General features: G+C 39.1%; 1 protein-coding gene across 1 annotated transcript in view; it reads right to left on the reverse strand.

The window, feature by feature from the left end:
- Positions 1-141,164: 141,164 nt before the first annotated feature.
- Positions 141,165-144,179, reverse strand: part of TSHZ1 (teashirt zinc finger homeobox 1) — a 77,225-nt gene continuing 74,210 nt past the window's right edge. The window contains exon 3 of the mRNA XM_075213218.1: positions 141,165-144,179. This exon is cut by the window's right edge and continues 1,585 nt beyond it. Within this exon, the coding sequence (XP_075069319.1) occupies positions 142,583-144,179 (1,597 nt within the window). The 3' untranslated portion in view covers positions 141,165-142,582.

Below are 144,179 nucleotides of genomic sequence, written 5' to 3' on the forward strand. Positions count from 1 at the left end.
GGCTTTTCAAAAACAGTACCATCAATGTTGCAGTCCCATTACTCTCCTCAAGGGGACTGGGGGTATGTTAAGTAATGTGAGCTCTACTCCATGATTTCATGTGTTAGCTGGTTACTAAGCAGCAGCAGCTTGTTGGATAATGGGAGATTTGCTCAATGAATTTCTTGTATCTAGTTAGTGGCTAAGCAGCAGTTGCTTAGCCTTGATATTCTGCAAGGTACATGTTAATTAAATCAATAAGAGTGCCTGATCCAAATTGATTATTAAACTTTTAAAAACCTCTCTCTCCCTACCCCCTGTGCTGATTATAGCTCTGTCTGAACCAGTGTGTGTTTATTCCTTCAAATCCTGTTGTGAAGTTTACTAACTGCTTGTGTTTCACTCAGACATTTTACTAACCCTGCTTTTGACTGCAACCTTAGCCTGTTTTCTGGATATTCCTTAGTCTACTGCCAGCCCTGACCTCTATCTGGTAACTTAATTTTGGATCTCTGCCAGCCCAGACCCTAGACTGTTTTATGACTCTGTCTCAGATTACTGCCAGCCCCTGTTCTCAGCCTATTATCCTTTGGACCTTGACTCTGTACTCTGCACCAGGATCTCTAGTGTCCCTCTCTTTATTCTGCTCCCTAATGGTCTCCTGCTTTGCTCCATCACAACCTACAAATACCCGAATACTACCCAAATACTACTACGGGTGAAGTCCAGGTCGGCAACGGAGTATTGATTAATAATTTACATATTTATTGCTTATTTGGAGGTTGACTCTCCCTAAGCTGATTATTTAAGATAAGGTGTTCTATTATTACATATAAGTAAGGAATAAGAGTCATAAACGGCAGGTTTTAAAACACTTTATTTTCACTTTTTTACATTTATATATTTAGCTGCTTTTTAGAATTAAACTTTTTTATCTTTTACTAATAAAAGTTATGTTTTATTCCAATTACTTGGTACATGTGTATTTAAAATAAGAGACCCAATACTACACAGCAGAGCCGTAACTTAGAATTCTAGCGCCTGGGGCGAGAAAGACAAATGCTGCCCCCCTAGCCCTCAATTTTAACCAAATTAACCTAAAATATTCCTAAATTGCGCCCCCCTTCAGCGTTGCGCCCTGGGCGGTCGCCCCTATCGCACAGCCCTAGTTACGGCCCTGCTACACAGTGCACCTTTAAGATCCAGTTCTTTTTTTCTCTTTTGCTTATTTCTAAAAATCATGCTAACAAGAAGAGGCTCTTTGAAGAACATGATGAATGTTACATATAGTTTGTATAGTGCTAGACACTGTGGTATATGGGAATCCCTGCATTCCTCCAACATCTTGAGAGGGAAGGGCAGTTTAATATATATATTTTAATATATATATATATATATATATATATATATATATATATAAATATATATATATATATATATATATATATATATATGCATTCTGTTGGGGAAGAGGATGAAGGGGTCCTCTTCTTGCACAGATTATCTGAGGTTTCTTTCTCACCATCAGTAACTGACTGTTACTGACGACACCTACTTGTGTCACCTTGCCATCAGGCACTCACATACTGCGAATGCCAACTGCGTGATATTTGTAGGAGAACATCGCTGTCACCAATAGGCTCCTTCGCAGCACCTAGAACCACTTATTTCTGGGTAGCTGGTAAAACTGCTTCAGCACCTCTTTGCTGTGGGCTGGATTGTACATCTTGACCACATACTATAGCTCAGGACTGCTCGGTAACGGGCAGAGCATTGACACAGGGACACTGGGATCAACACAGGATAGCCAGGGAATGGATTACAGTGTAAGTTCTTATCTTTTGGTCACAGGATACAGCAGGCAATAGGCATCAGGCAGCATCTTCAAGCAGTAAAATTGTATTGCTCAAGGGCCCTGACAAGGACCTTTACACACTATTTAGAGGTTCTAGTGATCATATAGAAGTACAGATGGTATACTACATTTGAAATACAAAATACAGCTCTTAATTACTGTTCCTGACACACATGTTGGCAGGGGGCAACCCAGCTCCCTGATCCTAGCTGCCACCACAAAGTCTTAAATATTACATCCAATGCTCATCAGGATGTAATATATTCTCTGAACTTGAATTTAACATAATTTAAACTTAGCAACCTTCACATCAATTTTCTAAATCACTTGCTATTTCATTATTCAAATAGATTTCCTATCACAGGAGACAAATGACCCCCTCCTGTGCATTCAAGCCAAACAGATGTATTAGTCACTTACATGAAAAAAACAAAAACAAAAAGAGACTAAGCTAATGCCCAAAGGAATCTTTAATTTCTCATCAAGGGTTTTAAGTTCAGAACAATTATCCATTTTGGAAAGGGGTTTAAACCTAGTGCATAACCTAATATGTTTTATTTGTTTATCTAATATTATATCAGAAATCTATGTTGACAAAGATATTTTGCAGTTAAAAATGTTAAATCCAACAAGAGGGAGGTGTGTTCACTCATACTGTTGGATGAGACTGATGCGCAATGTTTGATCACCCTAAACGAATTATGGGAAAGTAACAATACTCTTGATGATAAAGAGGCAATTCCTCTTCTTATTTTTGAATTAAGTAGATCATAGGTTTGTAAAACTAGGAAAAATACGTTAGAGAATAAGAAAATTAATAAATTTAAATTAAAATCTAATTTTTATCCCACCCACTAGAAATGCTCTGCAAATCAATGTATAAAGCCACCTTGACAGATTTTAACAATTTCTGCCATGGCAAATACAAAAAGAAAAATAGTAAACATAAAAAAGGGAATCTCACAAAAGAGGAAGGGATAACTTTAAAAGCTCTGAAAGATGTTTTAACCGTTATAAAAATGGCTGATGTAGGAGTGGAGGTTTAAGTTCTAGATAAAACTGACTATATTTCTATATTAAAGAAGCACTTAGACAGGGGGAAGATACTACTACTCTCTATAGATCCTTAGATCAAGATCCGACAGCTCTATTTTTATGGGAGACTTACTTGAAGGAACTTTGGCTGAGGAGGTCATCGCCAAGGGTTCCTGGCATTTTCTATTTGTACCACATCCAGTCACTGTGACCTTCTAGAACTTATCGATAATTCATAAATTCCTCACCTCACCTCCAGGTCATCCTATTGTCTCAGGCATTGGGTTCCTCACTACTAATTTGTCACAATATGTTGATTATTATTTACAGTATGTCATTGTCTCACTCAGATCCCATATCAAGGACACAACACATATCCTGAGATCTCTCACGCACATAATATTAAAATCCACCTATTATTTTCTAACCATAGTTATGGCAGCTTTATATACTATTATTGGAGTGGAGACTATCAAAGAGATTTTGTTTTTAGATCTGGGTTTCTCAGTGAAACAGCAAGATTTTATCATTAGCTCTATTACTTATATACTCACAAATAATTATTGTTTGTTCAAGTCACGGTTTTATTTACAGGTTATCGGGATGGCCATGGAGACCAAGTTTGCCCCAAGTTATGCTAACTTCTATATGGGTCACTTCAAACAGAGATACATTTGGGATGGTCATTTTGGAGAGAACTTGGTGTTTTATGGCCACTACATAGACAATCTGTTTTTTTTGGGGGAAGAAGGATTAGATTCCATTCACTGCTTTGTCACAAATCTTAATCACAATTCTTATCATTTCAATTTTTACGCACACTTTTAGTATGCAAACAGCGATTTTTTTTAATTTGACCCTCTTGACCAAAGACTCACGTATTATTGCTTCTACCTATCAAAACCAGTAGATTCCAACAACTATTTATGTTATGACAGTGGTCACTATGACCCTTGTTAAGAAATATACCAAAAAATCAATTTATTCATTTAAAAATAAACTGCTCTCTGGACACTACCTTTCAAAAACAAGGTTTTTGTCATGGCAATAGGGTTTCTGGGATCCAATGGGACTTCTGGGACTATCTGTGGCAGGGGTGAAGCTGAATTCACATGAAGGGCTAATGGCTGAAATCTGTACAGCAGCAGGCAGATTGAAGCAGCAAGCAAACAGCAACAGTGATAAGCTGGAACCAGGAACTAGGAAAGTATTGCACTGGCAATTAGCTGAGTGTAGGAGGTGACTTTTATAGTCTGCAGAAGGAGTTAATTAGTGGATGAAGTTAGGTGCTCAGAATAAGCAGGATGTAGCAAAATGCCTCACCCAAAATGGCAGCATCCAGTACAGCAGACAGAAGTCACGCTTTTCCCCAGTACTTAGAATGCCGCATTCTGAAAGGAGGGAGATGCACGGTGATATGATACCGCCGAGTGGCGTAAAACAGGGCTAATACCCCGATTCATGACAGTTTTAAAATGATGGCTATTGAACATATAGGGGCGTATTCAATTGTTCCTCCGGCCGCCGGAAAAACGAGCGCTCTAAAACTATTACCGTAAATGCGGTAATTACTCGCTGAATTTCAGCTCGCATCTCCCAGAGCTGCGAGATGAAATTCAGCGGGTAAACTACCGTATTAACGGTTTTTACGCGCAATATTACCATATAAATGGTGATAGTTTTAACTCGCTCGTTTTTCCGGCGGCTGGAGGAACAATTGAATACGCCCTATAAAGCCAACAAGAAGAGGTGGGGACAGGTTTAGACTTCTGTGTGAAAGGGGGAGTTTTTAGATAAATTGCAGACATTGCACCCAGAGGGGCTAAATGAAGTTCTTGAATTTATTAGATAAGTATTAATAATTATTATTTTACTTTATAATGTTATTTATTTATATATTTTATATAATATTTTAATATTTTTTAAATTCAATGTAATAATTTTTTTTAAACTTTTTTTTTACTTATTGTTTTCATTGTATAAAGGGAATTATACCACTCAGCTTTTTTCAATAACATCCGGAATATTGATTGGTATCTTTATATTAGTTATTATATGAGTTTTGGGTCTATAATGTCCCTTATTTATAACAGAATACTTCAGATTTAAAGCGACATCTGTGACTCGTGAAGTTAAGTGAGGAAAATTCACTGGGAGATTGTTGTAGTTCGTATTTTAACCCCTTCTTTGATTGGGAAATATATATGTTAAATGTTAAAGCTTAAAGATTAAAGCTTTGAATTTGATTTTTAGCTTATTTTTTCCCTTATAGAGGTTTGTTAAATTAAAATTTAAGTATTGGTTGTTAGACTATACTAATAGTCTAGGGTTGATTTAGGAATGTAATTTTGATTTTATTACTGATTTCGGATTATTAGGCTCCTGGTTGTTTGGATATTTAATTGTGTAAGTAATGTATATTGTGTATATATACTTTTCTATGTTTACTATGACATTGATTGCTATGATGTATATAGGAGTCCTCTGGTCCTTGAGCTAATTAGATAGCCAGCTGCCTCCTCCGTTAGTGAAAACTACAATATGGTCTCTGAGAAAGTCATGGCTACTGACGAAACACGTCAGACCTTGTTCCGGTACATTGCTAAGGGAATATATTATACCACATTATTTGCATTGTCAGAATAGTATCAATATCGACTGGAAGGTAGTTCTGTGGTCTAGCTGCGGCTTAGCAAAATTTCCTCCAACATATGCCTACTGCATCAGAAATGCTATACATCAGCTCACTGCTCCACTAATTGAAATAAATTTATATAATAAGTTATTTATAAGTGAAACAGCCATAGTCGGCCTGTTTTTTTATGAAATGAAGCCTCTAAAATTTGGAAAAGCCCTGTGAGTGCCATCTAATTATATTATTTTATAAATCCATGGTTTTGGAGTATTTGCAACCACACTCGAGAGATATCAAATGTGAGTGATGATCAGTTCATTTGTGTGGTATTATTTATTGGTTTACATATTTATCCAAAATAACACAATGATTGTATCTTGAAAAAATAGTATTGGGGCAATACTTGTCTATTCAGTTGGCACAGTTCTACCATTGTCAATGTGAGGAAGAGTACTGTAAAAATAATTGCTGAAAGTGCTAGTGTAATCAATGAGGATAGCACTGGTATAGTCAAAGGTGTAGTTGTGCTGTAATCAATGGTATCAGTGCTTGTAAAAACAGCTAGGTTATTACTGAAATATATATATATATATATATATATATATATATATATATATATATGTATATGAGAACAGAAGTAATGACATAGGCATTAAATAATCTTTAAGCTGTCATATCAGACAGCCAAATTAATTTCTTATTTTCGTGTGTGATTATTTCAACAGCTTGGAGAATTTTCCCATGCTATAGTCTCAGGATATATGTTAGACTCTAGTGATAAAGGATTATCTAGAAGTTACCTTCAGCTGAAAGTCTCCTTAATTTTCTCTTAGACATATATACTAGTCTTTTTTTTCTCACTTTTTCCTCTGCTGGTTGGCAGACTTTCCGTTATTCACGCAACCATGCTAATAGGTGCAGTTATATTTATATTATACGAATTATAATATTTGAAATTCATGTAAAAGTACATTCTTAAAGAGGGAGAAGAGAAGATCCTGGTGACATTATGTTGCAAAATACATTGCAGTCATGATTAATATTATTATTATTATTATTATTATTATTATTATTATTACTAGTGGTGATAACAGTATTATTATTAATTATAAAGCACCAACATACAGCACAGCACATTACAGTTGGGAACAACCACAGTTAAAACAAGACTGGATAGATAAAGAAGTGATGAAGTGAAGCCCTTTTCATGAGCAAAGAATTTATGGAAGCCGTGAAGTGGTAGTAGCAGCAACGATTATAGTAGCAGTTGCACTAATGCTGGTAGTAGTAGCAGTAGACGTGATAGATTTATTATTATTCTCTTCAAATGTAATACAGTGATACCTGGCAAATTAGGCAGAGTAGTTTTCAACATTTCAAAACAATGATACTATACTGTATGTGACTGTCTCTTCATATAAGAGTGAACAGAGGCTTCATTACATGCTGTGTCATGTAATCTTATAAAGTTCTTAATGTACAGTAAGCTATATAAAATAAAGTGCAGGCATGCTCAGATCAATTATAGCACTTATGCTTTAAGGTATTACCATAATATGTCATTGTAGCAAAATTTTGAATTTTATTTTAGGTCACCTAACATCACCCAAAACTAAACTTTTATTAAACAATGTTGATGTCTAGCAAATCCTTTCCTTTTTCCTCCTGTAAATTCCTTTGCTGCAGGATGGTATTTTGGCTAATAAGACATATGAGCTATTGCAGGTGTTGAAGTGGAAAAGCATTCATGTGCATGTATCTATCCACAATTTCTTGGTGCAAGGTCTCAATCATGTCTCACATGCTATATGGAAGATATTTCTGTGTCCTGGTTGGCAGAGTACGAAATATATGATTTTGTACCTAAAATGTTCTTCTTACTCTAGAGTAGTTTTAGCAACTGTTTATTAACACTGATTCCCTTTTATTAGTGACAATATGCAGCCATATTACTAGGAAACATTACATATCAATAATCATGTCAAATCAACAGGTATACTTAAGTCATTCTTTATTGCATTGTAGAACTTGGTATCTATGTACACCTATGTCATGTTTAAAAAACATACTTTGTATTAGCAAACAGTCGCCTGCAAAGTCAACTCCTTCCCTGAAAGTCATAGCTATTTTATAATCTCTGAGTCATTAGATAACAGATAGAACTCCACACTTAGTGGTTTCAAATGTTTATGGTCTGCAATTCATTCTTAATGAGCTCTCTCCATGTCTTTATTCTTCTTCACACCCTCCTGCTGGGAAATGTCTTACTCTGCCTTGGCTTTTGTTAATGATTCCACAATCATTTCAGAGTCATTTCTTCTGCCTCATGTGATTCTGACACCGCATAAGAGCCGGGCTCTGCAGCCTCACAGTTGGAAATATAACCTTTAATGTATTAATTTCTCTTGCTCAAAACAATTTAACCTCTGTCTTGGTTTTGTGATTGCTAAGTGTTCCAATTAAATGCCTCTTTCATTTTTTGTCCTGGAGGGCCTGATCTTACCACTATTATGTTTAACATATCCTACCTAGTAAATGATGAGCACTCCAGGGCCCCTCAAGTATTTTTCTACCATATCAATCTATTATCTATCTCAGGAGTGTCTGTCATGCTTCTGAAACAAAAAGAGGCTTAATTAAAGCATTCTAAACACCAAGTAGTAAGTGAGGAAGTATACAATTATGAACACGGAGACGTGGCCTGCCAGAGATATGATTGCTTTTCATATTCAATGGCAGTAAGCAGTTTCCTGTTTGAAATGTTAAAGCTTTCACATCAGAATGAAAACGATGTCAAGAGTGTGAAAATTCATCACATACACCTAATATTATGCCGCTGTCATACATGACAGCTCATGCCTCATTCTTTAAACTTTTCTAATAAGCCCTTAAATATTTTGAAAAATTGGCTATGATTATGAACATACTTGTTAATCCTCTGTCACTAGGGTATGATGAGGGGAAGCATATTCTGTTTATTTTTAGCAGTAAAATGAAGTAATTCTGTGTTCTCTTGCTGCATACCATAAACAAGCGCTAATCACCTTTTTCACTTGATGGTGCTCCATATTTAGATGTACTGTATACCCTGTATTACATTTTTTATACTAGCAATTACAATACAATAGAACAGGGACATTTTAAGAAATTAGTCCTTCCATCCCCCAGTAAACGAAACCTCCAACACACACACACATACACACACACACCTGCACAAATTTTGACTGAAGAATTTAGAGAGACAGTTGAGAACACCATCATGAAGTCACAACATGTAAATGAGGAAGGGGCGTGGTCACATTACACAGGGCATGGCCACATCACATAGGAGGTGTGACATGTTCCCCAGCGGTTCGGAAGCAGTACCCTTCCCCTAACAAAAAAACACTTCTTTGAATGCTACACAGACCCACCATTGGTACATGCAGCACTGAAGGGTCATTACCTAGTTGGGACATGATCGACAATAAGAATGTGGTTCTGGAGATAGGCAGGATAGATAGGAGGAGGTAAGCATAAAATTGAATAAAAGATGGGAAATGGTAAATGTGATTTTTTGTTAAAGCCTTTGTTCAGCCATTTTAACTTGCATAGATATATTATTTGCTAAAAGAGGTTATTCATTTTTCTGCTGAAATGCATTTTTGCAAGATGTAAGCCCACGGCCTTGAGGTTAAGCTGACAAAGAGAACTCCTGTAAGAATGTAGCAAGATTTGTGAACAATAGGTGATTTCATTTTCAGCTTGTAGTGTGGGAGCTGTGCCCATGACTTTGGATATGGCAGACAGGAGATACACCTCCAGCCCCCCTTGGGATAAGAATAATTGGCACATCTGTAATGAGAAGGGGGAGAAAGTTAACCACCTCAAGAATACGTGAGATAGTTAACAGCGCATCCCATAGACTATTGTATGCTTATGACGTAGGCTTCATATATTCAGAAGGCTATAAGGACTTGTATCTTGATATCAATAAACAGAGAATATTCCTGGTATACAGAACTTGGTCTGTGTCTATTCTCTCCAGCTGATTGAAGCGCTTCCAGATATACTTGACACCACAAGGCAAACTCAGATCCAACACAATGCAAGGGGTGCAAATGAGAGCTATGAAAAAGTCCTCACATAGGGGACGAAACGGGTCTCTATCTGAACAGCTACTTGAACACTGGACCATAAAGATACAATTGTTTCTATACTGATGACTCAGACCGTTTACCAACACCACTAAACTATAGTGAAAAGATTTCACAATGCCAAAGCGGAACTTATCTGTGTTATCAACAGTACAACACGGACAGCTAAGAGGTGCGCACCTCACTCAGATCGGGACTTCTGACTGCAGAGACGCCAAAATTGAGGGAGATCTCTCCTCTACATGTGGACACTTCAAAACAGCAAGTAATTTGCTTAATATCCACAGTTTGGCGAAAGTATCATTGAATTGCAGTAATATATTATCGGAGGAAAAGTTTGGATTATTCATTTCACTTGACAGACTTAAGTGGCAAAAGTACTGGAGTACTACGGGACATTTTATCATTTGATAGCTATATGTGGTCATTATTGGACACTTTGATTTTAAAAAGTCTGAGTGATTTATGGAATCATCATCTGAATAAGAATTATTATTTGTATGGTCCTTGAGTTTTATATCCCATTGATATAATTGGGAAACATAAAAGATTGCTATATGAATAGGGATTTTATGGTATATTTTGATATTTTATATTTGATACAATAAAACATAAATTGTTTTGCAATCGTTGTGGAGTGCACTATATCCTAATATATATTTGAATATTCCTTTTGATATCTTCACCCCATGGAGGTCTTTTCTTCGTGCTGTCATGTATGTTTTGTATAATTAGGCAATTTTAGGGAGGTGACACTACCCCTGGACTAGCGGCATTTTAGAGACCCCCTAATTAAGGGTTGTTACCATTACTATTAGCGCCAGGTAACTCCTTTGTCAAGGGGTGCAAATGAGTTTATTATTTTCAAATAAAGAAAATACTGGCTGTTTTTTCATGTAGCACACAAATTGATAGCTTATTTGTGCACTGAAATTTAAAGTTAATCTAGGACATGCTCTACCCCAACTATAAATCTACCATCACATTTTAAATTTACCTTCCTTCCAATGCAACATGGTTTTGCCTTACTTGCTTACTTTGGCTTAACTTTCCTTAATGAATCAGGCCCATTATGTATTAAAGCATTATTTTGTTTAAAAGTGTGTCCAAAAGTGTTAGCAGACACTAAAGTATCATTTTTAGTTTTGCCAGCATGCTCATTCCAATTTTACCCAACAACTTCACTTAAGGTCATTCAGGGATTTGCATGAGGGTATTTCCCAAAACTGAAAATGGGTGTGTTGCTTGCAATGTGCTTGGCAGCCAGATAGTTGCATTTGTCATGGGCATATTACTTGCCAGGTAATCTGTTCACAAGTAGTTGCATTTGCATAATAGGTTAATGAATTTTAACACATTATCTCTAGATAGGAGATGGAGGGAGAGAGTAGATGTATAAAAAATTGTTAAACTAATAAATGTTATATCTATAAGATGATATATCGATTGCTCTGTTTGCCATTTCCAACATGGTATTACATGTGCTTTTTTTTTAGAAGTTAATGTGGAAAGCTTTTTATGACTAACTTTTCTATAAAAATTATTTGACTTTTAGGGGGTTATTCAATAAATCGCAAAGTGCTGCAGGAGCCTTGCACAATGCACTTCTACATGCAATTGGTACCGAAATTTTTGCAACAATGATCAAAGGTTTTAGTACTGTCAAGAGTTAACAATAATAGGACAGCGCTGGAGAAGTGATATGACGATTAGTTATTATGCGCTCACAAATAAACAGGACTCACTGACTGAACCACCCTCCTCCGAACCCGGGATGAGTAATATCTGAGGGATCAGTGAGTTTATTTGGGCTAAGAGCCCTGTTCCTAATTTACTTCTTTCTCAACTCCGATGACTTTTTTCGCTCATTTTGAACTGGCATACTGTTGAATTATCCATAACCTCCATAGGTTGGACTAGTATTAGCTTGGCATCACATGATGATCGTCATCGAACAATTATTTTAATTTAATTTTAATTTTAATTTTATTTTTATTCTTATTTTTATTGCATTATTGCATTATGATCATTATGTAATAATGGGACTATATTCCAATTTATGGCATGTTTAATCATTTTAATCAATTAAAAAGTTATGATTCACATTGATATCTTGATAATCAACCTGTGTGCATTTTTAAGCTAATATATAGCATAATAAACACCTTTAATCAATTACTCACTATCAGCACTATTGTCTATAAGAAGATACATAAAGTGCATATAAGTACTTATTCCCATCAATATTCATTCAAGTGTACTATACTCACCATCCTCTCTATTATTAATTTCTACTAAGTGAGACCATCCAATATCTCCATCCTGGAACTAGTATTACACTAGTTTGATCCACTAAAGTCAATGGAGCGCATAATAACTAATGGTCATAGTACCGTCAAGAGTAAATTATTTTTTTTATAGAAAAGTTAGTCTTGAAGTGCTGATCAAACAAAGAACGAAGATTTCAGGATGGACATAGAGTCACATCTTGCGAGGCTCCAGCGACATATTGCTTTTAATTCAATCCCCACCAAAAAATGCAATACATGATTTCTGTAAATATTACAATTTATATATTTAAAAGTTAAAGTACTTATGAAAGTAAAATGTAATTTAATGTACCATAAAGACATGGGGGTAAATGTATCAAAGTGCGAAGACACGAAGATATTCTTCAACCCGTTCCCATTTGGAAGTACAAAATGGCTGGGACTGGGGCAAGCCTGGACTATTGGAGGTATAAATATTAAGGGACTGGGGCAAGCCTGGACGTTTGGAAGAAGAAAGAAGACATCTTTGGTGAGTATTTGTTTTTTTTTTTATTTTAATAAATATATGTGGTTTTAATGAGGGTGGTTAGTGTATTTATTGTGGGGTTTTTATTTTTAATAAATATGTGTGGTATTTACAAGGGTGTTGTTATTTATTTACCTTTTTTTTGTGGTACTACAGGTCCCAGCAAGCCAGGGATGTCAGGGAATGTTGGCACTTGTGGTTCTCCAAGTGCCAACATGCCCTGGCTGCCGTGGGTATGCATGGCCACACTGTTTTGGACAACCTGGCTGGCTGGGACTTGTAGTTCCACAAAAAATGGCGTCCGTTTTTTTTTTATATACTTTAGCGCCGTATTACCCTACTGACCACAGTCCAGGGGTAGTAGGAAGAGCCCTAGTGCTATCAGCACTGGGCTGGTTCTTTCTAGGGGGGGGGCCGCTCCTTTTTTTCAGCGGACCCCACTCCCTAGGGAATCCAGCCCAGTGCTGAACAGTCTAGGGTTGGTTAGTCATTATGGCAGGGGGACCCCTTCCGCGCTTCCCCCTGCTATAGTGCCGCCATCCCTGGCTGGTTTGCCTAGTGCTGGTAAAGTGAAAATCGGGGGGACCCCACGCAAAAATTTTCCCCGATTTTCACGGGACCAGCACTAGGGTTAAGCATGAATAGTGGGGGGACCTCATGCTTTTTTTTTTTTCAACTTTTATCTGTTCTTTAACATTTTAACACTGCCGGAGCTTCGGCAGCTGTATGACAGGGCCAGTGTAACAGTGATGTGTTGACAACTCACTGTTACAACACAGGAGAGTTTGCCAAATACAGGAGAGTTAGCTAAACTCGGGAGTGTTTACATCGCTCAAAATCGCCAGAGATGACCAGCGATTTTGAACATGAGTGTCAAAATCGCAGCTTGATACATTTCCAGTTTGTTTTTTTTAAACTCAGCGATTTGCCGCGATTTAAACACGCTGGCAAACTCGCACTTTGATACATTTACCCCATAATGTTATTAACCTGTCTGTGACCCCCCCACCCCCCCAATATCAGAAGTGACTGGTAGGTCACCATATTTCCAGCCCTAATATATTCAGTGTAAAATTACTCTAATGGCTGTCAGTTATTATAGCCACATTGTCTGCCAACATTCCTAATTGGAATCTCCACATATTACGCCATGCCCACCAATTCGCCTAATCCAATTTTGATCCTCTCTTAACAAACTTATTTATTGCAGAAGAAAAAAGAAGGAAGTATGAATATAGGTTTTGAAAAAAATTAGTTTTGTGGCCAAACAATTATTACAATATGTGGAACTAACATTCCCTAATTTTAGCGCAGATTGAAATAGCCATTTTGATGAGTGCTTTTGTTTACACAATATGCCTCTTGCAGCCAAGTTTTTATTTAATTTCTTTACCTTAAATTAGTGTGTTAGAGCACAATACTTTCTAACCTTTTTTTATTTTTTTTGCTAAAAATGGGGTTTGCGATCAAACCCTTATTGTAGCTCTCCACCATATCCAACTAGTGTCAGGTGATTTCCTAGGTGTCTAATAGCTTTTATTACTTGGGCCGTGTGCAGGTAAGACTCAATCCAGTTAAAAAGCATAACAATCATTTATTGCAAATCTTTGTTTTTTTCAGATAGGACACACACATTTAGGATGTTGAAAATTGTGACTGTTGGCAGATCCATGATCAAGGGCCATTACAAATATTCTGTTTGGCTAGCACATACATTCTTACATACATAAAATTGCTAATATATTAACTATTTGTCAAATCTAAAATTGACTTGTCCATGCTGTGACTTATTCAGTATACACAGTTTGTTGTTTTTAGAAAGGTATCAAGAGTCACTTGTGTGTCTCAGCACTAAAAACACTTACCACATGCCCTAAATATCTGTATGTGATTTTCTTCTGCTTGCTAAACAAAACTGGAATTGAGGTTGTCTTTGCATCATTAATCTTTTGCAAAAAAAAAGAATGAAATAAAGTTTTCCAAGATCATCTCATCCTTCACAATTGTAATGATGTCTTGTCCTATCCCTTCATCAATCTAACAGTATGACAGGAGGTCGTATAGTCACATCTAAGATACAGTAGGAAACACATTTATCTGCTTGAGAAAAACATTGTAATTACCTTATAGCACACTAATGCTAAACAAGGCTCAGAACAAAACTGAAGTTGAAATAATTACATGTGATAAGTAACTACTTCGTGAAAAACAACACAATGAGTGCTGAGGTTTACATCCTAAAACATGCTAGATTCCATAAAAATAAAACATTGTAGACTTTAGAAAAATATAAATACAAATAAAAAATAAATGTATTAATCAGTTTGTGTGGAACCTCCCTTGGAATTCCACCAAGATTGTTGATATGATCTCAAGAAAAGAACTTCAGAACAAGCAGTGGCTTTTCAAATTAGCAAAGTAGCTATAATACTCTAGTTTTACCGCTGTCACATTTTCTCCATTCCCATTAGAATATGATGTGTTTCATGATATCATGAAAACCTTCAAATATAATGGGATACAGGTAAGTGCAATCATGCAAAACATTGCAAAAATCAGCAAACACCAATTTTTGAAAAATGTTTAGCAGCAGTCTTAGCTATCTCTGTGTTAGGCTTACCTGCTGCTCCGGCGCGCCACACTTCTGGGTTGTCCCGGCATCGATCACATGACCTAAGGGCAGGGAATTCAAATTCTTATTTCAGTCTGCTCTGACACGCTATCTGTGTCAGAGCAATGTGTTTTCAGCATCTGGCTTCCCTTCCTGGTTTGTTCTTCCCCTGTGTGCTCCTTGTGCTTTTCCTGGATTGATTTACTGTGTACCGACCTGGCTTGCTTCCTGGCTTCTCTCAAGTCTCTCCCCTGGCACTGCTGACTGGATTGATTACTGTGTACCGATCCGGCTTGTCTCCTGGCTATTCTCAAGTATCATCCCTGCAACTGCTGACCGGAGTGATTCCTGCATACCTACCCAGCTGTATTCCCCAGGATATCACGGTTAGTGAGTTTCTTGCTGCCTAACACCTTGTGCGCTATTTTCACCTTGCCTGTCCATCTCATAGAGTTTTATCACTACGTCAGTAGGCTAAACTGGGGGGCGCGACCTGCGGATCTCCGGCAGCTAAAACCATCCTGCCTTGCGGCGGTTCTTGGAGAAGACCGGGAGGGCCGTTAGACTCTGTGCCCTGGGGAGGCTGGCACTAATACTGACTAAGGTAACTCCTGAATTGTAACAGGAGGTGATAGACTAAGCATATATTGCTTCACAGACAACTAGGAATGTCAGATATTGGGCAATGTGTGTACTTTACCAAGCTAATGCAGTATTAATGAAACTCAGAGAGATGCACTATCATAATAATCAGGTTCAAAGAAAATCAGGTTTAAATAAATTTTAAAATATGCTTTTTGAATCTATGTATTTATATGGTGCCTCAGATTAGTAAAAAAATGACATGGTACAAGTAGTTCCATCTGATCGACCCCCATCTCCCTGGGTTTGGTGGAGAGGTGTAGCTTGGAGCTATGGCACCAGGATTAAAGGCTTGCTACCAGGGCCGGATTTACCGCTAGGCAACCTAGGCACCTGCCTAGGGCCTAGCGGCTCTCGGGGGGCACAGTTGGGGGGGACAGGGTGCCGCGAGTCGGGGGAGGGGCCACATGGGGCTAGTGTGGTGGCTGGTCTCCTCCCTCCCTCCCTCCTCTGTGTGGCCTGCTGTGTTTCACATGGGACATGCACTACATCACAAGTGCTGTCCCATGTGTGAAGGGGATGAATACTCCACAGCTCCTACAAGGAAAAAGGTAAGTTGGGGGAGGGGTGGGGTAGTATATTAAGTGTGTGTGTGTGTCCCCACTGCGTCCTGGTATTGTGCGTGTGTGTCCCCACTGCGTCCTGGTATTGTGCGTGTGTGTCCCCACTGCGTCCTGGTATTGTGCATGTGTGTCCCTACTGCGTCCTGGTATTGTGTGTGTGTGTGTGTCCCCACTGTGTCCATGTATTGTGTGTGTGTCCCCACTGCGTCCGTGTATTATGTGTGTGTGTCCCCACTGCGTCCGTGTATTATGTGTGTGTGTCCCCACTGCATCCGTGTATTATGTGTGTGTGTGTCCCCACTGCGTGCGTGTATTATGCGTGTGTGAGGGGCCACAGCGTGCGTGTATTATGTGTGTGTGAGGGGCCACTGTGTGTATGTGTGAGGGGCCACTGTGTGTGTGTGAGGGGCCACTGTGTGTGTGAAGGGGGGGCCCAAACCGATATCTTGCCTAGGGCCCCATGAGGTGTAAATCCGGCTCTGCTTGCTACAACCCCCAGTACTGAAGTGTGCTAGGGAGTGGGACATGGCAATGATGTGGGAGCATGCTGAAGTGGAAAAAAATGACAATCATCAGCTGAAAGAAAGTAAAGTTTTTACTTACATGAAGATTAATGGTTGGACTCTGCTCTTTGTGCCTCAAGCTTATTCTCACTGTCCTGTACGTCTATGGAGAGAGGGTAAGATTGAAGAGGATAAGGAGAAGGAGAAGTGAAAGTGGCAGGGAGGAGGTAGGAGTTGAGTAAGATGGAAGGTAAAAACACAGCCGGTGGATGGACAGGACATTTGCGTAGGTGAGATAAAGAGAAAGATAGAGATTGAGAGATTATGAAACAAATTTAGGAAGGCTAAAGGTGAGGCTGTTGGTCTGTTCTTGCAGTTTTCCCAATCTGCCACAGGTTTCTTTTATGGGTCCTGGAAAATTAGGGCCTTTTCCAAAATGTATAGGTACATGAAATATGGAAAGCTGAGAAATAAATGAACACAGTACATACATTCTCATTTTGAGAATGAATAAACAGCCCAAAAACTTCTTTGTCATGCCATCATCTGTCATCCCAAAATGTTCCCTAATGCCCCTCATTTGGTCTAAAAGTCCACCTATCAGACCTCCCCACATGCCAGCCACTCAAATTTCTCTACACTTAAACTTACAGAATCCTCCACACTTTCAATGTTGATATCCAAGACAAATATGGAGACTGCCCGAATGAGTCAAAATGAGATTGATTGCAGCCTGACTTGCACTGCAGTCAAAGTGCTTATCCCTCAGCAGTGGCAGGAAGATAAATGTGAAATCAGGTCACACCATCAATTGCCTCATACACTGTCATTGTGGGCAGGACACATGTCATTGACATGGGCGGAGTGGCTTTCCCCCACTGGACTGCTGATGTTCTATACACAGAGAAACCCACTACTGCTAGGTTCATCAGTGGCCCCCTTGGTAAGTCAAGGCCCCTTACAGTGGTGCAAACCTGTACCCCCTGATGGTAGACTCCTGACTTTATTATGAGGGAAGTGTCTTCCACTGAAGTTGAAGGGAATATGTGTGAATGTGTCGGTGGGCAGAGGGTGGACTCTTAATGTAAAGTTTGAGGGCTGGAGGGGACTCTTAATGTAATAGTGGGTTAGAGATATTAGTTTATTGACAGTAGGGACAATTTATTTGATTGTGGGGACTATTTAACAACATGGTGGTGCATATTATTTTTAGGTAGGTTGATCGGACTAATTATTTAATGTTAGGGTGGTTTGGGGACTATTAATTAAAATGTGGGCTGAATTTGGGGAGAAGGAGGGCTATATATTAAAAGTGAATACTAATTTTTAATTTTCTGTCTGTTTGTGGGAAAGACTAATTTGCTAAATGTTAATACTAATAATTTAATGTCAGGGCAAGGGAAGTATGTCTATTTGCTATTTCTGAATGCTACAACTGTACTTACTGTGAAGGGATAGTCCGGATTGGAATGGACCTTCCTGTCCGTCTCTTTTTCCAGCAGAACAGAGGTAATGTCACCTATTAAGGGAGGTAGGAAGGAGTTACAGGTAGAATGTTTGAAAACTGGACCAACATGTTTATATTGTTCAATGGTCTGTGGAATCTGATATATTATTTTTTCATAAAAAAGGAGTGAGCTATAGTATATAAGAGAGAAAAATATTTATTTATTTATATGTCCGTATGTATCATATGCAATAAAGATTCTCCAATGCGACTGCTGTGGTTCCAAAGTACAAAGGTTTTATTCGGAAACTAGATTACAGGGCAAAGTTTGGCATGCATATGCTTGCACTGTTGGCACTAACACAAGCTTCTATCAGAATGCTTTGGTTTCCAAAGCTAGAGGTGGTTAATTTATACACTGTATAGTTGTAAAAAGCAGTAACATCACAAAGATACAACGTTACAGTATTAAGGTCCACACTCATAGGTCAATGGGTCATCACCTCTCAAGATCTCGAAGTGCCATTGGTTGATTCCGCTAGTCATTGTCCCTTAAAGTGGCTAGATGTCCTTTCTCAGGCTCCCATCTCTAGACCTGTATAAACTGGTTCTTCTAGGACATCTCTGGACTTGCTATTTGGTGTACAAAAAGTGAAATTATTCATAACTAGCATTCTCAATGTGTGAATGCCACATAAATAATACCTGAACAGAATGATACCACTTATTTAAATGTTACTATAATAATTATTATGTTGCGTATTAATCGCATAGCAACTGATTGTAGTGTTCAGAAACTTTTGATTATCCAATTATTTAATGTCAACAATATGAAAATGAAAAAGAGGAGATTGTTATATTTGATTATTTTCAGATTGATGTTTGGCACAGCCTGTGTTGTGGTTAAGGGACGGGTTTATTGTCTGTCGCCGGAAATAGGTGGTGCTGTACAGTCATATTTCAGGCCGTACAGTTATATTTGGGGGAACTGGCCTGGGCAGTGATCCTGAAGGGTTCCCATACAACGGAATTGTTATTACACTTCAGCTGTGGTTGACACTGGGACAGAGCAACAGCTGACCAACTGGATGGGTACGGCATACCCTTGGAATATTGTTCATCAGTAGTAGGATCCATGGGCCTATGGGGGCACTTGGTTGTCCCTTTAAATGTTAAGGATTGAAATTAAATAAAACACTGTGATAATATTCAATCCACTGCTTTGTGTTGTGTCTTCCATTATGGGTTGCCACAATTATTATAATTTTTTGGGACAGATGGGGCAGGTAGCTTTCTTGTCTTAGGTCATGCATGCTGAACCCACATTACTGCCTTTAGAGGAGGATCTATTTTAGAGTGTCAGGTTCTAACTTGGTACTAGCCCCTACAACTTAGATAGATAATGCTGGTAACCAATGGTGGGGAGTGGGAGGGGCAAAGCAATCATACTACACAAATGTAAGATGAGATGAGGAAGCCAACTCAGAGAAAACTCTCCACCACTGTCTCACTGATACATGACTGTTTATCTGTGCATCTGACTCGATCATTTCCCAATATGTCCCCCAATGTTGTACTTTTTAACTTTAGAGGCATTTAATTATTTTATTTTATTTTATGTAGTTTTAATTAATTTGCCATGAATATGTTTAACATTTAAAGCATGAACAGCTCTGTTAAATATATAAAAATATATTTTATAAATAAATGAAAGGTGCATAAGCAAAATTCAAATATCTAGTTTTAGGTAATAGACACATAACTAAGTATGTGTAAGTGTCACTGAACACTGAGCATTTTTTAGGCTTTGGCTAATTATCATAAGCTTGGCATCTATCGTATGAAATCTGTGCTGTGGTTGTGCTGATTAAAAGTAACCTCAAATTCAACTTGTGTTTGCAAATGTTTAATCATTTCTGAAACAGAGAAGCTTTTTGCGGAATGAAATTAGTTGTGATCTGTAATAAAGCAAATTGTCAAGTAAATCTTAATTTGCTCATTGTTCATTGAATGAACTTAAGTGAGTATATGTGAGTGATAGGATTGCTTGCATAAATAACTGTGAATATATATGCATATCTATGTCACTCTGTGACATCACTAGTCATCAATGATTATATTTTCACTATGGTTTCCATTTTAGAGTATTACTCATCAATGTCAGAAAGTTACAAACAGATTATTTTCACACTTGATGATACACAAAGGACCATTAATAAACAAATCCCTTCTTCTTCAAAGCAGTCATGTCATGGTCTGGTGCAACTCTGTACGAGGTGACATCATGCATTTGTCATTTAAACTGTTACACTAGTATTTTTTTCCATTTGACACAGCATTATGACATCACGTCTCATTGGGTACCGCATCTGCATTCCTCCGTAAGTCACCTGTTCTCTGCACCCTTGCCTAAGCAAGTTATTAGTTCTGAAAAGTTGCTGTATGAACTTTGCCTGTTGTTACTCTACTGCTGAACTTTTGCACACCGTGCACACTCTGTTTTCATCCGCATGGAGTCAGTCTGATGGTCATTAAAGGAAAATCATTACACAGTCAGAAAATTCTGGAGTTTACTGGCTCTTGAAAGAGATTGGACTCAGGAATACATAGGAGAAGTTCCAAAGACCTGAATTCCAGAAGGAAAGTAGCAGTGAATTTGGAGGTGAAGGTCCAAGGTCAGAAGGATTTTTTTGGTGCCAAATATCAAAACAGGAGGATTTCAATACAATGCAAAGAGTAAGTATCAGCAATGAAATCAGAGGCTGACCGAAGACCAATACCAGGAAACAACAGGAGCCAATGAATCAGAAATAAGGTCAGATTAGGTCAAAGTCTGTAAGTAGAAAAAGATCAGTAACTATATAATGTGCTGGAGCATAATTTTCTGGTACTCTGTCTGTATCAGTGGCCACTTAAATAGTATTTCCAGATGAGCCGTTTTTTGTTGAGAGTACCAATGTGAGCACTTGAGTGGTCACACTGAAAACTGCCTGTGCACAGACATGCATTCATGGCCATTCACAGATCTGTTATCTTAAAGTCTGTGCCAGTCTAAGGAAATTACATAACTTTCATGGCCGCATCCAATGGGTACTCCAAACATTTGACAGCATAAGTCACTGAATTAAATAGATGAAATCTGATGATCATTACAGGTAAGGAGTCTGGTGGTCAGTTTTAATCTCTGTCTGCTCCTAGTGGGTTCTACTCCTGTCTGATACAAGCAATATAGAAAAAGAAAATAGCGCTACACACACTTAAAACACCACACAAATAGTGAAAAGGAATATACTTCTCTACCTCCACGATTATCCTTATTCAGCAGTAACATGTAATATTAGAATAAATACTTGTGTGAAATATATGTGCGGGTTCTGCCTAAATGAGATACCTATAATCCATATAACTATTCACTTGTCAACTAGAAAGGCGCACATCCAAAAACATATATCATCCAATAACATATATCACCTAATCATAATATAAAAAAATCTGTACCTTTATTATACATGCACTAATAAGCATGTGTAATAAATGAGGCGTTTTTAGTCTGACATTATTTATGATCCTTTGAGTTATTTATTTTTAGTAAGTGCAAGTAATAAAGGTAAATATAAAGAAATATCTAAGCTCTCTTGATATATATGATGTGAATAGATAAAATTATTTATATTTATCAAAACCATAAACATATAACAAATAACAAAAATAGTTAAAACAAAACGGTGATCACTATATACCTAATAGGATAACCATTAAAAATCAATCAATTTGGTATTGATAATTGCCAGTACTAAATTGAAGAAATGTCTGACTTCTCAATTGGATTCATATATGTAAACTTCCAAAGAATGGAAATAGGGAAATGTCTAACTTTTCAGATGGATTTATATATGTAGACTTCCAAAAGATGGATAATTTGGATTATTGGATGTCAATAGTTAGATGTATATGATTAAATAACCACTTCACAGTCTATATCTCCTTGCATGCAGTACTTACAGTTATTTGCTTCAAAACCTATTCCTATATAATTCGTTCCCTTCAAAGCTCTTAATATTACCTCCATTCTCATCCTGGGGGCATGAGTCGTTGTAGCTTCAATTCGGGAAATATCGGAAGTGTTCAGTGAAGTCCTGCGCATGCGCAATAGTTCCATATCGTGGACCTTCGGCTGTAAACAAATAATGCCGGCTTTGCTCAAGTACATATAGTTCTGTGCGATTCAATCGCCTACATTAAATTCTGTCCATCCTCAATGGGCAAAAGTTGATTTCCCCTTAAAATTAGTATGCTTATAATCATCTTCCTGATTATATATATAGTACTTTTTGTGCACATACTTGTTTTCTTACTTAAAAAATATTTTTTTAGGATAATTTTTCTTATGAATTTTTGGATGTCTATATATATATATATATATATATATACATATATTTAAAATGTATTCAAATTTTGAAATGGTGCAAATTTTAATCCTTTGTTTAACAACCGTATTTGTGATGTAGCTAATTCAGTATCACGTAAATTAAAAATTCCTTCTGGTACTACCTTGTTATCTTCGGCCTTTTTCCCAATTCTTCTATCTTTTCCTTGTTTTCTTCGTTTGTTCTTAATTTCCTTTTTAATGGAGTTTGGCTGGGTGACTGAAGGAATTGTAGCTGATGGTATTTATTGTTTAGTTCTATTGGTTGAATTGTAAGGAAAATTTCCACTGATTTCTGTGGCAAGCTCACTTGAGCCCCTAGTTCTAAAAAATCCGCCTTGCATTTTTCTGCATCTTGGAAATTATGATCTGAATATAATGCAGTCATATTCAATTTCTCTAGTAGATTACATTTTTCTACATTTTCCTCCCTCTTTGCTGCTTCCATCCCTTTGCGAAAACTGGTTCTAAGAGAGAGATCCTTATCTATATGTGTTTCTCCTACTTTTTCTTTCTTTTCAAAAACAGCTTTGTTCGGATTAAGAGATTTATATATATTCTCCTATTTAAATTCTGATATCTTGGAGTATTTTTAATTAATGAAGTTTTTTTCGGTAATTGCTCTTTTTGTAAATAATTGTTGTATTTATATCTTTGACTCTTATTATCTTTATCACAATTTGATAGGTATGATGTTTTGCCTTGTGTATACTCTTTATCATTTCGATGCTTAATTTTAGTATGATTTTTAAATTGCATTGGGTCTCTATAGTTGTTTTTATAGTTATTGATATCTCTCCAAAATGTTTTCTCTTTAATGCTTATAACTGATTTTTGCATGTAATAAAGGTACTGATTTTATATTATGATTTGTGATATAGGATATACACAATGCTATAGGAAAAGGCTGTGTGCCATCCTGCAAAACACCAAAATGCATCCTTGCAAATTAAATTGTTTTGTTTACCAAGTATAATTGGCTGCTTCCATATATCTGGGAAAGTCCAAAAACAGTCCGATTTCTGGGAAAGTCCAACATCATTGATTATATAAACTGAGTAACATGTATTTATAAATTTCAGCAAATTATGAAACAGTAGATATTAGTTTTCAGCTTTCTCAGTTTTATTTAGGCTAATTATAGAAAAGCGAACAGATATAGAGGCAGGGGTGAATCCAGACAGGGCTAATCATCCCCTTTGAATCTACCTCAGTGTTGGTGGTACAACAGCATGGAGTCCACCCTGATAAAGATGCTACCACAATAAGATGCTACACAATAAAAATAGCAATTTGTGAATGCATTCTCCACCTGTCAGGCCTATGTGCTGCTTGGGGTAAAGCAACCTCCTATACTTTACTATTGTAGAGACATATAATCGAAAACCCAGAGCACAACATTCCTGTATGCTAATATGAAGAAATAATCTACAATCTGCTAAAAAAAATTGAGATTAAACAATTGTTCAAAAATAAAATTAAATAATATAATATAATATATATGATAATATAAAAAGTTGCTCTTGATGGTGGTGATATCCTACTTGCTCGAATGGATCAAACTAGAATATAAACATGAATGTATATTAAATGTATGTGACTACAGGAACCCACATGGTGGTATAATATTTTGATTGACAGGTGATTAATCCTAAATACACCTATGTGGATAACGTAGATTCCTTTGTCTGATGGTATAGTCAGAGTACTGTCTATCGTCTCTGATTCTGAATCTGCCATATGCACAAGCCGAATTATAAGAAATTATCTATGTATGAAGTTAATTATACATATACAATGTTAAATGGCACTAAATACCTTCAAGGTTCCTGGATGATGGTACACTCAAGAATCTTTGGGTTTCCGTGAACATGTATATGTCACTTATCCAAATTAATGTATGCATATAACTCCACAGTATCCAAGAAGAATTGCTGAACATAGCGTCCCATATCCTAAATTCCGTTATTTAAAGCCTCTTCTCAGGGTTGATCATGTGATCAAAAAGTCCATCCTCTGTAAACGAGGAAAAGTATTACCTTGTCTCGAAATCGCCGTGGCCACAGCTATATAAGTAATCCAATGATTGTATTAGAGTGTTAACACTTTGACTTGAATATTAGAATTCCTCCAATGCGTTTTGTCCCGTATATTGGACTTTCTCAAGGAGATACAGATCAGTTAATGTCCATGCTTAATATAGTCTTCCAAGTTCTGTATAACGTAGTAAAACTCCTCCCATTAACCCCTTCTGCATCTAACTGGATTAGCCAGCATATATAGAGTCATAGTAGTGCCAATTGATATGTAATACATATATAAAAATACATTAATAGACTAATATATTCTTAAATAGTGGCCCATCATATACAAATTAACAATGAAATTGTGGATTGTCTCAATCTATGTCCATAAATGTCTGAAAGATGTGTAGACTCCGAATCTTCCCCTATAAACCTATTAGTTCCTCAAAGTAGAAGATCATGTGGTACCCATGTGTTTCTCTAGCTATATGCAATAAATTGAGGTTCGAGCTCCTCCTATATTGATGATCACCTCCCCATTTCTAACCTGTGGTCTCTGGCATATTGCTATTTACCTAATGCTTATTTAACATTGAAGTCTATATTCAACCTCATAGGATGTAATGTTTTCATTTTGTATATCCATGATGTTTCTTCCTTATTGATTTTTTTCATAATGTTCCCCCCTTTCCAGTTCTTATTAGCTGTCTTGATCGCTACAAATTTTAATCCTCCAGGGTTACAATCATGAAATTCTGCAAAATGATATTGCGGATATGTTCCCCAATTCGTGTCTTAATTCATCCAATATGCTGCAGTTTACATGGACATTCCAATAGATATATTACATTCTGACTATCACATGTCAGAAATAATTTGATTGAATATAGTTCATCCTTTTGACAAGATTTGTAACTTGCAATGGGCTTAGTTGATAGATAACCTAATGTCTTACAATTACTGCACTTGGTGCAATAATAGAAACCTGGTTTAGTGCATATATCTAACCATGTCCGCCTCTTCTCCTGCATGGGTATATAATTGCTGGTGAGATGCATCTTAAGGTTTGTTGCTTTCCAATATACTATTTTCGGCTTTCTGGGTAGATTATCTTTTAGAGTAGTGTCCATCTTCAAAATGTGCAAATGTTTATTAAAAATTTTCTTAATTTGTCCTGCTGAGGTGGAAAAGCCTGTGATGAAGTAGGGGTAATCCAGCTGTTCCTTTCTTGTAGCCTTCTTAAACATTAGCAGCTCTTCCCTATCTCTCTCCTTTACTTGTTCAAATGGTGCTTGTACGTCTACTGGGTTGTACTTTTTGGTGACAAACTGGTCCTTCATAACTTCACCCTGTAATATACAGTCCTCCATATTTGTGCAATTGCATCTTATTCTGGTGAACTGCCCAATGGTTATTCCCGCTAACCAAGAAGTGTGGTGATGGCTCGTTGCCAGGATGTAACTATTGACATCCACCTGCTTATAATGGGTTTTAGTGTTAATAACTCTCTCTTTAATGTAAATATTGAGATCCAACAATTGTATTTGTTCTTTACTATATTGTGTTGTAATTTTCAAATTCCTATCATTATGATTCATATATTTCAGGATTTTATCTAGAGAGGTTTGGTCACCCCTCCAGATAAACAGTATATCATCTATGTACTGTTTACATAGTACGAGGCTCGTCCCAAAGTCACCACCCCTCCATATGAAGTCCTCCTCCCACTTACTCATGAATAGGTTTGCATAACTAGGTGCGAACCTTGTACCCATGGCTGTACACATGCACTGAAGGTAATTAATACCGTCAAACCATACATAATTGTGGTGCAATAAAAATCTAATACCATCTAATATGAATTGATTTTGTAACAATGATAAAGCGCCGGATTTCCGTAGGAAATATTCCGTACCTTCAATCCCCTGTTGATGATCTATTACCGTGTACAGTGCAGTAACATCAGTGGAAACTAACCAAAGTTCATCAGTCCATATTATATCACATAGTACATTAAGGACTTGTGTGGTGTCCTTCAAATATGATGGACGAATTTTAACCAAAGGCTACAGGTAATGATCTATATATTGGGACAAATTAGATGTTAATGAATCTATCCCTGAAATGATTGAGCGTCCTGGTGGATGTTTTGGGATTTTATGCATCTTGGGCAAATAGTAGAATACCGAAAGGACTGGATTAATGTTATTAAGGTGGTCATAAGTTAGGGCAGCATGGTGGCTAAGTGGTTAGCACTTCTGCCTCACAGCACTGGGGTCATGAGTTCAATTCCCGACCATGGCCTTATCTGTGTGGAGTTTGCATGTTCTCCCTGTGTATGTGTGCGTATGTTAGGGAATTTAGACTGTAAGCTCCAATGGGGCAGGGACTGATGTGAATGAGTCCTCTGTACAGTGCTGTAGAATTAGCGGCGCTATATAAATAAATGATAATGATGATGATAGTCATACTCATTCTTGTTAAGAATTCCCTGGTCTCTTCCTCTTTTCAGAAGCATATTGAGCTCTTGTTGGAACTGTTTAGTGGGATCTTCTTTTAGTGGAGTATATGTATTTGTATCGTTAAGAATTCTAAAAGCTTATTGTATGATATCCTCAGTATTAAGAATGAATAGACCTCCCCCCTTGTCAGCCGGTTTGATAACTTTAAATTTATTGTCTATTAATCGCTGCAAAGCATCTCTCTCTTCCTTAGTCAAGTTCATATTGTCTTTATGCAGATCAACCTTATCTAAATCTGCAATGACCAATTTCTCTTGAAGTAATTACCTTTTACATGATATGGGTAAAATTTGGAGTCTGGCCCCAATTCTGTTTGCACATATTGATAAGTATTTAAATTGGTAATAGGCTGTGTCTTGGAGCCTTGCTGTGCAAAATATTTTGTCAAGCACAATTTCCTAATGTACTGGTGAATGTCCAAATACATTTCATTTCATCTTATTTCGTGGGTGCGAATTTGATGCCCTTATTCAAAAGAGTAGTTTCGGATCTGGTCAGTATGTGCTTGCTTAAATTAAAAATCCCTACTGGCTGTATGTTTTGTCCACTGTCAGAGTCATGTTTGATTTTTTCCCTCTCTGCCATTTAACATTGTAGATGCATAATTAACTTCATATAATTAACTTCATACATAGATAATTTCTTATAATCCGGCTTGTGTATACAGCAGATTCAAAATCAGAGATGATAGACAGTACAATGACTATACCATCGGACAAATAAATCTACGTCATTCATACAGGTGTGTTTAGGAATAATCACCTATCATATCAAAATATTATACCACCATGTGGGTTCCTGTAGTCACATACATTTAATATACATTCATGTTTATAATCTAGTTTGATCCAATCGAGCAAGTAGGATACCACCACCATCTAGAGTAACTTTTTATATTTATATTTTTTTAATATTATTTTTGAACAAATGTTTTATCTCAAGATTTTTAGCACTTTGAATTTATTAAATTATTAAATTAAATAGATTGTAGATTATTATTAATATTATTATTATTATCATTTATTTGTTAGGCGCCACAAGGTATCCGCAGCACCACACACAATACTAACAGTAGACTATACAGTGTGAAACCATACAGAACAATGACCAAAAAGTACCAATACTTCAGAAACTCCGGCCAGTCATATGCAGAAAAGATGGAGCGGAAGAACAGGTATGGAGACAGGAGGGGAGGGGGCCCTGCTCATATGAGCTTACATCCTAAGGGAGGGTAAACAGACCAAGCACAAGAAGAGTGTCACGGGCACTAGGAGTCTTGCCCAGGATTTCACCAGTTGACTATGCTTACCAGAGGGGCGGAGTTTACACAGCGGTCCTCTGGCAGCAGGGTGAATAGTGGAACGTATATAACAGTAGGTGGAGAGAGGATGCCAATGGAATTGATGATAGTCAGTGACTTGCAGTTATACTGGTAAATGAGTCAGCGACTTGCAGCTATATTGGTAGATGAGTCAGCGACTTGCATCTATAGTGAAAAGGCAGGTTTGAACCACGGAGACCAGGTTGGACGTGAGCAGGTGAAGGAAGGTAACAGGAGAGTCAGTGGTCTGCGGATAGCAAGTTGTACCACTGCTGTGAAGGGAAGACTTGTCCAGGTGCAGGTAGGTAGCGGGAAAGTCAGTGGTCTGCATACAGCAAGTTGTACCACTGCTGTGATGAGAAGACTTGTCCATGTGCAGGTAGGTAGCGGGGAAGTCAGTGGTCTGCATATAGCAAGTTGTACCACTGCTGTGACGAGAAGACTTGTCCAGGTGCAGGTAGGTAGCGGGGAAGTCAGTGGTCTGCATACAGCAAGTTGTACCACTGCTAGTAAGTGAGGAGTTGTTCAGGTGCGGATGAGTGGAGGCATGAAAAGAGTCAATAACTGTATGAAGACAATGAGAGCACAGAGGAACTTGTTCCAAACAGATATGCAGCGTTTACAGCTAATAGTCTATAACGGTATGTATACCGCTGCTGAGTAGAGAGGCTTGCACAAAGCGGATATGCGGGATAATAACTGATAGTCAATCACAAGTATGCATATCACTGCTGAGTAGAGAAGCTTGTTCCAAACAGATATGCAGCGTAACAACAAATAGTCTATAGCGGGTATGGATACCGCTGCTGAGTAGAGAAGCTAGTCCTAAGCGGATATGCAAGGTAACAGTTGATAGTCAATAACAAGTAAGCATACCGCTGATGAGTAGAGAAGTTTGTCCACAAGGATATGCAGGCACAGCAGGGGCGCTGAACGGCTGTAGCGGGTATGGGAACCGCAGGTGAGCAGAGCAGGTAATCAGAATCCAGCTGAGGACACGAGCAGGATACAGGAGTCTGTAGCGGGTATGAGAACCGCTGATGAGCAGAGCAGGTAATCCAGAAGCCAGCTGAGGACACGAGCTGGATACAGGAATCAGTAGCGGGTATGGAAACCACCGATGAGTAGAACAGGTAACCAGCAGGAAGCTGAAGACACTAGCAGGACACAGGAGACACCTTCAGAGACTCACAGGGAATGAGTCTCAAGATCAGGCAACGATGTAATGAGCACAGGTGCCTTAAACAGGGAGAGGTACCTGATCCACCAATTAGATTAAAAGCAAAGGTCAAAAGTTCTTGGAAGCTGCGCATGCGCAGTCCATCAAGATGGCAGATGGCCGCGGCTCAGGACAGGCGCCGGCAGGAAGGCTAGAGAACCACGCACCAGCGCAGAGGCACTCACGGTCCAGTGAGTGACAAGGAGCCAGTTGAGGCAAGAGAAGAGAAGGGAGGACGAGCTAAAGGGAGGAGATGGGGGTTAAGTAGATGGTTGGTAGGCTTTGAGGAAGAGGTGAGTTTTGAGTGCACGTTTAAAGGAGCATAGAGTAGGAGAGAGACGGATGGAACGAGGGAGGTCATTCCCCCTTATTTCTTCATATTAGCATACAGGAATGTTGTGCGGTGGGTTTTCTATTATATACCAGCCTACAATAACAGAGAAATGCACAGCATGGGATCCCCCTGTTATAATGTCAAACAGCACTAGCCTGTTCAGCAAGGGGTTGAATTAGAGTCAGAAGGCCTGAGTCATTAAGGAAAGTATAGCAAAGAAAGGAGTAAATATTCTCCAGGACAAACCATGTTACAATGCAAGGGAGGCAAATTAATTTATTATTTTGCACATAAGTTAAATCCTGACTGTTTTTTCATCTAGCACACAAATATTTGATAGCTTTATTTTTCCACTGAAATTTAAAGTTGACCTAGGACATGCCGTATCCCAACTATAAATCTCTTCCCACATTTTATATTTACCTCCCCTCTATTGCAACATGGTTTTACCCAGGTACAAAGTTATTCCTTTTTTTATGTTTTGCTCTCCTTCATGACTCAGGCCCAGAGAGTGGAAAGTCACTCTGTATTGACTAATAGTGAAGTTCTCTAGAGTTACTATTATGAATGAACTTCATTACTATTCAATACAGAACAGCTTTCCCATGCTCTGACCAATCAGAATGTAGCCACTCTGTATTCAATAGAAGCTCACAGGCAGCTAAGTCTGTCATTCGTGTTGTGGCTCCATAAGGAGCAGTTCGTCTAATTGCATGGGGATGGGAGGGCTATGTCAATTGATTGAAAGATGGAAGAAAAAAAAAGGACAACCCATGAATTTAGGTGAGCAATAAATAGATAAAATAGGGTATGTATGGGGAGTCCTTTTTTTAATAAAGGAGTTTTCCTTTTGTGTGTATGTGTTTATTTCAATCTACTTTTTACAGGAGCACTACTGTCCCAGCAGGCCCTGGATACCAGCCCATGTTAGTGCCCTGTAGTTCCACAAGAGTCAGTATATCCCAGCAGTTTAGGGCTGCCAGGCAACCAGTAGTTAAAATATATATTATATTTGTATTACCCCAGAAGGGTATGGGAAGGGTACTAGTGCTTTCAGCACTGGGCTGTTTTCCATGAGGGGTACTTTTGTTTGTTTTTGGCGAGCCTAGGCTAGAACTGGTTGACATAATGTTATCAGGGTCCCATGCTGTGGGATTTCCTGTTATAGTGTTTCCAGCCCAGACAGTCATGGTCTAGTGTTGGTAGCACCTTTTTTGGACCCCTTGCTATTCACCCTTCCCCCTCCCCTCCCCTCCCCTCCCCATCACCAAATTGCTGTTACCAGCCTAGGATATGAGCACTAGTGCATGTTTTGGAGGTGTAGGGGGTGATTTTAAAATATATATATATATATTTATTTATTAAAAGAAAAACATTAAAGTACCAGTTATCATCATCAAGTTACTAATGATGACTGGCATCTCTCTACCGCATGGTATGCTTAAAGCTCATCACATGCTTACAGCATATGGTATGATTTAAACATATCATCCTTCAGCTTACATATTTTATCTTAAGATAAGTGCAGCTCAGCATACCTCAGTAATTGTAGCTTTTTTTGGACACATTTGGTGTTTGCGTTTGTGACGTAAAATACATCTAACACTACATCAGGTCCTATGTTCACAGTATCCTAAGACAAAACATCAGTGAATTAAAATAAATGTGAGAATGGTTTATTTTCTGGGACTTTTGGTAGAACAATATATACTAGAATGTGATGCTTTTTAAAAAGGTAATAGTGTTCATATTTAATGCGAGGTATTTGCCGTAAAATGCTATTTGAAACAATTTAATCTTACTTCAATCATGTATTCAGCATATATAAATCTATGGCATGAACAAAGCAAGAAACAAAACAGAAACCATTTCAGAAGTGTTAAGACCGTTAACCTTTAAACAGATGGATAATTCCAAACAGCACTTTAAAATTAATAGAGCATAGACTACAGGTCTCTAAACTTCACTAAATGCATGTTTCATAGTTCATCTTAAACCATTTCTCCTCTGTAGCATTTCAGATTTTCAATGAACACAAATATAGTTATGTATCTTGGACAATAATCCCATAAAATGTGTTATTTAGAATCTATACTTAAGATCAAAAATGAGATAGCGAGACTTTTCTACCAGCAGCACCACATATGCAAGAGAATTAGAATAGATGCAAGAGTGAGCTAAGGTATTTTAGTATGAAATGACTGTACCAATATCATAGCATTATAGATATATGATGTTTTTCAAGAACTATTTAACTGTTCAACATGCACAAAACTTTAACTTAGCTTCAGCAACAATGGCAGCCTACTGATATCGGAATTCAGTTTAATTTACATCACCTTGAATTTCACAATTATAAAGACTATGCTTCCTATACCAATACCCATCACAAACTGCTAAGTGGTATTGTATATATGTCAGCAGAGGTATCCTATTTTCTGGCTTTTGATTGGTTGAAGAGATGTTAATTACATTCCAGAAAAAAGTGCAGAGACACAGGGCATTTTGTATGTGTAAATGCAGTGTGCACATGAACAAGAGCACAAACACATTCCATATTGTTATCTGCACAAACACTGTATGAGACAATTTGCAGATTCTTGGTCACTGACAGAAATGCTCATGTCAGCAAAACATAAAAAGCATCTCAAAGTATTTCCCATTAACACAGTTATCTTACTTATCAATTTAATAAGAATGTCTACATTTTTCTTCTTAAATAATTCTTGAAGAATCATTTATGTTTGAAATAACTAATAACATGTTAAGACACAGTCATATTAACACCACTCTGAAGTGTTGTAAAAATCTGGCTATTTTGCATGATTATACCTGCTAAGTGAGGCAGGACTCCAAATATGCACAATCGTCACCCTTAAAATTCATTAGGTTATCTGATATCACAATGTGAAATATTGTTTTTGGATCTATGCACATAATCATTGACATTGCGTTCTAACGATCTCTCTTCCGAGGCCGGCAAATCTCTCATCCATTCTGATCAGCTCACGCTTTGATTACTGCAACCTCCTCCTCACTTGCCTCCCCCTTACCCGTATTGCTCCTCTTCAGTCCATACTTAATGCTACAACCTGACTTATCTACCTCTCCTCACCTGCGTCCCTTCTCTGTCAAGCCCTACACTGGCTCCTCCTCCTCTTCAGAATCCTCTTCAAACTCTTCACCTTTACCTATAAAGCCCTATCTAACCCCACTGCTCCATATCTCTACAACTTCATCTCCACTCATACTTCTTCTCACCCACTGTGGTCTTCCAATGACCGCCACCTCACCTCACCCCATCTGGTCACCACCTCTCACTCTCATATTCAAGACTTCTCCTGTGCTGCACCCCTTCTCTGGAATGATTTCCACTATTCTCTCAGGCTGTCACCTGCCAGTGTTCATGTCCCTCACCCCATCTTGCCACTCTTTGTCTCCTGTCAGTCTCAGCTCACATTTAGATTGTAAGCTCCCTCGAGCAGGGTCCTTTTTCCTCCTTCTGTTTACATTTACTTTTAGCCCAGCGCCTCTTCACTCCATTTTGCTTGGGGATGGGAGGGTCACTTGACTCCTGCCCCTATCTTTCCTCTTCTCTAGTGCCTCGTCTTCTCTATATCTGCCTTGATCTTGTAAGTGCTGCCCACTCTACTGGGCACTGCTGCAAACCCTTTTTCACTCGTCACCTCCCTCCTTCACTTCCCTCCCCTCTCTATCTGTACACTGGAAGTCACTTTTACCTCTTTGTACTGTGCACCTTTCTCTGCTAAATTGGTAATTATTTATTCTTATTGTACTTTGCTTATACATAATGCACTTTTCATTTAATGCACTTTGTTTCTGTACTACTCTGTATGCCATGTATAGTAACTGTCACGGCGATAACCTGTCTCAGCGCCGATCCCCCGCTCCGTACCGCTGCACTTCCGGGTAGGTCCCGGCGGAGGTCAGCTGATCTCTGGGCGGGGAATTCAAATCCTACTTTAGCTCTGCTCTGACACATTATCTGTGTCAGAGCAACGTGTTACTTGCATCTGGCTGCATTTCCTGTGCTCCTATCTCCCTTGTGCTTTTCCCCTGTGCTGCTACAGACTTCTGTGTATCGAATCGGCTGTATTCCTGACTACTCTCCTGCCTCATCCCTGGTACTGTATACTGGACAGACTTCTGTGTACTGAACCGGCTGTATTCCTGACTACTCTCCTGCCTCATCCCTGGTACCGTATATTGGACTGACTCCTGTGTACCGATCCGGCTATGTCCCTGGCTACCCTACTGCCTAAACCCTGGTACCGCGTATTGGACTGACTCCTGTGTACCAAACCGGCTGTATTCCTGACTACTCTTCTGCCTCACCCCTGCTGCTACATCGTGGACTGATTCCTGCGTACCAACCAGCTTCCACTCCAGGCTGCTATCTTCCAGATATACGGTTAGTGAACCTGGTCATCAGTTCCCTGTAGATCTGTCCGTGGCTCTGCCTGTCCATCTCATAGAACTCTCTCCTTACGTCAGTAGGCTAACCTGGGGGCCGCGACCTGCGGTTCTCCGGCAGCAAAACCCACCCTGCCTTGCGGCGGTTCTTGGAGAAGACCGGGAGGGCCGTTAGACTCCGTGCCCTAGGAAGGCTGCAATAAATACTGACTAAGGTAACCTGGAAACCTAACAGTAACCCTGTACTGTTATTCCTTGTCCTATGTACGGCGCTGCTGACCCTTTGTGGTACCTCATAAATAAAAGATAATAATAATAATAATTCTACATGGGACCAACAAATCAGTTTATGTCCAGTCAACTCTGCCTGTGATAAGTAGAAAAAAATGTGATCCTCTCATATCCAACTCCATGTTGCTATGCAAACCCGTGTGTGCCCATAAAAGTTAGATGAATGGCATCACAAAGCAGGAAAAAACTGCATTTATGTTGTGCCTTTTAATTGTTTATGGTTTATAAATGACCCACAATGTAGCAGTTATCTTTATGTTGGCCCTTAAGGTTTTTAACAATGAACTTAATCTACATTTAAGAGCCGCAACAATTATCATTGTGCTGAAAATAATAGATAGCTGCATTATATTTAATTAGAGGATAATCTAATCTGAGCTGAGTCAAACTAAAGGTGCCGATACATTGCCCAAACAACCAATCTATGTCTATGCAGCAAAACAGTTGGAGCACAAATCTTGTAGCCAGACGATTACCTCACACAGATTTGACATTGTGTACAGTCATTGTCTGACTGTGCCCCATAGTATCCAGCCATGCCGCCTGTGCACCAAACAGCTGGACATTAAGGGACACAGTCAGCACACACGGTAAACTTCATTTTCAACAAGTCCTTATATCTGATAGATTCCGATCCATTGTTGATCAGGATATACGGTTATTTCACATCCAAGCACACAGCATATTGTGGCCAATTAAGTTTCAAATAACAGTTGGCCATTACGGTTGCAGTTTGTATGGAGTTATTGAGTAAAAAGAACAAGAAATATCACTAAGTGACTTTTAAATATAGAGTAGTGTACCACAATCAGTGTTAAAATAATCTGTCAAAGGCTATAATGAAGACCCTTGTATGCAATCTGGTGTTTAATATTCTAGCAATCAGTACAAGGAGAGTATTCTTGTGAGTGAGTTTAGAAGATACAAAGAGAGCAGGATTGGTTTGGAAACCTGTCAGAAAAAATGAGCAGATTTTATAAATCTAATTTAGAAACAAAAGGACATCGCCATTTCATGTACTGTAATAGCAAAAACTGGCATTGAACTACAGTAGGTGACTGGCTGTCCAGGAAAACATTGCCAGAAGTGATAAAAGTAAATTTGTAGGCTTATGTCAAGAGCAGAGAATGAGATTTGGTTATTATCTGTAAAGGTGAAAAAATGTAAAAATGATCAAAATTATCTAATTCAGTCAGCAATTTGCATAATCAGTCAGTTTAAATATCTACAGAATTTTGATTGGTCCATTAAAAAAAATGTCACATGTCAAACTTTATAAAAGGTACTAACAGCCCCTCAGACACTCATTTTTTACTGGATTGTACAAGGTGAAAATGTCTGTGGATGCTCTCTGCGACTGAGATTATTAGAAGCCTAGACTACTGCATGCTTGTACGCACACTTCATATACTACGAAGATATGTAAACAGTTCTGAGCACTGCTTACACAATATATATTTCCTTTCTATTTTCTTACACATTTTTACACCCTAGTTATAACACTATCTGTCGCATTCCACACATACCTGTACTTGTCATTAGCACCACTACCTAGACAGGTGTAGAAACCGGAACTGCATCCAGTGTATTTTTTAAACCACTACTTTGGGCCAGAATTATCAAAATTTACAATTGAAACATTTTCCTGCCCATGTTCTGTACGTATTGCATTATCTAAACATGAGTTCAGTGCCAGTATTTTGTAACCTAAAAAACACAGTGAATTGTCCTCCAAAATTATGAAAGTGAATCAACAATGGATAACCCCTAAATGTATTCACTCTCCTGTGTGCAAGATTCACAAGAAGAGTATGAGGACTTTGTAAAAACAAAAAAAACATTTTTAAACTGCAAATACAATGTTATTGTCAGAATTGCTTAATTTATCATCAGAATGCTCTTCAGATATGTTGCCATGAACACTTAGTAGGTCAGATGCGACAAGGAAAACTACCTAGTCACAGTACAAACTCTTCACTTGTGACATCAGGCACCTCAGTTTTGTGCTAGTGCACTTAGTTTTCCACCAAAGTTAATGGCTTTATGGGGCAAGGTGGCATCATTTGCGCATACTGATCAAAGGAATTTGGTGGAGGCTGCCGCTAGTTTTTCAGACCTATGCAGTAAATAAGATTTTGCAGATGGAGATTATTAAAATGAGATAAAAAAATTTTTTTAAGTACATTCCTTGAGTGCACAACCATTTACACTCTGCAAAAACACTTGAATTTGATTTGCAAGTTTTGAGAAAATTAAGTGAATTGGTGTGATTACTATTTCTGGGGTTTCATATATTTGTACATATTGCTGTAATGTATTAAGCTATAGATACAGTACACACTATACTATTTAGTCAGTTCCAGAGGCCTATGCACAGTACTTTAGAACCTAACTGAGGCACGTTTGTCAAATGTGCTGGCCATACAAGCAACAATATAGTCATCAATTTTAGTAAATCGGCTGATTGGCCTGTTCAATCAAAATCAATTCTATAATTTCTGGCAAATATGAAAATCGCGTTGGCTGATTGCTCTTTGTCTGTGCGTAACGTCATCTGCCAATAACATTAGCCGACAGCCCCATGTGATCCACCCACTAAACCTGAGAACTGAATCACCCAATCTATACAATATGCAAACCTATGCTGATCAGCCAAATCCCCAATACAGTGACACAGTCTCAAAGTAAAAAAAAAATGACACCTACAAAGACATTCAGAGTCTGAATAAAAGTTTATAAACTGCTTCTACCTTTTCCCATATTCTGACCATCACTAGAGCAGGGCCATAACATATGTATAGAGCTGCCCATGTCCACAGTTCCATTCTGTGCAGCCTGTCCTGTGATATAGTACTTCTACAAGTAAATTAATGAAAATCATAAATAAAAAATATATTGGCTGTATCAGATTAGATGTATTCATAAAAGCTAATTTTTCACTTGAAGTATATTTGAAAAAACTGTTATTTGCTATTCTACATTTATTTTAAGCTGCTAACAAAAAATGGTGTTCGTTTTATTTTGGCAGGTGGGATAAATGTGCGTGATGCTTGCATTTCAGTTATTTATTAAATCTAAACCTTAGAACACAATTTGCATCAATTAAGCTTTGTGTGCAAAGCTGGCACCCATGTTTTACATATCAAAAGAATTGTTGTAGTTATGTATATTTTTTTGGAATGCCCTTGATCTTAACCCATTATTGCCATAGGTTAAATGGTTTTGCTGCCAAAACAAACTACACATATTATTAATACTTCATGCTATTTAAATTCAGATGTTTGGCATTAATGGTGGAAATTGAATTGTCTTTACAAAAGATTTCTTCCCTGAATGTAAATTAGGTATCAAATAAAGGGCTACTCTGCATATATAATTATAATATTTGTGAAACAAATCGCAAAAATAATGTTTGATAATATATTTTACCTAACACAAAACATTATTGCAGATGTAACAACACTTGGTGCAAAGTAGCATCATTTGCACATACTTATCAAAGGAATTTAGGTTATAACACCTGGTCAATTCCATGTCTTGTTCCTTTCAAGAGTAAAAAGGCAAAGGTATTGTTTAGCAACAAGAACACAATTCTTATTGCTGAAGCCAAATACGAATCGATGTGATCCCTTATATTCAACTTCATTATTGTTATTGCATGTTTAAACATTAACAAGGATAAAGGAATGAATTGGAATACCATAATTAGTTGACAGTCTTATCCTTTTTCTTATTTTTCAATAGAATATCCCAAGAGCGTCACAAAAAAATCCTTATTGATTACATTAGCAAGTAAAAATATATTATTGCAAAGCTTTTATTCTTTAATTACATATAAATAAAACAAAACAGTGGTTCTATGTGGTTAAAATTCATATATCGTATTTATAGTGGTTACTCTATTAGTAAGACAAATGCTACCAGAAAATGACAATTGGACCAAATTTCTTGCAGTGAATTGTGCTCCATAGTTAACGATAGTTGAAGAATTGTCTAGTTGTATTCAGTATGGAATATTTGAGTTAACTGCAAAAAGTTGTTTGTACCATGGTGCTCAGATCACTGAAATAAAACTTTGCTCCATATGTATAGAAATGAGAAATGGCTATTCGGACCAACTACAAATATATTAAATATTATAGCATTAGCATTATTTAAGTTGTACAATTAGAACAACAGAAACCGGTGTCTTTCTATCTTCTTAAAATGCAGTATGTGTATACAAAAAGACCATTGTTGTAATAAAGAAAGATGTTTTTGTCTGCAAGAAAATATTAAGAATCTGACATTCTCTTACTAGCATAACGCTATATTCCTGTTTCGCAGGATAGTCTTAAAAAATACAGTGTAAATTCTAGCTAACAGTTATGCCGTGCTTCCTAAAATAAGCTTCTAGAAAACATAAAATAATTGGATATATTTATAAATATGATGCCTGATCAAAAAAACAAAACTCTAATGTAGGTTTGGAGAAAATTTAAGTTCAAAGTGGAATGCTGCATAGCTGCCAACCTTAGATATGCCAATTCCTCCGAGACTTTTTCATTAGCAGAAAGCTGTGGAATAAACTTGAAGCGTGATGTGATGATCTCTTGCCTTGATACCTCATAGACCACTGCTAATTATGAAGCTGCTTGACAAGCAAACAGTGCTCCATATTTATAATAAAACAGTAGACAAAATCCGCCAATTTGTAATTTTAATGTTAGATGTAACCTCATATTTCCCTGCAAAAGCATAAAAAACTGTGGTAAATAAATTAATGAGAACAATATTTTAGAGCCTGCAGAAAAAAACCACACACATACTGTAAGATGCAGAAATGGCTCACAGACCAATTAGCCTTAATATTTACCCCATTGCATGATTTCCTTACATCAAAGCCTGCCTATTTCTATACCCTTATTTAGGGTTCTACCAACTGACTGCAATTAAAGCTACTCTGATGACAAATAAAAACAAATGCTCTGGCATTGGGCTACATATTTACAAAATCAAATTTAAACATGGTTGCACTGGGAAAGGGGATTTTTATGTGTAACAGTAAATGAGAGAAGAGGATGAAGAATTCTTGCATAATTATACTTTATCATTAGAGCACATCTTTTTACTTCCAACTTAAAAAGCAAAATTCAGCAATTTGAAGCTGGGTTCTTGTCTATGTGCTTAATCATTTCAGGGACTGTATGAAAATCTAGGGTAATTTCATGAACTTGTATCCCAGTGTAAGAGATGTCTATTTCCAACAACAGGGACTGGTGTGCTCCATATCAGAATTCTTCATCCAGCCTCATTGTGATCTGGAGGAAAGTAAGCTTGTCCAGACAAGCTATCAGGACGTTCCCAAAAATAGGACAAATAAGGTAAGTGATAGCTGAAAGAGAGGGGAAGGAAGGTGATCGAAGGAGAAGAGCCAGGGCAAAGTGTAAGAGGAAGAATGGGATGGAGCTGTTAATGTAAACCAATGGGGGTTTGGGAAATATGCAGAATAGAAAAGAAATGTTGAAACAAAGAGCAAAAAGTTCAAATATTTTTTGCTTTACAAAAAACCTTGGCAGACCTAAATTAGTTAATAGTAGAGAAAAAGTGCAAAAATAACTACAGTGATAAACTCGATAGCATAACATATTTCTAGTTTCTAAAAGTAATGAGCTAATATAGAACTTAAGAAAACTTTACTCTTTTTAATCTAATTGTATTTATTTCTTCCTGACCAGCAGACTCATGAGGGACAAGACCCAACAACTTCCTAAAGTTAACCACATAGAGGGTGACCCATCCTGTAAGCAGGATTAATGTTTAATTTGGAAAAACATGTGGGTGGCCAAACTGGAGAACCATTTGGTCAGCATGTGGGCAAAAGGGTTGATTAACTTTAGCTTATACTTGAACCATCTTTTGACTGCATTGAACAACATGGCAACTAATAATCCTGTTATTTTCAATAGGATCATTATTGGAAATGATGTTCATTTTGGGACCAGATGCGTGACAATATCAAGCCAATTGCCCAATATTCTAAAGTTAATGGCCATTATAAAATGTATACTCCAGGTATTAGGTAAAGTTAGTAGTGAATACAAGATGACTCCACTTAATAGAACTAATAAACTTACTGTCAACCCTTATCTGCCTCGGCTCCTTTCTGCAAGTCTAGCTGCATATATTTGTACCTCACAAAGTAAAATTCCAATACAGATGGGTCTACAAAGTATCCCACTTTATAAATATAGAGAGAAATTGGCACAATTCTATGCCTGAGCATAGAACCACTTTTTTACTATTTTAATAAAGTATTCAGTATAACACAAAGCAAAACAGCAGAGAATACACACAGACATTTTGAGTCTCATGCAGAGTTGGATGTAAGCCCAAATTTTAATGGAAAAACACACTTTTCCGCACTGTGCATGCAGATTTACACTTAGTATATGCTTATTGAGCCCCTCTACATGTGAAAAGGCAAGCTAGGCTAGATTGAGTACAGTAAATGGAGTTCCACGCTCCCCTCCATTTGTTTTGCTGAGCATGTTTGCTTTGTTTGCCAAATTATTTTAGTTATCAGCTGTGTACCGTCAAAATACCCTTAAAACCTAGCATACACTTTACACTTTTAGCGTTGTAAAGGCTTTAAGCATACTGTAACTGACTCAAATGTATGCAATTTGCATACTATGTAGAATTACTGGTATCTTAAGATACCTGTGGCTCTGCAGAGCACGCAAATCATGTACTTTTCAAGGATGTAATGTATTCCAGTGTTTTTGGCGTAAATTGCTTTCAACTCTACATATAAATATAATATATAACTATATATATGTATATATATATATATATATATATATATGTATATATATATATATATATATATATATATATATATATATATATAAGAGGTATGTCTATTAAATAATGAGACTGCTTAAATAACTCACCTTCCATTATGGTATTACAAATTTAATGTTTGTCCCCTCCAATATATTCCCCACTAATACAGAGCCGTAACGAGGCCGGTGCGGGCGGTGCCGCCGCCCCGGGCGCAGTCCCAAGGGGGCGCAGTGGCCGCCCGCACCGACTTCTGTGTGAGGAGTGAAAAGAAAAAAAAAATTAAACAGACCTCAGATTCAGACTACCGGCCGCCCGGCGCATCCAAGATGGCGGCCGGCACCCGGCTCCACCCCCTTCTGAACTCTGCCCTCTGCCTCAGCGTCTGATGTCATGACGTTGCTAGGCAGCAGAGGAGCAGAGAAGCAGAGAGGAGCCAGGCAGCGACGGCTGGACAGGAGGTAAGTTTCAAAGCAGGGGAATGGGGATGTAAGCTGCAATTATGGAGGAGATGTAAGCTGCAATTATGGAGGAGATGTAAGCTGCAATTATGGAGGGGAGGGGGGGATGTAAGCTGCAATTATGGATGGAGGCAAGGGGGGGGGGGAATGTAAGCTGCAATTATGGAGGGGAGGGGGGGATGTAAGCTGCAATTATGGATGGAGGCAAGGGGGGGGGAATGTAAGCTGCAATTATGGATGGAGGCAAGGGGAGGGGGAATGTAAGCTGCAATTATGGATGGAGGCAAGGGGGGGGGGAATGTAAGCTGAAATTATGGAGGGAGGCAGGGGGGGAATGTAAGCTGCAATTATGGAGGGGGGAGGGGATGTATGCTGCTATTAGGGAGGGGGGAATGTGTGCTGCTATTAGGGAGGGGGAGAATGTGTGCTGCTATTAGGGAGGGGAGGAATGTGTGCTGCATCTTGCTATTATGGAGGGGGGGATGCTGCTATGCTTTATGAGGGATGGGGTGGTATGCTGCCATCATGTGTGAGGGAAGGGGGGTATGTATTAATATAATGTGTGATATGAGGGTAGGGAGGTTGGGTGTCTTAGTACATGGGTGGGAGGTAGGCTATTAATTTAATGGTGACGTTTAGGTGGGGGCTAATTATTTAATGGGTACTAGTTTATTTGTGGGGTGCTGGTGGGTCAATTTAATTTATTGATGGGGCTTTTTAATTTAATGGTGGGGTCTATTAATTTCAGGTGAGGTATTTATCTGTATTGCAGTCACAGGAATGCTCTCTGTATAGTATGGAGGTCACAGGAATGTTCTCTGTATGGTATGGCGGTCATAGGAATGCTCTCTGTATAGTATGGCCGTCATAGGAATGCTCTCTGTATAGTATGGCGGTCATAGGAATGCTCTCTGTATTGTATGGTGGTCATTGGAATGCTCTCTGTAAGGTATGGCGGTCATAGGAATGCTCTCTGTATAGTATGGCGGTCATAGGAATGCTCTCTGTATAGTATGGAGGTCACAGGAATGCTCTCTGTATAGTATGGCGGTCACAGGAATGCTCTCTGTATAGTATGGAGGTCACAGGAATGCTCTCTGTAAGGTATGGCGGTCACAGGAATGCTCTCTGTAAGGTATGGCATCTGCTATTCCCATGGGGTAATAAGGCTCAACTTGATTGGTGAAGATACCGGTTATACCTACAGATAAGCTTTAAAGATCTTTTATCTGGTACGCATATTATATTGGCACGGCGCTGGTGTTCTAGAGTGGTTCCTCATTTCCTTCTTCCTGTTGATCCACTATTATTACCTGAGTGTCTATACCTATTTAGTGGTTAAGATTCTGACTTTTGGTACACCTTTCTGTATTTTTATATACAGTATTATACTATTTGGCACCCCCTCCCATTTGTTTTGTGTTATATATATATATATATATATATATATATATTATATTTAGTGTGATGGTGATAAGGGGGCACAATGATAGAGATGGCTCCATGGCACGGTGTGATAAAGGAGAAACTGTTATGGAGAGCACAGTGGGATGAAGGGGCAGTGTGATACAGATGGTACCATTACATTTATGTTTTAATTTGTTTCAGTGAGTTTTATTTCAATAACCAATTAATTTTTTTATACAGCTAGCATGTGATAGCTGCATTTAAAGTACTTTGATTCTATGGAGGCTTATTACATAAAGATCCTTACAAAGCCAGACCAAGAATAATGGAGAGGGAGGGGGTTTCAGTGCGGTCTAGAACTTGTAAAGTGCTAGCCACGCCCCCACAGTAGGTTGACCACACCCACCCAACAATTGACACTCCCACTTAGATGGGGGGCGCCGGTTCCCTGTCTCGCCCAGGGCACTAAAATGGCTAGTTACGGCACTGCACTAATACATCGCTGTAGTCTTGTTTTCCACTGGCCAAAGGCATGGAGCAAATCAATTTCTGTAACTTGTTTCAACATATCTGCCGTTTTCTTCTTTACAGCATCAACTGATTTAAAATGTGTCCCTTTAAGCACTGATTTAACTTTTGGGAAAAGATAAAAATCGCAAGGAGCTAAATCGGGCGAATATGGAGGATGTTCAAGTGTAGTAATGTGTTTGTCGGTCAAAAACTGCTTCATAGAAAGTGCTGTATGAGCAGGCGCATTGTCCTGGTGAAGAAAGAAACCATTTTTCCACAGTTGCGACCGTTTCTTTCTGACTCTTACTCTCAGCTTTTTCAAAATTTCCTTATAATAATGCTGATTAACTGTTGTGCCTTCTGGAACCCATTCTTCTAAAATTACACACTTGATATTGAAAAAAACAATGAGCATTGCTTTGAATTTTAACTTGCTTTGACAAGCTTTTTTCATTCTTGGTGATGACGGTGTTTTCCAGTGCATTGACTGACTTTTGGTTTCAGGATCGTACTGGAAGATCCAGGTCACATCACAGCAGCAGCATGTACCCAAGTACGTCACATTTTTCTGAGGCAGGCATATTATTACTATTATTATTATTATCATAGATTTGTAAGGCACCACAGTGCTCCACAACGCATACAGTATGGAAGACAAGGACATACATAAAACAAGACATACATAAAACAAGAATAAACAAGGCAGACAAAATGAATGGAGACATAAAAACAAAGGGTATGGAGGACCCTGCTCATTACAGAGTTTGCATTCTAAAGGAAGAGGGCACAGCTGAAAGAAGAGGAGCTAGTGTGGCTCAGAGTGGAGATTGGGATAGTTGTGAGGGTGCATAGTGTGAATAGTGTTATCGAGGATAAGGTCACCTCTAAAAAAGAGATGGGCTTTCAAAGAGCATCTAAAGATTTGAAGGCTGGGGGAAAGTCTGATTGAGTGTGGTAGGGAATTCCATAAGTGGGGAGCAGCACGGGAGAAGTCTTGAAGGCGGGAGTAAGAGGTGGTTATCAGACACAAGACATGGCGCAGGTCAGAGGTATTACCGCTGACAACCTCTTTTAAAAACTAAGGGATGTCATTGCAACATGGCTTATCCTGCTTGGACTCTCCTGAGGATATGTGATTTCTGATAGCGCCACTAATATTGTTAGATCATTACAGCGGGGGGAATTCCATCACATTTCCTGTTTTGATCACACAATCAACTTGGTGGTACAGAACTACAATGACATGCAGGAGATACTGTCTGTGTCCCGAAATATTTAGGGTCATTTTCAGCATTGTGCAACAGCATGTAGGAGAATGCAGCAGCTGCAAGAAGAATAGAATAGAATTCGAGGGGGAATGTATTTTAGTCCAGCGAAGTAGTCACCTGTGAAGAGAGTGCAGACACGGTTTGCTTGAGTCAGGTGATTGCCCTTATTAGACTTTTTGAGAAGCAGCTAGAAGGATTTAAGGAGGAAATGAAACAAACAAATCTGCTAACTATATTGTAATTGTAGATTAAGTACTTAATTCACTTCGCCAGGATGCAAAAGTTATAAACATCTTGTAATGATGTCTCCTCCTTCAGTTTCTCTGGCAACTGCTTTTAGGAAAAAACTAATTTTTCCCAAGACACCCAGTGGTGATGCGGATGAGTCAGCACAACATTTTGACATTTGGGCTGGTGTAAAAGAATTGCCCAAAAATCATGACGGCTCTGCTATAAAATGAACTACAAATTCCATGAGGAAGGTCATTATCGGCAATTACATCAAAGTACCCAGACTTCTGTGAGGGTGGATTCCAGCGGGGATGAATTAGTACTGTTTGAGGAAGATGTACACAATGATGATGGTGAATATGATGACAGTGTAGATTGCAGGTGCTGAAATCTAGCTAAGAGTAGGGAGCTACCTGATGCTGGTATGCTTGGTAATATTTTGGGTAGAATTTTATGGTTTTCTACAGTAAACTTTTACCTTTTTTAGAGAGGATTTTTTTCTTTAAAAAGGTACAAGCTTTTATTTACATTTTGGTTTCCCTGACTTAAACCATCTATGCACTTGAACATAGGCTTTAGCACATGAGGTAGAGGGATTAGTATCATCATGACTGAGTCTGGAGAGTGACAACAACAATGTCACCCCTCCTGTTTCTGTATGAGCTATGGCACAGTACAATGTCACTTGAGAGTTTTAAGAACACTGACAGCCCTGCTATTATAATTTATGATTCAACACTGAACCCTGCCCCCTCTCCTTCTTCTGAGTGATCTATGGTACAGTAAGCCTGCCAGCTTTATTATTTATATTTCAGCAGTGTCAATTAGCAATGGAGCTCTTCTCTTTGTGTGTAACCTATATAACACCATACAATTTGACTGCAAATTCAGAAGAAAGCCTGCAAGGCCTAGTATTTGTATTTCAGCAATGACAATAAGCAATGGAGCAATGAGGCTCTCCGCTTTGTGTGTTACCTATATAACACAGTAGAATTTGACTGCAGAATTACAGTAACCCTGCCAGCCCTAGTATTTGTATTTTTCTGTAATGAGAATTACCAATTGAGCTCTCCTCTTTGTGTGTTACCTATATAGCACAGTAGAATTTGGCTGCAGAATTACACCAACCCCAACAGCACAGTATTTGTATTTTTATGCAATGAGAATTAGCGACGGAGCTCTCCTGAATGTCACTTTGTTGAACACTGCTACCCCCTCCTCTTTCAATTCTATCTATTTGACTGACCAACTGCTCTACACAGTGTGCTACCCCTTCTGTGTCTCTCTTTCAAATGGTGCTAGATCGCAGTGGAGGGCAGCATTTATAGATTTCAAAACTCGTGAGATCCGACGACGTAACAACGACGTTTTGATTTGTTTTCGATTCCGAAAAGTGCGAAAGTACAGAGCCAGCTCGGCTCGGGTAGGTTCGGCTCTCGAGGAAACGAGCCTGAGAGTCTCTAATTACATGTAATTTATGTGCCCTGATCAAGGTGAACCATATTTTTTTGATGTACTTCTCAACAGGTAGTTAAACAGCATTTGAGAAAGTTAACCCAAAAATGAATGATTTGAAGTTCACCAGGTTAAACCATAACATATTGTGGCATAATTCTAGATCCATTTGTTGACAATTTATAAGACAGTTTTTACCTCAGTCTTCAATATACACTATTGAATTCTCATCTAGACTTCCTGAACCCAGTTGAAATGATGGTAGATGTGTTTCAATTTCCTCATAGTAATTTTGGAGAGTAAAATATCTGATTACCAAACTGCAATTCAGTGGCGCACCGTAAAGCAAAAAATCAATAACTTCATTTACTAAATAATAATTTTACCTCATCTTTGGGACCCAATAGTTCTATCTGCCAGTGTAAACCTCCACACCTTTAGTGTCAAAGTTTTTTTTCTTTACTTTCTATGGAAGCCTGTTTCTACTGCAGTTTGCCTGTGCATAGGGTTGGGGTACCTTTCTAAGATGATCGGATCTCCTATACCAGATACCCCAACAGGAATACACCAAAGGTGTATTCCCCGGCACACTGGTAATTCTGGCAGCTGGAAACAGTGACCGGGAACCCTGCTGACGAATGAAGAAGCCAGCAGGTAACAATGATGTCACTTTCAAGCTGCACTTTAAGTCTGCTGTTGTTATCCTGCTATTTTATGGAGGCGGTACCTGTACAATGTATCAGGCTTTCTAGAGAACATTGTACAGATAGCGGGTCCTTAAAATAGCAGCTTAAGAACAGAAAACATAATGGCACACACCTGGGGGTACATGTATCAAGGTCTGATTTTTTTCAGCGTGTGTTAAAATCGCGGAAAATCGTGGATGATAACCCAGAATTTTAGTCCAAAATTTCTCAAATGTATTATGCTGCGATTTTTACCCTGATCTTCAAAATCGCTGGTCATCTCTGGCACTTTGCTGTGAAGTAAAATACTCCTGTGTTTAGCTAACTCTCCTTATCTAGCTGTGAAATTAGTAAACACATCACTGTTACACTGCCCTGTCTATAGAGCCGGAGGTCCAGGCAGCTGACAAAACTGTTAAAAATAGATAAAAAAAATAAATAAAGTGTGGGGTGACCCCCTCTAGTCACTATTAACCCTAGTGCTGGTTACATGAAAATCGGGGGAAAAATTTGCATGGGGTCACCTCAATTTTCACATAACCAGCACTAAGCAAACTAGGCACCGATACGTAATGAACTTAGTTCATTGCATATCGGAGCTTCTACACTGTAAATGCTGTTTGCGGCGGCTCTCCTCCTTAATTTTTTTCAAGCAAGCATGTTCTAGAGTGGATATTACAAACATGGGACCCTCCTGGCTGAAGAGAAGAAGACTTCAAGCAACAGAGGGGCCCTCCTGCCCAAGAAGAAATGAAGACTGCAGTCAACAAGGGGGGCTTTTTGCCCAAGAAGAAGAGAAGACATTTCATGCAGGGACTTTTGCATACAAATATTTTTTGGGCATTTCAAGTAGGGATTTTTGGATACAAATTCCTGTTGAACTTTTCAAGTCAGACTTTGGGAATTACAAATTTATTTTGGACTTGTTCAAGCCGGACTATTGGATAGAAATTTATTTTGGACTTGGTTTACAGCTATTTTAGTATTAAAAGCTGCTGACAACAGATGAGAACATCTGTGGTGAGTATATGGGGATTTATTATTTTTAATAAAAATACGTGGTATAAATGTTTAGTGTATTTATTGGGGTTTTACTATTTTTATTAAATGGATGTGGTTTTAAACAGGTTGTGGTGGTTTATTTAATATTTTCTTTTGGGGAACTAGCCAGCCCTAGGTGTTAGAGGATGTTGGCACTTGTGGTTCTCCAAGTGCCAACATGCCCTGGCTGCCATGGGTAAGCTGGTGCTTGTAGTTATACAAGTATCAGCATGCCCACACTGTTTATGGTATCCTGGCTGACTGGGACTTGTGGTTTTACAAAACAAAATGTTTGTTTTTTTCAAATTATATCGCCGTTATTACCCTACTACACATAGCCCACATGGGTAGTAAGAGCCCTAGTGCTTTCAGCACTGGGGTGGTTGTCCCTAGAGGAGGGCCCCGCTCATATTTTTTGGCAGACCCCACTCCCTAGGGAATCCAGCCAAGCGCCGAACAACCTGGGGTTGATTGTCATTATGGCAGGGGGACCCCTGCCACGTGTCCCTCTGCTATAGTGCCACCAAACCCAGCTGGTTTGCTTAGTGCTGGTTAAGTGAAAATCGGGGGGGACCCTGCGCAAATTTTTTCTTTGATTTTCACGTAGCCAGCAGTAGGCTGGCAGCACTAGGGTTAATAGTGAATAGAGGGGGGACTCCACCCTTTTTTTTTTTACTTTTATCTATTTTTACAGTTTTGACAGCTGCCGGGACCTCCGGCTATATGACAGGTAGTGTAACAGTTATGTGTTTACTAAACACGCTGCTAGGATCCTGCGTGTTGTATCTGGTGTGTTTGAAAGCAAACTCTCCTGAGTTTGCTTAATCGCAGCTTCATACATTTGAGAATTGTATAGCTAGAGTGGCAAACAGTCGGGAGTTTGATCTCTATCGATTTTGGAAATAGTACTTTTGACAAAAACACATCTCTGGTGATGTTGCATGAAATCTCAGGTTCATACATCTGCGAGTTTCAACTGTCCTGAGAAAATCACTGATTTTGCAAAATCGCACCTTGATACATTTACCCCCTGGTCTCTCCTTCTTAAACATTGGTGGGTGCTGGACCAAGGGGTTGGAGTAGAAGTGGAGATGAGTCAGCCTTCCACAGTGGCTCCCCTGCTATTTCCCTTCCACAATGTCTGTGGAAGACAATGGGTAATTCTTGGCTTTCCCCCACCTCCAGATCTTAGTTTGCACCCTGAAATTAACCTCCACACTTCCGGTACATGTCAGGGCTTCTAGCTGTCCTTCCCTTCCTGTTCCTTCCTTCTTACTCCCCCATGTGTTTGCAATAAGCCCGCCTGCTTTTCCACCAGGTGAAATTTAAGAACTGGTCGTGGGATGACAGTCCATGTAACCCTGCCATTTGATGTTCCGGTGGGAGATGTTATCTTGGCATTGTGGCCTGGTCCTGTCATATGTTGTTTTACCCATCCTGAAAAACACCTTCTCTCAATCCTCCTTTTTTTTTCACCCAGGCCTCTACTCCCCTTCATCTCCTCCTTTGGTGAGTTTATTAGCTCCTTTAGTCTCCAGTACCAACTCTATGCAAATGACTCCCACATCTATCTCTCCAGCCCTGATCTCTTCCCCTCCCTTCTCTCTTGGATTTTTAGTTATCTCTCTACCATTTCCTCTTGTATGTCATTTTCTCAAACTCAACAGGTTGAATCTTCCTTCTTGAGTCTCCATTCCTACCCACCTCTTGGTTACTGTTGACATCTCCTCTGTTCCTCAAGTTTGCTACATGGATATTATCCTCAACATCTCCCTCTCCTTCACTCTCCACATACAGTTCACCTCTCAATCCTGATTGCCTCTCCACAACATTGCCAGGATTAGATTCTTCCTCTTCCAAGATGTCACCAAAACTCTTATCCACTCTCTTATCATCTCTCAGCTCGATTATCCCAACCTTCTCTGTTTGACCTCCCTCTCACCTGAATCTCACCTGCGAAGCAAGATTGACCTTCCTCTATTGCCATTCTAATTCTGCATCCCCACTCTGCCAATACCTACACTGGCTCCTTGTCCCCTGTAGAATCCTATTCAAAATTCTCACTGTCACTTAAAAATGGTGTTATTCACCCTTTCCTATCCCATATATCTCCAAAATAATCTCCTCCCACACTCCCTCCTACCTCCAATGCTTCAAAGCCTCCCTAAAAACCCACCTGCTCATTAAAGCCTACCAGTCCACCACCTAACCCTTCCCTCACATGCCCCCACTCTCCCGCCAACCTCTCCCATCCTTATCTCTTGTTTCAATCGCTCTGATTTAAATTGTAAGCTTTCACAAACAGTGCCCTTCCTCCTCCTATACCCCTTCTCTTCTTGTTCCCATGCCCTGGCTTCCCAGGCTTAAAACTCAGCTTACATCGCATGCACGGAATTTTGCATTTATGCTCAAAACTTATTATCTGTTTGCTCACTCTTTTTTTCTGTACCAACCCACAATGCCTCTACCATATCCTCCCCTATAGCTCAACTGTGTAACCTGTTATGAATAAATCCCAAATCTTTTACCATGTAATGCTTGTATCTTGTGTTTTATCATGCTATTTGATTTGTTATCCTAATTGATCTACCGCACTGTATGGTGCAGTAAAGTTTTGCACCCTACAAATAAACAGTAATAACAACGTGGGCACCTAACCTGCACAAAAGAACAATTCAATGAGCCCTGTTACTCTCATCAGAAGATGTGAAATTTTGTACTTCAGATAACATCTTGAACCTCATATTCATGCATTTCCTATAATATTTGGAGCATATGCACAAAAATAGAACAATGACATTACAATATGGCATATTTACTGAGTGACCGGAGTTTTGCACATTGGTAAAAGGCTTATAATAGTCATGCTGATCATCTGTATCCAGGTCACTTAATTAATGGGCCTTATGTGTTGTCCTTTCCAGGAGTAATACCAAGTGTAGTGCATTTAGATCATGTCACTAGCCAAAGTCTTGAGTCAGAGTCACACAGGAGTTTTATTGTGAGTATCCACAACACTATCTGAGGCAAAAGCCCGGACTCCAGTCCTGCTCAGGACAAAAAGATCTATGTTAATATACAAGCATCCTGTGCAATGACGCACCTCAAAAGATAACATAGAACCACCTTAATGGGGCATGATCAGTGACCATAACAAAGTGTACCCCACTGATGCAATAAAGGAGTGAGTCTATGGCCCACTTGAGCACAATGCACTTCTTCTCTACCACTTAATATCGGGTTTCCCAAGGGAACAGCTTCCAGATAAAATGTAAAGTTAGATGATTTACCTTTTCAAACTCTTGACATACGACTGCCCCATGTCTCACATTGTAGGCCTCCATCTGTAGTATAAATTGTTTAGTAAAGTTCAGATGCTGTAAAACAGGACCCTCAAAGGTTCCATTTGATAGTAACAAAAGCTGCCTGATACTCAGAAGACCATGATACCCTATTTGGAGGCAAATATTTCAACCAGTCCATTACAGGGGACAAGAAAACTTGGAAATAAATCTTCGATAGTAGTCCGCCAGTCCTAAAAAGGAGTGCAACAGATTTTTTGAACTAGGGACTGAGACAATGTCTAGGGCTTGGACCTTATTAACCAGGGGATTTAGGCAATCGCTACCCAGAGTTTATCCCAAATAGGTTGTCTCTTTTTTTCCCTAAGCCACATGTTTTTAGATTTGGCGTTAAACCTGCAGTGTCTGAAGAATAGCATGAAAATTATCTGTGTTCAAGTGTTGACAATAAATGACTATATCAACAAGATAAGTGGCAATATAATTTTGGTAAAACTATAGTACTCAGTCCATAATGCGCCAAAAAGAGGCAGGTGTGCCATGAAGCCCATAGGGCAAAGGCACTAATTGAAGCAAACCTAAGGGGGTAGAAAATATTGTTTTGCACTTGGACTCCTCAGTCAGCTCCATCTGCCAATAACCTTTTATAAGATCGAGGGTAGAAATATAATTAGCTGACCTAAGCTGATAGAGGAGTTTATTCACTCATTGCATGACGTATGCATCAAATTTCAAAACTGTATTCACCTTCAGGAAATCCTCACAAAAGCAAGTACTAGCATTAGATTTAGGTACAAATACCATCCACTTGTGAACTCTTCTATGACACCTAAGCATAGTATGTCACATTCTTCCTTTATAAACTGTTTCTGTTTCCCCGTAGTGAGTGTATATTGTCTTTGACGTTGACATAACAGGTGGAGTCACAATGTCATACTGAACCAAATCCCCTAGCTTGTGGATCAGGGTCCTTGTCATTTAGCCAATAGTTTATTATCCTGTGTAGGTAACAAGAGCAAAACATTATCACCTGGGACAAAGATGCGAACATGAACATTATGATTTTACACCCACACTTGTGAGTGTTGTTTTATTTAACAAATTATCACTAGCTAGTTGACCGACTAAATCCAGGCAATTATGATTATGCACAACAATTTGCAGGACACTCTCTCCCATTATTGGCTGTTGCTCCCATGATTCTCAAAGGAGATTGAGTATACCACAAGGTTTTCAAAGTTTTTTCAAGTTCAAACAGCGAAATTCTGGTCAAGGCCTGAGGCACCTCGCGTACAGCAAATAAAAAGTAGGTGAGAAGCTTGCTCCACCACTGCCCAGTTTAAGTAAACTGTTTCAATATTGATATTAATGTGTAATTAAACTGTTTAACTAGACCATCTGTCTGTGGATAGTATACAGATGTTTTCACCAAAGTTACGTTTAAGAGCCTCAGGTCAGGACCCCTTGTATCAATTGAAACATGCAATTAGTACCTTAGTCTGTGAAGGCCACCTTTGACACACCCACCAGGAAATAACTCGATTAACTTATTGGCAACAAGTTTAGCAGTAGCAACCCATGAAGGGAATACTTCTGAATACCAGGTGTAGTAGTCTACAACAAGAATTAACTTAATACCTTTAGACTATGGCTCACTAGGCACTACTAGGTCCACTTTTACTTTTTCAAATGGAACACCAACAGAGTGTTTCTTAGCTGTTCTTTGACAATCAGAATATGCTGTACAAAATCTAGCAATCTCTGCATAGATACCTGGTCAAAACAGCCTTGCTGTGATCCTTTCTACAATTTCATCCCACCCCAGGGGGTAAATATATGACTGTCCGATTTCTGCAAGTCACCAGAAATCGGTGACTTTGCAGGTAAAATTTAAAGCGGCGATGGCTTGTAAAGGAAAGTTTGCCTTTACAAGCCATCGCCCCTTTAAATTTTCACTGCAAAGTCGCCGATTTCCTGCGACTTGCAGAAATCGGACATGCATACATTTACCCCCAGGTGTTCAGTCTAAGGAAATGGAGTCAACACCAACTTTATAAAGGAGGTGGGAACAACCAATTGTCCTATAATCTCCCCCGTTTGTTTATGCTTGTCCTTTTGGTATAGTATTTCATTTTGCAGCATGAAACAAGGGTACCTGAGGTCTTTTACACTGTGCTCAGCCACAACCTTTTCAAATGCCCTTTTTAGCACAGTCTTTCCATTAGGCCGCTCTGAGATCAGAGATGTGTGCACAGAGAAGAGTTAATACCTCCTCATTAATACTATGCAAGTCAACATCATAATTTTTATTAGTATCAACAGTAGATGATGCAACTTTCTCTCCTACCATAACTTCTTGTGAAATAAATCAGGGGCAAATGAAAATATTTCTCCTAGGGACTCACTGATTGAAGAAGCAATTTTTTTACTCATAGTTCCACAAACTAAGAAAGTCCAGTTAATCTATGCCTAGCAGAACAGGAGCCGGTAAACATGAACAAATCTAAGCCTCAACTTAGCAGTCTTCTATTTAATGGTTAAAAAGACCAGAGCGGTCAGGTAAACCCAAATGTCCCCATGGATACAACCAATACAGACAAGGTAATGTTGTGCAATTCTCTCTATTGGGACAAAGCCCTATATAAATGTGTTACTGGAACCAGAGTCCACTATGCCCTTAACCATCTTACTCTAAACCTGCACCAGTACTAATATAATCAACAAACATGGAGTAAAGGAAGCAACAATGAGCACCTCTAAAAAGAAACAGTCCATTTCAGGGCCCTTGGCCTACACACAATGAACAAACTGAAACCAGAGAGGAAGCACTGGGCTCCGGAAACTGCACGGCAAGACTCTTCCCCGCTGATCTGGACCTTGGCAGAAATAAAAACAGGTAATGTCTGGGCGGGGATAACAGAGAGCCGGTCCTTATAGAGTGGATGGAACTCTAACACCTTCTGCCACCGTTGTCAGATTTCACTAGTAGGTTAGATGAGGACTCCTCAAGCTGATCAGCGATGGCAAGGGTTTCACACCTCAATCCACCACCAAGTCATTTTCATCTAACCGAAAAGCTGATGCCAAGTTCTCCATCCTATGAATGTGCACCCACCGAGACGGGTTTTGTGGAAGAAGACTGATGAACTGCTCAAAGGCCATAATCTCCACCATCTGGCTGGACATATGAAGTCCTGGGCACAGCCACTTAACTGCAAAGTCAGCCAAATTCTGGGCTAAAGGCCCATGATTAATGGCCAGATCATAGAGCTCTGTCTGGAACCGCTGTAGGTCTAACCAGTCACAGATTGCTGCTTACACTTTCCATAATCACCACCATCACCAGTGGAGCGTGCCTTGATAGCAAAGGGGCAACTTGAATAGCCGAATAGTCTCTGGGCCATGCCTCAGTGGTGGCCACTAACTCAAAGGTAGTCAGGAAATCATCAACATCATTGCCAGCCCTCATTTTTGGAATTAAAAGTGCCATTGAAGGCTGAGCAGAGGCAGCTTCTACTTCATCTCTCTAACCCCTCACCACTTAATGGTGAGCAGTCCTCTTCATCAGTAGATTTTCTGTTTGTTTTGACATTTGCTCCATTTGTTAGCCTCCGGCAAAGACACGGGACTGTGTCATTTGTCCGTGACGCTGTTAGGAGCCGCAGTCACATCAGTAATGTGGCTTCAAACTTTTACCTTGGTGATTAGGTCATTTCTTCACTGGGCACAGCCATATAATATCACTGCATTTTAGACACAGCTGTCAATCATTAAATTAGGTTGCTATTGGATACTGTCCGTGAAAAGGTTTCCTGTTCCTGCTTCCTGTGCTGGTTGTAGTTTATCTCTGTAAGTGTGTGCTTGTTGTCGAAGTCGTACATGTGGCATACTGCGATCACACGGTAAAATACGCACACACTCGCACTACAACATTTAGTTATTTATATATTTCATATATAAAATGATTCCGATCCACAGTGATTTATGAGCAGATAGTATTTAGTTTATTATTAGTTTAAATATTATGATTATATGTACACTTTAGTGTTATTTAAGGTTCAGGTCATAGGAAATGTGTCATGTCTGATATCATTTTATTCCCCTATTCATCAGCAGTTGTCCGGTTCTTTCGCCGTAAAGCCGTAAAGATCGCATATTGCATACTCTAGTTATTGATGTTAGGGAATAAATAGTCAGAGTGATATCAAACTGTAAAATGCTAATGGACTAGTTGTAACTGGTTTCTGGGCGGGAGAATCATCTGGAATGTTGACCTCAGCTTTTGAGGGGGTTGTTTGAACTAGCCTATGACCTGTTTACCCTGGACCCACCTGAAGTCTGGACCTATAGAAGCAAGCCACATCATCTGCATTGTTCTCTCTGTAACACTGAATGTATATAATCATAGCTGCGCTCCCACTAGCTTCAGTCATTCTCTGACCACAGTATTGTAGAGTGAACTACGGTTCACTGGTACCCGTGGGAGCACAGCGAAGCGCATGCGAACGCAGCAGTATGTATCTATCTTTTGGTATTGGCTGTACTGTACTGTATAATATAATAATAATGTATGGAACTGTTAACTTTTTACATCTGCTAAAATAAATTACTTTATGCGTTGGAAACACAATACAATTGCTTGGGCAATGCTTATTTGAAAACGATAGAATTACTTTAATATTGTCTATATAGTTCTCTGGATATTTTTGATATTAACCTCGGCTTGGATTTTTAGATTTTGCTCATGCTCCGCCTACCCCGACCTTTGGATAGTATTTTGAACTTAGTTTGAACTCAATCTGCACAGACTTTGAATTTGAATTGACTTCTGTCGCGCACCATTCTTTCTGGACTTTGTTAGACACTGGTGCTTGTTCTCCTTACCCGTGTCATGTCCTCATTGCATGATACTTGTCAACCTAAGCCTACACTACCTAGAGCTTAAGGACTGAGGCCACCTAAGTATTGGTGAGCAACTCTAGCTTTGTAAGAACAGTGGCTGCAATAGGTGAAGATCTTTGCTAGCTGGTTCTACAGGTTTTAGAGTTGGCACACTAGTATCGTAACACCATTTGGGCTTGTTGGAGCTGTTGCTGCTACTGCACTCCTTCTTCTTGCGGCTCCTGAAAATGGACTGCTGGCTCCCAAGTGTTAAAGGTAGCACCCGACTTGATCCCACTCTGACCCCTACTTGTGGTGGGTTAATATCAAATCACCAGCAAAAGCCTTCAGTTGAAGTAAACATGAGCTTTATTTTGAGGATCCACAACACAAAACAGTAACACACAAGAACCAGAGTTATGCAGAAAGCTCAGGGTATATATAAGTCTTATACCACTTCATTGGAGTGGTATAAGACTTCCACCCTCCCCAGATACCAGTCAAGATTAGACTAAATTTAAACCCTTAAATAGGCACAAACTCCTTCCCTATGAGGAATGAGTGGGAATTCCTCCTCACTTCGAGTAGCTTGAATCTCTCAGAGTCAAAGCTATAATCCAAAACTGAGCCCCCTGACAAAGCCTTCCCAACAAAAGCACAGGGAGAGAGCACACAAGAAATAACACTAGTGTAACTGGAACTGACGTCACTAGACTTCATCAGTCATGCAGAACATCAGCAGCGAGAGCGCATAACAGAGGCTTGTCCTACAGGTGGACGAGGTGAGAGCAGTGAAGAAGACTAAAGGAGAAAGTACCCTGCTCGTGAGAGCTTAAAATCTAGCGGGCTTTTAATGTTTTCATATTACTGCCCATTAATGTTATCATAGTAGTGGTCATTCCTACTGCTGCTATATTACCTGCTCTATACTACAGATGGTACACTACTAGGCAATAATATTAACATATAAATGCTCATCAGTAGTGCTGTCATTTTACTGCCCATTTCTACTGTGGTCTATATTAGTTGTATTACCACTTATAACTAAGCATATTGCCTACAGTTGTAGTGTGAGACAGTGCATGATGGTATAAAAAAAATGAATTATGTTGTACCAAAATGGATTCACCCAAACACATAACATGTTTTCTTGGGTGTAGCATGCCTGAATGGAATGCTCCTCATGCACTGTGCACTCCTGACATTGCATTCTGCTTCAACTTTATTTTGACCATATGTATGAATTGTAAATAATGCTAATGTTTGTTCAATGTTTTAAAGCAAACTAGTTACACTGTGTATACTCTAAAATGTACTTTGTCTTATTTTTTGCTGTTATTGAAGGCTGTGAAGATAGTAAAATATCATGCAATACTGGCCCTACAGCAGTGGTCTTTGGCATGAAATAAAATAATGAGGGATCTGTATTACTATGTCTATGAGTATTTCCCTTTTCATTGGAAGGATCAAAATGATCTGATTTGCTGTTACAAACAGGAAATAAGCTCAAATTTCTTTACTGAATGCTTTAAAAAGAACATAAAAACACTGAATAAAGACTTTTACCAGTCATATGTATGCATTATTTGTAATTACATATTACACACTCGAGCCAGAAAAAAACATATTTATACTATAGATATAAATAAAGTACATGTCACCATTAATTACATTTTCTGATACTATAATAGAGTGTTTCCCAACCCAGTCCTCAGGGACCCTAACCCTAACAGTGCTTGTTTCCATATCTCTTGCTGGACCACAGGTGTATTCATTACTGACTGACAAACTGCGAAAGATCCCCAGGTTGTACTAATTAATTCACTTGTGATCTGGAAGACATGTAATATTAGGGGTCCCTTAGGACTGAGTTTGGGAAACACTGCTATAGTATATAAGAAACTGACCTGATAGCATCTCCTAATGGATATACTCTTACTTATTTACTCACTCCCTAGAAGTGCTAATTTTAATACATTGCTTTGAATTTGGCATTATCTTTGGGACTGGTTTCTCTATTAATCCATGGGCATGAAAGGGGCTACAAGGGGTGTGATTAATATTAAGGGCCAGTATGCGAGGAGAGGTAGGCACTGCTGAGCTACCCTCCCCTCTGAGGCCTCCTCTACTCCTAATACTCCCACTGTGCTTTTGATTAGCACATGCACATTTGGCACATGTGGTAGACTGAGCATGCTCAGAAAAAGTCTCTGCTCTGCTATATTGAGAGCAGAACAGGGATCTGGGAGGAGACAACAGCATCCCCAGGTACCTACCTAAATTTTTCTATGAGCCCTGTCATCTGAGCTGTTTTACCTTGTAATTGATTATCTTCAATATGTCTTCTCCTCCATTTTCTGATTTTGGCCTGTTTTACTATTACCCCTGATTAATCTTTGATTTGCCTTAGTCATCTTCCTATTTTCTTCATGCTCCTATTATTTTCTGCCATATTCCTACAGCAACGTTATGGCTTTCATTGCTTATTTCCCACAATATTTCTCCCCAACTTAAATGTAGGTCTAATATAGAGATGCCAATTTCCCATGATTGGTTTCCCAAAATCTTAGGAGCCTGTAAATCCGAATTTTTACCTGTGTTTATGCCAACATTGTTTTCATTTTTCAATCTTGTTGTCAATGGTCTACAACAACCAAGAAGTTTCCTTCTACAGATAGTGCTGGGTCATTGAGATGTATGGAAGGCCAGAATTAACAAAATGAATCAGCACCACGTCTTCCCTAAAACAAGAAACAGCATTCTATCAAGGAATAACAAAGTATGTTTAGTATATAACAAAATAGGAAGTAGAAATGGTAAAAAGAAAGCAAAATTTAGTAACAAATATAAAAAATATGTTTTTCACCTGGTAGAGATTCAAAATTTATAAAGAACCACAAAATCAAATATATAAGACCTATGCTGGTGGGTGCACAGGTGCACATTTTAGAGTTTGACTTCTCCCTTAATTCAGACTAAATAGGACAACATTTTCAAAGAGAAGAATATGGAAAAAGGGTTATTTGTAGCAAATTGGAATATTTAAGCCACTGCTCTGTGAGAGTGAATCACATGCAGTAGACCCATGCCAGTGCACACACCCATGTATTTAAAGACCCTCTTGCGTGTCTTCTCCCGATTACCTGTGCTGGTAGAGTACGAGCTGTATAGCTAGCAGTGTAGGACTATGTGTAAAATAAGGTCAATGTCAATATTCATACTCTTATAAAAGGCGCTTCATTGCAATGTATTAATTGTAATACATTGCAATGAGTATTGCAAAAGGCATACTTTTGCAATACTCATTGCAGAAGTATTAAAATTAAAATACTCATAACTTATATGCAAAAACTGTTTATAGCATCAATCATGACTAATAACTAGAGCATCACTTCAAGTTTCTGGACCACATTTACAGTTAGGAGCAAAGAAAAAAAAGGTGCACATTTTCTCCTGGTGAAATCATTTTTGTATGCATGGAAAATACTCGCTGTTTTTTCATGTAGCACACAAATATTGGACAGCTTTAATTTGTACATTGCAATTTAGAGTTGATCTAGAACACACCCCCTCCCAGCTCTAAATCTGTCCACACATTTTAAATTTGTAGTTCAATACAGTTGTTTTTTTAAAAGTGCAAATTTGCTTCCTTTTTTTTTAGCTTTGCTCCTAATTCTAAATGAGGTCTTATGTGAATATTAGTATTTTGTAGCTGGTTTATCAGAAAACCTTTGAGGATTTGGTGCAAAAATTACTTTTGTCGTGCCATTTATAAATCATATATTTTATATCATTTACAACGAACAAATGGACATTTGCTTTTTTCACTTGAAATGCTACCAAAAATTAGAAAAATGTGCCAACAGGACATAATATAGTTACTATTCAACCACCCCTAAAAATAGGGGCTCAGTGAGCTGGAGTAAAAATATCAAGTTTTATTATTAAAATGACTGTTTATGGATGAGAAGTTATATGAATTGTTTCACTTATGTAAAAGTAAAGATAAAACCCAGGACCTCTGCATTTCAGTATCTGCTCTCTAGACTATTGGAGCCACATATGTGTTCTTTGTTTGTATATTGTCTTCTCCTCCATAAAGAATATTGCAGCAGTTAATTTTCTACAATATCCACAAGCTTATAAGGCATGCTAGTATACTGGAAGTTGCAGGAACCTTTTGTGACTTGTATCTGTGTCTGACTTGTTCAGTTATTGTTGCCGTTCATTGTATCTTTGTCCTGCTCCCGTCAGCCCCAGCTTGCCCTGCTGCAGTTGTGAAGTTCCTCATTCTATCCAAGTTATGCTGGTATCCGATTACCCAAGGACAGTCTCGAGGTGAAAGGTGACTGCTATAGCTCCAGGAGATTTTGAGACAGGGAGCTTGGTTCTCCATTATAGGTCCTTTCCCCTCCAATTTCTTGTGTTATTCCTGCATCAACCTTGTCCACTATCCTTTGTGTCTATGTCCATGAGTCATAGTCCATCTTGCTAGAACCACCGATGTAAATTGTTCTGTCCATTTACATTAGTTCCTGCATTGGGTCTCCATTCTTGTTCCCTCGATTACTGATTAGTTATCCCTTGGTGATTATTAAGGGAGAAAAGTCACTGATATATTATTTATATACAATACAATGTTATATATATTTCCAAACTCAGAGAAACTATTATGTACTCCTATTTCTGTTTTTCTTTTTATCTATGAGAAAAATAAATTTATTTTTATTTTGAAATATATATTTGAAATATCAAGTTTTATTCTATTGATATTTTTGAATTGCTAATATATGTGAAAATCATGAATTAAAAATTATGACATCACATGGATTTTAGTGAAATTTGGGTTACTTATTTTAGTTAATAAGTAACTTGGCATAATGTTTAATTCATTTTCAGACCACTGACAGTGTAAGGTAAAAAAAATAAGTTACAATTTTATTACATCTTAATATGTTACTTATTGAATTTAATATTTTTTTACTTTTTTTATCTTTAACTTTTCTCTTTGTTTCTGACAGGTACTGGGCTACATTTCTTTTTAAATACTCTTTAAACTATTGTGAACCGATTAGTCAAAAAAAATTAACTATTGGACAAATAATCACAAGCATAGAATTGTGCGGTTTTCAATCATTAATTTAAAAAAAAAAAACATTTAAGTTTTACTTCAAATTTTACACTTTTATTTTTTCGCTGTGTATATACATTATGATTTTGAAAGCTAAATTCTAACAGTAATAGCATTTAAAGTTTAAAACAATGAAAAAACATTAAACATTGTTCTTTTGCCCTGCAGCGGTGATAAGTTCATGACCTTGACAGTGGTGTAAATGAAACCTTAGAATACAAAATGGATTTCTAATGTGTATATAAGTGTAATACATACAACAAACAAAATTAGAAAACAGTGCAATTGTATTTTAATGAGTTAGCAGGAAAAGAATGTTAACAAACCAGAATCTTGTGAGACCACAGATTTGTTTTTTATTGACCAGGTGAATGTAACAAGGATTGTATATAAACTACCAGCAAATGGTTTACATATAAGTATCCGCTAACACCAGAGGGATTACCCTTGAGAACACTGATCTAGAATGATAGCATCCCATTCATGGGAACAGCAATAGAATGTTTTTGGCAAATGCAGAAATCATTAAATCTTTCCATGTGTACTAATTGAAACATAGAATATATATTTGATGGTGTCAATAGAAATGATGTAACAAGTCAAGTGTAAGAGAGTTAAATCAATATTCATATTAAAAATATCAGTATTAGTATATTGATCAAAACTTAAATTTGACATAAATTTTTCTTTAACGTCACCATTTAAAGATATTAATATATAAACAAAAAAAAATACAAATTTTCCTTTTAGCTGTCTTCAAAGATTTATTTTAACCAGAAGTAACTGGTTAATGAATGATATTATTTTTAATTTGCAGTTGATGGGTGTCTTCATTTTTAATAATTCTACCATTTCAATATTATTAAATATTACTATATTTGAGCATGTTATTTATTAAGTCCAATATTTTTTAATAGACAGGTCTACCAAGAAAAATGCAGCTTTATTTGTCATATAAAATGGAAATATAAGCGACTCATATAAAGTTAAAATATACACTTCATATTTATGAAGCTCACTACATAAGAATTTTAGACTAGTTCAACATATTTAAGGGAAGTTATCCTAGGTAGTGCAAATAACAGAAAAGGTGTGCCCTGCAATAAGGTAGCAATAATGACACTGATGCCTAAGTTATGTCAATGATCCCAATGGGACATGAATATAAGTATGTATCTAATTACTAGTGTGACATACAGAAAGGGAGGGTAATATGCACCAAGAATCACAGAGATATGTATAGGCATATAAAAAAAAAGAAAGAAGGACAATATTCTTCATAATATCTACCACAGGTCAGTCTCTTCATGTTAGCATAATTTAAAATACTTGAATCAGCAATCATGGTAGACAGTCCCTGGATTGGCAAGTGTGAAGGGGGATGTAAAAACAGGTATGTCCCTTCTCTACTAAACACAATGTCACAGTATGGGGTATAAGAGCTGTAGCTTACACTATAAACTCTGCTACCTGGGTTCACATATCACACAGGTAAGTTAGATCGGAAAAATAAAACAGTATATTTTATTGCAAAATATAATTATATAATGCAAAACAGTAACAACACTATATACGAACACATTTAACAATAGGCAGATGAGTCACCAGCTCCTTAGGTAGTTCTCTAACTCATATATGACAATAAAAATATAATAGGTGCTAAAGAGCATTCATATAAATAGTTTAATCTGAACTGCGGCTCTCAAAAACAGAAATCTACAACCTGTAGAACAAAGAATGATAAATAGAAAAGAAAGAGAGGGCTCTATTACAGATAAAAATAAGTTTATTACCAAATTAAAAAGTCATGTTCAGTAAAATCCACTGTACAAGTTATTAAGCATTGATGTTTGATTAATCACAATGCATAGAGATTACCATAACCGTAAATGAGCTGTCTAAAAACAGCAAATATCACACATAAATGGTAGTCTCTTGTCACCTATCTCCAACGTGGATACACAGTTCAATATCCTCTCAATTGTAGGAATAAGGCTATATTGCCAAATGGATTCAGGGAACAAAACTTTCCATTTTCACCTGAACTGATTAATGCAAATATATAAGCTGTGTAAAGCTAAACACTTTAACATGTGGGAACAAGCAACAGCATCAACAAGACAGTGTAGCACAATAGTCTGAATGAGCAGTACTTATGCTTCTCAGCTGCAGTATCCAAAGAAATGGTAAGGAAAGAAGTCCCTAAGTCAAATTCAGTATCCTCCAGTAACCTCTGTTAATAACATCAAAAGATTGTCGAACCCGGGATTTAAGCAGACATAACTCGACAGTGTTACTGACGCGTTTTTCTGCCCACCAGGCAGTTTCATCAGACAATAGGCACTTCATCATGGTAACAAATGGGATCATCTCCTTGATGAAGAGAACTTTACGTATGCCTAGTTGTTGGTCTTTTAAGAATACACATTCAAAATGTGAATATTTTCACTGAGTTTTAAACTGGCTATATTCCTATGCTAAATGCACTCCTACTTAATTTCATCTATCCTTTACCTTTAAATTCCATATACCATTGCGCCTACTTCCTATGTGCAAATTTTGAGTTTGTTATATACCTTACCTGTCATGTCTTATGCACATTGTTATGCTTAAAGTCTTGCTACTCTTGCATTTATGTTTGATGCTGCAGAATTTTGAGGCATCTTAAGAAAAAACAATAATAATAATAATAATAATAATACTAATAATAACATTAATGCAGTAACATACTAGGAACAATGCCTGTAATATGCCAGCTGCAGAAATGTCCAGTAATATGCCAAAGTAATGACCAGTAATATGCCAACAAAAGAATGGTCAGTCATCCAATGTGCCATGCTTCACCACGTGTGCTTTTAAATGTATTTTTCTGACAAAGCAACTGTATAGGTACGGAAATCATATGAAGCATCCTAATTATTCTCCATTCTGTGCCCCATGAGATGCAATAAAGATTTTGTTCTTCCTCTGGTTACCTGCCTTACGCTGAGTCAAAGCTTTTCTACATGTGTTTCCCACTATCTTTACCCAGCAAAGTATCATATTTAGATGCAGCAGAAAATCAGGATTAGATTAAACAGCAAAATGTATTTGTTGTTTCATACATGAACATTTATATTTTGCATTTAGATTTCTATTAGATAAAGAAACAGCAGAGAAGCTCTAAAGATCATGTCTGAATAGAATCATCTATTCTAGCATCAATTGACACATGTGGCATTTTTGTTATTAGTTACACCTTGAAATGTATTTCTTCTATTTAAAATGATTCTTTTGGGAAATCCTCCTTTTATTCCACTCACTGCTTTGTTTCTCTATCAGGCCCTGTGCAATTACTGCAATGTGCAAATATAATTTAGTTCAAGTAAAATTCAATCAGTTACCCCAAGCACAGAAATCTACATGTTTGAAAAAAATAACACAGAATGTTTTCCTGTAAATGGCACAGGGGAATTATATTACGATATACAAATTGGGAATAGGACTGTGTAGGTGACAGAAATGCAAAGACACATACAATCCATAAAATTCGAAGTAGTTCAAATTAAATGTTTGGAATCATACACAAGGGGTTTATTTAATAATTTGGTAAGAGGAGCTGTAGCCAATAACAACCATATATAATATTTCCTTAGTCTGGCTATACTATACTGCTAAATGCTGATATATTTGCTGCTCTGAGGTACAGCACATTATTGCCCCTTTCCCCATGTTATGTCAATTCCATAAGACACACAAATAAGAGGCTTTGTGGAGACACAGAGCTTAATCCCAGCATCACAACCACCAAATATTGCACTGCAATCTCAGATGATCAAGGCTACGATAGAGTGGAAGGGGCCTAAGATGACAAAAAGTAAAGCAGTTAAGGGTGTGTCTATGCAAAACATTGAGTATGGTTTTATCACTAAGGTTGTTTCTGTATTTTCTTTTTTGAAATAACTTTTATTTAGTTTTCAAAGATAATATAAACAAAAATAAAAAATAGGGGGTACAGAAAAAAGTAAAAGGGCATATGTGGGGATAAAATACATAGGAAAACACATATCTCAATGATAAACAAACAATAATAATCATGTTCATCTTAACAATATACAATGCAGAAGAAATAAAAAATTAAATGTAAAGGGGAGATATGTATAGCAAAGATGAGGAGAGGAAAAGGGAAGGAAAGAAGTGACTGACTAAAAAGATATATAGTACAAAAGAATGGAGAAGGAATGTTAATGGCACAGGATATCAGCACTGATGATTACCTGCTGGTGTTGGCACTACTTTAGAAGGAGGTGTGGAGACTAACATGACTCTAGTTTTCACCAGGGACTCCCGCAAGGGAGTTTGGGCTTCGCTGCGGGAGACGAGCGGGTCGCAGCCCTCCAACTCAGTTACCAGCAAGGCAACAGTGAGTAGAGGGTAGTCAGACAGGCCGGGTCGATATTGTGCGGTCAGCAGAAGTACACTAGGATAATCCAGAAGGAGTAGTCAGGAGAGCCAGGTGATTACAGTACGGTCAGCAAAAATACACAAGCGCGATCTGGAGAGGCAGTCAGGCAGTAAAGGTCAAGAACAGGTGGTCAGGGACAGCCAAAAGGGAGAATCCGAAAAGCAGGTCAGGAGAGAAGCCAAGGTTATAAACTAAGGTCTGGCAGGTAACTTGAGAGCAGTAAAAAGGTAGCTGAAGCATGGGACCCAATACTCTGGCACCCTAATGGTGCTAGAGTCTGCTTTAAATCGAGGGGGAGCGCCAATGGAAAGTGCCATCGGCGTTACGTTACAGAATGCCAATGAAGCATCCTATAGCGCCCCATTGCCTAGTGACAGGACGGTCATGCACCGTATAGCCGGCGCAAGAGCCAGGACGGGCAGATGGCAGCCATCCCTGAGCGAAAGAAGGATGGAGTCTGACAGTAAATCCGGTAAAGTCCCATAGTACTCAGTCCAAGAGCTCCAAATACAAACACATTTATTGGGGGAGGATAATGAAGGATACTAGAAATAAATTTCATGTGGTAGACCTGCCAGATTAAACTGATAATGGATGGGATGGAGGGTGGTTTTGGATTCTTCCAGAAGAGGGTAAGCTGGCATTTCATGGCACTGATAATATGCATGATCAGTTTCTGTCTTTATTTAAGGATATCTGGAGTACGGCGGGATAGCAAGGAATAAGATAAATAATCGGGGATGGTAACATGGGTAATATTATCGATCAAGCAGTGTATTTCCTTCCAAAAGGGGTCTAGTTTTGGGCAGTGGCACCAAATATGAGACAGAGTGCCTATGTCATCACAGAGAGCCAACATAGAGGGGAAGAGTTTGTACAAATGTGGAGACTACCAGATACCAGCGATAGTAAATATTACAAGTTTTTTTTACTAATTTTAACGCATATTGTGGTTTTGGATAGATGTAATCTGATATTATTCCACTCCTCAGAGTCAAGCACCTCCCCTATGTCCACCTCCAATTTGAGGTCATGTGGGTTTTTCATAATTTAATGAGACAGTAGAAAGTGGAAATGAGACCTCTGGATGTGGACCTTTGTGTGCAAAAATATATCAATGAGGAGGGTTGGTGAATATCAGGATAGGAGCAATAGAGAGTGTCATAGAGGTGTCGAAGTTTGAGGTATTAATAAAAACGCAAAGAGGTGATATAAAGTCTCATCTGAAGATTAGTAAACATCGGGAAGAGTTGAGTCACTCAGAGATTTAATGTAATTTTGTGTCCAATCTGGGAACTGGGTCAGTGTAAACCCAAATGAGAACAGACGGTTATTCCAGAGGGGAGTCATACACCAGGCTTGATGAGCCATGTCATATGTGTTAACGGTGTGATTGCAAATGATGAGGGAAAACACTAAGGGAGGGGTGAGATGTAGGTTGACTGTGTTGCAGTTTAAGCCACAAAAGGAATGAGGGTGAGTAAGTATTGGAGATACAGCCTTCAATGTCAACTCAAACCCTTGCTTTCAGAGGTGATGTCACAAAGCCTGAGTATGGAATAGACCTCGAAGCCCCGCTCTAGATAGACTTACCCCCAGAGAGGTGTGGAGTCTAGTGGTAGAGAGGTATTCACCAGGGTTCCCCGCAAGGGAATATGGACTTAGCTGCTTTCTAGCCACAGGTCGCGATCCTCTTAGGGGGATTAGAGCATTGTGAGATGGAACCGTGGAGTGGAGCAGGCCTGCTGGTAGATGGTTCAGGTGAACGGTAGTGAACCGAAGCATTGAGGTCTTTAGAAAGCGAATAGCTGAGAACAGGACTGATTATGAGGCACAAGGTTCCTGCAACAATACCGCAGGTCTTGATCGTGGAACAGGTAAAACTGGATACCAACTGAGAAGTGGTGAACTGCAGAGAACTGATGCACTGAGATCCCTGGAAAGCGAATAGCTTGAGGACGGGACCGATGATAATGCACAAGGTTCTTGCAATAATACCACAGGTCTTGATAGTGAAATAGGTAACACAGGATATCAATTTGTAGACAGGAGCCAGAAATAACAGCATCCTAACAGGTTAGGAGACCTGAAGATCTGACAGAGACACAGCTGACAGGCAATTAGCCAATGAAGAGAATGCAGGAAGTTTTGAAAAGACCAGGTATGCGCATGCTCAGTTCAAACCAGCAAGTGAATGCAGGGAGTAAGAAACAAGGGAAACAGGTAAGTGAACAGTGACCAAAATGCAGGTTAGCTGGTGCAATGTGTGACAGGTGAGTCTAGAAGGACACTTTGAGTGAGGTGAGTGACTCAGTAATATTTAAGAAAATGAAGAACACCTAGGCTGCCTTCTTGGATAGGTTTAATAGTCATAAAAATTTAGAGTAGAGAGTGCATTCTTCCTTAACACATATTTTCCAACACAACTCAGTTTCTGAACATGTGTTTTACAGGAGCTGTTGCATTTATTAGCATCCCTTATGTATTAGGCCACTTACCCTCAGACTTTGGATCTATTTCAAAATGTGCAAACCGCATGAAAAATGCATATAAATGGTATGCTTTTGCACTCTTGTTTGATAAATGGTTTACATGCTGTATACCTGTGTTTTATATGCATTGCAAATGCTTCCAAACGTATTTGGCACTGAGCTTTTCCTTTTCTTTCCAGTATGGTTTCCAGCATGTAGGATGTCATTAAAAACTTGTGCACCCTGCGTTCCCACTAAAACAGGAAAAAAACAAGCAGTCTGCTAAAATGGGAAACAGCACCAAGCTAGTCAGGCTACTCAGGTACATTAAAACATTAAAACAGGGAAACCCATAGTGTGGGACCCCCTTTCATTCTCTGAACCATAACCAGCCTGGTCAGCACAGGGTGCCGTAAAACAACTATGCCTAAAAGCCATGGACTGTTCCCAACACTACTTAATTGTGGGTAACGAGTAATGTGTAAAAAAAATCTGTACCTTTGGACTGGAAAGACCCAGGTTAATAGGAACAGGCAACTAATACCCCTGCTTGTTATATAAATATATTATGAAAGTTTTTTAAAAATCCGCACACACTTTTAAAAATAAACTCTGATTAAATAAAACAATATGTGATTAAATATAAAAGGAACACCAAATCAAAGAAACTTTGAAGTACATAAACATTCCCATCTGCTTGGCAAACAAGTCTTCCAAATACCAGAGCAGTAAACCTAAACACTCCTGATAATAGGTATAGCTGCCCACCTTTAACAGACTGCTTTGCCATTTCTTCTATACTGTACCACATGCTACTAATGCATTGCCTGCCAGTGACCACCCCACCAAAGATTTTATTTCCCACAAGCCATCTGCCAAAACCTCAGGCACTGATCATCGTGTTTTTCTACCTCTGCAAGGTAAGCCATCAGCTTTCACATTATCCACGTCAGGCCCAAATTGTATCTTAAAAAAATATTTTCCTTCAAAAACACTAAGGTCAAATTCCTCAGTAGGTTAATGATTGGGGTAATGATGAGGATAAGTTATTATTGATCATAACCACAACTATATTGTCACAATGAAATCCTACCCTCCTGTCCTAGAACATCTGCTGCCTAATTCTACTGCCAATACTATTGGGAAACATTCAAACAGAGCACTATTACTTATCAGGCCCATGCTAACTCTTTCTGCCATATTGACCTTCATTTTAGCTTTTGTCATTTTTTTTCTTCACTCCAGTTTTCTGGAGTCAATTTCTATTCCCAAGAACTTTGGAGTAAAACTCGGGTATTCCACTTTTTTCTGTGCTAGGGGAACCCAGACTGCTCTGTCAACTGCTCCATTTAGCTCAGCAATACCGCACAAACCAGTGTATTCTTTGAGCCAAAAACAAAAAATCATTCAGGTAATGTGGAAAAGAGAGAAAAGTCTTGAAGAAGACACATGCTATCAAACGCTGCATAGGCACATAAAATTGTTCTTCCCACACACAGTTGAAAACACTTCAAGTGCACAGGTATCAGCATAAATCTTCTCTACAAATGAGTTCTGCAGAATTTTGGTGTTCTTTTTTACCTCCCAGACAGTGGTTGAAGTGGAAATTTGGAAATGGTGGTATGGAAATATAGAAGTGGCAATATGGAAAATTTAAGTGAATTTAGCTTGATAGGTTAACAATCAAAGCAGTAGGAGAAGTGACTGTACTGCATACCACTGAATATCAGACCACTGCTCCTAGATTACATATTGGAGTGCCTTTTGTTGGACAATTAATTATTGGAATAATATGAAAACTATTACATTTACTATAATTTCATACTACAGTCAGGGCCGGATTTACCGCTAGGCAACCTAGGCACCTGCCTAGGGCCTAGCGGCTCTCGGGGGGCACAGCTGGGGGGGACACGAGCGACTCGTGCGGAGGGGGGTGCCGCGAGTCGGGGGAGGGGGGGGTCGGGTGCCACGAATCGGGGGAGGGGGGTCGGGTGCCGCGAATCGGGTCCCATCAGCCTCTTCTCCTCTCAGTGTCTCAGTGATAGAGAGAGAGGAGCAGAGGCTGCCGGGACTCTTTTTTTAAAAAAAAATCTGTTTGGACTGACCGAGGAGGAGCAGCGCGCCAGAGAAGACAGGAAGACAAGAAGACCATAAAATAGGAATACCAAAAGGCATTAGAAAGGTAAGTAAAACAACGGAGGGACAGAGGTGGTGATGGTGAAGGGGCACAGAAGTGGTGATGGTGATGGGCACAGAGGTGGTGATGGGCACAGAAGTGGTGATGGTGTTGGGCACAGAGGTGGTGATGGGCACAGAGGTGGTGATGGTGAAGGGCACAGAGGTGGTGATGGTGAAGGGCACAGAAGTGGTGATGGTGATTGGCACAGAAGTGGTGATGTGAAGGGCACAGAGGTGGTGATGGTGAAGGGGCACAGAATTGGTGACAGTGATTGGCACAGAGGTGGTGATGGTGAAGGGCACAGAGGTGGTGATGGTGAAGGGCACAGAGGTGGTGATGGTGAAGGGCACAGAAGTGGTGATGGTGATTGGCACAGAAGTGGTGATGGTGAAGGGCACAGAGGTAGTGATGGTGAAGGGGCACAGAATTGGTGATAGTGATTGGCACAGAGGTGGTGATGGTGAAGGGCACAGAGGTGGTTATGGTGAAGGGCACAGAAGTGGTGATGGTGATTGGCACAGAAGTGGTGATGGTGATGGGCACAGAGGTGATGGTGAAAGGGCACATGTGATATTGTGAAGGGGCAAAAGTGACAATGAAGGGGCACAGTGTGATGATAGAGGGACAAAAGTGACAAGAGCACATACTTGGATTTATGCGTATTATTTTTGCAAACAACTTAAGTAAGTATTTCTTCCCTGACTTCAATATTTATTAAGTTGTTTTGACCCAACTACTTAAAAAAACGGGACTGCTTGGTAATTATTTAGGGATGCCTTTTTCTGCAGCAGGGTGGCCTTGCTCTTTTCACATGTTAGGTACGCCCCCAAAGATGCAAGCCACGCCCTCACCTCCTTTGGCCGCGTGCCGCCGCTGCGCGGCGGAACATGCTTTCATATCTACTTAACTATAGGGGTATATGGTAGGCATGCGGTGGCACACGCTTTCACTTCTACGTAACTATAGGGGTATATGGTAGGTAAATATAGTGCTATGGATTGTTTCAGGGAGGGGGCCCAAAAACAGTATCCTGCCTAGGGCCCTATGAGGTCTAAATCCGGCTCTGACTACAGTATCTGATTATGTATTGATAAAGACCAAAGTCTATAGCAGTTATTGTTTCTAATACTTTTTCAGAGGTCTTCAGAAATCTCTTTTGGTCGGGCATGTTTCACATTCACAAAACCTCTGTTGTCTTGAGCAAACTATTAGTGTCATTTATGTTGATCAAGACTTATACAGCACAAGGAGACAAGAAGAAAAGTTTTTAATTAGATTGTGAACATAAATCAGCCCACACCAAACAATCTTGTATAGTTTAGGATCGCTTGCAACTATTCAAGGGCAACACTTAAGATTCCAATACTGTAGGATTTTTGTAATATGGGCCAATGAATTTTACACACCAAAATATTCATTTTGAAAAGGAGTTGAATTTCTGTAGAAAAGAAATCTGTTTCTTGTTCCTATCCTTGCTGCATACTATAATATTTTCCATTACCAGCCTCTTTTCATGTTGTAATAAATCTATAGGATAGCCTCATTGCTGAAACTTTCTACTCATTATATTCCAAATTCTTGTTTTATTCATCAGGTTCAGAGAGATAATACTTTTAACCCTAACAAATTGAGACCGTGGTAATGACTTTTATACTGATGTTGAATGGGAACTAGTGTAATGTAACTGTATAATTTAATTTTTGTTATGCAATTTGGTTTGTCCATACAATTGAAATTATAGTTTGAAAATGTTATGACATGGTTAGGAAAAGTGTTTAAGAATTACATTGTATATGTAGTTACAATAAAAATTATGATATATTTCTTAAGCTATATATATTTTTGTAGACAATAGATGCTAACAATAGTTACTATCCCCAAGACTATACCAATAGTCTGTCACTGACAGTCGGATCCAACAATGAAGGTGCACTTGGAAGAAACTGGCAATCATCTTTAATGGATATTTCAAACATATATTTGGAAATATATGATCCTAATAAATTATACATTCATAAAATACTAATAGGTCACAATAGGTAAATGAGGGTGGACTTGGTAGAATTTTTTAACTGAATTTGTATATTGCTGTATATGGAACAAATGTATACTGAACAGTTCATAATTATTATTCTTTTAAGCCGTAACAAAATGTATTACGTTCAGAGCCATTATCCATTATACATACTATGTTGTCCACTTTACTGATCCGCTCTTTTCTTTATACTGATGTTATGTTTGTTTACAATAAGATCAGTTTTCTACAGTTCCTATTGGTGAAGAGATGCTCCCACCATGTTTTCATTGGTAGACAAAGACAGTGTCCTTACAGGACCACTCACACTTCTCTTCATAGGTGGAGAGAGATATTTTGAATACTTAAACTTGCAGCCTTTAGCACTAATTTAACCCCCTGATGAAGTCCCCAGAGATGACACATCAGGGTGGGGCTTTCCACAAGTTACTTCAAAGGTTCAGAATGGAGTTAGAAATGTGGATTATCCTCATCTGCAATAGAACACAGCGGAACTTTTTGTGTGCTTGATATTTGGTATTTGGTATGTACAAGTATTTTTAAGAATCTGAATAACTGGTTTTCCACTATGAAGCACACGCTCTCTTCCTACACACACACATGAGATACACCTTGAGACTGAAGATTGATCATAGATCACATAAGATGGCATTGTACATTGTAGTATAAATTGTATTTGGAGATAAATAAATATGCAACATCTGCTGCTAAGTTCAAATATAATTTCCGCACTATTAATAGTGATATGCCAATATAGTCCACATAGTAAATATAGCAATACATATAGTATTATAGTGTATGTTTCACCCCCCTTATTGATAACCTGTGAAAGTGAAGGGACATTTGGCACTGTCATTATTTCATATCTAATATCTTGAACTTTTTTGGACATTTTCTCACAACCTTGTGGCAACCAATAATATCAGGACACCTTCAAATATAAGCCCACATTTATGTTCTACATCTTCAAGCGTATACAAATATCTTGTCCTGTAAAATGAAGTCTATTTTTGTAGATCCAATATATCATTATGAACATCTTGCACTGGTTTTATCAAAAAGCAACACATATCACCTTGCCTTGTTTCAACCATCAACAACAACAGCAGCGGTATTTTCACGCAAAACAACCCATAAATGCAGATTCTTGTGAGAGGCCTTTCTCCCCTCTCAAAAAGTAAGAAAGAAATAATACAATAAATGGCTTCTCTTTGCTGAAGAACAGCACACACTTAAATATGATTACACATTAGACATTTCTAATACCACATCCCTATTAGAGCAGGTGCCTGCATGAATAAGCCTCCAGAACAGAGGCTCTAATACCTTATAATTCAATGTGGGTGTTTTCTTCTTTTGAACCTGTCACGCTGTTTCCCCGTTTTAATGAGCTGGGGAATATGTTGGCACTTCATACATCAATGTTAAAATAATATGTATGTTTTATTTTCTGGCTGCATTATGTTAACCACAGACTTATTATGCAGCCATTAGGACTTGTTTCCTGATCCACAAATAGTGAACAATGTATGCAATAAAATCACATAGCAGCAATTATATTCCAAATTCTGTATTTTCCAAATGTCATTTTGTTCTTTATAAATATAATACATTAAATATTCTGAAATTCTTATAAAATGGCACATTGCCACGGTTTTCTTTTATTTGGTTGGGAGGTGTGCAAATTATAAATACTCCTGACTAGTAGACTGGGATCAATCTATCTTCAGAATTAATTTATCTATTTTATCATTATAACAAATATAGTATATTTTTTATTTCTTTAAACCTTAAATTGAGTGGATTTTTTATTGTATTTCATACCAGGAGTTTGATTTGTTGACACCTCTTTGTGCTTTGTTGTAATTTTATTTAACTTCTTTAATTATACACTACAAATTAGAAATAATTATAGAATCTTCTTAGTAATTATTGTTTTCAGAACGATCAGTCTGTCATCTTTAAATAATATTAGTGCATGAATCTGTTTTGGTACGCTAGCACCTGAACAGAATACAAATTGTGACACTGACAGGTACTGTAAACTGCAACAAAATATTTTTTTTAACAATCATAATACTGAAGGCAAGCTGTACTTTTAAAATACCTATCATCCAACCTCCTCTCAAACACTTCTTCTTGACATTTTTAAACCCCAAAATGCCATATGAATCATCAAAAGATTCAATCATTCTTAAGTGTTATGTTTTTTATTTAAAGATCTACTAAACATTATCTAAAAATAAAATACAAGTTACCTAAAAGATCTACAAACAGCATTCCCAAATATATGTGTAAGACTTTTCATAGTTTACAGTTGTAAATAAAGATGGCTAAAGCTGGCCTCATACAGACAGATCCTGAGGCACGGTCTGACAAACGAGCAACAAGATCAGTTCAATTTCAAACTCCAACTGACTAAAGCTGGGTGACTGGATCACTTTTGCTGAAATGAGAGGCTAAAATCAGTCTTCTTCCAATCATATTTTCCAGCATACTTAATAATGATCCTCTTGATTTTGATTGGATTGGCATCATGTTCATTCATCATGTTCCCGGGCAGAGAGCCATGACCATGGAGAGAGGTACCTAGTTCCAGGCTCCCTGTAGGCTTGCTGATTTGAGCTAATGACATCACAATGCTCTCAGTAGAGTGGAGCCAAGAGGAGCCATCAATGAGAAGAAGCAGTCAAGAAAAAGCAGCAGAGAAGAAGCAGAGAGAAATATTCTAAGAGAACTACTGAGGGGTGAGGGTTTGGAGAGAAATTTGGGCTTGGGAGAAGAGGGAACTGGGAAAAATGTGAGGCTGAAGACAAACAGTGGGATTCAGGGTGCTGGGAAGAGAGAGAAGGGGACTTTTTGTGGTACATTTGTAATCCATAATACGCTGTAAAACATAATAAAAGATACATATATAGTAGAGCTTAATAGTGAACCTGATAAAAATCAGGAATATATTCAAGAGGCTGTAATGTCTGTAATAGCAATAATAAGCTGTATTAAATGTGGGGTAAATTTTTATGCCATTAACTTGATATTGGGACTGGTTGTGGGTAATTAATTTAATGTCAAGGCTGGTAGGGGGAGGGTCATGGGTATACCTGTTTATTATATAGTAATACTATTAATTTAATGTCAGGGTTTATAAGGGAGGTATAGGCTTTTTTGTTTTTTTTATATAAATTTATTGACCTTTTATGTAACATTCTGGGAGGGGGGAGGAACAGAATAAAAGAAGGGAACATAAAGAAGAAATGTACTACAATTAAGAAATAATAGAAAATGGAACATTAGTTTTAAACCATCAAAGTAATAGTTTAGATTTGTAGACACATTGAAACCAAACAAATGAAGAATTAGAGCTATGTCGCACTACAGGAAGGGGGACCTGGGGAGAGGAAGTGGTACAGGGGGATGTTAGTAAGGGGGTGGAGAGGGAGAGATGGAGAAGAAGAAAAGGACGTAAGGAAGGATGTTTGGAGGAAAAGATAATATTGAGTTCCCAAAATGCTCTTACATTGGGTGTAGTACCTATTAACGGAACTGACTACCCTGACACAGAACAGAACGACATGAGGATTCCGAATGAAGACTACACCGACCTGTGAAAAAACCTGCTTACCGGAATGCAGATAACTTCACATCACGACTCCCTGTCTTACCGGCTGCAAAAAAATGACGTCATGTGGAAACGCGACTTGGCTTAAAGCGGCGATGGACGGACCCGTCTGTCATTTATGTAAAGTAAGTACTCTTTTAAGGGTTAAGGTTAGGGTTACGGTTTTTAGGTTGTGTGGAAGGAGGCTTATTTAATAAGCTATTAATTTAATGTTGGGCTAGTTAGAGGATGGATGCCTAATTATTAAAGTGGTTGATTTTAATTTAATGTTGGGGATGATTGGGGATGGTTCGGGAAGGAGGCATATTTATCCAAACACAGCCCCTATATTCAGGCCAAGCAGCAACCGAATGTAATACACAAGTAGCAGTGTCAAGTAGTCAAAGCTGCAAGAACAGTCAAGAGAGAGCAGCACAGGGTTGTAGAATGGTCTAGTGCTCGTAAAGAGCAAGATATACCCTCATGGTAGGATGACTATGCCTCCTCTAGCGGTGTACCGCCACTATGACGCATAGCCATCTTGAAGACTTGAATCTGAGGGAGACCTTTTCTATGCCCCCTGGGCTCTGCGGGTTGCCTATCTAATTTGCAGCTGTGACCAAGGATCCAGCTTTGAACTTCAGTGCTCTGCTACCCCACTGGCCTCACAGACTCATACAGCTACCACCCGACAGGGTGTACACACATAGAGAGGAGCGGCAGCACTCCCAAAGCCAGTGTGCCATCCACTCAGCACATCTCATGCTCATACCAATCCACATCTCTTTTGTGTAGGTATCTTTCAAATTAACTCTCTTATACCACATAAAATGGCCTTTCGAGCCTACTATTAGAAACAGGTCCTGCGGGTCATCTAGTTGTGGATGAGCTTATTTTCCCTGTTGGTCCAGAAAGGCAGTTATTAATTTCTGCCTATTGGGATTGGTTCCCCAATATCTCACCTTACAATCCAGATTGGAGATGTCATCGTTCTCAATTCTACAGTCTTAACCGTTCCTCATAATCGCTCTTTCGCTTGCTCCCTGATCACCACTTTGCTTGTTTACATAACAGACTTAGATAGTAAGTATCTAAGTGTAAATAGTTATTCTTCACCTTCAATGGGCAACTGGTTTCTAGATTTCTCCAGTAAGTTTAGCCTATAAGACAAATTTATAACAACATCATTAACAACTTCTTTGTTCAGTTGGAACTATCCTTCTAAATATAATACCATTAAACAGCTGCATTTTATGAAATGGTGCTGCCCCCTAGTGGCCACCAGTATAAATTGCAATAATTCCAATATGTCACTCTCATTCCTGCTGATAGTCATTCTACTGCCTAACGTATGGATCTATTTATGTAGGTCCAATCCCTGTACCAGACCAAACTTAATGAGCATAAAAATAAATATGATATAATTTTTTTCCTTTTAGTCCAGTGTGTGGATCATCTCTCCCTGGAGTATTACCTGTTAAGCAACCCTGCACTTACCTTCTCCATAACTTTGAGTTTTATCTCCACAAGTTTAATAGTTATTTTAATCAAGCAATTAAACAATTAAGAAGAATGAATAAAAAGACCTTTTAACAATGCCGCAGTATTCTTGACAAAGTCCCCAGTGGATGAAACGCGTTGAACTGACTGCACCTTTTTTACCTATCCAGCACATCATAGTAACAGGAACCACCGCCGAGAGAAGCTGCACAAACATCGTCGCAAGCATACAGGAGACGTGTGCGCTGTTAAGCTCTGGAGGAACATCCTGGACACATCACCTCCTGGCCTCACGGAGACATCGAGAGGTAGGGTAAACGGTAGTGAGGTTGAGGGAGAGGCTTACTGGACACACGTGCTGGACTGCTCACAATTGCAAAGTGTAAACATTGCCACTTTTGATCTATGTTTTTCTCTCCTTTGTTTGTCATTATATCCGCAGCTATTTGCGCTCCTTTTTCTGCCTTTATCTTTGCCATCTAATATAGGAGCTGCAGTGCTATTGGAGAGAGCGCTTACCTTTAACATTTTAAAATACGGTATGCCAATCTTTCTGAAGATAAGACCTTATAAAATAAAGTGCCACAGTCTTATTATACTATTTCAGTCTAGGGGTTCTTATTCCACCCAATCCAATCAGTAAAAAGGTTTTATTGTACTTATTAAGCCTTTAGCTATAAACTAGCCAGAATCTTTTTAAATAGTGTTCATTCCATAGCAATTGGAAAAGAAAGTTTGGTGTGCACACAATGCATTTTGTCATAAATTTAATTTATTCAAGGGGACCCCCCAAAATCTTAACCAGCCGCAGTGCTGCTAGTCTAGGTTGTTACTAGTAAAATTAGGATGTCAAAAAGAGTGGGGTCCCCCTGAATTTGTGTGTATTAGTCTAGGATGGCAGCACTGGTTAAGTAAGGTCCATGCTGATGATCATCATCATCAACACAGATCTTGCACCAGGCTACTTCCCCCTATACATAGTACTTAAGAGTGTTAAAATGCCCTTACTGTACTATGGCTATGCCTGCCTGCCCACTATCTCAACATTCCACTTCTTTAAGAGTAGAAAGGAACAAGGGGGCTATAGGTCTCAGTCAGAGAACAGAATAATAATTTTGCCTATGGTGCATGCAATTTGAGAAAGCTCTTTATGCCCTTACGAGTTGCACTTACATCTCACTCTACATGACCCTCTGAACCACAAGAGATGCAAAATGCAGAGTAAAATTCATGTAACTTTAAAAGTGATTCTAAGATCAAAATTCACTTAGTAAGAAGACTTGCAAACACTTACAATTAGGGTATAAAGTCTGAGATAAAAAAGGTCAATTATTGTGATTTTTGCTGATTTATAGCACTTATGTTTAAATAAGTTGTTATCTATGCATACATAAAATTAATACAGACTATTTTCTAGAGTAATTGAAGTTCTGAACAATGAGGACAGCCTCTCATTTCTGTAACAATCGAGGGCACATAAGAGTCAACTCATTAGAATATCAGTGGCTTCTTTCTGGTCTCTAACCATTAAATCTCTATAATGTCACTTGTCACTTATTAATGACAATTAACAAGTAATCAACGTTGAAACTATTTAAAGTGGTCTTTGCCTGACAGGTGTAGAAAAGAAACACGGATGAGTGCAATGCAGTGACATGGAACTTTCAAAGGAATTACATCATTTCCATAAATTATTGCACTGAGAAATTATCTCCAATTCAAATTATTCTTTAACTATATTTGGACTATACTAGTAAAATTTCAATTTTCACTGTCCAAATAAGAAAAATGTAGCAGTGTACATTGCAACATAGAAATTTGGTTATAAAATGTATTTACATGGATTTAGTAACAGTACTCTTAGGGGGGTATTCAATTGTTAGCGAGATCCCCGGAAAACGAGTGCTCGAAAAATATTAGCGTTAATACGGTAATTACTCGCTGAATTTCATTGAGTAAACCACCGTATTAACGGTATTTACGCGCATATTACCGTATTAACGCTAATATTTTTTGAGCGCTCATTTTTCCGGGGATCTCGCTATCAATTGAATACCCCCCCTTATAGTTAAAGAGTACTGATGTCACTGCTGTAATATTTTATCTTATTTTTATTTATTGATGATATTAAAAATCAACAAAAAACACAATTAGTATCCAATGCAGAGAAAAAATATTAACAATGACAAGTAAAATGATTGGTTCACTCTAATATTGGATGTTTGAAAATACTTTATTTTTAAAATAGGAGGGTGGGAGGCTTGAAGGGAGGAGCTGGGGTGATTCCTCTTGGACATTTCCATCATTTTAGAAAAAGTATGCAGAGTAGGGCAAGAGAAGTAATACCGCCCTACAATTAAAAAGGGGGAAGGTTGTTAAAATGTGCTGCAGGTTACAGAGGAGTTTCTCAATATGTTTGTCATAAGCAGTGAAGACATGTCTTTGGAGACATCTGGGATGAGAAGGGGCAGAAGTATGTGTTTAGGATCAAGAGGGAAGTTAGTAGACGTGATATAAATAACTAGATTCTGGACTTCCAACCAGAACATCTGTACGATATGGTAAGGACCACCATAATAAAAGAAAGAACCAGGACTGACAGTCTTGTCAGCAAAGAGGGAAAACACATTTTATTTCATGTTGGTACCAAGTACCAAGTACCACCGGTAGAGCAACTTCCAAGCGTTCTCTTTAAGACATACATATCTCTTTCTAGCCAAATTAGATATAAAACCACTTTTCCGGTTCTGTACAAGTCTCTCCCAGTTAGGTTTGTGAGGATCTTTTTGTTCTGTAATGGAGGAGAGTATTGTATTTTAAAGTGATGATATTATGCTTCTAGATCAATAGTTACTTAGACAGTATTTCTCAAACTGAGTTAGTGGTCTAGCTGTTAATTTATTCAATGAGGAGTGGTAAAGTGTCTGAATTGTAGAACCTGATGACAAACCATGGAAGAGAGGCTATACTTCTCTTGTAAGTTTGCAAATGTTGACAATATTCCTGTAAAGTAAAATCAAGTAAAAGCATTCAATAATCTGAAGTTGCCTTCAGCCAATGTGTGAATACTGAGTTGTTGAGGCCCAAGGGGGATTCTGGATAATGTCAGACCAGTGTCAGGGGACCTGGCAGAGGGACACAAAATTGGAAAGTTTAATACAACCGGGTTTAAATGAAAGAGTTAAGTTGAACACTGGGTTGGCTGTTGATGGTCTCAGACATTGGGGAAGCTATAATATAATAGAAGTAGATGACAGTAGTGTTCTAGATTAAATGTCAACCCAAACACGAGTACCACTGAATGGATTGTGATAGCTGGGTTGGGTACATCCACTCCACCAGCCAGAGCTGGGTTCCCATTTTGGTTCTGAGTTTCCTTTCAGACCATATAAAAACAGCACAGTCCGCTGAAGGAGGTGTTGGAGAGAACATTGATGGACAATGTCTGGTAAAAGTAGAAGAGTCGAGGTAAAATGTTTATTTTTACTGAGGTGATATTCACAATCCAGGAAATGTATAATTTATATCAGCTCAGTAGATCTGATTTAGTGGTGGCGAAGACAGGTGAATAGCTGGACTAAAAAAAAATAAAAAAAAATTTAACGTATGAGTTGAACGATTTTCAAACATTTATATTTATTTATCTGCCATTTAAATTGGAAAAATTTGTCAATTCATTTTTCGGTGCTATTCATATCGAAAAAAATCTAAGGTTTTAGTCTTAGCAGTATTTATTTTGGATAGAATGTCAAATTGGTGAATCTACCTATACACACTAGGAAGGTTGATTATTAGATTGGAAACTGACAGCAATATACCATCAGGATATAAAGCTATTCTGTGTTCTTGGAAACCTACTTTAATGCCTAGAAAAGCTAAAACCACTAGGGCTCCTGTGAATGTAGCCCTATTTTCATTAAACAAGTGTTGCCACACTTTTCAAACACAAAATTCCACAAACAAAAAATAAATAAAAACCAAATGTTCACAATATCAACAACCTCCACTAACAGTAGACCCAAACATTTCAATCAAGGTTAATCTATCAGAGTACATAGACTTTTATTTACAGCCATAGTGATTAAAAATAAATTTTACCTTAATGACACAGGAGATGTTCTGAGGGGGGAAAAAATACTAATTACTGACAATTTTAGTTTACTGTTTTTCTTACCATTGAACATCAAGGGGTAAATGTATCAAAGTGCGAGTTTGCCAGCGTGTTTAAAGCGCGGAAAATCGCGGGTGTTTACCTGCGAGTTTTGAAAAAAAAACCTGAAATGTATCAAGCTGCGATTTTGACACTGATGTTCAAAATCGCTGGTCAACTCTGGCGATTTTGTGCGATGCAAACACTCCCAAGTTTAGCTAACTCTCCTGTGTTTGGCAAACTCTCCTGTGTTGTAACAGTGAGTTGTAAACACATCACTGTTACACTGACCTGTCATACAGCTGCCGGTGCTCCGGCAGCTGTAAAAACTGTAAAGAATAGATAAAAGTGAAAAAAAAGCGCGTGGGGTCCCCCCTCTATTCCAGCTTAACCCTAGTGCTGCCTGACTAGTGCTGGTCCCGTGAAAATCAGGGAAAAATTTTGCGTGGGGTCCCCCCGATTTTCACTTTACCAGCACTAGGCAAACCAGTCAGGGTTGGCGGCACTATAGCAGGGGGACACGCAGCAGGGGTCCCCCTGCCATAATGACTAACCAACCCTAGACTGTTCAGCGCTGGGCTGGATTCCCTAGGGAGTGGGGTCCGCCCAAAAAAATGAGCGGGCCCTCCCCCTAGAAAGAACCAGCACAGTGCTGATAGCACAAGGGCTCTTCCTACTACCCCTGGGCTGTGGGTAGTAAGGTAATACGGCGATAAAGAATGAAAAAAATTAACAGACGCCATTTTGTTTTGTGGAACTACAAGTCCCAGCCAGCCAGGTTGCCAAAAACAGTGTGGCCATGCTGCTGCTTGTATAACTACAAGCACCAGCATACCCACGGCAGCCAGGGCATGTTGGCAATTGGAGAACCACAAGTGCCAACATGCCCTGACATCCCTGGCTTGCTGGGACCTGTAGTTCCACAAAAAAAAATGTTAAATAAACAACAGCACCCTAGTAAACACCCCATCTATTTATTAAAAATAAAAAAAACACAATAAATACACTAACCACCCTCATTTAAACCACATCTATTTATTCAAAATAAAAACACCCAAAAATACTCACCAAAGATGTCTTCTTTCTTCTTCAAAAGGTCCGTGCTTGCCCCAGTCCCTTAATAATTATACTTCCAAAATGTCCAGGCTTGCCACCGTCCCAGCAAAATTATACTTCCAAAATGGCTTGAATAATATCTTCTTCACTTCGCCCAGAAGGGGCCCCTTGTTGATTGAAGTCTTCTTTGCTTCGGCCAGGAGGGCCCCATATTTATACATCCAACGACACTTTCAAGTTGATTGAAGAAAAAAAAAAACTGTGGAGCCGCCACTAACACCTCCTACTAGGTAGGAGGTCCGGTACGCAATGAACTTATGTTCATTTGCGTAAGCTATAACTACTGTATTATGTGATTTTCCCACGATAGTGGGGGAATCACCTAATACAGTAAATAGAGCTTACGCAAGTATCGTAGCTCATTGCGCATGCGCTACGCATGCTATAATACTGTAAATATAATACTGTAAATATAGCTTATGCAAGTAGCGTAGCGCATGCGCAATGAGCTACGTTACTTGCGTAAGCTATATTTACAGTATTAGGTGGTAAAATCACATAATACAGTAGTTATAGCTTACGCAATGCGTACCGGACCTCCTACCTAAATAATAATGAATGTATCATACATATCACCTTTGAAATCCATCAATTAGCAGTCAATTTTCTACATTTTACTAATTTAAATAAAAACGGAGAGTTAAACACTAGAAGCTACAGAAAACCGATGGAGTCAAATTCCTATATACAAGTCTCAAGTAAACATTATCCTAATTGGCTTAATAATATCACCTTGGGGCAGTCTAAGCTATTTAAAGTGGAGGTTGTAGGGACCCTTTTTAGGGGGTTTACCTTGGATGTCTGCGCTTGTTCTTGGTGTTTTTATAGTTGTTGCTGCCATTACGGGTGTCACGGTAGTCCCGATTTCTGTGGGAGGGGTCTTTTGTTTTGTAGGTTCTGCCGTGACACAACTAGGTGGTCCTGGAGGGGGAGAAAAATTGGATGGGGGGGTGTAGGAGGGGGAGAGAGATGGGAGGTGGGAGGAAAGAAACAGCAAATATAGACTGGATGCATTACAGACAATATACTGGCGTGCTATGTTTGCAGCCTGATGTTTATAGCTTTTGCAGATTTTAATGCTATAGCTCTTTTGCACAATGTCTATAGCTCAAATGCGGTGTATATTGACTGTATAATGTGGGGGTGACTGATGTCTGATAGCTCTCTGCTTTTCTGTTATAGAGAAATTGCCAGTGGTTTATAGCGGAGTTTATAGCTCTTATTGGTCTAGCTCTCCTGAATGCTTTTTATGTTTAAGAGAGCTAGTGTTTATAGCTATGATGTGACTGGGGGTGAGGATATGTTTATAGCTCTGAATTGTTTGTGAGGGGTGTGGATATATGAGAGTGTTTATAGGGTATGTTCAAATTATATAATGCAGATATGGGTGGTATATGCGAGTGGGATTGCTGTCAGTGTTGTGTGTATCAGGTGAATAGGAACGCTCTTTTTGCAGAGTGCTCTTATAAGAGCAGTTAGTTTATGTGGCGCTTCCTTCTCCCTGCGGTGTTGGTGTAGCTTGGCTGAGCGGCTAGTTCAAAACGTCATCTGGAACGCACTGTGTGTTCCAAATGCTGAACTTCCGGGTAGTGGGTGGAGCACAAAGACGCCTGTGCGTTCCACTGCTGAGTGTTCTCACCGCTGGTCTGTTCTCTCGAGTCTTCTTACGTTCTGCCTTGGGTGCAGGGGGTGAGTGTTTTCTCGGTGGTTTGATGCTGGTGTAGGGTTGATCTGGATCCTGTGGGGTATTTTGTAGGTTTGTAGGTCTTTACCCAATGCGTTTCGTCAGGAGACTTCCTCAGGGATATGGCTGTAGTGTTGGGTGCTTATCTTTATAGTCCTGGGATGTGGTTCGTTGTCCAATAGGATAGAGATGGGAGGGGGAAAGGGAGTGGGGAGGGAAGGGGGGGTGGATATGGAATAATTATACGGCGGGGGGGGCGTGATAAGTTTCAGGTATTAATTTTAACGTGCATCCTATAAAATTTATAAGATTATTTGGACATGCTTTTTCATGTGGATAATGGGCGTTGACATTGTTTCAGGTTATGGGGGGTGGAATTACTGATTGCAGAGTGGTTTTTCCCACGGGATTTGTGAAAGTGCCAAAAGTGCGTGGTTTAGATGCCTGTGTGGTAGTAAGATGACTATCGGTATTTGTGCAGGGATAGAGGTCTGGCACTTATTCTTATGCTAACCATGATGTCAACTGTAGTAACATACTGATAATGTCCTATTTTGACTTGATTTTTAAACTTGGATGTGCAATGGCTTTTTTCACATGCCAAGAGTCTGAGCTAGCCCAGAGGTACAATAACAAAAGAAGAGGAACTGCCGCACTAATTGTAGGGAGCTGAGTCCCTGGCTATATTTTGTTTCCTAAATTATTTTTCATAATATCTCTTGTATTTTATATTCAATTTTCATGCATATAGTTAGATGTTTGTTACAAGGGGTGCAATCTTAAACTTGATCATAATGGAAATAAAAGAAAAAAGAAGTTGCTCTGCGCTAAGGCCTTGCTCCCTCCCTAGAGCCTGGTGCCATAAGCTCCTGAATGGGCTTAATGCCCATTATCCCTAACTGGGCCAGTCAACTTCTCGTGGCAGGATAGCTCCTAGCCCGTATAAGGGCTCCCTGCCACTTTCGCCGGCGTCTCCTGCTCCTTCGCCACTGGACTCCCACGACGTCCTCATCCGTTTGCTCCGCAGGCATACTGACCCTAAAATGGTCAACCCTGATTGACTCACCACAGTGCCAACAATTCAAACAGTCGAAGGTGAGCAAGGATTGGCTCACCTATTCGACCACCGATTGGCCAGCAGGGGAAAGTGAGCCCTGATTTGCTCACTTGCCCACTGCTGCCGGAACCTGTCTAAGAGAAAAAAATGGACTTACTTGCACGGATCAGTAAGCAAAGACTTCTTCTCTTTCCTTTTCCATCTTTGCCCTCTTCCTGGGCATCGCAGCTGCTGGGCTCATCTCCACACCTGTATCTGATACTTGCCTATGTGTCAGTCACTGTCTGCTTATTTAATTAAACAAACACTTTCCTACCAACATGATAACTTCTTCTGCAGAACAGTGAAATTGAGCATAATGGACTGTAACACAGGCACACTTCAGGTGATGCACAAACAAACACCTTCTTGTTTTCTACTTTGTTTTTATTGTCATTATGACAATGTAATTCATAACTTAAAGTTACACACTCTTTCTTGTGACCCTAATTCTAAAGTAACAGAGACCAGCTCCCATTGTCTAAAATCGGTCACGCTGTACAAAATAAAATACAGGTTTAAATCGTTTACCCTCTTTCCACAACCCTAACTTGATGGACAGATAACACTCCCACCTTGCCTGTAAAAAGGAGTTCTCTGCAGATGCTCTGATTGAAGACACAGCCTGTCATCTTGCTGCTAGCTGTGGAAAGAGATGCTTTTAAACCACTTCAAAATATGTAAGGTAAATCAGACTCTCTACTATTATTTTGCCACACGTTTGTCCTCCACCTGTATCTCTTTAACTTAGGTGCACTACTGTACAAATGTGTAACTCTGTTTGCAGCCTTTCTCTGCAGATTGCCAGTTACAAACATATTTCCTCTTTAAGAAGCCTGTGGAAAACCACTTCCTTTGTCACAGATCATAATTAGTATAATAGTATAGATACTATATATTATATACTGTATATCGATAATCATGAATATGGTTCAGTTCAGTAATATACAGCCCTTGATATTTATTTAATGTAGTTCTATAACCTAGGAACAAAAGTAATAATGTTAAACATTAAATGTTAAACGGTACACTAGAGGAAAAATCCTTAGGGTGCCAGTAATGCAGGGAATAGGGACAAAAGGATGGTGGAGCAATTTTTTTGTGTTTTTACATATTATTTTACATTTAATTTATTTATTACTTGCATGATGACTTGAATGTTTTACTTGCCCTTTAGCATTTATTAGTTCACTTGTAACATTGATCTGTTTCTGCTGAGTAACAAGGAACACATGCATTTCACCTGCCCTAATATGGTTAGCCTCTCAGGAAGGAAATCCTTGTGACGTCAGTACATTAATGGGTTTCCATAGAAAACCCAATGTGGCTTCAACAGTAAGGAAGGAATAAATAAATAAAGAGATAACAGCTGATATGACTGTAAGCATTCACTAGAATTACCATTCATAAGCCACCTGCTCCCAAAACTGAGGGTAATAGAAAGTTTATTGAAAGGTTGACTGCTCTCTGTTGAAAATAAGCAAGCAGCAGGAGGGCAAGCAGGCTATTACCGGTATCAGGAGACCTGCCAGATCAAGAAGAATACAGAACCTCAGCTAAAGAGTATTTGGTACTATAGGATTTTCTGTTTTGGATGAAGCTATCCTTTAATGTTCCAATGCTTGATAGCTAAGCAGAGCCATGGGAGTAGTACTGAGCGGTCATTGTACATTGTGCTTTATACTTGGATTGGGACACAAGGTTCTTAGAGCTCTTAGAGATCAGGGCCCTCCCACCAGTGGACTGTTGGAGAGGCCTGTCCCTGGTCTTGATGCAGCTATGCAACAAGTCTACATAAATGGAGACAATATATTGCCTTTTAAATTTGATCATTTTACAGTAAAATACAGCTAGTTTTACTTCTAAGAGCACAACTCTAATTGTACAGTTCCGTAAAACAACATTAAATCTGTCAGTCTATCAGCTCTTAAGACCAGTGCTTTTAGGTTTCCATTATTTACTCTGCAGATAATATAAGAGACTGAGTAACTGCCAACAGACATCTCCTGGCAGAATAAACCATTGTTCATAGTTTGCTAATTCGAATGATTGAACAAGGCACATTAGTCAAACTTTGATCCTTGTTAAAAAATCTATTTTTTCCTCTGAAACTGGAGAGTGATGGTGGCTTTCTGAACTATGTGATTTCTAGACAAGCCCCAATCCTTCAGTTTGTGACATTTCTGTGCTTCCATGACAACAAATGACATGCATTGTGCATAGGAGTTTACAAGCAATGTCAGCTTTCTTTTAGCGCAAATGTTAAAATTAATTCCTTAAAATTTAACTGCTTAACTACCACGTTACAGCAACAGGTTTTACAATGCCCTGCACCAATTAATGTTGTCTATGAAAACAAGAACAATATTGCTCAGAAAAAGATCTAACACTATTGTTAACTTATTAGCAGTGATATTCATCTCCTATTCAGTGTGCTCCCCAAAATCCTAGCTACCTGTAAGATGAGCGTTTCTGCCCTATAACCCTTTATTTCTGCACTAGTATTATTAAATCATTATTCTTGAACTTAGGACAGTGGAGATCATAAAAGTAATGCAATGGAGAAGGGTATCCAACTGGTTGGCTGACTGAAAACAAGAGAAGTGATTCAAACTGTGACTAATTTCCGATTTGAGTGATCAACTATACATGCTAGAGATCAGTCCAGCATTTTGGAGATATTAAGAGATGTGTAGCCATTGCTAAATTTTGGTAAATCTGCCAATCTAAGCACATTTTTAATTCAGGTTTTCCGTTTTGGAAACCTGATTTGGAATAGGTAGATCTCATTAGATGGATATCTAGAGATTGAAATGTAAATAGAAATCTTGACTTTTCAGAGATAAGGATATGAAGGCAAAACAAAAGCAGAAAACAATTCAAGAAAATAGACAGGAGATGAAGGCAGCTACTTTGTATATCCAAACTGCAATCAGAGCTTTGCATGAAAAGCAGCAGAGAAATATGATATACTGCAACCGCAAGGCAGTACTAAAAGAATAACTGAACAGATTAAATCAAATTATTTTTATAGTCAAAGTATCTGAACAGTACTTGCAATATTATTTTATTTTAACAATGATAATAAAACACAGTGTAAAAGTACAGGGACAAAAAAATCCAATCTGGGAGTTCTTGTGGAGAAGATATGCCTTGGGCCATGGATGTTATCTAAACCACAAGTCACAGGGTAAAGGTTAGAAAAAGCACACATCAGAGATCAATCCCTTATTTCGGAAATATATTCTGAACACATTTCAGGTGCAAAGAAATCTGTTTAACCATTGACAAGGGTACAAAAGTGACAAATCAATACAATGCAATAAAAAGAAAGGCATAGTCGACATTTTAGGTACAAAGATTTATCATTGCATGTGAAATAAAGCAAAAATCCAAATATTGCACTAAAGGCATTTCTATTTCAGCAAAACATTTTTAAGTTATATTAAAGTATTACATATAGTGTATCATACAATTGTGGGTTATGAAAAAATATTAAAATAAATATAATGTTATAATATTTGAATATTGGTTTATAATTTAAATGGAGATAACAAATTTACTTTTTAGAAATATACTAAGTTAATTAAGTAAGGCAGAATGTTTAAATTCAATATGGCCTCTATTACTAATACATGTGTATGTCAATAGGTATTTGTTTGAAGCTTATCCACAATATATATATTTCTTTAACAGAAAACGTTATTAATAGTAGCAGAAACAATGGTACTAGTATATGCAGAAGTATGCAGCACAGTACAGTCATGGGCAAAAATTTTGAGAATGACACAAATAATATTTTTCACAAAGTCTGCTGCCTCAGTTTTTATGATGGCAATTTGCATATTGTCCAGAATGTCATGAAGAGTGATAAGATGAATTGCAATTATTTTCAAAGTCCCTCTTTGCCATGACAATGAACCTTATCCCAAAAACAATATTTCTATTGCATTTAAACCCTGCTGCAAAAGGACCAGCTGACGTCAGTGATTCTTTCGTTAACACAGGTGAGAGTGTTGATGAGGACAAGGCTGGAGATCATTCTGTCATGCTGATTGAGTTAGAATATCAGACTGGAAGCTTCAAAAGGAGGATGGTGCTTGAAATCATTGTTCTTCCTCTGTTAACCATGGTTATCTGCAAGGAAACATATGCAGTCATCATTGCTTTGCACAAAATGACTTCACAGGCAAGGATATTGCTGCTAGTAAGATTGCACCTAAATCAACCATTTATCTGATCATCAAGAACTTCAAGGAGAGAAGGCTTCAGAGCGCCCAAGAATGTCCAGCAAGCACCAGGACCATCTACTAAAGTTGATCCAGCTGTGGGATCGGGGCAGAGCTTGCTCAGAAATGGGAGCAGGCAGGTGTGAGTGCATCTGCACGCACAGTGAGGTGAAAACTTTGGAGGTATGCCTGGTGTCAAGAAGGCCAGCAAAGAAGCCACTCCTCCCCAGGAAAAACACCAGGGACAGGCTGATATTCTACAAAAGGTACAGGGACTGGACTGTGTGTGGGGTTGCTTCTCAGCCAAGGGAGTGGTCTTACTCACATTTTTGCCTAAGAACACAGCCATGGATAAAGAATGGTACCAAAACATCCTCTAAGAGCAACTTCTCCCACCCATCCAAGAACAGTTTGGTGACGAACAATGCCTTTTCCAGCATGATGGAGCACCTTGCCATAAGACAAAAGTGATAATTAATTGGTTCGGGGATCAAAACATCAAAATTTTGGGTCCATAGCCAGGAAACTCCCCAGACCTTAATCAAATTGAGAACTTGTGGTCAATCTTCAAGTGGTGGGTGGACAAACAAAAACCCACAAATTCTAAAAAACTCCAAGCATTGATTAGGCAAGAATGGGTGGGCATCAGTCAGTACGCTGCCCAGAAGGTGATTGACAGCATGCCAGGGCAAATTGCAGAGGTCTCCAAAAAGAAGGATCAACACTGCAAATATTGAGTCTTTGCATAAACTTAATGTAATTATCAATAAAAGCCTTTGACAATTATGAAATTCTTGTAATTTTACATCAGTATAACATAGCAACATCTGAGAAAAAGGCCTACAAACACTTTGTGAAAAGCAATTTTTGTGTCATTCTCAAAACTTTTGGCCATGACTGTACATTTTGGGAAGTGTTACAGCAAAATACATCAATGCCAACAAAGAGGGCTTTTCTGAGAGGAAGATCCATTTCACACTTCAGAACTTGAATGTGAGCCATGCTCTGTACAGATTGCACATGGGACTGAAATGCAAGACAGCATAGTGACTAACATTTGAACTTCAATCACTAGCACTAGCACTTTGGCTGCAAAGTTGTGTTGTACTCTGTATTTTTTTTTATTTATTTTTTTAAAAAAAGGTTTCCATTGCATGCTCACAGCTTCTTACTATCATTGCTCTATACAGATCTACCATTTACTCTGTCCGAACCCCCTGCACTGAATCTCCTCCTCAGAATCAATCACTCTCTGTTGCTAGGCAGAATATACAACTTATAACCAACTGTGAATGCATTTAAATAAATGGTGAGTACAGAATTGTAGGGGTAGAAGAGAAACAGTAAGTACATATCTATGCCATATTGAGGGGCCTGAGTTCCTAGTTCTCCATGTATTCTGTAAACTAGTAATAGTCCACTTAGGGGTCCAAAGACAAGCCTATAATTTCATAGCAGCTATAATAGACACAGCACTAGACACGGCAACACAGGAAAATAAGTGAGGGGTGAAGTATGGTAGTGAATGGACTATATACAATATAAACAGTATTTACAGCTGCAAAGACGCCTTCCTCTTAATAATTTGTCTTATACTGGGCCTGCAGCGTTGTAGAGGATATTTACCCAACTAAGATGAAGAAGGGAAACACTTCCTCACATGTGGCTTCCATTCTGCCACATCCTTCCACAGGAAGGCCGCCAAGACTCCATCTCGGCACTGGAACCCTATCACGTAAAAAGCCTGACAAACTGTCCACTGAATATGGTTAGGGCAGAGTTTTTTAACAAATCTCTTAGTGGAACTGCAACAGAAAATTAAGCACAAACCTACTCTGCACTCTCTCTATGCACACGGGTGATGCTCAAAGTCTGAACTTTATCAAATAACAGCTTAACACTATACATATCATTATCATCATCAGCTATTTATATAGTGCCACTAATTCCCCAGTGCTGTACAGAGAACTCACTCACATCACATGTAGACATACTTGTTTTCATAATTACCAGGGCACATTTCTTAGGGTTGACCATAAAGCCTGTGATATAAGGGAGTTGTGGGACTGCAAGTAGTTTATTTAGTGCCAATGGACACTAAAACTGTGTTGTCCAGGCATTTAGCCTCATAAACTTGATGAGTGCAGAGTAGTCGATTCATGAGGTATTTTAAGGAAGTTCAGGCATTGTTATTCTCAGGGGCGGATTGGGAACTTAAAGTGGCCCTGGAAAAAATTAATGTAGTGGCCTCATGTGGGCGGGACCAAATCAACTGTAGGTGGAGCCAATACAAAAGTGGGTGGTATTTAGAAGTACTGGAATTTGGTTGTAACAACATTTAGGAAAACCTAGATGTGATGACTTAAGACATAGTGGGTAATTTCTAAAGCAATGCAGGGAAAAGCTGCCAGTCCTGTGTTATAAAAATACATGAATCCTTTTGCATTATCTGTGAGTGGTCTATGCCTCTGTGCTCAAACTTGTTTAGTTGCCTACTAACACATCCTTCCAAAATTCCCTTCATAGAAACATACTTGACTTTGGTTGCATCTTTCCCTGACGTCATGAGATAACAGCTAAATCTCTCTCTCTATAATTATATATATATATACATGTATATATATATATATATATATATATATATATATATATATATATATATATATATATATATATATATATATATATTCATATATGCTGAGTGTATCAAAAATTAATTTAAAGTAATTCTTACAATAAATGGCTTTCCAGGTGTGATCAAGGTGAAATGCTTTAGGCATCTGCAGCAAAACACGTCTTTTGTAACAATTATGTATATGCTCTAAATGTGCCCAGTGATTGGGGGTGGTTTGAATTAATAACAGTACAGGGAGTGTTGGCAATGAGATCAGTACAGTGGGGGCTGACAATGATTTGCTGGTGATATAGTAAGTGCAGTACGGTGTGAAGCAGGGCAAACCTCCCAATTGTCCTTGTAGTCGGACCAAATCTTGACTGCCTCGCTTAGTCACCCAAATTCTGGACTGTCCTGATAGATTCAGGACAGTTGGTAGACTGTCCTGCTCACTCTTACCTGTTCTTGTCACTTTTATCACCTGTGGATCCTGGTGTCTTTAGATCAGTTGCTGCTTGTCTGGATCCTGGAATGTTGGAGGTCCTATTTGGGGAAAAAAATGGGTACATGAAATTTAGAAAACTCAAACCAGCCCCGGCAAATCAATAGCACCCACATTCAATAATTAGGCCTCCTTCTAGCCCAAACATTAAAATACTCACATTTAATAAATAGATCTATTTTCCTCCAACCAATCCTGATATTAAATAATTAGTATACCTATTTATTAAATGAACCTATTTGCCTCCCTCCAAGTAGCCCCAGCAATAAATTAATAGCATTTACGTTTAATAAATATAACAATTTCCCACAACCATCCCCAGCATTACATAATTTATATTCACATTTAATAAACAGTCCTCCTATCCAACCTAAGCCGCATATTCATTTAATAACCCTAAACCTTTCCAGCATTAAATGTCCCATCATCTCACCTAAAATTAATAGGCCCCAATATTAATTTAAATAGCCCCATCACTCCACAAATAAAGAAAATAAAGTAATACTCATTAAATAATTAGCCCCGCCTACACTCCACCATTAAGGGCCTGATTCATTAGTAAAGATAAAAAAATGAGTAACTGCACCTTGGCAAAGCCATGTTGCATTGGACGGGGAGGGCAGATTTAAAATGTGATGGCAGATTTATAGTTAGGGTAGGGCATGTCCTAGATCAACTTTAAATGTCAATGTACAAGTAAAGTTATAAAGTATTTGTGTCCTACATTAAAAAGCAGCCAGAATTTATCTTATGTGCAAAATAATAAACTAATTTGCACCCCTTGTATTGTAACAGTTTTGTCCAGGAGAAAACTTACTCAATTTTTTCCCTTTTTTCCTAAATGCATCAGGCCCTAAATGTATAGCCTACCTCACACCCACATTATATTATGACTCCCCCTCCTTTCCTTTACACATTCTAGTAACAAAGCCCCCTCATTCCCTCGCATCTCTGACTTTGCCCCCTCATGTCTCTCATTGCTGCCATCTAGTTCTCATTGCAGCCCCATCCCATAGTAGTTTTCCCTAGTGCAGCCCCATCCCATAGCAGTTTTCCCTAGTGCAGCCCCTTCCCATAGCAGTTTTCCCTAGGGCAGCCCCATCCCATAGTAGTTTTCTCTAGTGCAGCCCCTTCCCATAGTAGTTTTCTCTAGTGCAGCCCCTTCCCATAGTAGTTTTCCCTAGTGCAGCCCCATCCCATAGCAGTTTTCCCTAGGGCAGCCCCATCCCATAGTAGTTTTCCCTAGTGCAGCCCCATCCCATAGCAGTTTTCCCTAGTGCAGCCCCTTCCCATAGCAGTTTTCCCTAGTGCAGCCCCTTCCCATAGCAGTTTTCCCTAGTGCAGCCACTTCCCATAGTAGTTTTCCCTAGTGCAGCCCCATCCCATAGCAGTTTTCCCTAGGGCAGCCCCATCCCATAGTAGTTTTCCCCTGGGTGCAGCCCCCCTGCCGCTCACTTACCTTGTGGTGCGCAGCATCGCTCCTCAGATCAGAAAGGAAGTTCCTGTCAGACTGCACAGCATCGTGGGACCCTATTAAGCAACAGGCAGCCTCGCGATTGGCTGCCTGTTGTTTTCCACTGGCCACCAATGTCTGTGATCGTCGCTCCCCTCCTCTCCAACACCACCAGCAAAACTTAACTGCCGCGGCGCCGCGCAGCCCCCCTCCCCCTCCCTCTGCGCCAAGTAGCCCCCACCAAGCGCTGGAGCGCATAGGGTGAACTTAGAAAAAAAAAAAAAGAATTCATTAGTGAGGCGGCCTCCCCAGGGTACCGGCCTACTGGGAATCTTCCCGGTAATGTCAATTACCAATCCGCCCCTGCATATCACTGTCCTGAGAGAGATATTTCCAAAGGCTTCAACTTTTGCGACCTGCCATAAATTGATAAAAGGTGCTGGTCTGTAACCATGGGTCTGGGGCTCTCATATCTACAAGCACCATCTGGGGAGAACAGAGGAATTTAACATAATCAAAGGGACACATTGATTTAATTTCAGTTTGAAAGTATTAACCCCTGGCTGTACACCGGTTCTCTGAGGCATATCATTTATACAACACATATTTGCAGTTTTGTATGCCTAGAAATAAGTTTGCACATGAATTCATACAAAAAAAAAAATAATACAACTACATATATATATATTTTCTATACTATATATTTTCTCTAATGAAAATATATGGTCTGTCTTATGTAGTTGTATTAATTTTTTTTACCTAAAATGAGGACACTATTTAATTACCAAACAGCTGACCATAGATACCTTTGAAAAAGTCACGATACTGTGACGAAACAGATCGGTTTTAAGTGAGAAGATATTACAGGGGAGCTGAATAATCGATCATATATTTGGTAATTCTGCTTGTTTCAACTGATTGCATTAACATTGTTAGTGCAAAAACAGACACACCCTTTCTGTTTGCTGAGAGGAAGGATTTCAAATCATCCGCCAATGAACGAGGCTGGGATGGAGTGTATATCTGATCTTCTAAGAAGCAACTCTATGCTGTTACCTAGAGACCATCTGGAAGCCTAATAGGTGGTGTACATGTCCACAAGTGGTGTGATTTTATATCTTGACAATACTACTCTATGTTGCCCTTTTTTTCTGCATTGTCCGATATTTGAACTACTGGGAGGAACAGCCCATGAGGAGGATCTCCCATCTCTGATTAGACGACCTACTAATACCTTACGGTACGCAACATATTACATCCATTTATATTATACAATTGATAATATACATTGAGGCGCCCTGCCTGTCTCTTGTTGCTATATATATATATATATATATATATATATATATATATATACAGATATGGATATTCTAAACAATCTGTTTCTAGATACCAAAATGACATTCCTTTTCTCATTAAATATTTACTTTTATAGTGATGTCCTTTCTCTTCTGTAACCATGAAGATTTTGTTTCAGATTGCTTTGTTTGCTTGGTGTGAGAGTTTGCTCCTCTATCCCTACGTTGTAAAGTATAATGAAGTACTGTTGATTTATGTTGAAAAAATATATTTTGCATAGGAAAGATAACCAAAAACAAATAGAAGAGGTCCTTCATCCATGACTTATTGAGAAGCAGGTACTAATCCTTTCCCACACTTTTGGGTAGTCACTTGGGAAAAGATATAACCTTTGCTATAATAACAGCACATTTTGCCCTGGGGAAAGGTGATTACATTTTGTACTTCATGTCCTGCCTGTCAGATTACAGTTCCCATACACCAACTTCCATCCTTTTGTTTACCTCTTCCTGTAATAAGGGTTACTTTTGAAAAATATGGATAGACACTATTCTAAGGGGTACAAATGCATGTTTGTGGTTGTAGATCTTGCTACAAGATACCCAACTGCATTACTACTATGAAATGTCACAGCCCGACAAGTGACCAGCAAATGTCAGGCGCCATCCCCGCTGTTCTTCCACTCGGCGGGGACGGACGCCTGTCTTGCCGCTCATTTCAGCCTGTTGCTTGGCAACAGGGATGCCGCGCCCCCCAGCTCCGTCGGGCGCATGCGCCCAGCTCAGTCCCGTTGCTAGGCAACGGGACGGTAGTATCAGCACACGAGTGCCTGATTCCCCCAATCACTGCCACTTCCTGCCTCCTATTTAAACCTGGCTCTGGCGCCATTAGGGTGCCAGACTAACAGGTTGCCTCTAGCTTCCTAGTGTTTGCTCCTCCATTTGTGACCCGGCTTCCTTGACCATTCTACAGATTTTGCCTTCCTGTTGTGACCCGGCTTGCTGACCATTCTCCTTTCTGTGTGCCCCACTGTGCTCCTGCGACCTTGGCTTGTTTTGACTATTCTCCTGGATTCTCCCTTTGTACCACGCATACCGATTGGCTTGACCTGGACCATCTGACCCTTCTTTCACTACACCGGCAACTGACTAATAGGACCGCGACCTGCGTACCTTGTGCAGCGAAGCCCAAACTTCCTTGCAGGGGTCTCTGGTGAAAACCAGGGGTACGTTAGACTCCGCACCTATTAGCTCAGTAGCGCCAATATTGGTTAGTGTTCTCCTCTATTTGGGCCTGACAGCAAATTGGTAGAACTCTCAAAAGTTGTTCCCACAGACCATGGCACAAATGTTGTCTCATCTAGTGTTGTCTCGTGTAGTGTCGTAATGCTACTGAAATTGACATTGTTTAGGTAGTTAGAATGGTCTACCATCTGCAGACAGAAATTTATAGATTAATTTGTACAATTTTCAAACTGTAAAAATTTAGACTAATAACTTTTTTTGTCCTCCTTCGGTCCGTGAAATGACAAAGACTTCATATGACTTATTGACATTTGTGCAGGTATATGGAAGGAAGCATTAGTCTATTCTTGACCTTTTAAGATTTTTGTTGAAAGCGTAAATCTTTATGGATGGGAATAATTTCCAGTAAGTTTTTAATATTCACAATCACCTGGCTTCGGTCTGTGGTTTGGCCCTGAGAAATGTGCAAGAGGCACATTAGCGGTAATACCTGTTCCCTTGTCTTTGCCAAAGATAGGAAAGTATTTTGCTCTTATTCTCACAGAAAGCAAGCTTGTTGTAAAGGCCTGGAAAGAGCAGGAAGCCTTGTTTGTACACCCACTTAGGGATTATTTTGAGCTTGAGTCCCTTGTGTGGTGTCCCTAACCTCTGAAAAAAATTAGTCTTATAAGCTTTGGTTGCAGACTTTTTAGGTGTGTTTTTAGACAAATCAGGGAGACATGGTTCTTTGTTATTTACCAAAGAACCTAAAGGTTCCAAGAAAGGAAAGAGTCAGTAATAAAAAACAAATTGAAGACATGCTGAGGCTAAGGGTCACTGAGGAGTCCATAAATGGAGTATGCCCATTGTGCTGGTCCCAAACTCAGACAGAAATTTCTACTTTTGTATTGACTTTTAGTTTCCTCATGTAACCTATTTAATCCATGCCAGGGATTGAAAAGACCCTCAACTGTCTCAGATCTGCCATGTGTATTTCGACACTGGATCTCACATAGTGGTCCGATTGATATGGCAGAGGAGACAAAGCACAAATCCACACAAATCCACCTTTGCCGCTCCTATGAGGCTATAAGAATAACCAGATTTGGATTGGCCATAGGCCTTACCGGGAAGTTTCCCAGTAGGCCGATGGCCTAACTAGGCTGCCCTGAGGCCGCCTCATGCGTCACTGTGTTATTTTTTTTATTTTGTTACTTTTTTGGATATGTATTTTTTTGGGTTATACCCGGCCTGGAACGCATGGGGGCAGGGGCGTTCAGAGCTTGGAGCGATGAAGGGGGGGGGCAGCGCTCCAGCGGGGAGGGGGGGCCTAGTGGTGATCAAAGGATCACATCCTATTGCTGAGTGGGAGAGAGCTGCAGGTCCATCTGTGATGACATCACTACAGGTGCAGATCCTGTGTGTTAGAGCAGGGTGGTGGGGTGAATGCTCCTCTTACTTCCTGACTTATGACTTCCTTCACATGATCAAAAAGTACATTACATAGCAGGTATGTTGCTTCTTAATTGGTCCTCTCTGCTCCACTCCTCACTGAATGTCGGGCGTGACTTGATGACGTAAACAGAGCAGAGAGGAAGGAAGAGGAACGCTGGCGCCGCGATCACGTGAGTATATGTATTTTTTTTTATTATGTACTACCCATCTCCCCCCACCAACAAAGGGGCTATTATTGGGACTGTGGTTAATTTGGTAATATCTCCAATATCACCTGTGTTAGGGTTTTAGTAAATTAAAAGTTTACTTAAAAATGCCTAAACCATGCGGAAAAGCAGTTTCCGCATTGGATTAGGGCTTCATCTCTTGTCCATTTATCTGTTAATTATGACAGGGAGGTTACATGGATTTGAATTTAATCTTTTCCAAATACCTGAGATCTTTAATATCCCCTTTTTAATTGATATATTTTATTAATCCTTCTAATTATTGTACACACATCAAAACGACATTGAGGCAATTTGCCGCTTTGTGTGTATCAATAGCTGTGTCGTTAATAGTTTTCGGCAAGCACCAATGAGATCATTAGTGTATGTTCTATATGTGTCTGTACCCTTTTACATTTTCTAGCTTAAGATGTGATTGTCATTTGAATAATTCCTGCTTTACTCTATTTCTAATATCGCCTTGAAATATTGACATCCAAAAGTAACTTATGAAGTTAATTGCTTTCCTACATGGCCTTGATATCAGTGGAATAATTATTGAAGTTTGATTGTTGTCCGTTAAACCAAAGTGCATAGTCTGCCAGTCCTGGATAAATGTAATCTGCAGGATATTTTGTGTATACATCTGCATCACTCAAACGGAGGGACGTTCAGTGATTCAGTACAATTGCCTCTCTACATTTAGATATTTTGCTCAAGAGTGATTTTGTTTCACAATTTGAAAGGATACTTTAGCAATTCAGCATTGCTAATGGGGCATTACAAATTCCTTAAAATATTCTATGTATGCCATATTCTTGAACTTTATTGGCAAACAAGCAATGAAAATGTATTCCAGCAAACAAAGAAAAAAAATCACATTTGTCACATGGCAGTATTAAACTGCGTTGTTAATTACAGGGCTCTGAAAAACATAATCCTCACTAACACAATATGACAACAAAATAATGATATGGTAATAGGAAAAAAATTAGATTCACATTTGTGTGTTCAAGATACCAATATCCCATAATTCTTTGTGGTTTGGGAATCATGACATCTTTGACACATTAAATTACATATATTTAAACACATAGGGCCTGAGTCATTAAGGGACGCATACTGAGCGCAGCAAGCGGTCGTACATTATTGCACGTACCTGACAGCTGCAAAAGTCTGAAGTCAATAAGATGCGTATCGTGACATAGCCTTATGCAACTACCATTTGTTCACGCCCGTGCACTGTACATCCACGTGTGTCTACAATGTTAGTTCGCAAGGACGTTTTTTGCTCTAGTTGTGTCAGCGAATGCTTTGCATTAGAATGAAACATACAATGTGGTGTAACTTTCTAACCTACATTTGTATATGACTGACTACCCATTTATTATTTACCAAAATATTACCATGTTGGTTGTGTACTTTTTGTTGTAGGGGTCATTAAAATGTGGTCCCTTGTTTTTTATGCTACTTTGTTCACCTGTACCACCACTGGTCTCTGTGAATCCCAAAGTGTCAGCATGCCTATTGCCCTTGCACCCATGAATAGGTGCTTGTTGATTGTACTTTGCCACTAAGCCTGGCATTAATCTGAGGTTTGCCCCTATGATATGATATTAGAGACGTGCCCGGTCTCTTTCCCCATTGCCTTTTAACCCACTGGTTTACTTTAAATAATATGAATACTCATTTATAAAATTAATCAAACACACACACACACACAAGCTTTTCTAAAAAAATAAACAAATTTAATTAGGAAACAATAACAAGTTTAAAGTAAACTTACTGAATTACGAAAAAAGTTTTATTTAAGGTATTTATTTGTTTTGCATTTTTTGCTTTTTTTCATATTTTGTTTATTTTTTTTCTTGTTTTATTATTTCATTTATTAAACATTGACTGACAGTCTTGTCTGGCCCATCAACTCCTCGTCAGCTGCAAATAAATAAATATCAAAATTTAGAAACTGCACCCTTATATGGTGAAATGCTAGGTCTATGGTCATGGCCAAAAGTTTTGAGAATGACACAAGAATTGGTTTTCACAAAGTTTGATGCTTCAGTGCCTTTAGACCTTTTTGTCAGATGTTGTGATGGTATAGTGACATAAAATTACAAGCATTTCATAAGTGTCAAAGGCTTTTATTGACAATTACATGAAGTTTATGCAAAGACACAATATTTGCAGTGCTGATCCTTCTTTTTGAAGACCTCTGCAATTCGCCCTGGCATGCTGTCAATCACCTTCTGGGCCACATACTGACTGATAGCCGCCCATTCTTGCCTAATCAATGCTTGGAGTTTGTTACAATTTATTAGTTTTTGTTTGTCCACCCGCCTCTTGAGGATTCACCACACGTTCTCAATGGGATTAAGGTCTGGGGAGTTTCCTGTCCATGGACCCAAAATTTAGATGTTTGATCCCCGAGCCACTTAGTTATCTCTTTTGCTTTATGGCAAGGTGCTCCATCATGCTGGAAAAGGAATTGTTCGTCACCAAACTGTTCTTAGATGGTTGAGAGAAGTTGCTCTTAGAGGATTTTTTTGGTACCATTCTTTATTCATGGCTGTGTTCTTAGGCAAAATTGTGAGTGAGCCCACTCCTTTGGCTGAGAAGCAACCCCACACATGAATGGTCTCAGGATGCTTTTCTATTGGCATTACACAGGACTGATGGTAGCGTTCACCTTTCCTTCTCCTGATAAGCGTTTTCCAGATGTCACAAACAATCTGAAAAGAAAATGACTTAACCCCAGTCCTCAGCAGTCCAATCCCTGTACCTCTTGCAGAATATCAGTCTGCCACTGATGTTTTTCATGGAGAGGAATGGCTTCTTTGCTGGCTTTCTTGACACCAGGCCATCCTCCAAAAGTCTTCAACTCACTGTGCATGCAGATGCACTCACATCTGCCTGCTGTCATTCCTGAGCAAGCTCTGCACTGGTGGTACCCTGATCCCACAGCTGAATCAACTTTAAGAGATGGTCCTGGTGCTTGCTGGACGTTCTTGGGCGCTCTGAAGCCTTCTTCCTATTGAACCTCTCTCCTTGAAGTTCTTGATGATCCGATAAATGGTTGATATAGGTGCATCTTACTAGCAGCAATATCCTTGCCTGTGAAGCCCTTTTTGTGCAAAGCAATGATGACTACACATGTTTCCTTGCAGAAAACCATGGTTAACAGGCGAAGAACAATGATTTCAAGCCCCACCCACCTTTTAAAGTTTCCAGTCTGTTATTCTAACTCAATCAGCATGACAGAGTGATCCCCTGCCTTGTTCTCATCAACTCTCTCACCTGTGTTAACAAGAGAATCACTGACCTGATGTCAGCTGGTACTTTTGTGGCAGGGCTGAAATGCAGTGGAAATGTTGTGTTGGGATAAAGTTCATTATCATGGCAAAGAGGGACTTTGAAATTAATTGCAATTCATCTGATCACTCTTCATGACATTCTGGAGCATATGCAAATTGTCATCATAAAAACTGAGGCAGCAGACTTTGTGGAAAAATAATATTTGTGTCATTCTCAAAACTTTTGCCCATGAATGTATTTATATGCATTTTGCAAGCTTCGTAGAGTGTAAAAATGTTGTATTATGCTTAGCACATAATGTAATATATACTGTACATAACAAACAAACATACAAACAGAAAAAAGTTGAATTAGTCCTTCTCCTTAAATGCTAAGTAAAAGTGTAGCACCTAGGGCCATAAAACTTACCACAAAATGGAGGTGAATCCTTCCAGTCAAGCAAAGTGGGCCAGCAGTCAAATGAACAGTTATATAAGGTATAGACAATATAAGAAAGCTATTTTGCTGCCACATGACTAGTCTATGAATCAAAGTAAAACAAAGTAAAGTATGATTAGAGCTTGCTCATTGTAGCAGCTTGCATCCTAAAGTGAAACAGCTTGCAAACTTAAGTGAAATGTGAGTTTGAAACAGAATCAGGTGAGTTTGAGTACAGAAACAGGTGCGCATATTTTGACGCTACACTTAACATCTGATACAATATTTGGACTAGTGCAGTGCAGTGGATGTAATGCTTTTGTTTTCTGGAAACTCAGCAACTGTCCAATCTGTAGGCAATTTTCTTTGTTTCAGGAGGAAATAGCCAAACTGCAGGCTGAGATATGCAGAATGTCTGTATCCTTGAGACCACCACTGCCTCAGAGCGCCCCCCAGAATATATTCTGCCTGGAGTACTGTAAGCTCTAAAAGGGAGAAATATCCAGAGGGACAAAGAAACATTCCACAAGCTGTGACATTGCAAACACCATATGCTGCTCTTGCAGGGCTGGAATGTACAAATAATATAGGAAATATATAACATGAGGATATGGGGACTTCTGATAGCTATAGGAAGAGGAAAATAAAATCTACAAAAAGGACTACTACTCTTGGGGCATTCCATCATAAGAGGCATACATCTGGTAAAAGCTACTGAAGTAGAAAAAGTAATGTGCTTACCTGGAGCCACAGCTCCAAGGGATAAAGAGCGCAAGTTAAGAATTGTGAAAGCAGCAAGAAAAGATGGGGAGGTGGATGTCATTGTCCACCTAGGGACAGATGACCTGGCTAATGCAGAAGTCATGGCAGTAAAATATTAATTTAGAAAGTTAAAGCAGGTGGCAACCACTGTAACTTTTTTAGCAGTATTGCCAGTACACAGAGGTGAAGACAGAGCTCATTGCATTAGAAACTTCAATGTGAGGCTAAAGAAGTGGTGTTATAAGGAGAGATTTGGATTAATAGATCACTGTCATTCCATCTGGCAAGATAGGGGCCTATATAAAAGGGACGGCCTGCACTCAACTTCAAGGGGAACCAGAATACTAAGTGAGCAGTTTAGAAGCTTCATCAGGAACTATTTAAACTAGCAGAGGGGGACAGTGAACTAAACAAAAATAAAACAATCTGCTCCCCCAACCAAGAGGTATTGTTTTTGCAGGCTAATAGTACAGGAAACATATCCACAGCAACAGAAGACAATGCAGATCAAAACAAGATAAAAATAAAAAGAGAGAAAAACATAGAAGATAGGAACAGAAAATGCACAACCAAAACTCTTGAGCTATGTATGCTAATGCTAGAAGCTTAGAAAAGAAAATTCCAGAACTAATTGCTTTAATGACAAGGGATGATCTGGATATTGTGGATATTATGGAGTCATGGTGCAATAACAATCATGACTGGGACACAGCTATACCGGGATATACTTTATTTAGGAAGTACAGAGTGGGAAGAATCGGAGGAGTAGCTATGTATGTGAAAGAAAGAATAAATACTACTTGAATGCAAAGTATTTTAGAAAAAAACTGAGGCCCTTTGGATGACCATAAAAACAGGGGATAAGGCTGCTCTTCATACTGGGGGGAGCTATAGACCACCCGGTCAGGAAGAGGAACTGGACAGAAACTTATTGCAGGATATCAATAAAATGGCATTAAAAGGATAGGTAATAATCATGGGGTACTTTAATCTACCTGATGTGAACTGGGAGTGGTCTTTTGCAAGTTCCATTAGAAGTAGGGACATTCTGAATTCCTTGCAGGGAGCATCCCTCAAGCAAATGGTGAGGGAGGGCACTCGCAAAGTTGCAATATTAGACTTAATTCTTACAAATGGTGACAGAATATTTGATGTAAATGTGGGTGAGAACCTAGGATCCAGTGATCATCAAGCAGTATGGTTTAGTATAAAAACAGAGACCGACTCACACCACACAAAAACAAAGGTGTTAGATTTTAGGAAGGCTGACTTTGTAGAGATGGAAAAATGTGTAAGTGACTTTTTGGCACAGTGGAAGAACTTGAAAGGAGAGCAGGAGAGGGGGGGGGGGAATTAAAAAGTGCAATACTTAAAGCAACAGACCATTGTATCAAAAGGATTAAGAAAAGTACAGGGAAAAGGAAGCCAGTGTGGTTTGCAAAAGAAGTAGCAAGTATTGTGAAAGAAAAAAAGATGGTCTTCAGGAAATATAAGCAGACTCAGAATAATGAAGACAAAGATGTGTAATTTGCTAGACAGAAAGAGGCCAAAAAGGTAATCAGATGTGCAAAGGCACAATCTGAAGAGATAATGGCCCAGTCAGTAGGTAAAGGGGGCAAAACATTTTTTAGGTATATAAGTGAATGGATAAAAACAAAAGGAGGAATAAAAAGACTAAAGACAGAGAGTGAGTGTCTTATTGATGGAAGCAAGGAAATAGCAGATCATCTTAATTATTTTTCCTCAGTGTTCACTACAGATAGAACGTGAAAGGGGCCACAGTTAAGTTGCAAGTATACTCATAAAAATGAGGTAGATACAAGTACATTTACAGAGGAGAAGTTCTAACAGAGCTCTCAAAACTGAAAGCGGTTTAATCTATGGGGCCAGATGGTGTACATCCAAGCATACTAAAAGAGCTTAAGGGGGTGATGGTAACACCATTAACAGAATTGTTCAATCAGTCACTAGCTACAGGAGTAATTCCAGAGGACTGGAAAAAAGCAAATGTAGTCCCACTGCACAAAAGTGGAAGCAAGGTAGAGGTGAGTAACTACAGACTAGTGAGCCTTACATCAGTAATTGATGGAAACACTCTTAAAAGAATGAGTTGTAGAATATCTCAAATCCAGTAATTTACAGGATCCCAAACAACATGGATTTACTGGGGGGAGACCATGTCCAACAAATCTTATTGACTTTTTTGATTGGGTGACTAAAGTAAAAGATCAAGGGGGGGCATATATATGTAGCTTATCTAGGTTTTAGTAAGGCTTTTGACATTGTCCCACATCGCAGACTGTTAAATAAACTTGAAAACTTGGGATTGGATTCTAAGATGGTTGAATGGATAAGATCTTGGTTGCAGGATAGAACACAGAGAGTTATAGTAAATGGAGTGCATTCACAGTATGGAAAGGTTACAAGTGGAGTACCTCAAAGATCTGTACTTGGACCAGTGCTTTTTAATATTATTATTGGAGACATTGCAAATGGTATTGAAGGTAAAGTATGCCTTTTTGCAGATGACACAAAGATATGCAACAGGGTAGACACACCAAGAGAGTTAAAACAAATGATTGATTATTTCGGTAGACTAGAGGAATGGTCAAGAGAGTGGCAACTACAGTTTAATGCCAAAAAATGCAATGTAACAAAGCAATGAGGAAGGCAAGTCAGATGCTTGGATGCATAAGGAGAGGAATCAGTAGCAGAAAGAAAGAAGTAATAATGCCACTGTATAGGTCATTGATACGGCCTCATCTATAATATTGTGTTTCAATTCCGGAGGCCATATCTCCAGAAACTTTCAAATATATCAAGGGTTTGAACAAGGTACAGGAGGGAAACATTCTTCAAAGGAAGTTTCTATCATGTCCCCCCTTTCCCTTCTCTGCTCCAAACGATACATATTAAGATCTTTGAGGAAATGGATGTGAATGTGATATCAGGATTGGATAATGTGGAATTGGGGGGATATTGTGGTCCTAATAAATCATACACTATGAAGGATACATAATTACCATTTTTTCCTGATAAGTTCGAAAACAGATACAATGATTCTAAAACATATCCTTACAATCATAAACACTGCTAAAAATTGCAATATATGACAACCAATAGATAATGTTCATAACAAGTAAAAAACCACTGACTTACGGTCATCACATGATGCCAACACTTATCTAAACCTAGTCCAGAGAAAAATCAATGTAATGCTAGAGAATAAAAAAGGATGAGGATAATGTGATGGTAAATGAAGATATCCAGAGGACAGGGCTGATGACCCGATAACTCGTTGGTCCATAGATGTAATCAGATCCAGAGTCATGAGTAGGTGTTTAACAGTCTGTGAAACCTGTGTAGGATAAGGGATTAATTTGATCCATTCTATCCTCCAGGTTTCACAGACTGTTAAACAAACTCTGGATCTGATTACATCTATAGACCAATGCGTTATCGGATCATCAGCCCTGTCCTCTGGATATCATCATTTACCATCGCATTATCTTCATCCCTTTTTATTGTACGTCAACACGCCCCATCCCCTCCCCATTCATACCCCTAAATCGCTGCCTGTAGTAAGTCTGGTTAGCGGCTGCGAACGTAAAGGTTCTGCTACTGCTGTCGAACAGGGGTCCAAGTTGTGAGCATGCGCAGAAGAGTTTTGCGTACAATACAGACAAAAAGCGGAGATGCGTCCCCAAATGACTCAGGCCCATACAGTATTTGTATGTATATTATTTGATGAATATATCATAGATTTGCTTATTGTGTAATTAAATTCCTGTATTAACATATAAGGTAAAAGGGATTCAATAGTATTGAAGAAAATATTGAAATAATGATCTCTAGCTTTATTCTACATGTGCCTAGTATAACTTTGACATTCATATAGCTGCAAGTGTAATGTACAGTCATAAAGTCACATATTATTCTAAAATTGGTGTCCTCTCACTAAGTGGCGATAGGCTGGACTGTCACAGTATTGTAACTAAAAACTTTTTGTCACTCTTACTATAATGCAAAGTAACCAGAATAAGAAATCACCCTGTTTATTAGCATATCATCGCTGAATTCAGTAGTAGTCCCAACACTCTCATACAGTCTGCTGAGAGGCTTTCAAACTGACTAGGAGGGGCTAGAGTGTAAAAGATTAGGAAAAAAACATAATATGCTCCACTTGTTAGTTTGTTTGTGGAGGGAACCAGTTTAATAAAACAGTCTCTAGGCTTATTTCTGGGGGCCTACTGTGCCACTTCTGATTTGTTATCAGACCAAAGCTTATTCTAACCCCCTATGTGGGAGGATCTTAAAAGCCTCATCTGATGTGCAGTGGATCTAGGGTAATATTAAATACAATACTGTTATGACCTTAGGTTGGGAAAAAGGGCAGAGCAATGGCTTATAGTATGGTACTGTGGGACATACCCATCCACACTGGTGCAAAGTGAAATGTGAAACTCAAATGCAAAATCCAGATTTCAGTACAAGTAGAAATGGGCAAGCTTAAGCAAGTTTTTACATTCCTAGCATTCATTCTGAGACTTGCAGTTCCACAACAGTTGGAGACAAATGCTGCTTTTAAGACATTTTAATTCCCAATTTCAGAGAGAACACCTCCCCATTTTTGTAGGAAAAATGGTGATCATTGCTGGGGGTGGGGGGTGAAAGAGCCCTTTCAAGAGCAAGACCTGCTTTAACCTCCTCCCTGGACCCATTCCACTCTCCCCATTGTGAGATATGCATCTTTGTGTACTTAAAGTCAGTCTGAGTCGAAGCTGTGCACCCATGCAGTCCCAGTAATACTCATGCCATAGCACATATTGTTACTGCTCTGACCAATTGCTTTAAATGTAACCACTTAGATAATATGCCCTTATATGCCCATATAATTTCATATGCCCCAACATGGTATGTGTAAACCTGATGAAAATTCCATTAAAAAAAATACCTCTGTACAATACAATAAAATGTTTAAAAACTATATCCTAAATTGAGCAAATATTTTTAGTACTGAATATGGTGTCTACGGTATTTTTAAGCATTTTAATTGCTAAAACATTACCTACCGTACTGTAATGGACACCTCTAGTAATACACAAAAAAACAAAACTGCAGTACAGTAATTTAAAATATTGTATTTGAAAAACATGTAGGAGGTAAAATGCTGGAAAAGGAAAGAAATAGTCATGAAAAAAAGTCCAATGAAATGCATTAGGGAATGAGGGAACTGTGGAGTATAAAGACTGGAAAAGTGCAAAACATGGAACGTAGAAAGGATGTTACACTAAGTTTCATGAAAAAAAAAATATATACAGTATATAAAATTTGGGGTATATTAAAAATGACTGGGAAAGAGACCAGATATAAGCAATGAAGCAGAGGAAGAAGTCAAGTTTGACACCAATGCAGTGGGCTTGTTAGGCTGAAGAAATTGTAGTGTTATTGATTATTATTATTATTATTGTCATGAATCTTAATTTATAGAGCGCCACAAGATTTCTGCAGCACCGTACAGAAAACAGACAGTGAACCATACAGGGTAAAACAGTACAGTAAACAAAAATAGCAGTACTTCAATAGCTCCAAACAAAGCTTGCACAGCGGAGTTGGAGGAGAAGAATAGGTAGAGAGACAGGAGGGAAGAGGGCCCTGCTTGTAAGAGCTTACATGCTAGAAGGAGGGAAACAGACAGGAGGCACAATTGGGAGTCAGAGGGGAGGAGCGGGTAGCGGGACAGGGGAGAGAGGTGAGAAGATCAACCTTCGAGAGAAGGTTAGGTGGATGGGTGGTAGGCTTTAAGGAACAAATTAGTTTTAAGTACCCGTTTGAAGGTGCACAGGTAAGGGGACAGTCGGCTGGAGAAATGAAGGTTGTTCAGGTGGAGGGGGGCAGCCAGAGAGAAATCTTGGATTCTGAAGTGGAATGAGGTGATCAAAGTGGAGGAGAGGCAATAGTCATTGGCCGATCGCAGGGGACAGGATGGAGTGTGAAAGGAGAGGACATTGGAGCTATATGAGGTAGTAGAGTGGGAGAGGGCCTTGTAGGTGAGGGTGAGAAGTTTGAAAAGGGTTATGTAGTGGAAGGGGAGTCAGTTTAAGGCAATGCAGATAGGGAAGGCAGAAGAAGAGCATTGGGAGAGGAAGATAAGTCTTGCAGTATAGACCTGAGGGGGGCAAGGTGGGAGAGGGATAGGCCTGTGAGGAGAAGGTTGCAGTAATCAAAACGGGAGATAATGAGTTCATGGATAATGGTTTTGTGGCATCCTAAGATGGGAGAGGCCGGATGCGGGAGATGTTGCGGAGTAGGAAGCGACAGGATTGTGTGAGAGACTGAATGTGGGGACAAAGAAAAGTGAAGAGTTGAGGGTGGCTCCCAGGCAGCAGAGTTGGGAAACAGGAGAGATGGTGGTGTTTTTAATAGTGATAGAGAGATCAAGATGGGATGAAGATCTAGAAGGAGGGAATACAATGAGCTCGGTTTTGGCAATGTTAATTTTTAGAAAGCGTGAAGACATCCAAGAGGAGATGGTGGAAAGGCAGTCAGATACAGGAGCGAGGAGGGGAGGGAAAGATCAGGAGAAGAGATGTATAGTTGAATGTCATCGGCGTAGAGATGATATTGGAGACCGAAAGAGGTGGTGAGATCACCCAGAGTAAAGGTCCAAGAACCGAGCTGTGAGAAACTCCTACAATGAGAGCGGAGGTGGGGGTGGGATAAGCTTGAAATGGATTGTGAGGGACAGTTGAGAGGGTGATTTTGGGTTGTGGCATTAGTAGATGTCTCCACATTCTCATTATTTATTTAGAAATAAAGCTGAGACCAGAGGCATGGTCCTAATGTGATAATAGGATGTTATTATTCCTTCGACCATACATGTTTCCATCTAGACCAGTAATCGTATAAAATGTTGAGAACAGCATTTTTATGGGGGCAGTTCCCAAAATAGAGGTACACACCTATTTATTAGCAAAACAGACAAAGTGGCACAAAATGAAATGAGCTGCATGTCCACATATTATGCAGTTAGTAAATGACCCTTTCAGACCTCTGCTCCAGGTGCCAGGATCCACATCATCCTAGCTTTATCATATCACTATTGCAAACTTCCAGAACAAAGAAGTGGATTATGCAAACAAACATAATCCTCAGATTAATTTTACAGCAGCAGAGACTCATCTATACCAAGCCCTGCCTATTTACACACTACAGAAATATTGATAGTTCAGCCTTTTAACAGGCTGGCTACACTCCCAGAACCTACCCTAGAAATGGTGCTTCCTCATTACCGCATCAAACGATGGAATTTTATTAAGTCCTTGGCAGATTTTCCTGGTTCCTTCAACAAGCTACTGCTTCATTGATCAAAGTCCTGGACCAGCAACTTTGGGATTTAGATTCATACAGCCTTTTTGTAATGCACCTGCAAGGAAAATTAACATTTATTTAACTCACCATAGTTTTTTTGTCTAGGTTATTTACCTTGGTAACACTTAACAGTGAGTCAGCTCTGCCTCCCACTGGATAGGACAGAATAGTGAAGAGACAGAAACAACGCATATAATACCCCCTTGCAAATAATTCTATACAACAGAGATTTTAATTGTACTGCAACAAGAGATGATTTAACAACAATTAGTAAAAAACAGTGGATAAAACCATAGATTCATCAGAAAATCATATTCACAGGAAAAAATGGTAATTAAATAGTATCATCAAATTTAACACTATGAAATATGCAAATTAAGATTACATACAATTTTGAGAGGGTATTGGCTAAAAAAATAGATACAAACTTAATTTAAGACTATTATGTCCAAATAAAAAAAAAGTATAACATTCACTTAAAGACCGTTATTTCAGATACCTTTACAAAGATTTTATATGAAACATGTCCACTTAAGTGCATAAAAACTCACTTTGTTACTGATTTTTCCCAAGGTGCCTTGTGTATCTGCACAGGTGCACAGGAGACATCTGAGGATGTGGATGCATTAGAAACTTTACACATAGTGTCATGTGCACAACTGGTGGGGCAAGCTTATATGGGTCACTGTAATATATACAATGTACCTAATCCAAAAAACTCCTAAAATTGCTTACAGTAACATACTTCACTGCGACTTAATGCCAAAAAGACAAAAGTGAGGCACAGCTATTCCTTAATTTTCTAAATTGCGGTCAGCTGACCGCTGAGGTAATTGGCACACCTGATTCAAATCAGGTCTGCCTATTTAAACAAGACTCTTTTCAGTGCCAGAGTATTAGGTCTTCCTAGCTCCAGTGGGTTTCCAATCTCTACCTCCCAGTGCTTGTGTCTCCCAGTGTTCCAGACCTCGGTTTACTTGACTTTACTCCTGTTTGCTGATTTGTTACCTTACATTGTCTACCAATGTTCCAGACCTCTGCATTTGACTCTTCTCCTGTCTGTCATTCAGTACCTTGTTCGCCTTCCCTGCCAGATTGATACACCAGGTTCTGGAAATTTTGTCTTATCACCTTCGTATGCTTATGAATGTTTCAGGTGCTTACTGCTTGAGTTACTACTCAGGGAGTGAGTAAGACCTGCTTCTTTTAAGCCTGCAGCTACTGCTTCAGGACCTTAAGTTAACTTGCCAGACTGTTTTTCAAGTACAAAATCTTTTAGTCCTTCAAAAAGAGTTGTAAACTCTTTTTCAAATCCTCGTTGCTGAAACCTTATTTGGGTGATCCACATAACTTGCCTTTCGACAAGGCCCTTAAGATCCAACAATATTTACTGTTGATGCATTTTTCAAGCTTTGAGATTGTTATTTCATTACATAGATTGCTCTAGAGCAGCAGAAGAGTATAGCTCAGAGTTTCACATGTGGTCCTTAAATTCAGAGCTTTCAAGAGCTAAATTTATAATGAGCTTTATGAACCTATTAAAGCACTATCATTACCGAGTTCCTAAATCTCTGGACTCCTTTATGCAATATAGCCATTAGTATAGAATGATGGCATTGAGAAAGAAGCCAAGAAAAATCATTCTCTTTCCAGCCTATTTTGAAGAACACATGTTTAGGTTTGGCCCATTGGCGCCTACTTAGTGCTGGCTGTCCATAGGGAGGTACCTTATGTGCCACATTATGGCACCCAGTGCCTTTTAGAGGTTCTAAGTCACTCTGGCAACAACGGTTAGAAAGTACAACATGCTTTCCCTCCCAATACTTACCCAGAACCCACCTGGCAACAATTAAGAATAAACAATAGCAATGTCATAATACAATATCTAGCAACAAAATATAAAGGTTAAAACATTGGGCAAGTTGAACACACATTTACATACAATTCCCCCCTTACAAGATTAGAGTGTGAGAGAGGGAGTCCAATTACAGTTGAACTTTTGTTTGTCTGAAGTTGTCATATATTTTCTGCTGCTCATTTTCATCTGCCATTGCAGTTGCCATTTCCACTTAGCTGATAGTTTCCACAAGCTCAACAGTCATCTTTATTTCCATATCTGTACAGCTACCTACTGAGCTCCACTGTGATTGCTATTGGCATTTCTGTTTGGCTGCTGGACTCGCTGTGCCCAAATGTCAACATCCTTTACTACATGTTACAGCTGCAGTAACTGCCAATGCCACCCACACCAGTCAGAGACCACCATGTTCCTACTCCATTTACCTTCTCTCTTTCTCCTACTTACTTTCACCACACTTCTCTGCTTTATTCCTCACATCTAGACTCTCTCCCAGTCCCGTCACTTCCACCTTAGAAATATTGCCAGCACATGTCCTCTTCTTACCCAAGATGGTTTCAAAATTTTTATTTACTCTACCATCATCTCCCACCTGAACTACTGCACCTCCTCCTCTCTGGCAGTCCCCTCACCCATCTATCCCTAGTTCAATCCATCTTAAATCCAGAAGCAAGACTGAACTTCCTTTCTCACTGCCCTGCATCTGCCGCAGCACTTTGCAAATCCCTACAATGACTTCCTGTGTCCTCCAGACCTTAATTCAAATTACTCACCCTTAACTACAAAACCCTCAGCAACTCCACCTCTTCAAACGTATCAAATTTAATCTCAAAATGCTCTCCCTCTCGCCTTCAAGTGTCGCTACCCACTAATGGAATTCTCTAACACCTCTTTAATGCACCTATCATCTCCCAGGACTTCAAGAATAACATCCTTACAATGTACCTGGGAGAATCATTGCTGCCAACATAAATGTTATTTTAGTTTATTAATCTTCTAAATCTGTTGACCTTATGTGATTTGACTTTGAAGTGGCAGAAATATCATTGGGTATGTTATTTGTAAGAAAGGTTTCTGGATAGATAGTCCAAACTATTTTAGAGCAGTTTCACAAAAGTTACAAACAATTCTGGGATTTTTAATCTTTGCCAACTATTACTGGTAATTTATAAAATATTTTTCCTCTAAAGTAGGGTTGGTTTAAGATGAACAAATTAATAAAAACAAAAAATCTGCTTTCAAAACATGGTTCCCTTACAATTGCTCCTGTTTAAAGGATCCAAGCTCTGACTTACACTGCCCATTTTCTGTCAGCCATCTGCACTTTTTGTGAGAGCAGAAGGCAGCACAACACAGTAAGCTAGGGAGAGCTAAGAAAGGTGTATACAGCTAAAATGTAGTTCTTTTCAGCATATAAATAGGTACAGCTTTGTTTGAAAAACAATACTGACTATGTACTTGTCACTTAAAATATGCCCAAGTCATAATTTCCCAACATGACATAGATTCAACAAAAAGAAAAGGTGTCCTCCCTAAAGCAATCCTATTTTAAGGGAGAGTGCTCTAGGATGTGCTGCACTTTTCATTATGTGCGGTGATCATAACCAAGGCTAGTTTTGATTTTTCCCATGGAACCATTACAAACATTAAATTATGCTGACTGAGAATTCACAGAGGACCTGATTCATTAAGGAACATAAATACCGATACTTCTCGTATTTTGTGTTAAATAGCTCTGCTCATGCCCAGAAACGGACTGTACAACACACATTTCAAGTGTATGCAATTCATCTTTCAGTGCAAAGGACACTTACGAAAGCCTGCGATTTCATGGACGGATCGGGGAGGGTAATCAATGCACAGTAAAGGTGTGTCAAGATTGAGCGCACACAGCATTGTCTAATTCCAGCTTTGGGCATCTATAAGGCATGTGTTTTTCAGTCGTATCACTTGCACCAGCTACAGGTCAGGGGTAAGTGATGAGTGATAGTGATGACGATCATATATGCATGCAAGACAAGTGTTTTCAAATGTAAAAAAATTTGATGTACAGTAGACATTAATAACATCCTGATACATGTAATACAATGGGGGGAAAAGTGAAAAAAAAATAAAAAAAACAAGCAAACATTTTTTTATTAATGACATTATTAACAGGTGAATATTTTTTTTTCTCTGTCTGTTCTTTTGGGACTTTATATTCCACATATGTATTGGATGTATCCTGCAGTGTATTGTGTCTGTCAGAGAAGAGCGTACCTAGACCCATGTTCAACAAGAGATGTTTCTTCAGATTCGCTTCTAGCTGATTAAAGATGTGCGTATGTCCCAATTACGTGCGTGCCTTAATGGATCAGGCCCAAAATCTACACAATTGTCACAAAGTGCAGATTTAGTTCCAGAACTATCAAGTGCATCATCATCCACCCTCATCACTAGCAGCAAGGATAATAACGCTAGATGTACAATTAACATATTATTTAGTATTTTTGGAACTGCCATCTACTTTTTCAGACCTTACATGTTTATGCCAAAGGAGACTATAATGTCTTACATATGCTGCATCAGGGTTATTGTTACAAGATTTGCTCCCTGGTAAAATGAACTGACACTGTGCATACACTATATGGACAAAAGTATTTGGACGCTTGACCATTATACCACCAGGGACATTGTATTCAAATACATATAATTTAATATGGAGTTGGTCCTACTTTTGCAATGATAACAGCTTCCACTCTGCTTGGAAGGCTTTCCACAATATGTTGGAGTGTTTCTGTGGGAATTTATGCCCATTAAATCTGTAGAGCATTTATGAGGTCAGGCACTGATGTTGGATGAGAAGGCCTGGCTTGCAATTCCAATTCCAGTTATTAAAGTAATTTCATTGTTTTCTAATAAGCATTGTCTATGCGATTTGTGTGGTTCCAAAGCACAAGCAATTTATTTAGCAAAAGCAAAAGTTTAGCAGTTCAATAAATTAGTACAGTACAGCCGATACATGATACATATTAAGGATGTTACATTAAAGCAGGAAAGTATAAAAACACTGAATACATTACATCTTCCTTATAGTGTTCACCCTGCTCCAGTGAATACAGCCATGCTCTCACGTTGCCAGGATAAAAGAGAGGTAGAACAAAAGCCTTCATGCTTGTATATAGTGTACAGATAACACTTAGTGAGGTCTTCATTGGTCCAGGGTTAATGATATTCCAGTTCCTTGCAAGTTACAGGTCAGTTCATTTGATCTTTACAAAGGGTGAGGGGAAAGTTCCCCCACCCCATTGTTCACATGTTTTGACTCTGAATGACCAGTTCAAACTGACCCAAACAAAAGTACTTTTGAGTTTTAATCTCATATTGCTTGTATCTTGCGATCACTAGATGTGATCGCTACTCCATCCACACCGGGTTAATACTGGTGAAATAAGCTTTAATATGAGACCAAACTCTTTACCTTTTAAATCACCTGAACCATAAATACCTTTATTACAGTAATAAATATGCATAAATAAACAATCTAATACATTTTACTAATAAATGAATGTGGATTGGAACCTTAATAAATCTCAACTATTTATAAGTGAATGTGTAAATGTAAGTGTATGCGTGCATTATTTATCGTGCGATTGCGCCATGTAACATGGCATACTGATCGCAATTGCATGGTAAAACAATATTAATAAATATACTTTGTTTCATCCAATTATACGACTTTGACACAGTTCATTCCAAAGTTGTTCTATGGTGTTGAGGTCAGAGCTCTGTGTGGGCCAGTCAAATTCTTCCACACCGAACCCATCAAACCATGTCTTTGTAGTCCTTGCTTTGTGCACTGGGGCACAGTCATGTTGGTATAGAAAAGGGCCTTCCCCAAACTGTTGCCACAAAGTTGGAAGGATAGCATTGTCCAAAATAACTTGGTATGCTGAAGCATTAAGATTGCCCTTCACTGGAGATAAGGGGCTAAGAAGAACAGTCCCTTACCATTATCCCTCCTCCACCAAACTTGACAGTAGGCATAATGCATTCAGGCAGGTAACAAGCTCTCAGCATCCACCAATCCCAGACTCGCCCATCTGACTGTAAGAGAAGTGTGATTCATCACTCACAGAACACGTTCCACTGTTCCACAATCTAGGTTCGGTATGCTTTATGCCACTCCAGCCGACGCTTGACATTGGTCTTGGTGATGTGATGCTTGCATTCAGCTGCTCGGCCATGGAAACCCATTCCATTAAGCTCCAGACGCACAGTTTTTGTGCTTAAATTAATGCCAGTGGAAATTCAGAACACTTCAGCTATGGAATCAGTAGAGCGTCGGCGACTTTTACACACCATGCACCTTAGCAGTTGTTGACCCCGCTCTGTGATTTTACGTGGTCTTGTGCTTCGTGGCTGAGTTGCTGTTGTTTCTAAACGCTTCCACTTACTAATAATATCCCTTACAGTTGACCATGGAATATCCAACAGGGATTAAATATCAGGAACTGTCTTATTGCAAAGGTGGCATCCTATCACAGTATCACATTTGAAGTCACTAAGCTCATCAGAAGGACCCATGGGGAAATCAGAGACAGTAGAAATGAGAAAGGTCACTAGTGGACGTGCCAAGAGGAGCAAATAGAGGGGTGATTGAGGTCATGGAGGCAGCTTGGAGTAGGAAATAGTGAAGATGTGAGTTTTGATTTAATTACCTTTGAATTTCTGCACCTAGATATCTAATAATACTAATGTGCAGAAAACAATTGTATTTTGCAGCAGGCAGTGTGTGTTGTAGTGTTGCTGTAATGTAAGAAGAAAAGAGAAAATATGAATCAGAGAAGCGATGCTGTAGTGGTTACACAGCTAAGCTATAAATGCAGTGCGCACATGAGTATGCACTAGTCAGGGCTATAAATAGTAACAGAGAGCAGCCACCGGCATTTTCTGTTATTACAATCCCGAAAAAGTACATTCCACTGGGCTGAAAGCTTCTTTTATAAAGCTTTAGACATGTTACATTTGTTGACTTTATTGCATTGTTGTCTTTTTTTGTACATGCATTATGATTGGCCTGAACCTCCAGAGGGTTTTAATTTGTTGATATTGTTGCATTGTTCCTTTTTTTTGTTGCAAATGCACTGTGATTGGTCTGATATGCCAAAGGGAGTTAATTATTTACATATTTTTTGGCATACCAGCCAAATTAATTCTTTCATTTCTAGAACTTTAAGGACTGTGCATGAAACACATCCACCGTGTGCATCTTGAAAGTCAGCTATAGACATAAATGCCACAAAACATCTATTAAAGTTGGCTAAAAGTAGTGCTGATGATTACGTTTTAGTATTATATTAGTAATATAAGGTAAAAAGCAATAAATATTTTAGAAGTGAAAGTGTCAGGATTTTAAGAGTGATTGAATGTTATCTTGGACATGATTGAATCAAGAGGTCAGAAAGCACTATTTTAACACAGCCTCACACTATTCTGTTCAGAGGTAGTGGGAACATATTAGAGCGATGCAAGTTGTTGAACGTTCTTGCACCCATCCATTTTTTGTCACCAGACTAATTTTCAAAACTGTTGCCTGATGTGATGGTGCTTCCACCTACTACTAACACACCCCACCCAAACATCTGTATTATTATCACTCCCACATCATAAACCCATTAAAGTTATTTTGTCATCTATTCAAGTTCTCTCAAAATCGTCTTCCACAGCCAACACATCTTCTGTATACAACTTTTCCTAACTAAAGGTATTATTAGAACAAGGCAAGAGGCTCATCAGATGAGGTATGATTCTGGTGGGCTCCAATCTCCATGTGCCAGGTTGAGCGTCCCACACCCCCACATAAACAGGCAGCTATCACTGCCTCCTGTCTGCACTATCTGCACTATGTTTAATGCAGATCATTTTACAGGGAACAGTGTGGCTAAACCAGAAATGCTCCTGTGTAGGACATAGGTTATAGCAGAACTCCGGAGACAGACATAATTCAACAGCAGCTTTATTGTAGGAACAAAAAACACAGTAACACGGAAACAGGAATGAGGATGTTGAAGGATGGGAGTGAAGGGGCTATGTACAATGCAAACAATATTAAAAGGTGTGTATAAGATTTTTTTTTTACTATTCTCTTTAAATAATAAATGAGATGAGCAGGTTTCCAAAATATAATATTTCCATAGTTTATTAAAAAGATATTATGCATAGATACAGCCATACTGGACGAAGCAGACATACGCCCAGGGTCTCAAATGCCAATTGACCCTCTATATTTGATTAAGTCATTATTTTATAGATAATGTTACTCCTTATTTTAAAACACACCTTCCCAGCTTACATCACTGCTGGCACTCTAAGTCTCTATCATTAAAGTGACATGTTCTTTTGGAAGGGTCGTCTTGACCTTATTTGGAGCCAATATTTCTTTGGCCTTATTCAGATATTGTAAAATAATGGAAATTTACTAAAAACATGTCTCTTGTTATGTAATTTCTGTATTGTGCAATATGTGTTTTTCCGTTCTCTTAAAAGCACAAACCCAAAATTCAAGTTCATTGGTTCATTCTATTGAACTAATTGGTAATATAGGGTTTTTGTTAATTATTACTTCGACAGGTGGAAGGTAGCCTACAGTGAACTAACATATTACACTCGTTCCTCTTAGTAGACTACCTCATATTGGGTCTGCTGTGCCATATGAAGGCCATAAATCCACCCAATGTGAGGAAGTAGTGGAGCCATAACAGGTTCTGGAAAAGTTAACCCCCTGTGGCACAACAGGGACATTGCCAAGGATAGACTGTCTCTCCAAAGTTGATGAAAAGACAAGGATAAAACTTATCAGAGAGGCTACCCAAGCCTGTCTGAATTGTGCAAACAAATACATTCAACTACTGCAAACCATGCGGGAAAATGTGGTCTAATGAGAGCAAGCTCAACTTTTTGGCCTTAATTCGAAAAGATATGTTTGGCTAAAAGACAACACAACTTATCAACTGTGAAGTATGGTGGTGGCAGCATCATTCTTTGAGGCTGCTTCTTTTCAGCTAGGATATTTCTCCCCTTAAATTGGGCTTTGCAATACCAAACCTACATCTCTTTGCCGGGCAAGAGGCCCAAACGTCAACCATCCTGCCAATCTGCCAGGGGGCTCCCTGGTCTCCCTGCTGTGGCCATCTACGTTGGTGTGGCCTATCTATTACTCAGGCCTGCCACGTGAGCAAGCTACCATCCTCCCACAGTTGCGTTGACATCAAGGCTACTGAGCGAGCACCTCCTTTGGATGCGCCAATACTGCCAGGCCACCCGGAGTGCCGACCACAATGGAGAAAGCACACTCCTCTCCCCAGCATGGGAGAAGATTGCCCCAGTGGCTGAAAGCGCAAGTAGGGGATATGGATGCCTGTCAAAGCGGCGGAACTCGCTGCCCGCAACCACCTCCACAGCCACAAAAGCATTGGGGGTACTGGTGCCCGACGGCCTCCATGCAGGCAGGATTCCCAGCTCAAGTGAAGCAGCCACCATCTTGGGCCCATATACCGCTGCACACCTGCAACCATTGTGGTGCTGGAAGTCAGTGAGTACCATTCGCCCACTTTCAACCTGCACATCTGGGCCCTGAACGGTGGGTAGCCCTTCTCCCTGGACCTTCTGTTATCAGAGGTACCTTACCTACCACACTGGTGCCTCCCATGTAGCCTGCACATACACAATGGGGCCACACAGAGACTGTTACTCCACACAAGGACACAGACATCCCATCTTTACCACCTGGGCCAAGCCTGACAGTCACCAGTCTATGGTACTTGCAAGGCACCCTGCTTCCCGTTCCTAACCATCACTATTGTGCCTGAACTTACTGTTGCCACCTCATCGCCACAACAAGATACTCTGCTCTCCTATTTGCTCACCTAACTGTGAGCATCAGACTAACCATGCAGAAGTTCCCAGCAAGCATCTCCTAGGCGTTACCTCTCTACCACCTAGGCCTGCTCACTGAAGTGCCTGCTCCACCCACCACTATGCACATTTGACACCCTCCCCCACTGTTCACGGGCGAACTACTTACCTGATGTCTGTAACCTGAGAATAGGGCAGCCTGTCCCACAACCTTTTACCCTCTCTATAGTGTCTCGTTTGGGCCCCCCAATGCAATGCTCCACGCATAAGACTAAGTAGGGGACACCCTCCAAGATAACACACCACTTTGCAAGGCAAGAAAAGTCATCTTCGCAAATGGGACACCCGTCCCCATCATGTCCCAGCGAGGATTGAAACACCGCCCCAACCGCCCCAACCTCGATTCCATCTACCAAAGAGGATATTCTTGCACTGACCACTCTCATCATGAACTTTAAAAAATCACTTGATAAGGCAGTCTCATCCATCAAGACAGATATCTCCTTTCTCTCATCCTGGACTGCCAATTTCAAGACCCGCCAGAAGCAATTTCATAGATTTCAAATGGACACGCAGAAAAACATGGACTATTTTAATAACGAACTGGAGGAACTCCGCAACAAGAATGAGGATTTAGAGAACTACGAGAGGCGCAACAATGTGCGGCGCATCCCAACATACCTGAAATTGTTATGCAGGACACTATTGAGACCTATCTCCAGGGACTCTTTTCCGCCTTGTCTCTTGACTTTGCCCCAAGAATGGTACCTATCGAACAAGCTCATAGAGTGCTTTGCCTGAAACCTCAGGACAGTGACCCACAACGGGACACTATTATCCACCTTCTAAGCTGAAAAGATAGAGACCATATCATGTCGGCATCATGGGGTAAGCCGCACATCCTCTACGACAACTCCAAGCTGCAGCTCCACCAAGACCTGGCCCCTTCAACTATTGCCAAACGTTGTGACCTGTGGGATTTTATGCAAACTCTCCAGGTCAGTGGGATCCAATATTGTTGGGGGTTAACATTCAAACTTCTCGTTGACCTTGAGGGTAAAACTACCATTATCAGAGACACCAGGGAGGGGGAGGACGTACTCGCCTACATGCATCCGCCTTGCACTTTGCCACGAGATGATGGTCCTTCCTGAAACACATGAACACATACACATCTACAGGTAGATTTTTGTGCACTATCTCGCAATGCAGTAACTGTTTCAGTGCTGCATGTGCATTGATAGACTCTTATGTACACTAGATATTTGCTTATTGTACTCTAATGTGTTGCATATTCTTTCTTCACCTTTGTTGATACTATGTAGATCACTAGTTTGTCTACAACTTGTTTCTTTCTGTGGTTTCCATCTCACCCCCCTTTGCGCTGCTGCCTTTCCCTACTGCCTGCGCCTCCTATGCACTCTAGCCATTCTGGACTTTCTACTTGAGTATCCTTGGCACCGCAGCCTCTTTGGCCCCTTGGGAGTGCCTCGGACTGCCTCGGACACTCCACCCACAATCCTTTCCTTTTCACACTCCCCCTGCCCTGTACTCCGCCCCTCGACCTGCCTCTAGGGAACATTGCCCCTGGGGAAAATCATCCTGCCATATAACCGGCACTAGCATCACCGTGGGGCTCTACCCTCTATTTTTCTGTGCAACTCTCTCAAACTGTTTATACTGTATATGGTGTTGTTTATTTTGTCAACCTGGGCAACCCCATGAGCGATGTATAGTGTGTCAGGATTGCATAGGATGGATCTAGTAACTGGTATTGATGTAACTGAACAATGAGGTGCAAAGTTTAATGCACCCCTGGTTTTCACCAGGGACACCCGTAAGGAGATTTGGGGGTAAATGTATCAATATGCGGGTTCTTCAACACCCGCGTGTTCAGTCTCTTCCGCGATTAAATTTCATGCGGCGCTGCATTGTAAAGGGAAGTTAACCCTTTACAATGCAGCGCCGCTTGAAATTTAATCGCGGAAGAGGCTGAACACGCGGGTGTTGAAGAACCCGCATATTGATACATTTACCTCCTGGGCTTTGCTGCAAGAGGTGCACAGGTTTCAGTTCTCCAGGACAGTTGCAAATAGTAGTGGTGAAAGTAGTAAAAACAATCCGGGTCAAGCCAATCAGGACATGCAGTATCAAGGGAGATCCAAGATGAAGGTCAGAATAGCCAAGGTCAAACCAGTAGGGGAAAAAAATCCAAATTAATATCCAGGAGAATGGTCAGAAAGCAAGTCGGGTCAAAACAGGAGTATCAATTGCAAGCTGGATATCTCACGAGGAACGCTGGAGGCAGGTAAGACCTGATACTTGGGCACCCTAATGGTGTTAGAGCCATGTTTAAATAAAGGCTCCTAGGGTCTGACAACACTGACCACCGACAGGGTGCTGGAAATAGCCGTTGCCAAGCAATGGGACAGGCTACTGCGCATGCACCCGTCAGCCAGAGGAGCTGCATCTCTGTTACCTGGCAACAGGGTGCCCCTGGCCAGAAAGACAGACAGCCATCCCCACTCTATGGGAAAGATACCGAGACGGTGACTGACACAGTGTAGTGCAATCCACACTCGGATATCCAAGTGTTCTATCATTGTGGCCTTCAAAGAAAATTAATATAATGTCCTTAACAGGGGTTACCAAGTTCCCACACACCTACACACTATGTTCCAGACTGCCTTGGATGTATGCTGGAGGCAATGCGGACACCATGGTGATTTCATGCACATATGGTGGGCTTGCCCAAGGCTGTCCTGCTTCTGGGCAGCTATTAGTGCTCTGCTAGCGGAAGTCACAGGGCTAGCCTTCCATCTGACCCTGGCAAACCTCCTATGTGCCCCCATCCCCATATTAACAAATCCATAGACAAGCTAATTCTACCTTCATATCTCCTGTGCAGCAAAGTTTCAAATAGCCTGCAACAGGAAAAAAAAACCAGTCCCCCCACACGCCAGGAGGTTATTTATCCATATATGGTTAATCTCTCAGATGGAATACATTACCAGTCTCCAGAACTATAAAGTGGCCTCCTTCCACAAAATGTGGAATGCCTGGTACTCGCACCATACAACACCACTGCCTGAAATACTATAAAGCCCTTCTACACCTCCACGCTGTTCCTCCAACCCACGCCTCCCCCCTGGCCCCTTCTCTTCCCGATATCCCGCTACCCCCACATATACTAGCACCATGGCAATGATACCTTGATCTGGGTACAGGGCATATGCCTCTTCGCAGCCCTCCTTAACAGTGGCCCGCTGGACTATCTTGGAAAGCTTGTTGTTCATATCAGCTGTGTCAAATGTACCCTAATTTAATAATCTCTGTTATGCCATGCTTGTTTGTTTGCTTGTTCTTTTTATGTCACACTTTAAACTTTTACAAATAAAGGGCCTGATTCATTAAGGATCTTAACTTGAGAAACTTCTTATTTCAGTCTCCTGGACAAAACCATGTTACAATGCAAGGGGTGCAAATTAGTATTCTGTTTTGCACAGAAGTTAAATACTGCCTGTTTTTTCATGTAGCACACAAATATCAACTTTAAATTTCAGTGTACAAATAAGCTATCAAGTATTTGTGTGCTACATGAAAAAACAGTCAGTATTTAACTTCTGTGCAAAACAGAATACTAATTTGCACCCCTTGCATTGTAACATGGTTTTGTCCAGGAGACTGAAATAAGAAGTTTCTCAAGTTAAGATCCTTAATGAATCAGGCCCAAAGTGTTCAAAAAAAAAACTGGCCTCTGTCAGAAAGTTGAAGATGAAGAGGATTTTCACATAACAACATGATAATGATCTAAAGAACACATCCAAGTGAACAAGGCTTCCGAAAAAAAAAGATGGAATAATAACTTTCAGATCCCTTATTTGTAACAGCCCAGACAGAGCACAGACCTCAATCGCACTGAAAAAATGCAGAATGGCCTAAAGAAGGCTGTGCACCGGAGATCCCTCACAAATTGAGGGATCTTAAACTTTTTTGAAAGGAAGCATGGGATAGAAATAAATGCAATGTCCAAGTGCATGAAGTGTTAAGAGATTTATAAAAAGAAAAACACATTGCTTTAATAAAAGCAAAAGTAGCTTCCACAGGTTATTTATTTTAATTTCTTTTTCTAAAAACAAATGTCTAATAGTTTTTCACTCGAGTTTTGTTGGTTGCAAGGTCACACTAAAAGTGTAAAAAGGTCTGATATGGTATCTTGATTTCAGGCTTTACGTCACAAACACCTGCAATTTCAATATGTGTGTGTAGGCTTGTTATATTTACTTTATATATTTATTAATGAACTAATGCATTTATTTATGTGTGCAAAATTAAAAATATAGGATTCTTGAAAGTATTTAGCATTTTCTGTTATAAAAAGTAATATTTCATTGTGGAAGCTGTTCACAACAATAAAAGTATATTAAGCAGTTTTTCCAGGAAGAAGTGGCCCTTTAAATCAAAATAAGGTTATTGGGTTTTCTTGCACTGAAGAAAGTTATCTTAAATAATTCTCTATTCCTTCTTTAAAATGGTACCTGTCGCTCATGGGCCAGATTATTAAAACCAAGAATGACAGGTTTCATGTTTCTAATCCGTTGTATGCTATTACCATGTGTCAGACATAACAGTTTTTCTGAGCCTTCTATCTTGTCAATGCAAACCATGGAATAAAGAGGTAATCCCTTACAAGTGCATTCACCTAATTGCAGCTACATCCTGGCAGAAATTTCGGAGAACCAAAACAATAAAAAAAGTTTACAATTGTTTTTAGATTTTGTGAGGTGTATGTTTTTAACTCTACCATAAATTGTTTGTTCATCTGCAAACAGATCCCCAAATTTCATTAAACTGTTTAAAAAAATACACCAGTTTTATTCATAGTTTCAAAATCACAGCTAATCAAATAGATTTTTCTCTCATCTTCAGTTGTATTCTGTGGATACAAGAAGAAGGCAAGACTTGTGTTTCCTTTACATTATAATGTAATTTAGTTGATTGGTGGAGTGAGAATAGTCTAGCATAAAAATAATAAAAATATTCATCAATCTCCATCTACACCAATCTTTATATTTGGAGAATCTGAACAAGAGATACTTAGCTTGTTTAACAGTAAAGGTGCTAAAAGGTTTCTACACTACTCCACCATAAACACTAATTACTATATTTGACTGTGAATTGTCAGTGGGAGATTATAGTGGGTTATGTGCACCATCTTTTGGGAATGGTGGCATGGAGTTTCTTTGTTGCTGCATCATGATGCTTTCTCCTGAGACATCACATTACCACCTTTTTTGAGGCTGATCAAAAGCTTGCATACTGGAAGGTATGCAAACCCTTTAAAGGGGCTATTAGCTTTTGGGAAGTACCTCCTATTTATGTCCACCCTAGCTTATGTAACAAACTAAGGGGGGTCCCCTGCCATTATCTGAAGGCAGAAGCCAGATAGAAAATGTTATCTGAAAGCATTCACTGCAGTATACGCTAAGGGAGGAATCAATCAATCCAGTCTGATTCAATAGATAGATTAGAACACTTCTATTTTGGTTTATTGTTTCAGACTAAATTTATTGAGTCATCGTGTGTATGTATATATATATATATATATATATATATATATATATATATATATATATACACCAATCAGCCACCACATTATAACCAACTTATATTGTGTAGGTCCCCCTCGTGTCACCAAAACAGCTCTGACCCGTTGAGATATGGGACTCCCCAAGATCTCTGAAGGTGTCCTGTGGTATCTGGCACTGAGACGATAGCAGCAGATCCTTTAAGTCCAGTAAGTTAAAGTGCGGATTGAGATCAAAAAGTCAACACATTGAACTCTTTGTCATGTTCCTCAAACCAGTGCTGAGAAAATTTTGCAGTGTGGCAGGGTGCATTATCCTGCTGAAAGAGGCCACAGCTATCAGAAGAGGTGTACGTTGTCTGGAACAATGTTTAGGTAGTTGGTACATGTCAATGTAACATCCACATGAATGCCAGAACCCAAGGATTCATAGCAGAATATTGCCCAGAGCATCTAACTGCCTCCGTTGGTTTACATGCTTTTCATATGGTGCCATCTCTTCCCAAGGTAAATAACGCACACGCACCCAGTCAACCCCATGATGTAAAAGAAAATGTGGTTCATCAGACCAGTCTACCTTCCTCCATTGCTCCATGGTCCAATTCTGGCACTCACTTGCCCATTGTAGGTGCTTTCGGTGGTGGATAGGGGTCAGCATGGGCACTTTGACCAATCTGCAGCTACGCAGCAAGCTGAGATGCATTGTGTGTTTTGACACCTTTCTTTCATAGCTGACATTAACCTTTTCAGCAATTTGTGCTACAGTAGCTCTTCTGTGCGATTGGACCAGACAGGCTAACCTTCACTCTCCATGTGCATTAGTTAGCCTCAGGCGCCCATAATCCTGTTGATGCTTCACCGGTTCACAAGGAATGTGATCTGGAGTTCATTCCTTGGACCACATTTGGTAGGTACTCACCACTGCATAATAGGAACACCCCACAAGACCTGCCAGTTTGGAGATGCCAGTTGTCTAGTCATCCAATTTGACCCTTGTCTCAGATCCTTACGCTTGCCTGTTTTTCCTGTTCCAAAGCATCAACTTCAAGAACTGACTTTTCACTTGCTGCCTAATGTATCCCACCCCTTGACAGGTGCCATTGTATTGAGATAATTAACGTTATACATTATACTTCTCAGTGGTTTTAATGTTGTGGCTGATTGGTGTGTGTATACAAAATTATATATATATACTAACATGGGCACCCCTCTGGTGATGCATACACAAACAACTTCTTGCTGAGTAAACAATGCTCTTATTATTACATAACAACAAAACAGAATACACTTCTGTCATGATGACATCAGGCAACCTAACACTGACTTGACATAGTCCTCCTTCGTCTAGACACCGGCCACTGTCTGGAATCAGTCACACAATACAGGTTTAAATACAAAAAACACTCACTTTGATCTCAGTACCTCATTAGACGAACTGTATGTGTTCAGCCTAGGAGTTTTACTGTGCAAGGACTTAACCCCGTGCCCAGTCTTCCCCTGGAGACTGTCAGCTGAATAGCTAGTTCCTCTTCCAGAGGCCAGTGTAAAACAATCATCATCATCATCAATAACATTTATTTATATAACACCAGCAGATTCTGTGGTGCTTTACAATTGGAAACAGTAATAAAACAATATTGAAAAGAAAAAAAGATTTATATGTTTTTTTATATTAAATGTATAATTCTATGGAGACTTTTGATACGGTGGGAGATACAACTACTATTAAATTAGCGCTTACCTGGGAACACCTTGCTGCTGAATTAAGCTGTTTAACAAACATAACCAATGTGTGTACTTTAGTTACTGGTGTGCTGACTCTATCTACTTGTGATTGCTGTCACTACCAGTGCAATTCTTTGCCTACTTGTGTGTTAGCTCTGCCAACTGTGACAAGCTCCACCTGCTGTTGCTCTGACTCTGTCTACCATTGTGTATGGCATTGGCCTCACCCTAAAAATGATGTGGGAAGGTTTAATGGTGTGGTAACTACTCCTACTTACATATTGGTCCCTCTTACCCTTGTTTTGGTCCAGCCTACAGGAGTTCACTTTCAGAATTTTTTCAAAAACCGCTTCGAGTTCCCAATCCGTCCCTGCTCAAAATATTTGTGAAATTTGGGAATGTTCAAATATACTTTTAAGAGGATTTCTTTAGCCAGATGGAGTTTAATCCAGTGGTCGAAGGGGGGGTGTATACTGTTGTACACCATACCACCACTTCTACTGTCCTCACTGTAAAATTATCAAAATCCATTCCTATTACATATATAATACCGCCACTGGTTTAATCCCATATAATAACTGTACCTTATTCAGGCAGTAACTTATTACACCTACTTTAAAGATTGCCTAATCTTAGAAAAAAATAATAAGAAAAGAAAATTGTAAACAAATTCTATAATCGTAGCCAGAGGGATATCATATAGCTGCTAATAGATGCTTTGAATATAGAAGCTAGTGAAATACTGTTGTAATATACCCTGGTCTCAGTCATTGTTAAAAGATAGGGATAATCTAGAAACCTTCTAATGGCATCTGTAAAATGTAGAAAAAGATGGTTTTTGAAACACATATATATTGGTGTAAAATAAATGCTTGTAAACAAATGAGAAAGGTAAAGTTCATAACCACGGACACATAAACAAAAACAACTTGGGCTTGCTGTTATTGCAGTGAAATAAATTATCTTTAGTTATTAAGTACAGCAAAACATAAAAAAAAGAGCAACTTTGCACCTGGACAAAACCATATTGCATTGGAGGGGGTGGTAAATTTAAAATGTGGGGACTAATTTATAGTTGGGGTAAGGCATGACCTAGACTAATTTTAAATTTCAGTGTAAAAATAAAGCTATAAAGTATTTGTGTTCTAGATGAAAAAACAGCCAGTATATTAGTTATGTGCAAAATAATAAACTAATTTGCACCCTTTGCATTGTAACATGGTTTGTCCCAGAGAACAATTTACTCCTTTTTTTGCCTTACTTTCCTTAATGACTCCGGACCAATATCCTTATCAATGGACTTAGCAACAGGCCAACTTGGCTCTTCTAGACCCTATCCTATCTACCAGGCAACAGTCATTATATTGAACAACTTATGATAGTAAAGACATTTTAACTGCCCCTTTAATTCTTGTAGACTAGACAGAGCCTTTGATTACTTGTACAGTTTCGGGAAAACCTGTTCAATCTCTAATAAAAACACACACAATAATCCATCAGCATACTGCTGTAAGAGAAAAATAACTAAACAAAACTGCTCTCTATATGTGAATAAAATGCAGATGTTTTAGTTACACATTTGTAAATTGAGTAACTTCCATTTTGTGTAAAGATTTCTAATAGACACAAGGTGACTGGTTATACCTTGTGCATAATGTGCACAAATACTCTACGCATGCCCAGAACGAGTCCATACGCCATAGAACACAGCACCGATCAATGCATCCTAGAGCGCAAAAGACCCTTACTAGAGGCTACGCTTTCAGGGGCGGAATGGGGAGAGGAATGGGTGTATGCATGTAGTCAACATACAGTCATGGCCAAAAGTTTTGAGAATGACACAAGTACTGGTTTTCACAATGTTTGCTGCTACAGTGTTTTTAGACCTTTTCGTCAGATGTTGCTATGGTATACTGAAGTAAAATTACAAACATTTCATAAGTGTCAAAGGCTTTTATTGACAATTACATTAGGTTTGTGCAAAGAGTCAATATTGGCAGTGTTGACCCTTCTTTTTGAAGACCTCTGCAATTCACCCTGGTATGCTGTCAATCAACTTCTGGGCCACATACTGACTGATGGCCACCCATTCTTGCCTAAACAATGATTGGCGTTTGTCAGAATTTGTGGGTTTTTGATTGTCCACCTGCCTCTTGAGGATTGACCACAAGTTCTTATTGGGATTAAGGTCTGGAAAGTTTCCTGACCATGGACCCAAAATGTTGATGTTTTGATCCCTGAGCCACTTAGTTATCATTTTTGCCTTATGACAAGGTGCTCCATCATGCTGGAAAAGGGATTGTTTGTCACAAAACTGTTCTTGGATGGTTGGGAAAAGTTGGTCTTGAAGGATGTTTTGGTACCATTCTTTACTCATGGCTGTGTTATTAGGCAAAAGTGTGAGTGAGCCCACTCCCTTGGTTGAGAGGCAACCCCACACATGAATGGTCTAAGGATGCTTTACTGTTGGCATGACACAGGGCTGATGAGTAGCGCTCCCCTTTTCTTCTCAAAACAAGCGTTTTTCCAGATGCCCCAAACAATCTTGAAGAGGATTCATCAGAGAAAATGACTTTACCCCAGTCCTCAGCAGTCCAATCCCTGTACCTTTTGCAGAATATCAGTCTGCCCCTGATGTTTTTCTTGGAGAGGTGACTTCTTTGCTGGCCTTCACCTCACTGTGCATGCAGATGCACTCAGATCTGCCTGCTGCCATCCCTGGGCAAGCTCTGCACTGGTGGTGCCCCGATCCTGCAGCTGAATCAACTTTAGGAAATGGTCCTGGTCACCCTGAAGTCTTCACAACAACTATTAACACTCTCTCCTTGAAGTTCTTGATGACCCAATAAATGGTTGGTTTAGGTGCAATCTTACTAGCAGCAATATCCTTGCCTGTGAAGCCCTTTTTGTGCAAACCAATGATGACTGCACGTGTTTCCTTGCAGATAACTATGGTTAACAGAGGAAGAGCAATGATTTCAAGCACCACCGTCCTTTTAAAGCTTCTTGTCTGTTATTCTAACTCAATCAGCATGAGTGATCTCCAGCCTTGTCCTCGTCAACACTATCACCTGTGTTAACAAGAGAATCACTGACCTGATTTCAGCTGGTCCTTTCGTGGCAAGGCTGAAATGCAGTGGAAATGTTGTTTTTGAGATAAAGTTCATTGTCAAGGCAAAGAGGGACTTTGAAATTAATTGCAATTCATCTGATCACTCTTCATGACATTCTGGAGTATATGCAAATTGCCATCATAAAAACTGAGGCAATATTATTTTTGTGGAAAAATAGTATTTGTGATTGTCATTCTCAAAACGTTTGGCCATGACTGTACAGTAAGTGAGATTGCTGGTTTTAAGGCAGCAATGCCACAACTCCCCGCCTGTAAAATATAATGCAGGCAGCGGGTACGGCCATTGCCACCTTAAAACCGGCAATCTGACTGTGGCCATTGTAAGTGACGAGAATCCCACTGGTGCCATTTTACACAGTCACAATCTGCCCTGTCAGGAATGTTGTCTGTCTTTTATATAGTAAGTCTCTATTTCCTCCTTGTCTCCCTTACAGTAATCAGAATTTTTACGGCGGTATAACTATTGTCGGAATAATTTGAACCGGAAAAATGACTACCACCGGTATGCATACTATCTATTGCTCACCAGTTAGTGTGGAGCTTTAGCTACACTACAAGAGACCCTTACAAAGACCAGAACAATTAGATCTCCAGAAAGAGATCCTAGCCAAAGTACCTAACTCAAAGTCCTAATATGCAAATATAGGGCAAATACTCACAGCCACCCCTGTTAAAATAACTATTAATGTTACCAAGCCCCTTCCCAGACTACAGCAATACTCAGAGTTCAGGTGACCCTCTACTCTGAAGGAGCTTGAGAGCTGAAATACAAATATATTCCAGCTGAGAAATTCTGCAGCTATATCAGTCAACCCCACAGAGAAATTTTGCAAAGGTAAGACATCTTAGAAAAATGATAAGCTTCAAGTACAAAACAGTTCTTTTAAAAATATGTTTGTGGGATTACAGCTTTGAATAGGATTGAAAAGAAAATGAATTTCCCTCGACAAAGTTGCAAGATTCTTATTATATTTAGGACCTGATTAAGTGAGCAAATTTAACTAAAGGGTGCTCTTGGACAAACCACTTGAACAAACCAGCAACTAGAGTTGAGCTAGGACATGCCCCCTCCAAACTATAAATTTGTCCACACATTTTAAATTTACTCTCCTGCTGTGCAACACAGTTTTGTCAAGGTACAAAATTCTAACTGGAGTTCTCCCTGTATTTACTCCTAACTCTTAATGACACCCTTAGCATTTTGCTCTAATGCTCTTCACACTGGAAGGTTCCTGATAAAGGAAAACTTCATTGTCTCTTCATACACAGCATTAGCAGGGGAGGGCTGGCAAATTTTAGCCCGGAGGGCAAGACTCGACTCAGCAGCCTATTTTAAAAGAACAAAATGGAGGTGGCCCATTGACCCAGACCAGAGTAGCCCACTGTGGGACCGGTCCGGGGGACAGATGCCCCCCCTGTTCCCCAGCCCAGCCTGCCCCTAAGCTTTAGCAAGAGTCGTGCATGCTAAACTAAAGTGGTGGATTATCCATGCAACATACACAAAGGCATTATACAAATTGTCCTTATAAATTTTGGTAAGACTAGTGGAACACTTTTGACCCTGAGGACAGACGAGCTACAAGGACCCTTTTTTTATCTGAAGCAACTCAACTTATTCAACTTCAGCCCTACCTTCAATGTTATCAAAATTAGTACTTGCTATTTCCATGAGTGCAGTATATAACCCAGAAAAGAAAATTACATTACAAAAAATTAATGTTCAAATAGCAAAAGCATTAGTTCGACATTTTATTTCAATGCTAAAATTCTTTCTTTTGTTTAGCAGTATCAGAGAGGACATAATCTAAGGGATAACTGAGACTTGTCCAGATTTCGCTCCTTATTACCAATGCTGGCAAGTCAATATGTGAAAATAAAAAATACAATGTTATTGTGTGACAGAATAGAAATTACAAATCAAATACATTTTTTTTTCTTATATGCTCTTTTCCATGCATCTGCTTTAACAAAATAAAGATATGTGGCTGAAAATCATTATGAATGTTTGACTGAGATTATGTTCCACTTTTATTTGTTACAGTGTATGTCTGTATGTTGTTTGCTGGGGTAAACAGAATTGGGTGTATCACTATTCATTTTTCTTTCATCTAAAAAAAAAAATTTTTTCATGTGTGTCTATAACAAACAGATATATTGTAACCAAAGATATATTACAAATTATACCAAGCAGTCTAGAAGCTAACCATGTCCAGTAAACAGCTAGTGGAAGAATGGAAGTGTTCTGTAACACCACCTGCTGGTCAGAAGTGAGGCTGAAGGAGCTGGTCTCTTATTTGTAGTGTCCCAAGCAGTACTTCTCACAGCAGACTGACTAAATTTTGAAAGGGCCAATGGGTGGACTAAGACCGATGAGCATGCTTCCAATTGTAAACCACTGAGGGATGTCATAATAATAATAATAATAATCCTTACTACTATAAAATAGCTGGGTAAATGTACCACACTAAGGGCCTGACTCATGTTTGGACATATGACTGCTTGCAAAGTGTACCTTATGTGTAATAGCTCTGCATGTGCCCAGAAATGGATTTAACGCCAATGAACGCAATTGCATGCAATTCATGACCACATGCAACTGACACTTATGACTGTTTATGACTTGAGAGGCGGAGCGGGGGAGTGGAGTGGCAGACTAACATAGGCCCTGTACAGTAACTATGTTCCAACACAGATGTGGCAGATTCAAGTCCTGTGTTTGTCCTTAGGAAGTTTGTTTTCGGCTCTATAGGTCAGGTGTAAATACAGACTGAGAATGATGACTGAGAGAGCATAGAAATTGATTTACAAATTACATGTATGCGTATTAGTAGTTATCACAAAACAACTGTATGCAACTAAGCTATACTATAAAAATGCATTGTATGTACAGTACGCATTGAAATATTCTTTCTTTATGTAATTAATATTAAAAAATGATTTAAAGAAACTAATTTTATATTTGAAAATAAATATTTATATAAATGATTATATTGTTTACAATATTTAAATTGAAACGTTTATGAGATATACGCTTGGATTTGAATACAAGCTGAACTACGCTCAAGTTGCATTTAAAAACACAAATAACGTACAAGTGAGGCCCTATGTGTTGAACCCCCCAAAATTTCAGTTAATTCTATGGAACAAGATATTATTATGATCAAGGAGGGGTGAAGATGGCATATATTTAAATGTGTTGCTATTTTGTGGTTGCGGCAGAGAGGTTGTGGGAGAGAGCAAAGTGCTGAGCAGGGCTGTTTTGTGGGTGAGCAGAAGAACTGGGTATAAGCAAGTGAAAGTTAGGGGAAGGCATTGTGGAGCAGACACCTGGGGTGGTGAAGGTGGCAATGGATTGTGGGAAGTAATAGATGAGTGAAAAAGTAAACACAGTGGCAATGGGTGTGGAAGACAGGGGGTAAAGAAAAGGAGAGAATGGGGGAATGTTTAGCTCGTGCAACACAGCTCAGAGGGCTGTGCAGAAAATACTGAAAGGGGCTCAGTATATATTTGTTTTAGTGATGGAGCCCTGACAAGGGGAAACAGCTATTTACAGCTGTGGAGAACACGGTTATGTATATAACATCTTTGCTCTTAAAAGAACATTTGCATGTTCAGTAGCATGAGTTTGTCTCCATTGTGGGAGGTGTGGTGCTGTTGAAGGGGGGCAGTGCAGGGTTTGCTGGACTTTCACTTTTATTTTAACCTGGGAGATCATTTCTAATAATACCCCATTCATACTGCACCAAAAACCCGGGTTTTTGCAGAGGCACGCTGAAAAATCCGGGTCTTGGTGCAGTATGAATAGTCCAACCACAAAATCCTGGGTCTAAAATCCCGGGACTTAGACCCGGGGTTTTGCGAGGGGTAATTCCCGGGTTGGACCCCACTCGCCTGCAGTATGAATGGTGCAACCCGTGTAATTCCCGGGTCTCACCATTCATACTGTAAAAAAAAAAAATTGCAAAGTAAAAAAAAAAGATTTTAATGAATAAAAAATACATAACAAATGTTTACTTAACTTATTTTCAGCCAGCGGTGTCTCCGATGCGTTGCCGGCTGTCAGGGGGACCTCTGGGTACTAAAATGACGTCTTTTCTAATGGACTAGAAATGACGTCATTTTAGTACCCAGAGGTCCCCCTGACAGCCTGCAACGCACCGGAGACACCGCTGGCTGAAAATAAGTTAAGTAAACATTTGTTATGTATTTTTTTTTTTAATTAAAACATTTTTTTACACTTTTTTTTTCTAAAACCTGGGTCGGGCAGGTGCAGTATGAACCCGCCCGACCCGGGAATCTTCTTATCTATACGGCCCTGTGCCCCGGCAATATCCCGGGTTAACAACCCGGGATATTGCCAGGGCGGCAGTATGAAAGTGGTATTAATGGTCTATGGTTGCTATGTCACAAGGCGATTGTTGGATCTACTGGAAATATCTAATATAAAGACAAGGGGCTAGATTTACTAAACTGCGAGTTTGAAAAAGTGGGGATGTTGCCTATAGCAACCAATCAGATTCTAGCTATCATTTTGTAGAATGTACTAAATAAATGACAGCTAGAATCTGATTGGTTGCTATAGGCAACATCTCCACTTTTTCAAACCCCGCCGTTTAGTAAATCTAGCCCAAGATCTGTTACCTGGTGGTCAATCCTCTAAGTACACAACATAAATAATTTCTGTCAGGACTAACACAAGATAATAAGCTTACCAAAAGAGATACCAACATACAAAAAAGAGATATCTCTCATGTTAGTGTCCAACCTCAGCTTTTTAACTATCTTGAATGATGGAGAAACCGCTTACAGGGAAGTCATCCAGAGCAAAAAATGTGTTCAGTGTTTGTTAACTGAGCCAGTGGCTCACTGTGCAGAGGCTGCAGAGTTCATAGTTTGAGTCCCCTAGCATCATATTCCTCATGTGCAAAGGCAGTATCATGTGGCATAAGAAACCCTAAGGTTGCAGTAGAATAGTGATTTTAACCTGCACCCTCTCCGTACATAGAACACGTGGTAACGGCTTTGGGAAACCTTTAGACAAGAACTGAATTAGTAAGGAAAACAGTCCCTAGCTGAAATCTAGAATCAGATTTGAAGCAGTGTAAATTAAAGTAGTAGAGAACCCAAAAACAGCTAGTCAGTGGTTGTAAGGCCTTTGTGAAATATCAAGATAAAGTTGAGTTTAAAAATTAGCTTGCCAAGAGCTGCTATAAAAAGTGGTGATTCCACCAAGTGCGCTAATTTATTAGCTTTGTCCCAAGCCTCTACTATAATCGCAGGATAAAGCAAACGGCCAAGGGTTTCAAGGTTTCAAAACCCCCCAAATAAGTTATATTTTTGCATCTTCAGGAAGAAGCCTGGTTCTCATTTGGTCTAATGCACAGGCTCTGTAGTATAATTATATGTAAGGCAAAGCCAGGACTCCCAACGCTTTTATAAAGAACAGCCTTAACTGTGCTAAGCGAGAAATTATAGCCCTCCACATAAATTAAGAAATTAGACCATGCACCAAAGATAGAACTTCTTAGGCAAATGGAAAAGTATGGTTCTAGGCAAATACAGGATCTTCAGCAGAACATACTACCTTCACCACTGCAGAGTAGCCCAGACACCACACTGTAATTAAACAATGCAGTACATTTATCTAAAATGTTTATATATTAGTGGAGAAAACTAAAGCTCACAAACCTGTTTGATTCCCAAATATTTAATAGCATTAGATTGTCAAGCATATATGTAATTATGTTTAATTTGCTGTATAAATTTTTCTATAGTGTTAATTTGGAAGGCTACTATATTACTTGTGTTGAGTTTACAATATAACTCTTTATAATATAACTCTTTACTATTTACTATATAAGTCTAAGGTGCATATTCAATTGTTTGAATATCCCGTGGCGTTAAAAGTATTACCGTTATTACTGTAATACTAAGCCGGATTTCAGCTCGCGGCTCAGGGAGCGTGAAAGGTACCGTAATAATGGTATTTACACGCACTATTACCGTAATGACGGTAATAGTGCGCGTGAAGCGTTACTTTGGCCAGTAACGCCAACAATTGAATATGCCCCTAAATTTGAATGCAAGGTATGCAGCAAGGTTTTTGTGACTGTTCACAATCTGTAGCACATTAGCTACAAAGTAACATAATCAATGTTCTACAGCTGAGTTACTGGACCCAAATCTGAACTAAATTGTCATATACAATGCTTTTCTAGAACAAGAGTGGGCACCCGTGAAGTGTACTATTAGATATAGCAAATGTAAATGTGAATATAAAACCATTGCTAAATAATCTGGCAGAGTGGCTATATGCAGTGGAATAAACAGTAAGGCAAAACCAGCACTGAAGGAGCCATCTTATCAGATAGGGGTTTCTTAGGGTCAATCCTGGTATCAGTGGAGACCTCCACCGACTTAAAGACAAGGTTGAGCTGTTTGAAGGATGTAATATGCTGCACTGTTGGTATCCTGGAGCTGAGCTAACCAGAAGCCACCATAACTGCACTCTGCTAAACTCCATCCCATGTTGTCCATGAATCAATGTGTACCTGCAATGAAACCACAATGAAGGATGAAATACATCTAATCATATTGAAAGGGGCTAAAATTTTATTAAATAAGTGTGCAACACATAAAGCACATTCACAAACACACGCATAGATAACAGGGCAAAGCAGTATAAAATAGTTCAAGAGCAAGGTATTGGTGTCCATTTATTCCCCAGCTTGTATCAAATTTCTGAGGGCATTCTCAACCAGCGCATCAACTTGTAAAAGGTAAATTAAGTAGGTTTAGTCATTAAAACGTAATTGATTAATTATGGACTTTTCAGCAACAAGTCATTGGCACCAGTGTTTGTGGAAGCCTGGCCAAACAGTACACCATGGGGAATATTTACTAAACTGCGGTTTTGAAAAAGGTGGAGATGTTGCCTATAGCAACCAATCAGATTCTAGCTGTCATTTTGTAGAGTACACTAAATAAATGACAGCTAGAATCTGATTGGTTGCTATAGGCAACATCTCCACTTTTTCAAACCCGCAGTTAAGTAAATCTAGCCCCAAGCCTGGTAATATCAGTGCCTGTTCCTTCCACTAGGAATGAGGGAATAGAGCAGATGCCCAGTGTTGAGTCCCAGAAAGAGGTCATTTTTTTTGGATACTTGCAACCAGAGTGTGCGGAGTCTTCTACACTGGTTCCAAGAATGAATTCCATTTTGTGTCCTAGCTACCAGAATTGGGTCTGTTTTATATACTGTCCATCATATCTAAACAGTTAAGGACTGACATGGCTTGCTGGAAGCAGTAGTGCACCAGGGAAATGCTTAAATCTATTTTACCAAGTACTTATTACTGTGGACATGGGTGTTGGGAAGAGGTATGGTGCTTCAGCACAGGGCTGTTTAGTTTTGGAGGATGGCCTACATTGTGTGCCTAATTTCCCTGGATAATTCAGCCCCATCCTAAGGCTGGTTGACATTATAACATTATCGTTTTCCTGTTATCATGTCACCAGCCCTGACAGTCATAGACTAGTGTTTTGCCTTTTGTGGGAGGGACCCCACACTGTTCACCATTCACAAGTGCCTCTATCAGCCTAGACTAGGAGCACTGGTGCTGGTAACACTTTAGGGGGGCATGTCATTGTTTTTTTATTTCTTACATTTTATTTTAGGAAGTATTGCATAAATATTTCTTACCTTTTTTTTATCCCAGTACCTATGACCGAAGATTGACAATATACAATATAGCAATATGGGCATCATGGTGGCTAAGTGGTTAGTACTTCTGCCTCACAGCACTGGGGTCATGAGTTCAATTCCCGACCATGGCCTTATCTGTGAGGAGTTTGTATGTTCTCCCCGTGTGTGGGTTTCCTCCAGGTGCTCCGGTTTCCTCCCACACTCCAAAAACATACTGGTAGGTTAATTGGTTGCTATCAATATTGACCCAAGTCTTTCTCTGTCTGAGTGTGTATGTTAGGGAATTTAGACTGTAAGCTCCAATGGGGCAGGGACTGATGTGAGTGAGTTCTCTGTACAGCGCTGCAAAATCAGTAGCGACACATTTTAGTTTGAAGTCATCACGGCTACTTCCACTAGATGCGTAACTAGACATTTATGGGCCCTACAGCAAGATATATATGGAGTTTTAAAGAGTTGAGTTTTTTCAGAAATGTGGCCACTCTAACCCTTTATCTCATTTACATAATCATGTACTGCAAAAGAAATCTCATGTTTGCATATTGGTGTAAAAGTAGGTGCACACATGTGCCTAATCTGCATCCAGCAAGTATTACCTCTGATCACCCAACTGTTCTCATCAGCCGAATGAGTGCAATCTATTGCACCCACTAAGACACTGTCATTCTTGTCCGCAAAACCATGCATTCCTCTTGTAAAGTAGGTGCAACTGTAAAGAAGTAGGCATGCAGCACAAAAGGAAGAGTTTTTGCAATTGGTCAAAACTTAATGTTACAGCACGCTGCACTAAACGTTGCCTTTAGTGCTGCAGAGAACCTGATACATTTAAATTATGTTTTCATAACCATTTGGCAATAGAATGAATTACGGGGTATAAAACATTAAGTGGCCATTGCCTTTAAAACTTTTTTTGCTAAATTATTGCATCATCTATAATATAAATGTCTAGTGGCGTGTGTTAGTCTGTCTGTGTGTGGAAAAAATAAAACCAAGCTGCAGCGCCACCTGCTGGGCGGAGTTATACACTGACCTACTAAATTCTTAGTGTGTGTGGAAAAAAAAATTCAGAAAGGGCTGAAATTTGGTATACTAAGATGTTTTTAATTTGTTAATTTAATTTGTTAATTGTTAAAAGTGTTTATAAAGATTTTAAAAATATATATATATATTTCTTGAAGGAGAAGTGACAGTTGGGAGTGGTTGGTGGTTGCCGGGGGTGACAGTGGGGAGTGGTTGGTGGTTGAGGCCTGGGCTATGGCCCGAATGCATGACAAGAACCTTTTTAACACCTTAAGTAGCTTGATTTGAATGCATGAGTATCATGCACGGGTTAACTTGTATTACATAAGCACCAAATTCCAAACTAAATTATTAGCTATCATATGGTAAGCATTATACAATACAATATTTTGTGCCTGGCAACAGGATTTCAAGGCCTAAAATCTAGATGCATTTCTAATCAAAATAAATAAATAAACAAACTAAAAAGGAAAAAAAAATAGAAAAGTTTGAACTTTGCACTTTTGCTGTACTTCCAAAATTTGATGAGTGGGACAGGACTGCCAGCAGGTTAATTAAAATGTGATAATCCAATTTTTTTGAAATGAGAGGCAGACATTTCCAAATGACACTTGGAGATATATCACTTTTATCACACATGAAAATGTGTATTCATTCAATTCCAAATTAGTCTGTAAATGCTTTATGAAAAATAGTAACAGTCACGTCTCAGCTTTTGACTTTAACTGACAGCACAGCTGTACAAATGTTACACCAAGTGTAGATGAGGTAAAGAAATTATTGTTTAGTGTATGCTGAACAATTTAGAGATCATTTTTACCAGAAATGAAAAAAATAAGAACCAACCGGTTTTTTTTTTTAGATGCTGTATGTCAGCTACTGAACCACCGCCCCTACCAAATCCAGATAGAAACTAACACATATAATGGCCTTCAGTAATTGTTAAGGCAGCATTAATTCTGTATGTGTCCTTTTTGAAAGTATTGTGACTTGTTTGTAACATGTTAATGGAAATAGCCTGAATGAAATATGTCAGGATACAGATACTGAATAGATGATTTTGAATAGAATTATCTTGGTTGATTGCATTAGCAATACCTCTTAGTGCTGGAATAACACCTTAACTGCACAATAATGACGACATGACAATGTATGTAAATCAAGAACTGCATGTGGGTTTATTTCACACTTGAGAAAACAGTGGATTTAATTGTGTGAACCAAAATGTACTGTACAATATTAATGATAGAACATCAAACTGTATAATTCATAGTGCATTGCTTTATTTTGTATTTATTTCATTTTTTTTGTCAGTTTCTTTTGTACATGCATCTGAAGAGATGCAGGCGCCAGAAAAATTTCTCTGTTTAAGTCAATCTGCAGGAACTTAATTTTATTCAAAAAAAATGTGATTTTACATTTTATATACATAGGAATTGAATATAAAATGACAATATAAAAAGTTCAAAGTGAAAGCATACAGCCATAAGGTACAAAGGAAGCGGAACGGTTTCAAATGGTAAGATATGTAACATGTACTCTTAAATTATTATCTTATATTTACAGGGAACATAATCCAATATTTGCCTCACTGTCCTGTTATTTTGTCAGCCAGAAGGACCTGCAATGAAGTACAAATTTAACCCTTTAGACGTCTGATTGCTCCAGTGGATAGGAAAACCTCTGATACCCAAATGGTTAACCTGCTGGTAGCAAAATAGATTAAAATGCAGCACAACTGTGTAAGATAAGCTTGTACAATCGCTTATATCTGGAAATAATTACAAACTGTATTATTCATTTTGCAAAACAAGAAATATTTTGTACAATTTGAAAAAGATATTGGCATACAAGTGAAACTTTTTTTTTCCATTCTGACATTTCGCACTTGATGATACAGTATCTTTCCTGTATATTCTATTCTTTTCTTAAGTTTACAGTATTATTATATATTTTATTGTTGCATATGTGGCAGAGTAACCCTAGGAGTACTAAATAGCGTTCCTCCTTCATCCCAGGGTTGCATACATACTTTTCTTCTTTAAGTTCTGTATTCAATTCTTTAAGTAATATATTTTCATTTTAAATGTGATTTGTATAAATACTTTAATTAAATATGTCTTTTTTTTTTTATATCAAAAGGCACAGAAATGCTATGGCAGTGCTCAAAGGGTTAACTTGATGTCACAAGATTTTCCAACATTTATTGTCATGGCAACGTGTTAATTTTAGGATGTTTGTTTTTTTTGTCATTGTTCTTTGTGGTTAAATTAATGTCTCTCAATAGTGTCTCCCACTACATTCTATAAAAGATAGCTTAACATCAAGAACAGATGTTGAAAATTAAAGGTCAGACATTGACTCACAAAAAAAAACATGCACAAATTAGACAAAGCGAATATAAATATAAATATAAAATATGTGTAAGAAAAAAAAAATTCCAGATAGGCAGTTCAGCAACAAAAAATAAGACTGATTTCAGAGGCTCACGTCAGGCCTAGTGCAGTGTTATGAATATGTTTAGTGCAATGTTCTTCTGGTCACTTGCATACCTGGCTGCATAACTGGTTGTTACTGTTTTTCCAATTCAGTTACATATATCACATGGTCCTCTGGGGACTTTCCATGTGTTTTACTAAGGTGCAGTTTAACTGCGTGTTTGCTTGCAAAAGTCCGGTTGCAGAGCTTACACTGGAATGTGGAGCCTGAGTCCTCCTCAATAAGTCCAATCGAGCTTAAAGCCTTATTGGTGATAACTTTTGAAACATTCTGCTGTTCTTGTATCTGATTTAAAGAAAGTTTTGAAAGATCCTTTAAGCTAAAGCCTAGATGTGTCTCCAAGTGACTTATATATGTTGCAGCAGTCCGGAACTGAGAGGCACAATCATTACAAAAAAAAACAGGATGTCCCGTGTCTAAATTCTTTAAAAATTTAGTCCCCCCTGTCCTTCTTAATTGATATTTGACATTGGCCAGCCAGTGACTAATCGTCGTCATTGAAAGACCAGTAAACTTAGAAATGTGTACCCGTTCTTGTGGTCCCAAATCTGACATGATGTATTTGCCTTCAGTTGTCTCCCTTAAGCTAGAAGCAAACTGGGCCTGAAGTATAAGGAGATGCTGAGGGTTCCAATTGGACTGTCTGCCTTTTCTCTTATGCACAGGTGACAACTCATCCAATGCCTCTTCAAAACTGCTGCCATCTGCATCAGACTTTTCTGATACAGTTGATGGTGTAGAAGACTTGGGTGTTAGACGTCCTGTGAGGTTCTTCACCATGTCAGAAATATCCATCAGTGCACTTTCTCTTAGAGGCGAGGAGACCGAGTCTGTCATGCTTGCAACAAGAGGTTTGTTTTTGGATTTTGTCAGATCTATCGGCTGGTCACTATTCTCATAGTAGTACCGATCAATAGAATCCACTTGTTTGACAGGAGTGGTTGGATAGATAGGTTTGTCTAACATGCTATTGCTAATTTTGTATAACATTGCTAATGGATCCAAAGATGGACTTATAGGTTTTGACACTTTGCCTAAATGTGTATTCATTATGGACTGTAATGCACTGAGTGGATTAATAAATGTTGGCTCAGATGAATGATCCGTAATAATCCCTAAACTGTTGCACCCATTAGTGACTTTAGTTTTAAGAGGTTCTGTACCATTTGGTGCATGAGGTTCCAATAGGACTTCCTTTTTTGTCTTCTGAATTTCAGCCTCTGTGTTTTTCTTCATAGTTTTGGTGGCGGATTCCTCTGATTTAAGAATGTCTTTGTTTTCTTTTGCCACTGGTGATACTGGCTTTACCGGAGTTACCCTTTCCTTTTCTAATGTTTTTTCTTCCTTTTTTATATTAATTTTTCCTGTCACCTTCTCCACTAACTCTTCCATTGCAGAGACATTGCTTTTATGAGGAGGAGGGGTTAGACTTCCAGGAGAATGGATCAAAGCACTATGGTCAGATGCCATGGACTTGACGTTGCTGGCGTAAGATGGCTGCATCTGAACACTCTGTACAGTTGACTGCAGTGATTTTACAGCTCCTGGCAACTGATAAGCAGCATGGATGCTAGGATATCCTCCCCATGAAGGTGCTCCATTTTGAGCCTTACTGATTGCAGAGGACACTGTGTTTTCCAGTGATTTTAAGATATCCAACCCACCTTTA

Source organism: Mixophyes fleayi, chromosome 5 (genome assembly GCF_038048845.1).
Source record: "Mixophyes fleayi isolate aMixFle1 chromosome 5, aMixFle1.hap1, whole genome shotgun sequence".
Taxonomy (NCBI): Eukaryota; Metazoa; Chordata; class Amphibia; order Anura; family Limnodynastidae; genus Mixophyes; species Mixophyes fleayi.